The sequence below is a fragment of the Pongo abelii genome, chromosome 14 (assembly GCF_028885655.2).
Source record: "Pongo abelii isolate AG06213 chromosome 14, NHGRI_mPonAbe1-v2.0_pri, whole genome shotgun sequence".
Classification (NCBI taxonomy): Eukaryota; Metazoa; Chordata; class Mammalia; order Primates; family Hominidae; genus Pongo; species Pongo abelii.
The window spans coordinates 62,205,672-62,337,012 of NC_071999.2; the positions used below are offsets into that span (position 1 = coordinate 62,205,672).

The window sequence follows — 131,341 nt, forward strand, 5'->3', positions numbered from 1 at the left end:
TATACTGTTATTAACTCTAGTCACTATTATGTATAATAGATGTCTTATATATCTCTTAAAGATAATTTTAGTATGTTGTATTAGGACTCCTAAACCTGGTGATAAAGTCTTTAAAGTATTGCCATGTGATTATTTAAGGTTTTCATTTTAAAAATAAATAAAGATCTTGATATGTGTAATTAAGCTTTGCCTAAGTAAATTTATTCATATTACATCTCATTTTTATCAATGGAGTAGTATTATCTCAGGATCCAGGATTAAAGATCTTCTAGAAAATTTAGTGATATAATTTCTATGTTTGCATCTAAACTGAAATACTTTTAAAAGACTATATTCTCTTTGAAATTCCTGTTATTGCTTCAAATGAATGGTGACTGAGAATGTCTAAATACTTTTCTCAAATTATCTGTTTATCTCTGATATGATGCACTGTCGGTCAGATGAGAGGGCTATAAAACTTTAAAAATACTCAGGCAGCCTGTTCAATTTAAATGTGATGTTATTCTTTTAAAATTTAGCACAATCTTTTAGATGTGAGCAGTTGAAACCTTCCAGTATTATTCAACCCTATCTCTGCATTACTAATGTTAATATTTTGGCATTCTCTGTTACAAACAAAACTAATCTAATTTGGTCATTCACTATTGTTGGATTCTTTTGGCAGATATCAATAGTTTTAAAGAGTAAAAGGTAGGTGAGGGCATGGCTCCCTTTCCTCACAACTGAGATGGTGAATTAGCAAATCTACTATTAAAGTTTGTCACAAATAAAAGCAGGTATTGACAATTTTACACAGGAAAAATTATGTCACTTTTTCCTATAGCCTTGATAAAACTATGGATTTCTAAGAAATAATTTTCAGGGTTTACATTATTTGTAACAATATTATAGGTGGGTGTGAATACTATATTTTAGGACTCAGATAATCTTCTATTTAGGTGATGAAATAGAAATTCTTGTTCAAAGGAAAATATGGACTTGATCAGAGTTCTAGGCTTATGGCACAACTAAAAAGGATAAAAATAGTTCAGTGTTTATATTCTGACATTATCAATTTTTCAAATTTTACAGTTGTAGTTACATTTATCTGTCTCAGAGAGTAGAGAGGTTAATTAATAGCAACTGCTTTGTTAAGGGACTTCACATGGACATCAATAGTCAGTTTTTCTTTCTTTCTTTTTTTTTAATTTGGACAATGTCTCACACTGACTGTTACCCAGGCTGGAGTGCAGTGGTGTAAACATGGCTCACTGCAGTCTCTACCTCCTGGACTTAAGGTATCCCTGAACTTCAGCCTCTCGTGTAGCTGGGACCACAAGTATGTGTCACTGTGCCTTGCCAATTTTTTTTTTTTTTTTTTTTAGAGACAGGGTCTCACTTTGTTTCCCAGGCTGGTCTGGAACTCATGGACTCAGGCGATCTTCCTACCTGAGCCTCCCAAAGTGTTGGAATTACAGGCATGAGCCACCATGCCCAGCTCACTAGTCAGTTTCATAAACTTGCAGAGAAATGACTTTTGTCAAATAATTTTGACATTATTTTACAAAAATAATCAAAACAACATTTTGGAGGAATTTGGGGCATTATGAAAACATTGTTATATGATGCTTTCCTGCTCCTTAAATATAACCTTTAGGAAAAAGCAGGATAATTCATATGTACTTAGTAGTTGAACTAATAAGCAACGGGAGATGCATTTAGAAACCTTTTAGAAATGTTATAGGAAGATCTTACCTAATAAACAAATGAGTTACACAATTCAGCAAGTGATACACAAACTCACCATTGACTAGAAAATATTCTGAGCATTTTAGGCTAGTATTTACTTTGTTGAGTACTGAGTTCATAAATGATTTTAATAGTGTTTCCTGCATTTAAACATAAGCGGATTGAAGAAGTCTTGGAAATGGTAGTAGTAGCATGATTTGTGAATCTCCCTTCCTACCCACTAAAGAGAGAGAGAGAGAGAGAGAAAGTAGAGCAATTAGCCTATTAGACTCATTAACAAAGAAATGCATAATTTACACCACTTGTCAAATATGAGTAGATGAGATATGATGGCTACACCATTGATAACCATAAAAGGAGAAACCAAAAAGAAATATAATAGCTTCTTTCTAGTTTATCCTTTTATAGTTATCAATGGATCTGGGTTATAGTTAATGAAGTAGGAGAAGCCCTAAAAGAGCCTAAAAGTACTAACTAGAAATCATGCAAGTGAAGGTGAGAACAGCAAATGAAAGTGGAATGTGCTTGTGCATGTATGTAAGTGATTTCAAGAAAGATTGTGACACAAGGATGTGTTTTATAACTAGAGAATTCTAAGCCATACAATCTTTCTCTTTTAATACAAAACCTAGAAGTAAAGAGAAACTGCTAATAGTAAATTCCAATTGACCATGGCAAGGACATTAGAGAAAAATAACTAAGAGCTAAGAAAGAGTTCTAGAAGGTTGGGCAAGATAATGGCTTAGAAAATAGGAGGTCATTTATTTTATTACTCTTCAAAAACAACAAGAGATGACATTTGAAAACCATGAAGCTCTTTCCTTGACAATTCTGGATATTAGACCTTTGTCAGATGTATAAATTGCAAAAATGTTCTCCCAATGTATAGGTTGCCTGTTCACTGTGATGATAGTTTCTTTTGCTATTGAGAAGCTCTTTAGTTTAATTAGATCCTATTTGTCCATTTTTGCTTTTGCTGCAATTGCTTTTGGCAATTTCATCATGAAATCTTTGCCCATGCCTATGTCCTGGATAGTATTGCCTAGATTTTCTTCTACAGTTTTTATAGTTTTGGATTTTACATTTAAGTCTTTAACCCATCTTGAGTTAATTTTTGTATAAGGTGTGAGGAAGGGGTCCAGTTGCAATTTTCTGCATATGGCTAGCCAGTTCTCTTAGCCAGCACCATTTGTTAAATAGGGAATCATTTTCCCATTGCTTGCTTTTGTTGGGTTTGTTGAAGACTAGATGGTTGTAGTTGTGTGGTCTTATTTCTGAGTTCTCTATTTTGTTCTATTGGTCTATATGTCTGTTTTTGTACCAGTACCATGCTGTTTTGGTTATTGTAGCCTTGTAGTGTAGTTCGAAGTCTGGTAGTGTGATGCCTCCAGCTTTGTTCTTTAGGAACTCATTTACAAGGAACAAATTTACAAGAAAAAAATACTTCTTAAAAGAAGGCATTTGTGTGGTCAACAAACATATAAAAAAAAGCTCAACATCACTGAACATTAAAAAATGCAAATCAAAACCGCAATGAGATATGACCTCATGTCGGTCAGAATGGTGATTATTTAAAAAGTTAAGAAATAACAGATACTGGTGAGGCTATGGAGAAATAGTAACACTTTTACACTGTTAGTGGGAATGTAAATTCGTTCAATCATTGTGGAAGATAGTGTGGTGATTCCTTGAGATCTAGAACCAGAAACACCATTTGATCCAGGAATCTCATTACTGGGTAGATACCCAAAGAAATATAAATCATTATGTTACAAAGATACATGCACACATATGTTCATTGTAGCACTATTCACACTAGCAAAGACATGGAATGAATCCAAATGTCCATCAATGGTAGACCAGATAAAGAAAATGTGGTACATATACACCATGGAATACTATGGAGCCATTAAAAGGAACAAGATCATATCCTTTGCAGGTACATGGATGGAGCTGGAAGCCATTATCCTCGACAGCCTAACGCAGGAACAGAAAACCAAACATCACGTGTTCTCACTTAGAAGTGGGAACTGAACAATGAGAACATGTGGACACAGGGAGGGGAACAACATACCCTGGAGCCTGTCGAGCATTAGGAAAAATAGCTAATGCATGCTGGGCTTAAAATGTTGGTTGATAAGTGCAGCAAACCACCATGGCACATGTTTACCTATATAACATACCTGCACATTTGCACATGTACTCCAGAACTTAAAAGAAAAAGAAAAAGAAAAAAAAAAACCATGAAGCTAGAAAAGTAATATTGACTCACTTCTTTCTTTAAAATAACAAGAAAACTGTTTTCACACTAAAAGTAAGCAAAAGTATTTTGATATATTTGATATTCTGATGTAAATTTACCGAAGGAAAAATGAAATTAAGAGCGGAATAACGCCCCTACAATTCATGAAAGAATGCCAGAAAGACATTGATATACAACAGATTAAAAATAATTTAATATTTTATAATACAATAAAATAAAAGTTAAAAATATAAAACCAGTAAAAAACAAAAATAAATATCAGAAAAAATTATAAATCAATTGATAAGATTACAAAATTTTAAGATAGAAGTGTTAAAACTCAATAAAGTAAAATAATGTGTAAAAAAAATAATAAATATAAAGACAACTCCAGAACAACCTAGGAGTAAATAAATTTAATACATGACTCAAGAGAAACAAAACTGAAAAGTAGTACAATGTTAAACATTAAAAGAAGTGAAAAAAGAAATAAAAGTATTAAAAAGAAGTGAGAGTTTTGGTAGATAGGAAAAATGATACAACATACAAAAACATTTGAGAAAAAAACAGAAATGAATGAAATATAGCAAATATGAATAACAACATTACAAGAAAAGTTTACTAACAAAATAAAAATGAACTGTAAATACAAGGTCATGTCACTATATCCCTGGAAAAAAAGTCAACTGAGAATGGAAAACCCTGAGACAATTTATAGTAGAAAACTTAAGTTTTGAAAAAGTCTCTAAAGTATCCAGGTTAAAAAAAAATCAAGTCACTTTTCAGTGACAGTAAATTAAATCATAATCAGAGGTTTTGCTAGGAATTATTTATGCTTGAAGACAATGGAATATGCATAGTAGATACTCAAGAAAGGAAAATGTTTGTCATAGATTTTTTATAAGGACGAAATTATCTTAAAACATAACAAATGTACTTAAATATGAACACTGTCTCAGGATAGTGTTCTTATGGGTCCTTTCTGAGTAATTTGCTAAAGAAATTCAGGCAAGAAAAAGACTGGTAAGAATTCAACATAAGAAATAATGGGGCTTGGCACGGTGGCTCATGCCTGTATTCCCAGCACTTTGCAAATTGGGAGGCCGAGGTGGGTGGATCACTTGAGGTCAGGAGTTCAAGATCAGCCTTGCCAACATGGTGAAATCCCGTCACTATTAAAAAATACGAAAATTAGCCTTGCGTAGTGGCAGGCACCTATAATCCCAGCTACTCGGGAGGCTGAGGCACGAGAATCACTTGAACACAGGAGGCAGAGGTAGCAGTGAGTGGAGATCATGCCACTGCACTCCAGACTGGGGAACAGAGTGAGACTGAGTCAAAAGAGAGGAAGGAATGAAGGAAGGAAAGAAGAAAGGAAGGAAGGAAGGAAGGAACAGTATATGAAAATTTCCTTTTCTCCACAACCCTGCCAGCATATATTATTGACTGTCTTTTGGATATAAGCCATTTTAACTAGAGGGAGATGATGTCTCATTATAATTTTGATTTGCATTTCTCTGATGATTAATGATGTTTAGCACCTTTTCATATGCCTGTTTGCTGTTTGTTTGTCTTTTTTTGAGAAATGTCTATTCAAAACTTTAGCCCATTTTTGAGTCAGATTATTAGCTTTTATCCCCCCATATCGTTGTTCAGGCTCCTTATATATCCTGATTATTAATCCCTTTCAGATGGATAGTTTGATAATATTTTCTCCCATTCTGTGGGTAGTCTCTTCACTTTGTTAATTGTTTCCATTGTGTTATCATTGCTGTTGCTTTGGTTGCCTGCGCGTGTGGGGTATTGCTCAAGAATTTTTTGCCCAAAGTCCTAGAGAGTTTCCTGAATGTGTTCTTTTGGTAATTTCATAGTTTGAGGTCTTAGATTTAGGCTTTAATTCATTTTCACCTTATTTTTGCATACAGCGAGAGTTAGATGTCTAGTTTCAGTCTTCTGCATATAGATATCCAGTTTCCTAGTGTCATTTATTGAAGAGCTTGTCTTTTCCCCAGTGTATATTCTTGACACCTTTGTTGAAAATGAGTTCACTATATGTGTGTGGATTTGTTTCTGCATCCTCTATTCTCTTCTATTTGTCTATATGTCTATTTTTACGGCAGTACCATTCAGTTTTGGCTGCTCTCACTCTGTAGTATAATTTGAAGTCAGATAATGTAATTTCTCGAGCCTTTTTTTTTTTTTTTTTTTGCTTAAGATGGCTTTGGTTATTCTGAGTTTTTTGAGGTCCCATATAAATGTTAGGATTTCTTTTTCTATTTCTGTGAAAAATGTCATTGGTATTTTGATAGGAATTGCATTGAATCTGTAGATTGCTTTGAGTAGCATGGACATTTTAACAATATTGATTCTTTCAGTCTATGAAGGTAAAATATATTTCTATTTATTTTATGTCCTCTTCAATTTATTTCATTGGTGCTTTCATTCCTTCTTTCATTTATAGTTTTCATTATAGAGAACTCTACACTCTTTGGATAACTTAATTTCTATGTATTTAATTTTATGTGTGGCTACCATAAATGGGATTTCTTTTTTTTCAAGTTTTTCACTGTTTGTATTTAGAAATGCTACTTAATTGTGTATGTGAATTTTGCATCCTGCAAATTTACTGAATGTACTTATCAGTTCTAATAGTTTTTCGGTGGAGTCTTTAGGTTTTCCCAAATATGTGATCATATAATCTGCAAACAAGGATAATCTGACTTATTTGTTTCTAATTTGGGGGCCCTTTACTTATTCATGTTGTCCAGTTGCTCTTGCTTGCACTTCCAGGATATGTTGAAAAACAGTGATTAAAGTGGGCATCCTTGCTGTGTTTCAGATCTTAGAGAAAGGCTTTTCAGTTTCTCCCCATTCAGTATGATATGAGCTGTGGGCCTGTCATATATGACTTTTATATTGTTCAATCTGGGTTTTATTAGGAAGGAATATTGAATTTTATCAAATGATTTTTCAGCATCAATTGAAATAATCATATGGTGTTTTTCCTTCATTCTGTTGATATGGTGTATCATATTAATTGATTTGCATTTGTTGAACCATCCTTGCATCCCGGGGATAAATCTTACTTGATTATGATAAATGATATTTTTAAGATATTGGTTTTTTTAAATTTTATTAGAGTAGAATATCATTTTCTATCCCCTTATTTTCAGTCTATGTGTTTTTAAAGGTGAAGTGCATTTTTTGAAGGCAACAGATGTTTGGATATTGTTTTTGTCCTCCATTTAGCCACTGTATGTCTTTTAATTGGAGAGTTAAATCCAATATATTCAATATTATTATTGATGAGTAAAGACCAACTGCTGCCATTCTGTTACTTGTTTTTGATTGTTTTGTGGTCTTTTATTCTGTCTTTCTTTTTTTCCTGTCTTGCTTTTAGTGAAGATGTTTTTCTCTGGTGATATGATTTGGTTTCTTGATTTTTATTGTTTATGTACCTGTTGTATGTTTTTTGGTTTCAGGTTACCATGAGGCTTGTAAATACTATAACACATTATTTTAATCTGATAAAAACATAACATTGTTTCCATAAGCACACAATAATAAAAATTCTACACCTTAACTTCCTACCCCCACTTTTTAACTTTTTGTTGTTTTTATTTATGTTATTGTACTGTCCATGTCTCAGTAAGTTATTCTTGATTAGTTCTTTGCTCAATTTTTCCATTTAATATAAGGGTAGTTTACACACCATAGTTACAGTTTGACAATATTCTGTGTTTTTGTGTAATTACTATTACCAGTGGGTTTTAAACCTTCACATAACTCTTCTTGCACATTAATGACCTTTTCTTTCTTATTGAAGTAGACTCTTTAGCATTTCCTGTAGCCTAGAACTGGTGTTGATGAAATCCTTCAGCCTCCATTTGTCTGGGAAAGTCTTTATTTCTCCTTCATGTTTAAAGGATATTTTTACCAGATACTAGTCTAGGATATATTTTTTTTCCTCAGCATTGTAAATATGTCATGCCACTCTCTCCTTGACTGTAAGGTTTCCACTGAAAAGTCTGCCTCCAGATATGTTGGGGCTCCATTGCATGTTATTCATTTCTTTTCTCTTACTGCCTTCAGGATTGTTTGTTTATCCTTCAATTTTAGGAGTTTGATTATTAAATTCCTTGAGGTAGTCTTCTTTGGGTTAAATCTGCTTGGTGTTCTATAACCTTCTTTTACCTAGATATAGCTATCTTTCTATAGGTTTGGCAAGTTTTCTGTTGTTATCCCTTTGAATAAACTTTCTACCCTTATCTCTTTCTCTACCTCCTCTTTAAGACCAACAACTCTGGGATTTACTCTTTTCAGGTTATTTTTCTATATCCTGTAAGTGTGTTTCTTTCTTATTTCTTTTACTTTTGTCTCCTCTGACACTATTTTCAAATAGCCTGCCTTCAAGCTCATGATTTTTATTCCTGCCTCATAAATTCTGCTATTAAAAGATTCTGATGTATCCCTCATTATGCCCATTACATTTTCAAACACAGAATTTCTGTTTTATTCTTTTTGTAATAATTATTTCAATCTCTTTGTTAAATTTATCCAGTAGAGTTCTGAGTTCCTTCTCTCTGTTATCTTGAATTTCTTCGCATTTCCTCAAAACAGCTATTTTGACTTCTCTGTCTGAATGGTCACATATCTGTTTCTCTAGGATTGTTCCCTGGTGACGTATTTAGTTCAATCAGTGATGTCATGTTTTCTTTGATGGTCTTGATACTTGTAGATGTTCTTCTGTGTCCGGACATTGAAAAGTTAGGTATTTATTGTAGATTTTGCAGTCTGGGCTTGTTTGCACCTGTCCTTCAAGGAAGGCTTCCCAGATATTAAAAAGGACTTAAGAGCTGTAATCTAAGCTGTATCTGTTATATGGGGCAGCCTGAGCCCAGGGTAATGCTGTGGTTCCTGAAGACTCATATAAGTACCACCGTGATGGCCTTGGACAAGATCCAGAATTTCTATATTACCAGGCGGAGACTCTTGTTCTCTTCCCTTAATATCTCCCTCTTTAATGAAGTCTCTCTATTCTGAACCACCTGAGGCTGGGAGTAGCTTGACACAAGCACTCTTGTGGTCTCTTTCCTCTCCTCTCCTCAAGCAAAAGGAAGGGGTCTCCACTAGGACTGTGCTGGGTCAGACCTGAAACCAGTACAGCATTGAGTCTCATCCAAGGCCCCCTGTAGCTACTCTCCGGCTACTGCTCATGTTTGCTCAGGGCCCTGGGGCTCTGTTATCAGCAGTTAGAAAAGACAGCCAGGCACATGTATACATATGTAACAAATCTGCATGTTGTGCACATGTGCCCTAGAACTTAAAGTACAATAAAAAAAAAGAAAGAAAGAAAAGACAGCCAGGCCTGCTTCCTTCCTTTAGGGCAAGGAGTTCTACCACACCCCAGGCAGGTCCAGAGGTGCTGTCCAGAAGCCAGAGATGATTAGAGTCAAAAACCTTAGGCATCAGCTTGGTGTTTATTGTACTGCAGCTTATCTGGCACTCAAACTACAAAGCATATTTCTTCCCACTCTTCCCTTCTTTTTCCAAAGGCAGAGGAGTCTCAGGCTGTGAACACCAAGACAATGAGTTGTACTGCCAGACTACCAATAATGTTCCACTAAATTCCTGCAATCAAGGTCCCCAAGAGCTGACTTAGTGCTCTGCATCCCTGTGGCTGAGCTGGTACCAGAGGTCCAAAACAAAGTCCACTTTACTTGTCCCTCCTCTTTTCTTAAATGGAAGGAGTCTTGCCCCCTAGCAACCACAGATAATAATGTGCTGAGTCTCATCTGAAGCCAGCAAGTCTCAGGTCATGATACTACCTGGGTATCACTGCTGGCTATTCAGCGCCCAACACCTGTTCAGTTAGCAGGTGGTGAATCCGGCCAGGACTGGTTCCTTCCCTTCAAAGCAGTGGGCTTCCTTCTGGCCCATGGTATATCTAAAAATGTTGACCAGGAGATAAGGCCTAGAAAACGGGCTTCACAACTCTTACTGGAGCCCTGTCTGGCTGTGGTTGAGCTGGTATCCAAGTGCAAGACAAAGTCATCGCCACTCTTTCCTCTCCTCTCCTCAAGCAACAGGAAGGGGTCTCTTTTGAAGCCACTAGCTGGGCAGCCTGGGGTTAGGGGAGAGGTGATGCCAGAACTCTCTTAGCCACCTAGTCTGATGTCTCAGTAGGTTACATGCCCCCAGTCCAATGGCTCTGGGTCCAGTTCAGCACAAGACTCACCTAGGAGTTGCAATCCTTGTGGCCTAGACTGCAATTCAAGTTTATTTATGGCCCCAGAGCACTTTAGCCTCTGGTGGCGAGGCTTGCAGGAACTCACATTTCAGCCACTGGGATCAGCAATTCCCCTCTTGCTGAGGCTGGTTTAAATATTCCCTTCACATGTGGGCATCCCCTGAGTTTGGTCCAGGTTTGCTTTCTGCTATAACAGGGCAGCACTGAGTTCCAAGGCTCACAGTTGCTGCTCTCCCCGTCTCCCCAGCACACAGAATTGCTCTCTGCACCACTTCACCACTGCTGGGGCATGTGGGAGGGCTGGAATCAGTGATTCAAGGCTATTTTTGCACCTCTGCAGTGCCTCTTTCAGTAACATGAAGTAAAAACCAGGTAGTGTTAGTGGTCAACTGATTTTTGTTCTTATTTTTGTGTAGATTGTTAATTTAGTGCTCTTGTCAGAGGGATGATTGGTAGAGTCTTCTATTCTGCCATCTTGCTCTGCCCCTAAATTAGTTTTACTATACAACCTTGAGTTGAGTCGTTTATATTTGAAGAAATCTAAAATACACATACACACACACTTGCACACACACATGCATATATATACACCCACACTATAGTTATGTTTAGTTAAAATTAAAAGACTTGAGTCAGAGATATTTCAGCTATTATTATTTCTGACCATCAGTATAAGAGTTTCTTAATTTGCATAATGTATAATATATATTATACATTTTTACTCCATTGAAATGGTATTCAAGATGTGGTTTGAAGGGAAATATTGTTCAAGCACCCTCACTTTCCATCAGTAAAGTCTAAGATCCTGTACAAATCAGAAAGTGACCCTTCAGAATGATGCCCTGGACCTGTATGTACCCCCATCCTGTCCTGTGTTTTGCCAATAAGAATAGTCTCACATAGTCAAGTTAAAATATAAATTAAAATCGGCCTCTAGTATATTTTTACAATAATCTGAAATAAACCTTTCATTCAAGGTGATTTTCACAATAGTAAAATGACACAGCTGAGGCTTTTTCAAAATTATGGGCCATTTGAGTTTCACGCTTACTTGCTAATGTGTTTGTGTGTGTCAAATATCATTCTGGACTTGCTTCCTGTTAGTAGCAGGTTTGAGTAGAGGGGGAAATAGAAGACTTTTATCCTCACTTGATTATAATTATTAAATTTTATTTATATATGACAAAAGAAAGTGATAATAGATATTATTACAAAAATTGTTTTAGCTCAGTTTACAATATTTTTAAACTACAAATGTCATTTATTTCCTTTGTTATGTCTCCCTTCATCTTTAAATATCCTGCATTTGAAACAGTTTGTTCCAAGTAAACATCCTGCAGCATTACCTTAGTATTATAGCAACAGATTTTATTTTTAGTTAGAAAAAAATGTATTTAAATGATCCAGTGATGGCTTATGTTATTTGTCAAAACGAAGATTTATTTCCTTAATTGTTTCAGATATATATACCTGACATAAAATCTAGAAATAAATAGGCTAGTGAAAATGCTAATTCTATGAAATTAGAATCCATGAAATTTATTTCAATTTCTTATTTGAAAACCATCAGCACCTGAGAAAACCATGCAGCACAAAGTAGGACTATATTATATATTGTTAAATGTAATTAAAATATGTAAGGTAGACTTCTTCATTACCTGTGGCTATTGTAGTGAGTAAAGTATATTAAATGGAAATTAAATCTATAGATAAAAAAAAACACAGATATCTATGGGATATATATATCTAAAATATAGCCTATTAACCTTTATGGTAGAAAAAAATACTAAACCTTAAGCGAGATCCAATTATATATCACTATTCTGTTTTAGAAAAAGTTTATTCCATCTTTTAACTTAAATATGAAGGATGTGACTAAATCCGTTCCACAGTTCAAATTTTCTGCTTTAAATAAGCAAAGTACTTGTAAGTCAATGTCATGAGCACATTTGGAATGTCTTGCCAGTGTAGTGAAGTCAACTCAGTTTGTAGAAGTCTAATCCTGATAGTAATTTCATTATCCCCTGGAAAACGAATCATACTTCTGGGAATCGCATATCATTCTCAGCCAAAGTTGAGTGGCTAATAGGGTTGTGTATCATTTTTTCAGGCTGAATGAATTTTTTCTTCTTAATTAATCATCTTAATGAATGCCCAGGTCTCTTCACCTTCAGTTCTGAATATGAATCAATTTCAAACACAAGCTTAATGAGAAAAAAACCAAGTAAAATTTTGCCTTGGAAAAAAGTCACGTACAAAGGGTCAAAATACTCAATCAGCACTGTCCTCATTAGAATCATTTGAAAAAATGAAGACTAAATACTTTCTAGAGTAAAAGAAGTACATTATTTCATCCATATAGTCTGTTGTGCTTTGTGAATTCTAATTATTAACATTATTAATAGTTTGTTTATTCATATATAGAGAAAACTATTACTATTTCTCTTAGATTGCTTTCTGATGTGTGACAAAAGAACACTGATATTTGTGGTAAAATTTATGGCCATATTTCTATTTGTATTTCTTTGAAAATCCAAAAAATTAATTACTTTTGTGCCCAAATTAATCAAATTCATCAATCACATAATTTGACCAAGAGACATGCCTAGTCATCTTTCTTACTGCAATCCAAAAAGTTAGTTAGGAAAATAGCTATGGGAAATGATTAACAATTTAAATAATATTACCTAAATATTGGCTTTTAATTCACATTGTTGATGATGTAATATAATAATTTTCACTCTACTTGAAGGTAAACATGTAAGATTCCATTTGTCACTCTGAAAGATTTTGGTGATGAAGATAAGGCTTCAATTGATTACAGCTTTTACTAATGATTGTGTGATTCATTAATGACAATCTTAAGACATAACTCGCAATTGTTTGACTTTTCATAGATTTCATTATAAATCACAAATACTAGCTTAAACTTGATGTGTTTTTAGTTTGGCAATAAACTTAAAATAAGTATAAGTGAACCTATTAAACACTGTCACTATTGGGCACCTGCTGAGGCCAAACACTCTTCAAGGGTCATACTTCATCTAAACAACAAAAACAACAATTATTCAAATTGTTTTTATAATCACGTTTTACAATCACTGTATCTATTCATTGTTCTAAATATTTGACTCAAAAATTTTCACTTAAAGTTTACAGTGATATTATAATGAAAGTAAAAATATAGCCCCCAATTTGGAAATGAGAACACCAAAATCTAGAAAACTTATGATTTGTCCACATTTATATGACTAAGAAATTGTCAAGCTGCAACATTAACTGGGCTTTAGGTTCTATAATTTGAGTTTATAATGCTGCTGCTACTGATTGTGGTGTAATAATCAATTGGGTGAATGTATCAACCATGAGAAAATGATGTCAATGACATTAAAAATAATAACACAAGAAGAGAAAAACCAAACACTGCATGTTCTCACTCCTAAGTGGGAGCTGAACAATGAGAACACATGGACACAGGGAGGGGAATGTCATACACTGGGGCCTGTTGGAGTTGGGGCCTGGGGAAGGGATAGCATTACGGAGAAATACCTAATGTAAATGATGAGTTGATGGGTGCAGCACACCAACATGGCACATGTATACATATGTAACAAACCTGCACGTTAGGGAGGTTGTTAACAGGGTTTGCATAGGTTAATTCATGTAATCCCTACCACCTCCCATTGAGGCAATTTTTCAGATAAGTGGAAAACTAAATCTTGGGAAATTTAGTTAATAAATGTGCCCATGCTTTCATAGCAAGTATGTGAATAAATTTGAATTCCTATCCAGGTTTCTTTGATACAAAGTTCATGATCTTTCCACTATGCGATATAGTTTTCCTAACATCATTTTTAATAAAGCACAATATCTCTAATGATATATTTGTAGAATCTCTGAATGAAATTTGAATGCTGATCATTTTTAGCCAACTATAGAAATACAGAAATTACTCTGCCAGAAAACAACGTGTAACCAATTCAAGTGATACCAATGAGTTTTTAGAAATTATACACAAAAGCCTTTTCATAAAATGGTTGATTTTTCCCAATACACACATCTGGCTATCTCATAGCCTTTTTAAATAGAGAAATATAATTTTCAGAAATGTGGATTTACAAAGCACGGTGGTCATGAACTCTTCTCCATATTTCAAAACTGGGCAGCCAGACACAGAGTTCCTCTGGGCTGCTGGCCCAGTGAATCATGTCACAAATATAGTAATGGTTGAATACACTGAGTGCCAAACTAAACTCCTAATGTTCTATTTCAATCCAGCAGATTATACTGCGGCTGATTTTGGAAGAAGGGCAGGTTGGCTTACTGCCATATTTTTCACTCAACCCTGCACTGAAGGCAAGGAGCCAGAATTTGAGAGAAATCTGTGGAGATTTTAATTTTTTCTCCTATATAATTACATATTATATTAATTGAACTCCACTTCTAGTTGGAAAACTATTCAAAAAGGGATCCTGCTGCTTCTTATGTGCAGACAGGATGGAAACGATTTTACATTTGGAATAATTACTTTATGACCAGTTGAATTAATAGTCTGGGAAATATGAGTGAGGAGGCAATTGGTTCCCCAAATTTAAGTAGCAGAAAACAAGACTAAAGGCAACAACAGTCAATTCATCTCAAAATATTTTATAATAAGGCCAGAAATTCCAAATACTAATGGTAGTTAAAAGATTACCTACTTACAGTCTTCAGATCTAAATCTAAGGATAGCATCTAAGTTCAAATAGACTTATTGGTAGTCACTGGCATAATTAAATAGAAGAGAAATTTGATGACAAAATGCAAATACCTGCATTGCAAGCATGGGCATGATTGATTCCAAATCAGTATATAGAGCTGTCATTCTCATATACAAGATATATTTGGTCAACAGTCACGTCTCCCAGTATCTGGTTTACTATTGACTCCAATTTAGGTAATCACAGTGCATCAAAAATAATTGGAGCCACCACACAAGCAAAAGTTTAATTGTTATCATGTCTTTCAATCATTTTAATCTACCTCAATTTTTATCTCAAACAACGTAATAGAAAGTTTTTTTTAGCTTTTACAAATGTAGTGATGTCTTAAACAAAGTAGCCAATATTTTTCTAATAACCACAGCTCTATTTGCCTAATAAGAATTAGATTATTTCAGAAGTGATTTTAAAGATGATGAAAAATGATGGAAAGGAAAAATAAAATTTACTATCAGTTAGATGAGTCTAGCACTGAAGAAAATATTGCTAGGATTCGGCATCCTTAATATTTATATAGTTCACGAAGGTAATTGATGTCCTCGGACAATTCCAGAAATCCACTTGAATCTAGCTCTTAGTTCTTTTGATGGATTGAACAATTTAGAAAATAGAAGTAGAAAAAAATATAGTATCAAAGAAATTTGAATTTAGGGATGTAAATTATGTGAAGTAATGCATATGTTGGTTGGCTCAATTTGCATATGACACAATGTATACATGTTTCATGAAAAATGTACACTATAAATATATGGAATTTTTATCAATCAAAAGCATTACATATATATCTATATGTATAAAAACATACACACACACTATATGTATATACCTATATATGCACACACACACAGCTATATTTATACATAACTATATATGAGCATATATAAACTTACATGTATTAACCTAATACATAAGGTATATATAAAGGTATTATATAACAATATAATTATATATTATATAATTTATAATTATGTATTATTAATTAAGTAATATATAAGGTATATACATAGAAAGGTATTATATGCCTTATAAGGTATACCTTATAATACCTTTATACCTTCTATACCTTTATATAATAACTTTATATATGTCTTATATATACCTCATATGTACTCTCATATACTATAAATATATTACATAATATATACATACCTTATACATTATATGATTAATATAATATTAAGATTATAATATAATATTAATGTATAATTAGAATACTATAGCAATATGGTATTATATACTTAATATAAGGTATATATAAATGTATTACATAATAATAAATTAGTATAGGTATGTATAGGAAAAAAGCAATTGATATAAAAGGACTTATATAATAGTCTCTACGTATAGGGAAGACCCCTGTGTTGAATATATACAATATGTCAGTATAGGTATATACACTTATATATATATATGTGTGTGTGTGTGTGTGTGTATACATATATATACACCTCATATATAACTCATACATATATATATATATATATATACTTCTCATGTTTAATTAGGGTGATTTAATGTAAACTGAGTATTAGAATCTGACGTGCTTCTGTTACTGACTGCTATTTTATGTAATTTAGTTTATCTGCGTATCTACTTACTTGTTTATCATTTTTCTATTTGTTTGTATGATTAGTTTTCAAGCTTCAGGCAGATCAATAAAATTTAGGCAGTTTGTTATTATTTTTGTATGAAAAACTCTATTTTGAATTTGAAAGAAAATCGGGACTTAGCTATCCAATTAAACCTCATGTTTTACAAGGACTGCCTTTCAAACATATTTTATTATAATTTGATGTAGGGCTGATAAGTGACAGGAAGGAAAAAGAGATCAAAATGTTCCAAAATTCTAAGTATGTTCAGGACTGATTTGCAGCTAAAGTTGCAAAAGTGTATTTTTTTAATTAACACGAAGATATTACAATGCTGATTTTTTTAAGTTATAAAAACTACTAAAGTAGATGTATTTTAGCCCTTTTGGGTGAGTTTCTCTGAAAGGGAGTAAGACTATCCTATTTGAAATAATGATTTCTGAATATGGTGTCATCTGAGGAATGGTGACTTTTAATTAGCACATAGAAGGAAATTTACAGAGAAATTTTGAGTTGGCAAAAGTGTTTACTAAGAAGAGAGGGTTGTTTCCAAATGGTGCTTTAAAGAAGACTAAACAAGTATGTGAAACTACATATATTAGAAAAGCATCAAACTTAGCAACAGAGGTATCAAAATTCTTAAATGTCAACTCAGGGAGAAGTAGGCAAATATGCTACTTATGAACAAGAAGTTTTGAGGATTTGAGACTAGCATTTTATGCTGAAGAGAAATAATAGCAACAGATGATGAGAAATGATAAATCACTAGAGAAATTGTTCGTATTTAACATCCCAATTATGTAAGGCATGATTATGATGCTTCTCTCATATCAGGATATACCAGAAGAAGCATGACCAAAGAAATAGATCCTTTCTATTATGAATCTAGTATCAGTGTACTAAAATTTAAAAAATTATCATCTCTATCTTGAGATTAGTAGAAAAACTAGAATTGCAGGGTTTAAAGTTCTGGTTTTAAAATAAATAAAAATATTTTCCTACTAGCAAATAATATATTTTATAATAATTTCAAGAAATAACAATAATATTGGAATTTTCAAACTAACCACCAAATATGTCAATGGCCAGCACCGTGAACAAACCAGTGAAGATAAGGAAGAGATTATAACAATTAAATTTTATTGTTCATTTTACTTTGTCAATCCTTAGAATTTAATAACTACAATAATTAAATACTAACAGGAATGTTAGTATACAAATCTAATATTTTAGTATGTTCATTTAAAATAACGAATGCATGTTTAAATATAAATTGCTAAACATTATATAGAATTCTATATTGATTTAAAATTATATGCCTGATATCACATAATAGTGCATTGATTTTTAGCCATGTCATCACTCTTTTTCTCTTGGAGTCTTATATTTCCTGTATTTTGGTTCTGTTAATTGGCAGTTTACCAACTGCCTACATTGTATTCTTTCATGAGCTCTATAAACGTTTCTATTTGGAGATAGCATCATATGATGTTCACTTACAAATGTGATAAAATAAATGGCTACATTGTGCAATGCATCAAGCCTACATGGGGTTTAGTAGTTTTAAAGCCAAAGTTATTTGTGTTCCACATGCTGTGAAAAGGGATGTTTCAAAATCTGAGAAGAGAGCCTACTTTAAGAAAAAATAAAATTCTTAAACGATGGTGCTAGTTTTTATGGATCCTTGAAAGGAATAATATGACATGCCTGTAAATGTTACTGAGGCAAACATGAGGCAGTCTGTGCCTGAAGAATAAAATTGAGGCATATGTTCTTTCCATCCCATCAAACCCAAGTTTCTAAGGAATATATAAATCTTATGTGCAATGTATAACTGTTTTTCATCCAAGCAAAGCAAGTTCCTGATTCTGCCTAGTCTAGATGTGCTTTGTATCTATTTAATTTTTAGTTGGTTGGCAGGAGGGGTAGGGAAGAGGATTGTAAGGATCACCATATGAAAACTTTTGCCTCCTGCATGTTTATTTCTTTATACAACTGATAGTTTTTAATGGATGATTCTTGTATTTTAGCCATCCTATGTGATTATCAATTTCATATACGTTGTATTTGAATTTTATTAAAGTATCTGTAAGAAAAATGAAATAGCTCATGTTTTTCCATTCTAAGTATATTAATACATCTAGACAATCTATAATATTTGAAGTAACTTGGCTTATTATGCTACTATCACCTTTATAAATTTATAGCATCTCAATTTTGGCATAGTTCGAAGATCCTTTACATGCTTTCTTGGACTAATGGCTTTATATCCTATACTGAAAAAACAGCTAAGATACCACGTAGGTATACCTCTCTCCTTTCTAGCTTATAAATTTAACTACACCTACTGTTATCTCATCCACACCACAACCTCAAGACACATGGCAAAAACAGTGCAATAAACATTTTCATTTCTGTAACTGTATAAAAATAAATCTCTTTTATATGAAGAGTGGGAAACAATACAGTGATGTCAGTTAAGGAGGAAAATTTTGCCATTTTTTTTTTAACTCAGAGAATTTCTATTATTTGGGACAGGAATTCATGATGATCCAAAATATTTTGCTGTTCATTTTGTTATACATATGTGTTATTTAATATATGGCTATAACATGCATGTGTGTACATGATGTATAGATATGTACGTGTCTTCATTTCTTATTTGATTTATAGTATTGCCACCAAACAACAATTTAAAAAATACTGAAGCCTCTATACTGTCTGCTTCTGAACTACTATACACTGCTGTTAGCCACAAATTCTTAATAGGTTTCTTCATTATGCATAATGAAAAAACATTTATTTTTTTAAACAAAACTTTTCCTTGGTTATTTCCACACTTTGTTATTAATTTAATATTTTAATGACTTTTTATTATGAAAGGAGTCATCTCCATCTTTAAACTCTTCGAACAGCTGTTAATCTATTGCATTTGCTATTTGATATTTGCAGTATCTCAGTAGAAGTATCTTCCTTTCTGTGAGAACGGTCACTACAAAATTTCCTGCAAACTTCTTACAAAAGTAATTTTGAGAACAAACTGTTATCTTTTTGATTCGGGGGAAGAATTTTCATATCAATGAGAGCTACGGTTTGGATGTGGTATGTCCCTGCCAAAACTCAAGTAGAACTGTAATTGCCTATGCAGCAGTGCTGGGAGTTGGGGCCCAGGGCGAGGTGTTTCAGTCATGGGGCCAGATCCCTCATGAACAAATTAATGCCCTCTGGTGGAATTAAAAGTCTCACTTATTCAGGAGTGAGTTCTTGCTGGCTGAGGACTAGATTAGTTACAATGAGAGTGGGTTGTTATAAAAGCAAGCCAAGCTTCCTAGATTCATGCTTGTTTCCTCTCTCACCATGTGATCTCTGTGCACATGTCCTCTTGGTTTTCTGATTTTATAGACAAAATGGAGTATTATTTAGCCAAAAAAAACCCCAACAAATTTGGGCCGGGCGCGGTGGCTCACACCTGTAATCCCAGCACTTTGGGAGGCCGAGGCAGGCGGATCACGAGGTCAGGAAATCGAGACCATCCTGGCTAACACGGTGAAACCCCGTCTCTACTAAGAATACAAAAAATTAGCTGGGCCTCGTGGCGGGCGCCTGAAGTCTCAGCTACTCAGGAGGTGGAGGCAGGAGAATGGTGGGTGAACCCGGGAGGCGGAGCTTGCAGTGAGTGGAGATCGCACCACTGCACTCCAGCCTGGGCAAAAGAGCGAGACTCCGTCTCAAAAAAAAAAAAAAAAAAAAAAAGTGTTACCGTGTTTTCACCCAGCACTAGGTTCCACCAGCAGCTGGTCAGATCAAGTACTATGCTCTTGAACTTCCCCACCTGCAAGATTTCGAGCTAAAACAATTTCCTTTGTAAATTATATAGCCTCTGATCTTCTATTAGAGCAACGCAAAATGGGCTAAGACAATGAGAATCTATCTTTTTATTAAACAAAGAAAGAAAAAACAACTTGCTATTTAATGTATGACTTTAGCTAAAATTGTATAGAACACTTTGAAAATTGATATTATAACCTAAATAAAATAAAATTCAATAACAATTGTTGTGGCCTACCATATATAGATATGCTTCCTAATTTTAATAATATCAAGATGAAAATGAAATAAAGTGGTTTTGTTCATTAGTATACCCTGATTTAATAGGGTAAATACATGCAAACAAAAGTAATACAATATATGGTGAATGTAATACCAGTTCCAATTTTTCCTGGAGTAGTTAGGAAAGAAAAGTCGAGATAAAATGATCAATTGTTGAAAATCTAGAGAGTAGGCTGGGCGTGGTGGCTCACGCCTGTAATCCCAGCAGTTTGAGAGGCTGAGGCGGGCAGATCACTTGAGGTCAGGAGTTCAAAAACAGCCTGGCCAACATAGTGAAACCCTGTCTCTACTACAAATACAAAAAATTAGCTGGGTATGGTGGCAGACGCCTGTAATCCCAGCTACTCAGGAGGCTGAGGCAGAAGAATCACTTGAATCCAGGAGGTGGAGGTTGCAGTGAGCTGAGATCACATCACTGCACTCCAGCCTGGGCAACAAGAGTGAAACTCCATCTCAAAAAAAAAAAAAAAAAGAATAGAAAATCTAGAGAGTATTGCTCCTATGTAATGTCTGATTTCTATTATCTAGAATATTCACTAAAATATTATGGGGAAATGTGAACAATGCATTATCCATATAGTGTGATGAACTGGACCAGGTAAAGGTAATTAAAGTTTCTTTGAATTTTATAGTATATACATATATGGGTTAATAGAGCTCTGGATAAAAACATGAGGGCAGTAGTCTTTAATGTCTCTTTCTGATTAAAATTAAAACAAACTGATTCATCACATATGAGAGTCACATACCAAGTTACTGATCTATTGCTATTATTCTAATAAAGATGCCAGTAGTTACAATTGTGGCCTGTGATTCTGTGTAAGATCCAGCTGAAGTTTTGCAGGAACGAGACTGGATTAAATTGTGATTTTATAGGGACTAATGCCCTTGCATTCCATGAGTCTTTGAAAGTGGGACTAATTTTGCCATTTGAGCCAGGATTGATTGTGTTTTGGATTTACTTTCTTAGCTGTGCTGGGTGAGAGTTTTGGAGGTCTTCCCCCAGCCTTTTCTTTCATAACAGCTCTTACTAAACAATCAGGGATCAATGTAAGATTTATATATTACATATATATTCTAAGTATGTACTTAGGGAACCAAGCAAATGGTTTCGGGCAAGGGTGCTCCCCATCCATTGGACCCATTAGGAAAGGAACCTGGTTCCGGGCTCCATTTACCATTTTGTCTCCATGTGGTCCTACTATTAAGGTAGGTACATGATGTTATTTGTGGTTTCCTGCAATTAATGTCAGCCAAGAACAACATCCACCAAATATATTTGTCTGCCTTTTCCTCCTGTTTTCAGTGTATGGTAATCTGATAAATGACCAAATGCCCCTCTAGGGAAGGATTGCGTCAATGAATGCTATATGTAGACCTCCGGAGGTTACAACCTTCCATTCCGTGGTAAACTTCTGGATTTAAGAACTGGCTCAAGTTTGGATATTGCACAAGGAAATTTGAACTCTTTATTGAAGAATCTAATATTTGATCATGTCTTGAACTTTCTTGGCTATGTAAATAAAATAACTTTCTCATTGACCATTGATCTATGCCTTTTAGGAAAACCATGTTCAAGTAGCCATTGTTACAGATCCTTCTGCATCAATATTCCTATTAACCATTTATAGTTCGCAGATTAATAAGAGAATTACATCCAACAGGTTGACAACAGTTAAGTGCCATTGTTGCCACCTCTGTAATTCCATAATGCCATTATACCAATTTGCATTTAAGCCACCAAGTTCTAGTGGCACCTGTTGTCTACCACCTGGCCTGCTGAGCAGAGCCACCACTGAGTTTCTCAGAGATGTCATTGATCCCACCTCACTATTCTATTAGTTATCTATTTATGAAGGTAGCTTCCTTTGGATCCTTCTGAAAAATGTAGTTGGCTGAGTTGTCTTTCCCAAGGAAAAAAGACACTGTAGTATGTATTCACCAATGTTTAGTAATTATGGGTTGAAAGTGGCTTTTAGAAGTTTAACTCCCTCTCTCTTTGACTTTCCCTGAACATGAACTATGCACATTAATAAAACTACTAAAGTCCTTGAACAGAAATTCAGGTGTTTTCACTGAGAAGCAATTGCCTTGTACAGAAATATGAATGCTGACATAATATGGTTGAGACACCAGCAGAGATAGCTATAATCTTCCAGATATTTTACCAGTATTCTCCATTACATAGTTATCTATCGTGCTTGTATAATATGCTTTAAACATCTATCTGTATGCCATACGATGGTAATTTAATCACTTCTAAGTGATTCATAGTACTTCATAGCAAATACACATAACGTGTTATATATTGGTTTTTTATGCTAGACAACAAGATTCTTTCCATCTACCTGACAAAACAATAAATGATGAAAGACCATTGTAACTCAAGACCTATTGCACATTTGCATGAGTTTTCCTCAAAAAAAAATATATCCAAAAGTAGAATATTGGATAACAGGAAATTATTATCTGACTTCAATAATTCCTATCAGATTTTTCTTAAGAATGCTTGCATCGATTTTTACTTCCACAAGTAGTGCACAGTTACTCATATTTGCTATTATTGAATTTTGATTTTTTACAAATTTTGTGATATTTTACTGCTTTTAAATTTGCCCATATCTAATTGCCATGTGTATTTACCTTTAATTATTTGCATTAAAGTTTTAATTTGAGAAATTGCCATTCATATCCCTTGTATGTGTTCATTATTTTCCTGACATTTTTTGTTGCCTTGCAGTATTTCCTTGCATTTTCTATTTATTTCTTTTATATGTTGAAAATGCAAATAAAGCATTTTATTACACATTGCTTATAATGTCCAGAATATACTCCTAAATAACCTGCCATATAAAGAATAAGAAAATGTAACTAAATATGAAGAGAAAAAAAAGTCAACAGAAATTAAACCTTGATTTTATACAGAAAATGGGTTATCAGATAAATATTATAAAATGAATATTATTATAACTATGATCTGTGAAATTAAGATAAGCACATTTGGAATGAATAGCAAAAAGGTTTTCAACAAATAACATAAATTAAAAGTGCACCATATGGAAATTATCCAATGGCAAAGGAGACAATTTAAAATTAAAAAATAAACTAAATGGGCATAATAGTAGAATGGAAACCATAGAAGACAACTCAGTTAAATTAAAGACAAAACAATGGAAATTACCCAATCTGAAGAACAGAAAATATTTTAAAAGAAAAATAAGTTAGAACTCCAGGGACTTGAGTTTCTGATATCCAAGGGCATAACATATGTCACTGAAACATCAAATGGAGAGGAGAATAAAATTTGGACAGAGAGAAATACTTGAAGAAATAATTCCTACATTTGGCATAACTCATAAATTTAAAGATTTACAGAAAAAACTCATATAACCTCCAATAGGATAATCTAAAAGAAAATCGTGACGAGACAAATCATTATAAAATGGGTGAACACCAAAGATAAAGAAAATAATTTGAAAGCATATAGAGTAAAACATAGAGCAAAACATTGTCGAATTGTCGACAAGGGGAAAATGATTCAAATGACACTGAATTTTGCAATATAAATCACATAAGGCAAAGACATTTGGAAAATATACATAAAACTCTGAAAGAAAAGAACTGTCAAATCCAAGCTTAATATCTTTAAAGATATTGTTTAGGAATTAGTGTGAAAGAAAGAGATTCTCAAATGACAGAAAACAATTAGAAAATATTGTCAACAAAACTGGTCTCTAGGAAACACTACAGGCTGAAGGTAAATGATACTTGAGGGAAACGTGCATCTTCCAAAACACAGAAGAAGTAACAGAAATAGTGAATAGCTATGCAAATATAAAAGCCTGTTATTTTCCTCAAGTTTAAAAAAAATCTCCAGGATTGAACAATTTTATATATATATATGCACATAATATTTATATTTATGTGTATATAATATATATGTCCCCCAAAATATAGAATTGTCACGTATGTTAGAAAGTCTATTTATGTATGTAAAACCATGGACACTTTAGAATTTTATCTTACTTATAGAATTATACATTCTATTTATATAGTAAGCAAAATACATTTCATATTTATGTTGACATAATTAAACTTTCATTCCAGTGATCTGTCCAAATGGTGTAAAAAAAAATTGTTTTGAGGCTGGGTGCGGTGGCTCACGCCAGTAATCCCAGCACTCTAGGAGGCTGAGGCGGGCGGATCACGAGGTCAGGAAATCGAGACCATCCTGGTGAACACGGTGAAACCCTGTGTCTACTAAAAATACAAAAAAATTAGCCAGGCGTGGTGGCGGGCACCTGTAGTCCCACCTCCTCGGGAGGCTGAGGCAGGAGAATGGAATGAACCTGGGAGGTGGAGCTTGCAGTGAGCCGAGATCACCACTGCACTCCAGCCTGGGCGACACAGCGAGACTCTGTCTCAAAAAATAAAAAAGAAAAAAAAATTGTTTTGATTGGCAAACAAGTTTTTTTTAAGTTGCTTTATATATACACTTTATGGAGACAGTAAAATTTTATCAGTTTCTGGATATGAGATATAAATGAGCAATTTTAAATTGTGAGTCTGATTATAAATTGGGGAGATTTCATTGGCTTCTGTTTTAATGATATTAGTAAATAACAGGTCCACTTTTTTGTTTGCTTCTAAACCAATCTCTCTTTTACATGTACACAACAAGAAATAGAACGTTGCCTGCACATTTGTTGGAGGATATTCTTTTCACTCAATGATGGTTGAACTCTTCGTAAAAAGACTGAAATGTTTGGGAGCAAGAGAGACACAGACACACACACATACACACACACACACACACACACACACAGAGAGAGAGAGAGAGAGACAGACTTCAATCCTTTCCAGTTGAATCACTTTTACGTAATTAATTATTCCTTTTTTTGCTTTACATCTAGCTTTAAGCATAAACTTAGGATATTTACCTTTAAATGCCTACCTGTTTCAAGTTATTATCAGAACAGGGAGATCTTTGCTCAGGCAGATTGTTTTGCAGGACAAAAAAACTATAGCCCACTGGTGTGATTTGTTAGAAAATAATTTCATGATTTTAACAACACTAACAGAAAACAAAACATTAAAAACTCAATTGGCAGTTTGCAACATTTCACTTTTGGTAAACTTGGCAGCAGCTGTCTGTTCAGGATATCAAAGTAATGCCAGTCAAAAGGCAACTTATAAAGAGAAAAAACACAGCGACAAATGGTAATTGAAGTAAATAAAACAAGCAATAAGTAACTGAGGTATACTACGCTCAATTTCCTCTCATGCTTCCATTCCAGTTTTCAGTCCTCTGAAATCAGTCCATTTGAAAGTCATTCACTTTCAATAAATTCAGTTGGCCATGATATTTGTGAGAATAGTGAATATAGATCAAATATATTATACTGAATTTTCTCTACATGGAGTAAGGTGGCTTTTTCTTCTGCAATAAAGTTAACGTGCCCTCTGGTACCAAATGCACTTTTATATTCACTTTCGTAAATAACTTAAAGAACATTTGGATACTATACATATTTCTATAATGTCATAATAATTAGATTCAATGTGTTATCAGAGTGTCAATAGTTGAAGTTAATGGCATTTTAATGTTCTTTATATTCTCAGTGCGAGTCCCAATTATAGAAATTTTCCACCCTGGGACTACTAAGAACCCCCGATTTCATATTTGAATGTCCCTCTAGACTCTGTCAACAGGACGCAGAGCTTTTATAAATTGTGACCCTACAAATTTCATCCTTTCTGCTCACATGGCAAGAACATTATTGTGTCCATCAGTTATGAACATACAGGCTTATATTGTTTTAGAAAATGATCCTTTCCTAGAACATTAAGCTGGTTGTTTTTCTCTTCCTTTACTTTTTTGCTTTATGTTCAGTATCAAAGGGCAAGTGGAAAGAGTAATAGCAATAACCGAATTAGGCAGAGATAGACCCTATAGCTTATACATAATTACTTTCCCTTTTAATTCAACTTACAAGTGTTTCCCAAGCATATATATTTTAAAAGCACTATTAATGATAGTGGAGAAGGGAAGTTATTAGGATAATTAAAAGATCATAAATGTTTTCAAAAATATACTGGAATGGAAGCAGGAAATTAAAAATACTTCAATAATGGATTATATTATTTTTCTCAGCAACTAATTCATTCTCTTCCCTGTTAGAAGATCAAGCATCCCTTCCCAATGTCACACATAGGCAGAGCATCCTTCCTTACCTCATTTTCTGGCATTGTCATGTGGCTTTCTGGAACCAATGTGAGCAGAAGTGACAAGGTGCTAGTGCTAAGCTGAGACTTTTAAAGGAATCTCATGTTTTTGCCCCTTCTTGCCCTTTTCACGTGTCCTCAAGGGCAACAATTTCCAAATAAGGGCTCAAACTTCAACATCAATTTCAGAAAAAGAAGTGTGGAGCAAATTAAATAGCTGAACTTCAATTGCTCATGAGTAATATAATCTGAAAATAAATGTTTTGTTTAAATCATTGAGATTTGAGACTTCTTTGTTAATGAAACAAAACTGAGTAATACCGTAATATTACAATACAAGCACTGAATGTTCAGTTCTATTTAAAAGCTTGAACAACCTGAAATTATGCCTATACATTTTTGTTGTTGTTGTTGTTTTAGGCCAATATTTCAAAAGACCTTTAAGGGGTATTCATATATAGGTGGAGATAAAATAAAATAATCTTTTAGACAACAAAAGCCATTTGAAAAACTGAAATAATCAAAAAATTATATCTGGTAAATTTTTTAATGGTTTATACTTGATTATAATCTGGTCTTTACTGTAGAGAATAATAAAGAGTTTAACTTACATATTTGTTTTATCAACTTGAATATATTATTATTTATTTCACAACTGGATTATGTTACTTTGGAGAATTTGCATTTTTTGATATTGACTTTAGTTTTCCTCCAATTATTTATAAGATTAATTATCTTCATTATAAATTACATAATGAGCACATATAAACAACATTGATACAGTGCTTTTAATGAGATAGCAAACAAAATATCATCTGTCATGTTTCCTGAAAAAGAAGTCAATTTTAAAATTAGAATCTTTTAACTATAATTTAAGAAGAAATGCAATAAATCTCTTAACACATCAATTAAAGTTTACTCTTTTGTCATGGAGTTGAGAGTTTGTCTTCATTATGGAGTTTCTCCTATCCTTCAAAGTTGAGTCCTAGAAAAAAAAAAAAAAGTGTCTTAAGAAATACTTCCTTTTTTAAAAATTTGGCTTTTGCTTTCTGAATCACGGTATTGGCCAACTCAGCATTTTGATATTTAATGAAAGGCATTTATAAGGCAATTATTGCCTTTGGCTTGCCTTTCATATTTATTTTACTATAACTTTATGCTTCTCCAAGATCTTGTAATGTAAATCAGTGTAGTGAATATTGCTAGCATTAACATCAAACATATTTTTGTAGTATAACATTTTCACATTCTTATCAGAAACAATGCTAGTTAGTTGCATTTTAAAATCTTGTTAAACAGTTACAATCATTTAAATGCATTTACCTGAGTAAATATATCTAACAGCTAACGCCTATTCAAGCAAATATATCTCAATAAAAGTGTCTGTAATTCTATTTATTTGTTCATTTATTTTATCTCTTCTGTGTTTTTGTAACAAAGCCTGTATTCGTAAAAATCACAAGACTTTGTTTTACTTACTTTCTTTCTCTTCGTTCTTTTCTTTCTCCGTGCGTGCTTGCTTGCATGTAGTAGTTTCAGTAGGGAGTAGTCACTAGCAATTGATTAACTTCACATCCCAACCTCCAAGCACGGCCCACAGGATTAATAAACTTGTTTGTCTTTCAAAGAACAATGAACCTTAGACCATGCAGACCTCCTTGATGGCATCTAGAAGTCGAATCAGGCCAAGGGACGCAAACAGCTTTGATTATAAGGGCATCTCACCCCTCACATACCTACCTTACTCATAAAAGCCACCAAATATGTTCAAAGACAGGTAGAATTTGAGAGATTTCTCTCTCCTGCCCTCTTGTTTTGGCCAAATTGAATAAAACTCTCTCTGCTCCTAGGTGCTGAGGTGTCAGTTTTTGGTTTACTATGTATTAGGAACATTAACCTAAATTGGGGTATTCTACAACATTTTGAACCAAGTACATGTGTTTCCCAAAATTGTTTATTACTTCATAATTTTTCTATTCAGACAGTGATAATTGCGAAAAACTAAGGTGTCCCCAAGTGCAACATTGTTTCTAGATCACAAACACAATGTGAAGCAGCATAGTATCTGTTTTGCTCAATATTTTACCCCTAGTCCCTAGACACTGCTTAGCCTGTAGTCATTAAAGGGACATCAGTGGAAGGACAACAACAACAACAACAACAAAAAAAAAAAAAAAAAAAAAAAAAGAGAGAAAGAAGAAGGCGGAAAGAAGGAAAGCAGAAAGGTGAGGATGAGCCAGGTTAGATATTGGGTTGTCAGTCAATTAATACAATCATGTCTAATACTTCTAAAAACACAGAGATAAAATTTACAACTCTCAACATTAGGTACTATTGCTCATTTTCTCTTTGACCTGCATGAAATTAAGAACTTGTTAAAATGCTTGGGATCTTAATTCAGACACAAAATATATAGATTTATCAAGTATATATGAAATACCGTATAGTCTTCCATGCCATCTTCATTACCCCATCCACCTTATCCATCATGTCCTCCACCTCCCACCTCTGTATGTGCCTTTCCATCCCCTGCATTAAGAACTTACTATCTGTGGAGGGATATTCACAGGATAGAGGATTCCTTCGAAGCAGGAAACTGAATGTTGCATCAGGAACACTTCTCGCCAGTGATACAAAAGTTGGAAGCATTGTGGGATGGGTGGAGCAGGGGTGAGGGAATTTTTTTCTTTTCCCTTTTTTTTAAAATTATGCTTTAAGTTCTGGGATACATGTGCAGAACGTGCAGGTTTGTTACATTGGTATACACGTGCCATGATGTTTTGCTGCACCCATTAACCCATCATCTACATTAGGTGTTTTTCCTAATGCTCTCCCTCCCCTAGCCCCCCAGCCCCCCACAGGCCCCAGTGTGTGATATTCCCCTCCCTGTGTCCCTGTGTTCTCATTGTTTGACTCCCACTTATGAGTGAGAACATGTGGTGTTTGGTTTTCTGTTCCTGTGTTAGTTTGCTGAGAATGATGGTTTTCAGCTTCATCCATGTCCCTGCAAAAAACATGAACTCTTCCTTTTTTATGGTTGCTTAGTATCCCATGGTGTATATGGCCACATTTTCTTTTATAATTGAGTTGTTTAGAATTGCCAGAACATGATGATACCATCAACCATATGGGATTTCAGAATCTCTACTGCTCCCAATTCTATTTGCTACACATGCTGTTTATTATATTATGTAATAAATTTATATATTTTTATTTATTTAAAAGGAAAAATAAATAGCTTACATATGTTATTCTACTTTTTCATCATATCTCAGTTACCTGCTCATGACATCCCTCAATTGCTACTTCCCCAAGGAAGGTATTGAAGATCATCAGGTTTTATTTAGACACTCCTATTGCAATAAGCCCACCTAGTGTGTTTAGTAGGTCCAGTAGGGAGCCCATGATTTTTGTGCTAGTTATGGACTTGCTAAAATAACAGACATTTTGAGAAGTTTGGATCATAAATCTTCATCTTTTCCACTACTAATATGTTTATTTTCCTCAGATTTGCTCAAAATATACTTTTCTTAAATCCGTGTACCCACAATTGACCTCGATTTAAATAAGGTGATCATAAAAATTGTGAATTTAATTTATTAATATTGTAAATTTAATACATATTTAATATTATAAAAACATATACACATTTCCATATAAAATCATAGCTTAATATGCAAACTAATACTTCCCTGTTAGTAATTATACCCATGATTTCTTAGTATTCAAATCATAATAATAATTTCTCTAAGACATGGTACAAAAGAAAATGATTACACATACAAGGCAGATGAACATATGCTGAGATCATTACATTCTACCACAGAGCTATATTTTGTCATTTGCTTGAATTAAAAAGAAGATATGAGCTAGTTGTTTTATTTCACTTTCTAGTAAGCTTTTAGCATTTTCTACTTAATTCAGATGGAAAGGTCAAAAACGTTGCAGTTTAAAATATTTATTATCAAGGTGTTACGTAAATGACTGGGATATTTACAACTAAATAAGAATAGATATGCTTTTTTTCTGATTTTGATGATTCAAAATCAGGAAAAAATGCAAACCTCTGACATATTATGAGCTTTAGATTTAGAAACTCATTTGATCATATTTTTAAAATAAAAACAAAAACAAAAGAAGGACATACAAGCAACTGGAATCTACCAAAACCTTAAGAATATACCATTTTCTATTCTGGTAATTTAGCATCAACTAAAAAAGCAGTTGTGCTTATTTTATGATTGATCTAAATCTGGTAGGTCAGTTATTAAAAATATATATACAACATGCAGTAAAATCACCTATTGTTGAATGAATTTCAGGAAGAGAAAGAGGACCCTAAACAATCTTAAAGTCAGTAGAATCAGAAAATGATAGTGTACTAGGTTGAATAGTGTCCACTCAAGATTCACGCCAACCTCAAAATTACAATGTGATCTTATGTGTAAATGGGTCTTTACAAATATAATTGGTTAAGATGAGGTCACACTGGATAGGGTGGTCCCTATATCTAATGCTGGTGTCACCATTAGAAAGGCGGGCACGTACACACACTGGGAAGAAGACCAAGGGAGAGAGGAGGCAGAGATTCCAGTTATTCAGCTGCAAACCAAGGAACACAAAAGGTTGAAGCCTTCCTTCTATTGATTTTCATAGTCTGAGGACTTACATTTAAGTCTTTAACCTATCTTGAATTAGATTTTGTTTATGGTGATAGGCAGGTTTCCTTGTATATGGTGATAGGCAGTTTCATTCTTCTGCATATGGCTAGCCAGTTATCCCAGCACCATGTACTGAATAGGAATTTCTTTCCCTATTGACAGAATACATTTTCCTTGTTTTAAGACACCTCATTTGTGGTAATTTGTTATGGAATCCCTAAAAAGCCAACATAAATAGTCATAAGGACATCTCCTACTGGACCAAAATGAACTGACACTGAAGTGATACCTGAAAAGTGAAAGTTAAAAATAATGAATGAATTTACATTATTATTTTTTGGTGCTATAACAGTATTTTCTTTTTCAATCCTATTATTCTCTAGATAGAGGCAAGAAGATATAGATTTAGAGAACATCATATATTCTATATGGGTATATGAGATCTATATACACATATGTGATATACCTGTATATTTAGCTATATAAAAATGTAAGTATCAGAGTGTGTGTATGTTCAATTTCACCTAAAGTATGAAAAGGAATAGTTTGAGTCTTCTGATAAAAATGGCAAATTTATTGAGTGTATTTATTAATGTTTCTTTTCACAATCTTACTAATGTAGCATCAAGAATTTTTTAATGAGTTAAAATTTTCATCAGACAATAATAAATCTGAGAGCCCATTAGAAATTTAAATATGATTTCAGAAGACGGAAATCAATAACGTTTGGTAACTGACTCAAAAAAATAAAGAAATTTAAAACCGACTAGCCTATAAGGCCAAGATGAAGAGTCTTGAATATCATTCTCGGTAAGACTATTATTACTGTAGATATGTGCATAAAACCTTTGGATTTTTAGGTACTGTCTCCCCAAAAGTTTGAGGGTGAAGTGCAGCTGAAAAGAAGAGGGCTGGGTAGAAATCATTTAGAGACAATGATGGAATCCCAAATCCTACTTCTAGTTCAGATGGATGGGTAATTTAATTCCCCTGAAGCCTCCCCAAGGCAAAGAGTAAATGATTATCATTGAGATGGGGGTGGGCTATAAAAGGTTCAGACTAGAAATACCAGGAAGAGCTCAAGGAGGAGCGGATTGGAAGGATAAGATGTCAACAAAAACAAGGGATTAGTTGAAAGTTTCCATACTGAGTAGTTAGTAACACCAGCCCCTTCCCCTGCTAACATCTCAGAATTCTGATAATTATAAGCAAATTGGAGGCACTTTATCTGGATAAAATGATTAAAAGACCTGCTAAAAAGACCAATATGCACTGACCTCTGAGTCTCTTTAAAGCAAACAATTCAGTTCTTGGCTTTCTCCCTATCCTGAATTCTGAAAGAAGTCAAGCTCAGAACCACATTTAGAGTTTTTGAAGTATGAACAGGGGTACAAGAATCAGCAGGCCCTTGAGAACAAATTCGAATAAAAATCAGTGACATAATTAAAGAAACAGAAATGCAATTATACCAATCTAGCTGTTAACTACATTTAATAGTAATAACAATGAGAGCACTAAATAGTAATTCAAAAAAATGATACTCTTTTGAATGATGATAGAAGTGGAAATGTAGGTTGAAAACTAGTAAAAGAAATAATTTCTTATTTTCCATAGTTGGAACTCAATAAACAATGTCTAAATTGAAAACTCCAGGCATAAAAGTACAAACATTATTTGACAACATGCCACTAATTCTTGAATAAATAGATACAGGAATAAGAATAAAATATAGGCTTAGGGGCCATGTGGGAATGTTTGTTTTTTCAAATGTTGCAATATTATTTCAATAAGTGTACTCAAATTGCTTTCATAAATAAAACTGTATTTTGATAAGAACAGAGAATTGAAGTATAAAGGGGGAAAATAATGGATAAGAAATAAAACACATAAAATTGCTTTGCCTTTGAAACTAATAGTGGCATAAAGTTTAAAGATTTACTCCAAATCAGCAGAAATCTTCATAATTTAAAAGATTCCTGGCAATAGCTGTTGTTATATTTATACATATTTATATAATATTTAGTCACCTATTTCAGACTGCAAATTTTAGATAAAATGACCAAATACATCATATAATTAAAGCTAAAGTTGGTTTAAAGTGGTTTAGCTTCAGTAACTATAGTAATGTTCAAAAATAAAATTTATAAACAATTAAAAGCATTTTCATCTCTACACGCTTCACTTGCCTCAGAATTTCTGATGACTGAATTGAAGCTCAGAATATTAAACCCCAAATGAAATTGCTCGTGATTTTATTGCACACACTAACTAAACTCCTACCTGAAAATACTTTGTAAAGCATTTTTAGGCCAGGCACGGTGGCTCACTCCTGTGATCCCAGAGCTTCGGGAGGCCGAGGCGGGCAGAACGAAGTCAGGAGTTTGAGACCAGCCTGGCCAATATGGCAAAACCCTGTCTCTACTAAAAATACAAAAAATTAGCCTGACACGGTGGCAGGCACCTGTAATCTCAGCTACTAGAGAGGCTGAGGCAGGAGAATCGCTTGAACCCAGGAGGCAGAGGTTGTAGTGAGCTGAGGCCATGCCACTGTGCAACAGAGTGAGACTTTGTCTCAAAGAAAAAAAGAAAAGAAAAGCATTATTAATATTTGCAGCCTCTTGTGATAAAAGTGTTAAAGTTTAATATATTAGATAAATGTATGTATGTATATAATAAAAATTTAAATATTTTAGTAGAAACTACAGTCTTTATGTTACAAAAGAGAATACATGAACACGTTTTGAGAAGTTACTTGTATATCAGAATTGTTTGCTGACTGATTTCCTACTGAATTTTATTGCATAATTAAGTTTGCAATCCAACAAGAAAAAAAAAAAGCCTTTTCAAGCCTAGGATTAAATGAATAAAGAAAGGTGGGAGAATACAGAAGATGTAGAATGGAATAAAAGATCAGACATCACAAGTGTTTACTCAAAGAATTGAAGAAAAAGCCAAGGCTTTAGAAAGAAATCAAACAACCTAATAAGGTAGTTCATAAAGACAAATTTCCCAGTTTATAGCATTTGAAAAATTAGAAAAGTTGGAAGAAAAGAGAAATGGCAAAATAATATCATACATAAAAATATGTGGATAATACAACCAGTTGACAACTTTAAAATGAAGCTAAGAAATGAATGCCTTTGAGATTGAATTTTCATTAGAACATGAAGGGTAGTATTGTCCTCCTGGACAGCTGTGTAAGAAAGTTCTGTAGAAAGTCAAACGACAAAAAACAGAATAGAGATAAACTTTACAGTTCCAAGATGTAGATAATTTGATTTATGTCAGATTCTCATTATCTTCACATTACTCAGGGAGTGGGGATGGCAGGGAAATGCCCCTTCTAAACTTGAGAAATATTATTCTACAATTACTTTTGCTAATTCAAAAGGTGGCACTACTTTCTGATTTAATTAAGTAGGCATAAATTCACAAAATTACTGAATATGTTTAACATGTTCTGTGGCATGACCTGACCAAATTCCAAGTTCATTTAGAACTACATGTGTAGATTTTGTCTGTTGAAAATGTAGTAATATATACAAGGATTTAGAGCATATGTTTATAATATATTAGAGAATGAGAAAATACATCATAAAACACTGAAAAAGTCATTATAATACAATATCTTCTGTGAATATAGTTTATATAGATTACAATTTCCTGTTCATAAATATGACATATGAAAATAAATTACAAGTCACAAATATAACAAAATAAGCATAGCAAGAAAGGAAGCAAATATAAATGTTTGATTTGTGCATACCACAGATTTTACACAATTTCATTATCATATAAATAGCTCACATATATAATCTTCCATGCATTAATTCTGATAAACGCAACAGTAAAAATTAAGATTAATAGAGTTTTCTTTGAAAGGTTTGCTACAAGTTATATCTACAGCACTTTTCAGCATGGTTATGTTGTGCTCTGAGAAAGTTTGTATCTATTAGTGATTTATGATATCTGCTTACTGGTGTTTTTATAGACTTCTAAACAGTAAAATAGCTTTTTTATATTCTTAGCTTTTGATGCTTAGATTTTGGCAAGTTATGAATCTTTACAAACGTGCTGATCCAGAAGAATAAAAGTGTATTGAATGTTAAAAGATACTAGTTATAAACACTTAATTACTCATAAATACCACACTAAAGCCTATAGCTACCTGGTCATGCTTTCTTTGTTATCATTAATATCATTATTCATATTATTTTTATCTTACTAAATTAGTCATTTATTAAAATGTGCTGATCCAGAAGAATAAAAGTGTACTGAATGTTAAAAAATACTAGTTATAAACACTTAATTACTCATAAATACCACACTAAAGCCTATAGCTACCTGGTCATGCTTTCTTTGTTATCATTAATATCATTATTCATATTATTTTTATCTTACTAAATTAGTCATTTACTAATTAGGTGAACATTTACCAAACATCTTCCATGATCTGGCCATTGAGTTAGGACACAAATATATAAAAACGATAATGAATTTCCAAACTTAGAAGATTTACTACCTACTTGCAAAAACTCGTATAAGCAAACATTTGTAATAGATTATTATACATACTATAGTAAAAGTATGTTGGTAGTAGTATGGGAACATATTAGTAGAATGACTACTAATGTAGCCTGGAAACAGGGAAGACTCTAAGTCTCTTGATAGATGAGTTAAGGTCAAATTTACTTGGGTGTGGATGGGGATTTCAGAAAAGAGAAACTATATGCACAACTTCAGATGTTGCCAGAGAATATAGTGTGTTTCTGAAACTTGAAATAGCTGGGTGTAAAGTATTGAGTGCTGGGGTAAGTTTAACTGGAAATGTGTCTTGGAAGTCTCATGAAGATAAGATTATAAATATTTGTAAGTTTGGGCTATATATTAAATATTTAGGGCAAAAGATAGATATTGAGAAGTTTTAAACAGATAATAAAACTTTATTATATATGCAATTAGAAGATCAATTTGAGAAAATATATTTTGGAGTTACTAATACCAGAAATTATTACTAAAGATCAATTTTGGGAATCTATACAAGAAAACTGTTTTGGGAAAGAGAATGAGTAAATTCAATCAATAATTAAGTTCAACATTAAAAGCAAACCAATTGGATGTGAAGAAATTATATTAATTTCTTAACTGTATTAGATGATACTATTCTACCATAAATTTCTAACTAGATTTCCTTATAAATGGCTTCTAACAAAATGTTAACAATTGAACTCATTATCTTCCCAAATAAAAAAATTGCATTTTCACTTTCCCCCTTCTACCTGTCTTCATATTTTTCCATCCCATCACCTTAGTAGATTGCTTGAATTTATTTAAATTAAAACCTTAAAGAGTTTTTCTATATAAAGTGCAATTCAATTTTCACATTCAGGATGTTTAACACATTTCTTTACAAAATATTATTTTCCAGTATAGAATGCATATTCAAATTTATCAAGCCATCCTAATAATGACCAACCAGTTTAAAGCCATTTAGGTTGTGCCATTTTCCTCTAATTCATCTTTCCATATAATGCAGCCTCAGCCAAACTCCTTCTTCAAAAAGTTGTTGTCCCACCAGAACTTCTGTAGGATTGGAATTATTTCTTCAATGAATGTTTGGTAGAATTAACCAGTAAAGCCGTGCCTGAGGCAGCTTTCTCTTTTGGAAGTTTGCATAATATTACACTGCTTCATGTATAGTGTAAGGACTACAATGATATGCTTTCAGTTCCTCTCTCTTTGGGGCTTTGGTTGTTATGGATTTTATTTTTCATATGTTCTAAAACCCACCATATATTACTTACTATTTTTGTTTTAGACAATCAATTATCTTACACATTAATGTTGGGAGGATTGAATGCATGAATATGTGAAAAGTACTGGGAACAATGCATGGCACATGGCAATGTCCAGTAGATGTTAGCTATTGTTAGCTGTTAAATGTTTCTGATCTATTCTCATCAACTAATTCACCTATTCCTTTGACAATACCATACGATTTTGATGGCTGGGAAAGGCTCAACTCACAATTTTTCTTTTTTATGGCTTTTTTCCTCTAAAACTTAATTCTCCCCATAAAATTTAAAACATTTCCCCGCTTTCAAAAAAGAAAAAAAAAGCAGCATTCTTTTAACAAATGATGTTGGAACAAATTAGATACCCATAATTAAAAATATAAATCTCAAACTTTACTTCACAATCTACACAAAAATTAACAAAAATGGTTTGTTAACCTATAGGTAAAAGCAAAAACTGTAAAACTTCTGGAAGAAAATATCACAAAACTCTTCATGACTTTGGAGTAGGCAAAGATTCCTTAGATGGGACACAAAAAACATGAATTGTACAAGAAAGCATTGATGTATTTTATGCAATGGGCACTGTGATTTGCCACCAGACCCTTCTTCAGAAACAAAGGATTTGTGATCTCAGCTGTGAGGACTGCCACCACTAGACAGCCCTCAGCCCTTGCAGATGGAAGTTAAGGGACAGCCTTGGCTGAAGACACTCCCCCATCCTTACCCACAGGCACACCCATTCGCCAGGAAGCTGGTATCCAGTGACGTTCATTGGGGACATTAAAGCCTAGCCCTGTTGCCACAACTCAGAACAGCTCTAGTAGGTCACTTTACCATCAGAACATCCTATGGGGTCTGCTGAGGCACAGCATTGAGACTGTGCAGTCCTGTTTTTTCCCTCCAACATCCCTAAAAGGCACGCCTCATACACTTTCTGCACTCTAATTTCCATCTCAGTGTTGGTTTCCTGGGAATTCCAGCTTGAGACACTGGGCTTTATCAAAATTAAAATGTGTTCTTTGAAAGACACTGTTAAGAAAATGAAAAGGAAAGCCATAGACTGGGAAAATATATTCAAAATACATATATTAATCAAAGACCTGAATCTATAACACAAAAAGAACTCTTACAACTCAAGAGTAGATAGTCAACCCAATAAGGGCCAGGCGCAGTGGCTCACGTCTGTAATCTCAGCACTTTCGGAGGCCAAGGTGGGCAGATCACCTGAGGTCAGGAGTTCGAGACCAGCCTGGCCAACATGGCAAAATCCTGTCTCTATAAAAATACAAAAATTAGCCAGGCATGGTGGTGGGCCCCTGTAGTCCCAGCTACTCAGGAGACTGAGGCAGGAGAATCCTTTGAACCCAGGAGACGGAGGTTGCAGTAAGCCAAGATTGCACCATTGCAGTGACCTGAGATCATGCTATTGCACCCCAGCCTGGGTTACAAGAGCAAAACTTTGCCTCAAAAAGAAAAAAAAAGGTCAACCCAATAAAAAAGATAAAAGTTTTCAACAGAAACTTCACAAAAGAATCTATGGGTGTGGTCAGTGAGCACAGGAAACCCCAATAAGGATGAGAATATGCAAATAAGCATGGAGCCTCCTGTGGTGCCAGGGAGAAAGGAGCCGCCCAAAACCAAATGAAACCAAAAGCCACAGTGATGGGAGGTTGACAAAAGGACACAGAAGTCAACTAAAGGAGTTCCTGATGGTCAAAGCTGGAAACTTTGAGTAAAGTAATTAAATAATTAATAATTAAATATTTAAGCAAAATATTTAACAAAATGATTAGCTCAATTATTAAATATTTCATCCCCTGAACTATTGGATTATAAACCAAAGTATACAATAGATGTCCATAAGTCCATACTGATATAAATAAATGATTAAATAAATAAACACATGGGGAAGAATAGGCAAATCCTCCACACAGAAGAACACCAAATAATTTAGGTAGCTATTCCCCTGCAAAGAGGTAAAGTATAACTTCCCTTTTTTAAAGTATAGGCTATAGGTAGTGACTCCCAAGAAGTACAGTAGAGAAAGAGGTGGGAAAATCACTTGATGGTGGAGAAACCTAATCAACACTGCCCCAGCCAGGTGACCAGGACTAATACCAGCAGTGATAAGCCATGCTGATGGTGTGTACTCTAGACAGGATGGGATGGGAATGGAACTTTCCCTCTGCAATCTTCCCTACAAAAGCATATAATTCCAGTCAGATCATAAGGAATACATCAGACGAATTTCAGGAGAGGACATCCTACAATATATCTGACCAGTATTCAAAGCGTCAAGGTCATCAAAAACCAGGCAAGTGTGAGAAACTGTCACAGCCAAGAGAAGCCATGACTAATAGTAATGTGGTAGCCTGGATAGGGTCTTGGGACAGAAAAGGTATGTTAAGTCAAAACCAAGGAAATCAGGACCAAACATAGACTTTAGTTAATAATGATGTATTACATTGATTAATGTATCAACAGTTATTATTGCCATAATAATTAGGACAAATGTACCACAGTGTAAGATTCTAGGAACAGGGTAAATTTAGGGCAGATGAGAACTTTGTGTTTTCTCCAACTTTTCTGTGAGTCTGAAACTATTCTAAAATGAAAATACTTATTTTAAAAAAACTATTAAGCACATCATTAGTCATCAAGGAAAGGCAAGTTAGAACCTCAATGAGACACCAATCCACAGACACTAGAGTGGCTTAGAGAAAAAGAATCAACAACACCAAGAGTTGGCAGGGAATGTGGAGCACCTAAAACCCTCATACACTTCAGGAAGGAATGTAAAATCCCTTTCCAAAATCAATTTGGAAAGCAACTAGATAATGTTTAAAAAATCTAAAAATAACTCTTGATATTTGACCCAGAAATTTCATTTGTAGATGTTTACCCAAGTAAAATGAAAGCATATGTGTACCCAAAGTCTTGTGCATGAGTGTTCTTAGCTGTTTGATTCATAATAGCCCCAAACTGAAAACAACCCAATCAACGTGTCTGTCAGCTGGTAGTGACTGGATAAACAAACCGTGGTTCATTTGCAGAATGGGACACCACTCATCAATGAAAATGAATGAATGACTCATGCATTCTGCAACATAGACGGACCTCAACAACATTATATCAATCAAAAGAGAACAGGCAGAAAAGAGGGGATACTGTATGCTTCCATTTATGTGAAATTCTGGAACAGGAAAAATAATCTGTAGAGATAAAAAGCAGATCAGTGGTTGCCTTGGGAAGAGGATGGGGGAAGGGGGCTTATGGCAAAGGGACACAAGGGAAGTGTCCCAGTGATGAAATTATTCTTATTTTAATTGTGGAGGTGGTTACCTATGTCTACTTGTTTATCAAAACTCACCAAATTGTGTGCTTCAAGTGGATGCATTTTACAATGTATAAATTGTACGTTAATAAAGTTGACTTTTTTAAAAAACAAGAGAAACAACAAAAACACAAAATACTGAGAATCTAACTGGAATTGTATTATTTGTACACTTTTTTTTTTTTTTTTTTTTTTTTGCGACAAGGTTTCACTGTGAGTCCCAGTCTGGAATACAGCCGTGCGATCTCGGTTCACTGCAGTCTTGATCTCCCAGAATCGAGCAAGCCTCCCACCTCAGCTTTCCTAGTGACTGGGACCAAAGGCAGGCACCACAAATCACGGGTAATTTTTTTGGGGGGTGGGAGGGGGAGAGATGGGGTTTTGCTATGTAGCACGGGCTGGTCTCAAACTCCTGTGCTGAAGTGATCCTCTCACTTCCATCTCCGAAAGTTCTGGGATTGCAGGCATGAGCCACAATGCATGGCCAGAAGTTTTTAAACACCACTATGGGAGCAGGGTGTGATGGCTTATGCCTGTAATCCCAGTGATTTAGGAGGCCAAGGTGGGAGGACTGCTTGAGACCAGGAGTTTGAGATTAGCCAGAGCAACATAGCAAAATCTAAACAAGACAAAAAATAAGAGCAACAACAACAATAATTAGCCAGGCATGGTGGCTTGCCACTGGCAGTCCCAGCTACTTGGGAGGTGGAGCAGGAAGGATCCCTTGAGCTCAGGAGATCCAAACAAGCCTGGGCACGTAGCCAAAACTCATCTCTACAAAAGACAAAAAAATTATCCCGATATGGTGGCGCGCACCTCTAGTACAGCTACTCCGGAGGCTGAGACAGGAGAATCACTTGAACTCATTCACTTATCTCAGTTTCCCAAGTAGCCGCAGTGAACCGAGAACGCGCCACTGCACTCCAGCCTGGGCTACAGAACGAGAACCCGTCTCTCTAAAAAACAAGAACGCAAACCAACCAACTAACCCACTGTGGATTCCCCTCCAGTGTCCTGGTGTCTTTCCTGCTGTCTTCCTCCGCCCGTGTGTGCACCCACAGCAATAAAAGCCGGTGGTGTGTGTCTCACACGCATCTCCAGCCCCATCGCCGTCTCTCTCTGAGCTCGACTCGTTTTACAAAAGGCCGTTTGACAACCTCACCGGGCAACTCAAAAGCTCCTTCAACCCGATGTGCGCAAGCCAAGCTCCGCGTCTTCCCATTCAGAGCAGGTTCTTGGTCCACCTCTGTCTGAATGAACGGGCGGGCTACCAAGGCCACAGTCTCTTCTCCAAGGGCTGTCCACACTGCGTCTCGCTTTCTCTTGTAAATTTCTCTCCCACCAGGGAACTTTCTCCTCCTCTACCTCCCTCAGTCTCAGTCTAATAGGACCCTGCGCCCAACCCTGAGGGCTGCAATAGCCTTCTTCCCTCCCCTGACTTATTCTGTGAACCCTGGGATGGCTCTCCTTCACAGCCAGGCTGGTCGTTTTTGAAATGTGAACCCACTGCAGGACACCGTTCCATGGTTTTCCGCTGCCTTGGAACAAGACCAGCTCCTGCGCAGCCCCTGCCTCCACCTCGCACCACCTCTGGGCTTGGCCCTGGCCTCCCGTCCGTTCCCAGAACGTGCCGGACTCCCTTCCAGTCCGGGCCTCGGCACACTTTCTTCACTCCCCTGCCTCTCCCAACCCGGTTCAGGTCGACTCATTTCAAATTTTATGTATTCCACTTTTCAGCCCAAACATCCCGCCTTTGCATGCTTTCCTTGACCTCGCTCAGATGTAATCTAATCAAATCTTCCCATTAGCCACTTTCAGGGCCACACCTCCCTTTTGCGGGCACTTAAAGGTCGTTCTGCATTTTTTCCCTCAATGATTAGATTAATCAATCAACCACTGACTTCTAGAAATGGTGGCATCTCAGCAGCTACCCATTTGACTGGCAGGGGACTGGCCCAATGCACCTCGCAAACCCGGCCAGGCCCGCCCCAGCCGTCCCCCTTCTGACGAGGCCCGTCCCTTACGTGACTGCCTTGCTGCCATATAAGAGGGACCGCGCTCGGCCTCCAAGCAGTCGGCTCTCTGCTGGGCTTGGAGCCATAACCAGCTGTGCGCTCCTGCCTGCCTGCCTGCCTGCCTGCCTGCCTGCCTGCCTGCCTGCCTGCCTGTCTGAATGCCTGGCTGCCGGAGGACGACCTCACAGCTACAGCAGTGAACCTGTGGACACCTCCAGTTTCTCAGGCCTCTCTTCGTCGAAGAGTCTCCTAATTTTCTGATCTCCGGAGCCAGCTGTAGGAAGATCAGGTGTGTGTCTTGGTGTCCCTGAGGGGTGGATAGAGCTTGGATGGGTGCAGGTGGGGACAGAATCCTAATTTCCCTAGAAAGGCCATGTCCATCCCCCTGCCTTGTCACCCCCGTCTTCCTAAATCCGTTCTCTCTCGTTTTTCTCCCCAGCCCCTCCGGCAGATTGCTCATGGAGGAACCAAGGCCTTCCAAGCGGCTTCGCACCATGGCCCCTAATCAAGGTACATCAAACGCCCGACACTCTCTTTTGAATCTCGTTTGTTCCCCAATTCTTCCCCAATTGTTTAAATTCAAACTCAATCAAACACTCTCTGTTTCACCTTCTCATGGCCTGCCTCAACCTGGGCCGGTTGTTATAAGTCAGCTCCCAGCTTCCACGTCGTCTGGGAAATTCCTTTCCCTCTTTTCAATTGTATCCCATTTCCCAAATCTGAGATTTCTTGTTGTTGTTGTTGTTCTTGTTCTTGTTTTGTTTTGTGTAGTTTTGTTTTACTGTTTCTCTGTAGTGGAGCAAGTCTTCACGCTACATCTTGACCTGTAATAAACCAGTACTTCCACCTTGCTCTTTTCTGGAGGAATTGGAATTTTATGGCTATTGCCACATTGTTCTCCAAACCATTTCCCTTCCTACACTGAGTGTCCTAAATCTTTTAATCTTGTCTGGCTTCATAGATGCAAAAAAATAGAGCATCCATTGAAAGGAAATCATTTAAGATCTTGCTTATCTGAAACATCTTCATTCTACCCTCCCAGATTCTTCAGTGAAACTTTGGTTGGCTATGAAATTTTAGGTGGGAAATTCATTTCCCTTGAAATTTTGAAGTCACTTTCTGTTATGTTCTAGATTTGACTGCCGCTTTTGAGATGTCTGATTTTTGGGACGTGGAATCCTGGCCCTTTCCATGTCACCATTCCTTTCTCTTTCTCCCTCTCTCTAGAATCTTTTGGAATCTTCTGTCATCAGCACTCTGAAATTTTATGGTGATCTGTCTCAGTGACAATATACCTCTAATTTTCTTATACTTTATCCTTCTTTCCATCATTTTAGATTTTTGCTTTCTTCTCTGGGAGATCTTCTCCACTTCATTCTCAAATTTCCGTGGAGAGTTTTCTTTCTTCTCTCATAATTTTAGCATCAATGATCCCTATTTCCTCTGAGTATTTATTCCTAAAAGTATCCTATAACTGATTGATGGGTAAAATTCCTTCTATCTCTCTCTGCTCACACTCTGCTTCTCTTTTAGCCTCCGGTGGGCCTCCTAGAGAGCCAGGCTGCTCTGTTGTGGACCCTGAAGACTCCGTGGAAGCAGATGAGCCCGCACACCCAGCCCAACCCGCAAAACCCATTGCTTACGTGACACCCTTCAGATGGCAGCCCCCAGCTCCCACAGAGTCAGCTCGTCCGGCAGAGAGAGGCCGGCGCCGGGGAGGAAGCCGGCCGGCAGGGCGAGGCCGTGGCAGAGGCGGTGGGCCCCGCAGGGACGCTGGCCCGAGACGGGGGGCACAACGCTTGATGGGATCGGACGTGCACGTCCAACTGGACCACCATGGAGAGCCAGGCCACCAGGGGGAACCGGAAATCAGGGAGACCGCAGCCTTCTCTCTTTCTGAAACAGGTCATCTGCCTGGAACTGCGCAGGAAGGCCCTGGCCCCGACGTGGCGCCACCTGAGCTGGGGCTTCAGGAGCCGCCCCCCGCTTCTGAGCCTCAGGCTGTCGCCGGGCAGCCCACGTTGACCCTCTATCACTGCGTCGGGTTTAGGGCTCTGGGCGACCCAGCTGTTTTACAAGTCATTGAAACCCCCCACGGCACCTATGTGCAGGGGGTCCCAGTGTTCTTCACCGACATTGCATGCTGACCTCTATTTGCCACCCACGTTGTTCCCAGCCCCCCTTTCTCCCACCTGGACTTTCCCCCCAGCCCCAGTTCTGCTCCACTCCTCCCCTCCAAACCCAACCGGAGCCCTCACCTTGTGTAGTCAGAATGGAGTATCCACACCCTCCTCCCAGGATCCTGACAGTAGTCCGTCTGCTTCCAATGCCCCTCTTGTCTCTGCTTTGCACCTTCTGTCAAAGTTACACATGCACGGAGTCCCTCAATGCTTGTTCAAATAAGCCAGCGGCCCCCCTAATCTTCTTGTGCTCATAGTAAAAGCCAATTAGAGATGCTTGGAATGAAAAACAAAGTTGTTGGAATCCAAAGTTATGTTGATGGTTTGCATCACAGAATAGACAGGACTGAGGAACGAATCAGCAAAAACTAGGTGCTTAGGCAAGAGAGAGACGGACAGTGTGAAAGAACAGTCATCGTGAGGACCGGAGGTCATCTAACATGGAGCTCTCCCGAGAGAGCCAGAACATGTGTATGACAGCAAAATACAAAGAAATCATGGCCAATGGTTTCTCCCAATGGAAGAAATCTATGAATCCTGAGCAGGATACAAGAATAACACCCGTTGAGAGTGTGAAGTATGGTGAAGAGAACATCCCAAAAGCTGCCTGAGAGCTGAGACCTACAAGGAAAGCAGAAGTAGGGTGACCTTAGACTTTGCCTGCCAGCATGGATGACTATGGAAAGCAATGGTGCAATATCCTCAGAGATTCCAGAGGGAAATCACTCTGAATCTAGTGTTCTATGAGCAATCAAAGAAATTGTTGGGGAGAGAAGGAGGCAGGCAGTTTCCGCTCAAGGTCACGGCCACATGAAGGGAGGAATGGCAGCCAGAAAAGGGAGGAAAAGGCAGAATCCTACTCAGACTGGACCCGAAGCCTGAGCTTCCCCTGAACTTAGACTACACAACTTATAACCTGCAAGCGGCTAAACCCCCTTTCTGTACAAGGCGATTGGAATGGAACTGTTATGCACAGTGAAAGTACAAGTCATGTTTTTCAGCCAGGAAAAAGCCAAACCAGACAACTTGGGAGAAGTGGGATGCAGCCACAGTCAGTAATCAGGGAAATTAGGAAACTGTATTATTAAGTCTAGATAAGTATGATTCTGGAAAAAGGATTGATGACCTAGAATTAAAATTCCAGAAGACATTGATATAGGCATGTGGGGCATGGGAAAATTCACAAGGAGCTAGAAGTTGCTAAAGTTCTTCTCTCATGCCTGGAGACGATATAGTGGCTGAATAGAAGAGCAATGAAACTCTAGACTCTGACACATTTTTAAGTCTCAATGTAGGTACCCGTTGGGAACCACTAAGAGAATTGGAATCAAAGAGATTGAGGAAAAAGGGGATCAAAGAAAATTTGATGAATCAAACAAAAGGTGTTAGGGGGGTTAACAGAAACAAGGAGAGTGCATGACTCACTGAAACCGCTGAATAAGGAATCGGCAATTCCACGGCAGCATCCTTGGCTTCCTCCTGACTTTAAGGGGAATATTTTAAATGTTTCACCATTAACCAAGATGTTTGCTGCAAGTTTCTCATAGATGTTTAAGTTGAGGTAGTTCCCATCTTTTCAGAGTGACAAAAGGTGTATTACGAATTTTTGTATTTTGTGTTCTATTCAGTAGGCTTTTATTAGCTGATTTTCACTCGTTTGTAAATGTCCAAATAAAATAAAGATAACTTTTTACATCAAAGATTGTTTTCTTGTGCATTCAATCCTTTTAAATAAACCTTTCTCTTAAGACTTGCTTTATACTACAGTTCTTTTACTAAAATTTCACCAATCACAAATATAAAATGTGTTTACTAAAAGCAGAAAAAAAGGTAGAAAAATAGTGTCTACGGTCTCTGTTCTCCATTCATATTGCATCTCTCCCCATAATCACATAAGTTTACACCAACAAACACATACAAGAAGAGCATCGTTTGTGGCTCGAGTTTAAAAACACCTGGCATGCCATGTGCCAGGGGTCATGCTGAAGTGACTATAGGGTCCAGGCGGGTAACGCGGGTGTGGTCAGGACCAGCGCCTCTGTGGAGCACGTGCGTCTCCAAAGTAGGAACAGGTGACTTTGTGTTGAAGCGTGGCATGGATCACAATGAGCACTGTGCAGCGGGAGCTGCTTCTTGGCTTGCCTTTGGGGTCTGTCATCCTTAAGCCAGAAAGCACCCTCACAGTCATCCTACACACATGTGCCACTATCTTCTTGCTGTATATCTGTCTGAAAGATGCACAGGTTTTACACTATGCAGGTGACGGTCCGCTGATACGCCGCTTCCAGGATATTTCTACCACCGAAGTGCTTCATTAAACATCTGTACGTGGAGTAAGACAGGGTCTCATTCAGTCACCCAGGCTGGAGTGCAGTGGTGCAATCACAGCTGAGTGCAGCCTGAACCTCCTCAGCTCAGGTGATCCTCCCACATCAGCTTGCTAAGTAGCTCAGACTCCAGGCAGGCTCCAAGATCCCTTGGTAATTTCTCTTGCTTTATTTATTCATTCATTTCTTGATTGATTTTCAAACAGAGTCTCACTCTTTCACCCAGGCTGGAGTGCAGTGAGTGGCTTCAGCTCACCGAGACCTCCATTCCCGGGGTTGAAGCGATCCTCATGCCTCAGCCTAATAAAAATAGAAAAATTAGCCAGGCATGGTGGTGGGCCACTATAGTCCCAGCTACTCAGGAGGCTGAGGCAGGAGAATCCTTTGAAGCCAGGAGGCGGAGGTTGCAGGAAGCCAAGATTGCCCCATTGCAGTGATCCGAGGTCATGCTATGGCACTGCAGCCTGAGTGACAAGAGGAAAAGTTTGTCTCAAATTGGAAAAAAAAAAAAAAGAAAAGAAAAAAAGAAAAAAAAAAGTTACCCAATAAGAAAGATAAAAGGGTTGAATGGAACCTTCATAAAAGAATCTATGGGTGTGGTCAGTGAGCACAGGAAACCCCAATAAGGATGAGAATAGGCAAATAAGCGTGGAGCATCCTGTGGTGCCAGGGAGAAAGGAGCAGCCCAAAACCAAACAAAACCAAAAGCTGCAGTGATGGGAGGTTGACAAAAGGACACAGAAGCCAACTAAAGGAGCTCCCGGTGGCCAAAGGTGGAAACTTTGAGTGACAAAGTAACTCACTAAATAATAAGTAATTGAATATTTAAGTTAAATATTTAACAAAATAATTAGTTCAATTATTAAATCATTCATCCCCTGAAGTATGGGATTATAAACCAAAGTATACAATAGACGTCCATAAGTCCATACTGATATAAATGAATGATTAAATAAATAAACACATGGGGAAGAATAGGCAAATCCTCCACCCAGGAGAACTCCAGATAATTTAGGTAGCTATTCCCCTGCAAGGAGATAAAGTATAACTTCCCTTTTTTAAAGTATAGGCTACAGGTAGTGACTTCCAAACAATACAGTAGAGAAAGAGTTGGGAAAATCACTTGATGGTGGAGAAACCTAATCAACACTGCCCCAGCCAGGTGACCAGGACTAATAGCAGCAGTGACAAGCCCTGCTGATGGTGCCTAGTCTAGACAGGATGGGATGGGAACGGCACTTTCCCTCTGCAATCTTCCTTACAAAAACATATAATTCCAGTCAGATCAGACGAACTTCAGGAGAGGACATCCTAAAATACATCTGACCAGTATTCAAAGTGTCAAGGTCAACAAAAACAAGGCCAGTGTGAGAAACTGTGGCAGCCAAGGGGAACCATGACTCATTGTAATGTGGTACCCTGGATGGGGTCTTGGGACAGAAAAGGTAAGTTACGACAACACATAGCAAAACCTAAACTCAACGAAAAACACAAACCAGAAGAATAATTAGCCGGGCATGGTGGCTTGCCCCTGTGGTCCCAGCTACTCGGGAGGTTGAGCGGGCAGGATCTCTTGAGCTCGGGAGTTCCAAACAAGCCTGGGCACACAGCGAAACCTCATCTCTCCAAAAAATACAGAAATTTTCCCGATGTGGTGGCGCGCACCTGTAGTCCAGCTACTGCGGAGGCTGAGACAGGAGAATCACTTGAACTCATTCTCCTGTCTCAGCCTCCCAAGTAGCCGCAGTGAGCCGAGAACGCGCCACTGCACTCCAGCCTGGGCTACAGAGCGAGGACCCGTCTCTCTAATAAACAAGAAGGCAAACCAACCAACTAACCCACTGTGGGTTCCCCTCCAGTGTCCTGGTGTCTTTCCTGCTGTCTTCCTCCGCCCGTGTGTGCACCCACAGCAATAAAAGACGGTGGTGTGTGCCTCACACGCATCTCCAGCCCCATCGCCGTCTCTCTCTGAGCTCGACTCGTTTTACAAAAGGCCGTTTGACAACCTCACCGGGCAACTCAAAAGCTCCTTCAACCCGATGTGCGCAAGCCAAGCTCCGCGTCTTCCCATTCAGAGCAGGTTCTTGGTCCACCTCCGTCTGAATGAACGGGCGGGCTACCAAGGCCGCAGTCTCTTCTCCAAGGGCTGTCCACACTGCGTCTCGCTTTCTCTTGTAAATTTCTCTCCCACCAGGGAACTTTCTCCTCCTCTACCTCCCTCAGTCTCAGTCTAATAGGACCCTGCGCCCAACCCCGAGGGCTGCAATAGCCTTCTTGCCTCTCCTGACTTATTCTGTGGACCCTGGGTTGGCTCTCCTTCACAGCCAGGCTGGTCGTTTTTGAAATGTGAACCCACTGCAGGACACCGTTCCATGGGTTTCCGCTGCCTTGGAACAAGACCAGCTCCTGCGCGGCCCCTGCCTCCACCTCGCACCACCTCTGGGCTTGGCCCTGGCCTCCCGTCCGTTCCCAGAACGTGCCGGACTCCCTTCCAGTCCGGGCCTCGGCACACTTTCTTCACTCCCCTGCCTCTCCCAACCCGGTTCAGGTCGACTCATTTCAAATTTTATGTATTCCACTTTTCAGCCCAAATATCCCGCCTTTGGATGCTTTCCTTGACCTCGCTCAGATGTAATCTAATCAAATCTTCCCATTAGCCACTTTCAGGGCACCACACCTCCCTTTTGCTGGCACTTAAAGGTCGCTCTGCAGTTTTTTCCTCAATGATTAGATTAATCAATCAACCACTGACTTCTAGAAATGGCGGCATCTCAGCAGGGCCCCATTTGACTGGCAGGGGACTGGCCCAATGCACCTCGCAAGCCCAGCCAGGCCCGCCCCAGCGGGCCCCCCTCTGACGACGCCCTTCCCTTACGTGATTGCCTTGCTGCCATATAAGAGGGACCGCGCTCGGCCTCCAGCAGTCGGCTCTCTGCTGGGCTCGCAGCCAGAACCAGCTGCGCGCTCCTGCCTGCCTGCCTGCCTCCCTGCCTGCCTCCCTGCCTGCCTGCCTGCCTGCCTGCCTGCCTGCCTGCCTGCCTGCCGGAGGACGACCTCAGAGCTACAGCGGTGAACCTGTGGACACCTCCAGCTCCTCAGGCCTCTCTTCGTCGAAGAGTCTCCTAATTTTCAGATCTCCGGAGCCAGCTGTAGGAAGATCAGGTGTGTGTCTTGGTGTCCCTGAGGGGTGGATAGAGCTTGGATGGGTGCAGGTGGGGACAGAATCCTAATTTCCCTAGAAAGGCCATGTCCACCCCCCTGCCTTGTCACCCCCGTCTTCCTAAATCCGTTCTCTCTCGTTTTTCTCCCCAGCCCCTCCGGCAGATTGCTCATGGAGGAACCAAGGCCTTCCAAGCGGCTTCGCACCATGGCCCCTAATCAAGGTACATCAAACGCCCGACACTCTCTTTTGAATCTCGTTTGTTCCCCAATTCTTCCCCAATTGTTTAAATTCAAACTCAAACAAGCACTCTCTGTTTCACCTTCTCATGGCCTGCCTCAACCTGGGCCGGTTGTTATAAGTCAGCTCCCAGCTTCCACGTCGTCTGGGAAATTCCCTTCCCTCTTTTCAATTGTATCCCATTTCCCAAATCTGAGATTTCTTGTTGTTGTTCTTGTTCTTGTTTTGTTTTGTGTAGTTTTGTTTTACTGTTTCTCTGTAGTGGAGCAAGTCCTCACGCTACATCTTGACCTGTAATAAACCAGTACTTCCACCTTGTTCTTTTCTGGAGGAATTGGAATTTTATGGCTATTGCCACATTGTTCTCCAAACCATTTCCCTTCCTACACTGAGTGTCCTAAATCTTTTAATCTTATCTAGCTTCATAGATGCAAAAAAATAGAGCATCCATTGAAAGGAAATCATTTAAGATCTTGCTTATCTGAAACATCTTCATTCTACCCTCCCAGATTCTTCAGTGAAACTTTGGTTGGCTATGAAATTTTAGGTGGGAAATTCATTTCCCTTGAAATTTTGAAGTCACTTTCTGTTATGTTCTAGATTTGACTGCCGCTTTTGAGATGTCTGATTTTTGGGACGTGGAATCCTGGCCCTTTCCATGTCACCATTCCTTTCTCTTTCTCCCTCTCTCTAGAATCTTTTGGAATCTTCTGTCATCAGCACTCTGAAATTTTATGGTGATCTGTCTCAGTGACAATATACCTCTAATTTTCTTATACTTTATCCTTCTTTCCATCATTTTAGATTTTTGCTTTCTTCTCTGGGAGATCTTCTCCACTTCATTCTCAAATTTCCGTGGAGAGTTTTGTTTCTTCTCTCATAATTTTAGCATCAATGATCCCTATTTCCTCTGAGTATTTATTCCTAAAAGTATCCTATAACTGATTGATGGGTAAAATTCCTTCTATCTCTCTCTGCTCACACTCTGCTTCTCTTTTAGCCTCCGGTGGGCCTCCTAGAGAGCCAGGCTGCTCTGTTGTGGACCCTGAAGACTCCGTGGAAGCAGATGAGCCCGCACACCCAGCCCAACCCGCAAAACCCATTGCTTACGTGACACCCTTCAGATGGCAGCCCCCAGCTCCCACAGAGTCAGCTCGTCCGGCAGAGAGAGGCCGGCGCCGGGGAGGAAGCCGGCCTGCAGGGCGAGGCCGTGGCAGAGGCGGTGGGCCCCGCAGGGACGCTGGCCCGCGACGGGGGGCACAACGCTTGATGGGATCGGACGTGCACATCCAACTGGACCACCATGGAGAGCCAGGCCACCAGGGGGAACCGGAAGTCAGGGAGACCGCAGCCTTCTCTCTTTCTGAAACAGGTCATCTGCCTGGAACTGTGCAGGAAGGCCCTGGCCCCGACGTGGCGCCACCTGAGCTGGGGCTTCAGGAGCCGCCCCCCGCTTCTGAGGCTCAGGCTGTCGCCGGGCAGCCCACGTTGACCCTCTATCACTGCGTCGGGTTTAGGGCTCTGGGCGACCCAGCTGTTTTACAAGTCATTGAAACCCCCCACGGCACCTATGTGCAGGGGGTCCCAGTGTTCTTCACCGACATTGCATGCTGACCTCTATTTGCCACCCACGTTGTTCCCAGCCCCCCTTTCTCCCACCTGGACTTTCCCCCCAGCCCCAGTTCTGCTCCACTCCTCCCCTCCAAACCCAACCGGAGCCCTCACCTTGTGTAGTCAGAATGGAGTATCCACACCCTCCTCCCAGGATCCTGACAGTAGTCCGTCTGCTTCCAATGCCCCTCTTGTCTCTGCTTTGCACCTTCTGTCAAAGTTACACATGCACGGAGTCCCTCAATGCTTGTTCAAATAAGCCAGCGGCCCCCCTAATCTTCTTGTGCTCATAGTAAAAGCCAATTAGAGATACTTGGAATGAAAAACAACGTTGTTGGAATCCAAAGTTATGTTGATGGTTTGCATCACAGAATAGACAGGACTGAGGAACGAATCAGCAAAAACTAGGTGCTTAGGCAAGAGAGAGACGGACAGTGTGAAAGAACAGTCATCCTGAGGACCGGAGGTCATCTAACATGGAGCTCTCCCGAGAGAGCCAGAACATGTGTATGACAGCAAAATACAAAGAAATCATGGCCAATGGTTTCTCCCAATGGAAGAAATCTATGAATCCTGAGCAGGATATAAGAATAACACCCGTTGAGAGTGTGAAGTATGGTGAAGAGAACATCCCAAAAGCTGCCTGAGAGCTGAGACCTACAAGGAAAGCAGAAGTAGGGTGACCTTAGACTTTGCCTGCCAGCATGGATGACTATGGAAAGCAATGGTGCAATATCCTCCGAGCTTCCAGAGGGAAATCACTCTGAATCTAGTGTTCTATGAGCAATCAAAAAATTGTTGGGGAGAGAAGGAGGCAGGCAGTTTCCGCTCAAGGTCACGGCCACATGAAGGGAGGAATGGCAGCCAGAAAAGGGAGGAAAAGGCAGAATCCTACTCAGACTGGACCCGAAGCCTGAGCTTCCCCTGAACTTAGACTACACAACTTATAACCTGCAAGCGGCTAAACCCCCTTTCTGTACAAGGCGATTGGAATGGAACTGTTATGCACAGTGAAAGTACAAGTCATGTTTTTCAGCCAGGAAAAAGCCAAACCAGACAACTTGGGAGAAGTGGGTTGCAGCCACAGTCAGTAACCAGGGAAATTAGGAAACTGTATTATTAAGTCTAGATAAGTATGATTCTGGAAAAAAGATTGATGACCTAGAATTAAAATTCCAGAAGACATTGATATAGGCATGTGGGGCATGGGAAAATTCACAAGGAGCTAGAAGTTGCTAAAGTTCTTCTCTCATGCCTGGAGACGATATAGTGGCTGAGTAGAAGAGCAATGAAACTCTAGACTCTGACACATTTTTAAGTCTCAATGTAGGTACCCGTTGGGAACCACTAAGAGAATTGGAATCAAAGAGATTGAGGAAAAAGGGGATCAAAGAAAATTTGATGAATCAAACAAAAGGTGTTAGGGGGGTTAACAGAAACAAGGAGAGTGCATGACTCACTGAAACCGCTGAATAAGGAATCGGCAATTCCACGGCAGCATCCTTGGCTTGCTCCTGACTTTAAGGGGAATATTTTAAATGTTTCACCATTAACCAAGATGTTTGCTGCAAGTTTCTCATAGATGTTTAAGTTGAGGTAGTTCCCATCTTTTCAGAGTGACAAAAGGTGTATTACGAATTTTTGTATTTTGTGTTCTATTCAGTAGGCTTTTATTAGCTGATTTTCACTCGTTTGTAAATGTCCAAATAAAATAAAGATAACTTTTTACATCAAAGATTGTTTTCTTGTGCATTCAATCCTTTTAAATAAACCTTTCTCTTAAGACTTGCTTTATACTACAGTTCTTTTACTAAAATTTCACCAATCACAAATATAAAATGTGTTTACTAAAAGCAGAAAAAAAGGTAGAAAAATAGTGTCTACGGTCTCTGTTCTCCATTCATATTGCATCTCTCCCCATAATCACATAAGTTTACACCAACAAACACATACAAGAAGAGCATCGTTTGTGGCTCGAGTTTAAAAACACCTGGCATGCCATGTGCCAGGGGTCATGCTGAAGTGACTATAGGGTCCAGGCGGGTAACGCGGGTGTGGTCAGGACCAGCGCCTCTGTGGAGCACGTGCGTCTCCAAAGTAGGAACAGGTGACTTTGTGTTGAAGCGTGGCATGGATCACAATGAGCACTGTGCAGCGGGAGCTGCTTCTTGGCTTGCCTTTGGGGTCTGTCATCCTTAAGCCAGAAAGCACCCTCACAGTCATCCTACACACATGTGCCACTATCTTCTTGCTGTATATCTGTCTGAAAGATGCACAGGTTTTACACCATGCAGGTGACGGTCCGCTGATACGCCGCTTCCAGGATATTTCTACCACCGAAGTGCTTCATTAAACATCTGTACGTGGAGTAAGACAGGGTCTCATTCAGTCACCCAGGCTGGAGTGCAGTGGTGCAATCACAGCTGAGTGCAGCCTGAACCTCCTCAGCTCAGGTGATCCTCCCACATCAGCTTGCTAAGTAGCTCAGACTCCAGGCAGGCTCCAAGATCCCTTGGTAATTTCTCTTGCTTTATTTATTCATTCATTTCTTGATTGATTTTCAAACAGAGTCTCACTCTTTCACCCAGGCTGGAGTGCAGTGAGTGGCTTCAGCTCACCGAGACCTCCATTCCCGGGGTTGAAGCGATCCTCATGCCTCAGCCTAATAAAAATAGAAAAATTAGCCAGGCATGGTGGTGGGCCACTATAGTCCCAGCTACTCAGGAGGCTGAGGCAGGAGAATCCTTTGAAGCCAGGAGGCGGAGGTTGCAGGAAGCCAAGATTGCCCCATTGCAGTGATCCGAGGTCATGCTATGGCACTGCAGCCTGAGTGACAAGAGGAAAAGTTTGTCTCAAATTGGAAAAAAAAAAAAAAGAAAAGAAAAAAAGAAAAAAAAAAGTTACCCAATAAGAAAGATAAAAGGGTTGAATGGAACCTTCATAAAAGAATCTATGGGTGTGGTCAGTGAGCACAGGAAACCCCAATAAGGATGAGAATAGGCAAGTAAGCGTGGAGCATCCTGTGGTGCCAGGGAGAAAGGAGCAGCCCAAAACCAAACAAAACCAAAAGCTGCAGTGATGGGAGGTTGACAAAAGGACACAGAAGCCAACTAAAGGAGCTCCCGGTGGCCAAAGGTGGAAACTTTGAGTGACAAAGTAACTCACTAAATAATAAGTAATTGAATATTTAAGTTAAATATTTAACAAAATAATTAGTTCAATTATTAAATCATTCATCCCCTGAAGTATGGGATTATAAACCAAAGTATACAATAGACGTCCACGAGTCCATGCTGATATAAATTAATGATTAAATAAATAAACACATGGGGAAGAATAGGCAAATCCTCCACCCAGGAGAACTCCAGATAATTTAGGTAGCTATTCCCCTGCAAGGAGATAAAGTATAACTTCCCTTTTTTAAAGTATAGGCTACAGGTAGTGACTTCCAAACAATACAGTAGAGAAAGAGTTGGGAAAATCACTTGATGGTGGAGAAACCTAATCAACACTGCCCCAGCCAGGTGACCAGGACTAATAGCAGCAGTGACAAGCCCTGCTGATGGTGCCTAGTCTAGACAGGATGGGATGGGAACGGCACTTTCCCTCTGCAATCTTCCTTACAAAAACATATAATTCCAGTCAGATCAGACGAACTTCAGGAGAGGACATCCTAAAATACATCTGACCAGTATTCAAAGTGTCAAGGTCAACAAAAACAAGGCCAGTGTGAGAAACTGTGGCAGCCAAGGGGAACCATGACTCATTGTAATGTGGTACCCTGGATGGGGTCTTGGGACAGAAAAGGTAAGTTACGACAACACATAGCAAAACCTAAACTCAACGAAAAACACAAACCAGAAGAATAATTAGCCGGGCATGGTGGCTTGCCCCTGTGGTCCCAGCTACTCGGGAGGTTGAGCGGGCAGGATCTCTTGAGCTCGGGAGTTCCAAACAAGCCTGGGCACACAGCGAAACCTCATCTCTCCAAAAAATACAGAAATTTTCCCGATGTGGTGGCGCGCACCTGTAGTCCAGCTACTGCGGAGGCTGAGACAGGAGAATCACTTGAACTCATTCTCCTGTCTCAGCCTCCCAAGTAGCCGCAGTGAGCCGAGAACGCGCCACTGCACTCCAGCCTGGGCTACAGAGCGAGGACCCGTCTCTCTAATAAACAAGAAGGCAAACCAACCAACTAACCCACTGTGGGTTCCCCTCCAGTGTCCTGGTGTCTTTCCTGCTGTCTTCCTCCGCCCGTGTGTGCACCCACAGCAATAAAAGACGGTGGTGTGTGCCTCACACGCATCTCCAGCCCCATCGCCGTCTCTCTCTGAGCTCGACTCGTTTTACAAAAGGCCGTTTGACAACCTCACCGGGCAACTCAAAAGCTCCTTCAACCCGATGTGCGCAAGCCAAGCTCCGCGTCTTCCCATTCAGAGCAGGTTCTTGGTCCACCTCCGTCTGAATGAACGGGCGGGCTACCAAGGCCGCAGTCTCTTCTCCAAGGGCTGTCCACACTGCGTCTCGCTTTCTCTTGTAAATTTCTCTCCCACCAGGGAACTTTCTCCTCCTCTACCTCCCTCAGTCTCAGTCTAATAGGACCCTGCGCCCAACCCCGAGGGCTGCAATAGCCTTCTTGCCTCTCCTGACTTATTCTGTGGACCCTGGGTTGGCTCTCCTTCACAGCCAGGCTGGTCGTTTTTGAAATGTGAACCCACTGCAGGACACCGTTCCATGGGTTTCCGCTGCCTTGGAACAAGACCAGCTCCTGCGCGGCCCCTGCCTCCACCTCGCACCACCTCTGGGCTTGGCCCTGGCCTCCCGTCCGTTCCCAGAACGTGCCGGACTCCCTTCCAGTCCGGGCCTCGGCACACTTTCTTCACTCCCCTGCCTCTCCCAACCCGGTTCAGGTCGACTCATTTCAAATTTTATGTATTCCACTTTTCAGCCCAAATATCCCGCCTTTGGATGCTTTCCTTGACCTCGCTCAGATGTAATCTAATCAAAATCTTCCCATTAGCCACTTTCAGGGCACCACACCTCCCTTTTCCTGGCACTTAAAGGTCGCTCTGCATTTTTTTCCTCAATGATTAGATTAATCAATCAACCACTGACTTCTAGAAATGGCGGCATCTCAGCAGGGCCCCATTTGACTGGCAGGGGACTGGCCCAATGCACCTCGCAAGCCCAGCCAGGCCCGCCCCAGCGGGCCCCCCTCTGACGACGCCCTTCCCTTACGTGATTGCCTTGCTGCCATATAAGAGGGACCGCGCTCGGCCTCCAGCAGTCGGTTCTCTGCTGGGCTCGGAGCCAGAACCAGCTGCGCGCTCCTGCCTGCCTGCCTGCCTGCCTGCCTGCCTGCCTGCCTGCCTGGCTGCGGGAGGACGACCTCAGAGCTACAGCGGTGAACCTGTGGACACCTCCAGCTCCTCAGGCCTCTCTTCGTCGAAGAGTCTCCTAATTTTCAGATCTCCGGAGCCAGCTGTATAGGAAGATCAGGTGTGTGTCTTGGTGTCCCTGAGGGGTGGATAGAGCTTGGATGGGTGCAGGTGGGGACAGAATCCTAATTCCCCTAGAAAGGCCATGTCCATCCTCCTGCCTTGTCACCCCCGTCTTCCTAAATCCGTTCTCTCTCGTTTTTCTCCCCAGCCCCTCCGGCAGATTGCTCATGGAGGAACCAAGGCGTTCCAAGCGGCTTCGTACCATGGCCCCTAATCAAGGTACATCAAACGCCTGACACTCTCTTTTGAACCTCGTTTGTTCCCCAATTCTTCCCCAATTGTTTAAATTCGAACTCAGTCAAGCACTCTCTGTTTCACCTTCTCATGGCCTGCCTCAACCTGGGCCGGTTGTTATAAGTCAGCTCCCAGCTTCCACGTCGTCTGGGAAATTCCTTTCCCTCTTTTGACTTGTATCCCATTTCCCAAATCTGAGATTTCTTGTTGTTGTTCTTGTTCTTGTTTTGTTTTGTGTAGTTTTGTTTTACTCTTTCTCTGTAGTGGAGCAAGTCCTCACGCTACATCTTGACCTGTAATAAACCAGTACTTCCACCTTGTTCTTTTCTGGAGGAATTGGAATTTTATGGCTATTGCCACATTGTTCTCCAAACCATTTCCCTTCCTACACTGAGTGTCCTAAATCTTTTAATCTTGTCTAGCTTCATAGATGCAAAAAAATAGAGCATCCATTGAAAGGAAATCATTTAAGATCTTGCTTTTCTGAAACATCTTCATTCTACCCTCCCAGATTCTTCAGTGAAACTTTTTTTGGCTATGAAATTTTAGGTGGGAAATTCATTTCCCTTGAAATTTTGAAGTCACTTTCTGTTATGTTCTAGATTTGACTGCCGCTTTTGAGATGTCTGATTTTTGGGACGTGGAATCCTGGCCCTTTCCATGTCACCTTTCCTTTCTCTTTCTCCCTCTCTCTAGAATCTTTTGGAATCTTCTGTCATCAGCACTCTGAAATTTTATGGTGATCTGTCTCAGTGACAATATACCTCTAATTTTCTTGTACTTTCTCCTTCTTTCCATCATTTTAGATTTTTGCTTTCTTCTCTGGGAGATCTTCTCCACTTCATTCTCAAATTTCCGTGGAGAGTTTTCTTTCTTCTCTCATAATTTTAGCATCCATGATCCCTATTTCCTCTGAGTATTTATTCTTAAAAGTATCCTATAACTGATTGATGGGTAAAATTCCTTCTATCTCTCTCTGCTCACACTCTGCTTCTCTTTTAGCCTCCGGTGGGCCTCCTAGAGAGCCAGGCTGCTCTGCTGTGGACCCTGAAGACTCCGTGGAAGCAGATGGGCCCGCACAGCCAGCCCAACCCGCAAAACCCATTGCTTACGTGACACCCTTCAGATGGCAGCCCCCAGCTCCCACAGAGTCAGCTCGTCGGGCAGAGAGAGGCCGGCGCCGGGGAGGAAGCCGGCCGGCAGGGCGAGGCCGTGGCAGAGGCGGTGGGCCCCGCAGGGACGCTGGCCCGAGACGGGGGGCACAACGCTTGATGGGATCGGACGTGCACATCCAACTGGACCACCATGGAGAGCCAGGCCACCAGGGGGAACCGGAAATCAGGGAGACCGCAGCCTTCTCTCTTTCTGAAACAGGTCATCTGCCTGGAACTGCGCAGGAAGGCCCTGGCCCCGACGTGGCGCCACCTGAGCTGGGGCTTCAGGAGCCGCCCCCCGCTTCTGGGCCTCAGGCTGTCGCCGGGCAGCCCACGTTGACCCTCTATCCCTGCGTCGGATTTAGGGCTCTGGGTGACCCAGCTGTTTTACAAGTCATTCAAACCCCCCACGGCACCTATGTGAAGGGGGTCCCAGTGTTCTTCGCCGACATTGCATGCTGACCTCTATTTGCCACCCACGTTGTTCCCAGCCCCCCTTTCTTCCACCTGGACTTTCCCCCCAGCCCCAGTTCTGCTCCACTCCTCCCGTCCAAACCCAACCGGAGCCCTCACCTTGTGTAGTCAGAATGGAGTAACCACACCCTCCTCTCAGGATCCTGGCAGTAGTCCGTCTGCTTCCAATGCCCCTCTTGTCTCTGCTTTGCACCTTCTGTCAAAGTTACACATGCACGGAGTTCCTCAATGCTTGTTCAAATAAGCCAGCGGCCCCCCTAATCTTCTTGTGCTCATAGTAAAAGCCAATTAGAGATACTTGGAATGAAAAACAACGTTGTTGGAATCCAAAGTTATGTTGATGGTTTGCATCACAGAATAGACAGGACTGAGGAACGAATCAGTAAAAACTAGGTGCTTAGGCAAGAGAGAGACGGACAGTGTGAAAGAACAGTCATCCTGAGGACCGGAGGTCATCTAACATGGAGCTCTCCCGAGAGAGCCAGAACATGTGTATGACAGCAATATACAAAGAAATCATGGCCAATGATTTCTCCCAATGGAAGAAGTCTGTGAGTCCTGAGCAGGATACAAGAATAACACCCGTTGAGAGTATGAAGTATGGTGAAGAGAACATCCCAAAAGCTGCCTGAGAGCTGAGACTTACAAGGAAAGCAGAAGTAGGGTGACCTTAGACTTTGCCTGCCAGCATGGATGACTATGGAAAGCAATGGTGCAATATCCTCAGAGCTTCCAGAGGGAAATCACTCTGAATCTAGTGTTCTATGCGCAATCAAAGAAATTGTTGGGGAGAGAAGGAGGCAGGCAGTTTCCGCTCAAGGGCACGGCCACATGAAGGGAGGAATGGCATCCAGAAAAGGGAGGAAAAGGCAGAATCCTACTCAGACTGGACCTGAAGCCTGAGCTTCCCCTGAACTTAGACTACACAACTTATGACGTGCAAGCGGCTAAACCCCCTTTCTGTACAAGGCGACTGGAATGGAACTGTTATGCACAGTGAAAGTACAAGTCATGTTTTACAGCCAGGAAAAAGCCAAACCAGACCACTTGGGAGAAGCGGGATGCAGCCACAGTCAGTAACCAGGGAAATTAGGAAACTGTATTATTAAGTCTAGATAAGTATGATTCTGGAAAAAGGATTGATGACCTAGAATTAAAATTCCAGAAGACATTGATATAGGCATGTGGGGCATGGGAAAATTCACAAGGAGCTAGAAGTTGCTAAAGTTCTTCTCTCATGCCTGGAGACGATATAGTGGCTGAATAGAAGAGCAATGAAACTCTAGACTCTGACACATTTTTAAGTCTCAATGCAGGTACCCGTTGGGAACCACTAAGAGAATTGGAATCAAAGAGATTGAGGAAAAAGGGGATCAAAGAAAATTTGATGAATCAAACAAAAGTTGTTAGGGGGGTTAACGGAAACAAGGAGAGTGCATGACTCACTGAAACCGCTGAATAAGGAATTGGCAATTCCACGGCAGCATCCTTGGCTTCCTCCTGACTTTAAGGGGAATATTTTAAATGTTTCACCATTAACCAAGATGTTTGCTGCAAGTTTCTCATAGATGTTTAAGTTGAGGTAGTTCCCATCTTTTCAGAGTTTGACAAAAGGTGTATTACGAATTTTTGTATTTTGTGTTCTATTCAGTAGGCTTTTATTAGCTGATTTTCACTCGTTTGTAAATGTCCAAATAAAATAAAGATAACTTTTTACATCAAAGATTGTTTTCTTGTGCATTCAATCCTTTTAAATAAACCTTTCTCTTAAGACTTGCTTTATACTACAGTTCTTTTACTAAAATTTCACCAATCACAAATATAAAATGTGTTTACTAAAAGCAGAAAAAAAGGTAGAAAAATAGTGTCTACGGTCTCTGTTCTCCATTCATATTGCATCTCTCCCCATAATCACATAAGTTTACACCAACAAACACATACAAGAAGAGCATCGTTTGTGGCTCGAGTTTAAAAACACCTGGCATGCCATGTGCCAGGGGTCATGCTGAAGTGACTATAGGGTCCAGGCGGGTAACGCGGGTGTGGTCAGGACCAGCGCCTCTGTGGAGCACGTGCGTCTCCAAAGTAGGAACAGGTGACTTTGTGTTGAAGCGTGGCATGGATCACAATGAGCACTGTGCAGCGGGAGCTGCTTCTTGGCTTGCCTTTGGGGTCTGTCATCCTTAAGCCAGAAAGCACCCTCACAGTCATCCTACACACATGTGCCACTATCTTCTTGCTGTATATCTGTCTGAAAGATGCACAGGTTTTACACCATGCAGGTGACGGTCCGCTGATACGCCGCTTCCAGGATATTTCTACCACCGAAGTGCTTCATTAAACATCTGTACGTGGAGTAAGACAGGGTCTCATTCAGTCACCCAGGCTGGAGTGCAGTGGTGCAATCACAGCTGAGTGCAGCCTGAACCTCCTCAGCTCAGGTGATCCTCCCACATCAGCTTGCTAAGTAGCTCAGACTCCAGGCAGGCTCCAAGATCCCTTGGTAATTTCTCTTGCTTTATTTATTCATTCATTTCTTGATTGATTTTCAAACAGAGTCTCACTCTTTCACCCAGGCTGGAGTGCAGTGAGTGGCTTCAGCTCACCGAGACCTCCATTCCCGGGGTTGAAGCGATCCTCATGCCTCAGCCTAATAAAAATAGAAAAATTAGCCAGGCATGGTGGTGGGCCACTATAGTCCCAGCTACTCAGGAGGCTGAGGCAGGAGAATCCTTTGAAGCCAGGAGGCGGAGGTTGCAGGAAGCCAAGATTGCCCCATTGCAGTGATCCGAGGTCATGCTATGGCACTGCAGCCTGAGTGACAAGAGGAAAAGTTTGTCTCAAATTGGAAAAAAAAAAAAAGAAAAGAAAAAAAGAAAAAAAAAAGTTACCCAATAAGAAAGATAAAAGGGTTGAATGGAACCTTCATAAAAGAATCTATGGGTGTGGTCAGTGAGCACAGGAAACCCCAATAAGGATGAGAATAGGCAAGTAAGCGTGGAGCATCCTGTGGTGCCAGGGAGAAAGGAGCAGCCCAAAACCAAACAAAACCAAAAGCTGCAGTGATGGGAGGTTGACAAAAGGACACAGAAGCCAACTAAAGGAGCTCCCGGTGGCCAAAGGTGGAAACTTTGAGTGACAAAGTAACTCACTAAATAATAAGTAATTGAATATTTAAGTTAAATATTTAACAAAATAATTAGTTCAATTATTAAATCATTCATCCCCTGAAGTATGGGATTATAAACCAAAGTATACAATAGACGTCCACGAGTCCATGCTGATATAAATGAATGATTAAATAAATAAACACATGGGGAAGAATAGGCAAATCCTCCACCCAGGAGAACTCCAGATAATTTAGGTAGCTATTCCCCTGCAAGGAGATAAAGTATAACTTCCCTTTTTTAAAGTATAGGCTACAGGTAGTGACTTCCAAACAATACAGTAGAGAAAGAGTTGGGAAAATCACTTGATGGTGGAGAAACCTAATCAACACTGCCCCAGCCAGGTGACCAGGACTAATAGCAGCAGTGACAAGCCCTGCTGATGGTGCCTAGTCTAGACAGGATGGGATGGGAACGGCACTTTCCCTCTGCAATCTTCCTTACAAAAACATATAATTCCAGTCAGATCAGACGAACTTCAGGAGAGGACATCCTAAAATACATCTGACCAGTATTCAAAGTGTCAAGGTCAACAAAAACAAGGCCAGTGTGAGAAACTGTGGCAGCCAAGGGGAACCATGACTCATTGTAATGTGGTACCCTGGATGGGGTCTTGGGACAGAAAAGGTAAGTTACGACAACACATAGCAAAACCTGAACTCAACGAAAAACACAAACCAGAAGAATAATTAGCCGGGCATGGTGGCTTGCCCCTGTGGTCCCAGCTACTCGGGAGGTTGAGCGGGCAGGATCTCTTGAGCTCGGGAGTTCCAAACAAGCCTGGGCACACAGCGAAACCTCATCTCTCCAAAAAATACAGAAATTTTCCCGATGTGGTGGCGCGCACCTGTAGTCCAGCTACTGCGGAGGCTGAGACAGGAGAATCACTTGAACTCATTCTCCTGTCTCAGCCTCCCAAGTAGCCGCAGTGAGCCGAGAACGCGCCACTGCACTCCAGCCTGGGCTACAGAGCGAGGACCCGTCTCTCTAATAAACAAGAAGGCAAACCAACCAACTAACCCACTGTGGGTTCCCCTCCAGTGTCCTGGTGTCTTTCCTGCTGTCTTCCTCCGCCCGTGTGTGCACCCACAGCAATAAAAGACGGTGGTGTGTGCCTCACACGCATCTCCAGCCCCATCGCCGTCTCTCTCTGAGCTCGACTCGTTTTACAAAAGGCCGTTTGACAACCTCACCGGGCAACTCAAAAGCTCCTTCAACCCGATGTGCGCAAGCCAAGCTCCGCGTCTTCCCATTCAGAGCAGGTTCTTGGTCCACCTCCGTCTGAATGAACGGGCGGGCTACCAAGGCCGCAGTCTCTTCTCCAAGGGCTGTCCACACTGCGTCTCGCTTTCTCTTGTAAATTTCTCTCCCACCAGGGAACTTTCTCCTCCTCTACCTCCCTCAGTCTCAGTCTAATAGGACCCTGCGCCCAACCCCGAGGGCTGCAATAGCCTTCTTGCCTCTCCTGACTTATTCTGTGGACCCTGGGTTGGCTCTCCTTCACAGCCAGGCTGGTCGTTTTTGAAATGTGAACCCACTGCAGGACACCGTTCCATGGGTTTCCGCTGCCTTGGAACAAGACCAGCTCCTGCGCGGCCCCTGCCTCCACCTCGCACCACCTCTGGGCTTGGCCCTGGCCTCCCGTCCGTTCCCAGAACGTGCCGGACTCCCTTCCAGTCCGGGCCTCGGCACACTTTCTTCACTCCCCTGCCTCTCCCAACCCGGTTCAGGTCGACTCATTTCAAATTTTATGTATTCCACTTTTCAGCCCAAATGTCCCGCCTTTGGATGCTTTCCTTGACCTCGCTCAGATGTAATCTAATCAAATCTTCCCATTAGCCACTTTCAGGGCACCACACCTCCCTTTTGCTGGCACTTAAAGGTCGCTCTGCAGTTTTTTCCTCAATGATTAGATTAATCAATCAACCACTGACTTCTAGAAATGGCGGCATCTCAGCAGGGCCCCATTTGACTGGCAGGGGACTGGCCCAATGCACCTCGCAAGCCCAGCCAGGCCCGCCCCAGCAGGCCCCCCTCTGACGACGCCCTTCCCTTACATGATTGCCTTGCTGCCATATAAGAGGGACCGCGCTCGGCCTCCAGCAGTCGGCTCTCTGCTGGGCTCGCAGCCAGAACCAGCTGCGCGCTCCTGCCTGCCTGCCTGCCTCCCTGCCTGCCTCCCTGCCTGCCTGCCTGCCTGCCTGCCTGCCTGCCTGCCTGCCGGAGGACGACCTCAGAGCTACAGCGGTGAACCTGTGGACACCTCCAGCTCCTCAGGCCTCTCTTCGTCGAAGAGTCTCCTAATTTTCAGATCTCCGGAGCCAGCTGTAGGAAGATCAGGTGTGTGTCTTGGTGTCCCTGAGGGGTGGATAGAGCTTGGATGGGTGCAGGTGGGGACAGAATCCTAATTTCCCTAGAAAGGCCATGTCCACCCCCCTGCCTTGTCACCCCCGTCTTCCTAAATCCGTTCTCTCTCGTTTTTCTCCCCAGCCCCTCCGGCAGATTGCTCATGGAGGAACCAAGGCCTTCCAAGCGGCTTCGCACCATGGCCCCTAATCAAGGTACATCAAACGCCCGACACTCTCTTTTGAATCTCGTTTGTTCCCCAATTCTTCCCCAATTGTTTAAATTCAAACTCAAACAAGCACTCTCTGTTTCACCTTCTCATGGCCTGCCTCAACCTGGGCCGGTTGTTATAAGTCAGCTCCCAGCTTCCACGTCGTCTGGGAAATTCCCTTCCCTCTTTTCAATTGTATCCCATTTCCCAAATCTGAGATTTCTTGTTGTTGTTCTTGTTCTTGTTTTGTTTTGTGTAGTTTTGTTTTACTGTTTCTCTGTAGTGGAGCAAGTCCTCACGCTACATCTTGACCTGTAATAAACCAGTACTTCCACCTTGTTCTTTTCTGGAGGAATTGGAATTTTATGGCTATTGCCACATTGTTCTCCAAACCATTTCCCTTCCTACACTGAGTGTCCTAAATCTTTTAATCTTATCTAGCTTCATAGATGCAAAAAAATAGAGCATCCATTGAAAGGAAATCATTTAAGATCTTGCTTATCTGAAACATCTTCATTCTACCCTCCCAGATTCTTCAGTGAAACTTTGGTTGGCTATGAAATTTTAGGTGGGAAATTCATTTCCCTTGAAATTTTGAAGTCACTTTCTGTTATGTTCTAGATTTGACTGCCGCTTTTGAGATGTCTGATTTTTGGGACGTGGAATCCTGGCCCTTTCCATGTCACCATTCCTTTCTCTTTCTCCCTCTCTCTAGAATCTTTTGGAATCTTCTGTCATCAGCACTCTGAAATTTTATGGTGATCTGTCTCAGTGACAATATACCTCTAATTTTCTTATACTTTATCCTTCTTTCCATCATTTTAGATTTTTGCTTTCTTCTCTGGGAGATCTTCTCCACTTCATTCTCAAATTTCCGTGGAGAGTTTTGTTTCTTCTCTCATAATTTTAGCATCAATGATCCCTATTTCCTCTGAGTATTTATTCCTAAAAGTATCCTATAACTGATTGATGGGTAAAATTCCTTCTATCTCTCTCTGCTCACACTCTGCTTCTCTTTTAGCCTCCGGTGGGCCTCCTAGAGAGCCAGGCTGCTCTGCTGTGGACCCTGAAGACTCCGTGGAAGCAGATGAGCCCGCACACCCAGCCCAACCCGCAAAACCCATTGCTTACGTGACACCCTTCAGATGGCAGCCCCCAGCTCCCACAGAGTCAGCTCGTCCGGCAGAGAGAGGCCGGCGCCGGGGAGGAAGCCGGCCTGCAGGGCGAGGCCGTGGCAGAGGCGGTGGGCCCCGCAGGGACGCTGGCCCGCGACAGGGGGCACAACGCTTGATGGGATCGGACGTGCACATCCAACTGGACCACCATGGAGAGCCAGGCCACCAGGGGGAACCGGAAATCAGGGAGACCGCAGCCTTCTCTCTTTCTGAAACAGGTCATCTGCCTGGAACTGTGCAGGAAGGCCCTGGCCCCGACGTGGCGCCACCTGAGCTGGGGCTTCAGGAGCCGCCCCCCGCTTCTGAGCCTCAGGCTGTCGCCGGGCAGCCCACGTTGACCCTCTATCACTGCGTCGGGTTTAGGGCTCTGGGCGACCCAGCTGTTTTACAAGTCATTGAAACCCCCCACGGCACCTATGTGCAGGGGGTCCCAGTGTTCTTCACCGACATTGCATGCTGACCTCTATTTGCCACCCACGTTGTTCCCAGCCCCCCTTTCTCCCACCTGGACTTTCCCCCCAGCCCCAGTTCTGCTCCACTCCTCCCCTCCAAACCCAACCGGAGCCCTCACCTTGTGTAGTCAGAATGGAGTATCCACACCCTCCTCCCAGGATCCTGACAGTAGTCCGTCTGCTTCCAATGCCCCTCTTGTCTCTGCTTTGCACCTTCTGTCAAAGTTACACATGCACGGAGTCCCTCAATGCTTGTTCAAATAAGCCAGCGGCCCCCCTAATCTTCTTGTGCTCATAGTAAAAGCCAATTAGAGATGCTTGGAATGAAAAACAAAGTTGTTGGAATCCAAAGTTATGTTGATGGTTTGCATCACAGAATAGACAGGACTGAGGAACGAATCAGCAAAAACTAGGTGCTTAGGCAAGAGAGAGACGGACAGTGTGAAAGAACAGTCATCGTGAGGACCGGAGGTCATCTAACATGGAGCTCTCCCGAGAGAGCCAGAACATGTGTATGACAGCAAAATACAAAGAAATCATGGCCAATGGTTTCTCCCAATGGAAGAAATCTATGAATCCTGAGCAGGATACAAGAATAACACCCGTTGAGAGTGTGAAGTATGGTGAAGAGAACATCCCAAAAGCTGCCTGAGAGCTGAGACCTACAAGGAAAGCAGAAGTAGGGTGACCTTAGACTTTGCCTGCCAGCATGGATGACTATGGAAAGCAATGGTGCAATATCCTCAGAGATTCCAGAGGGAAATCACTCTGAATCTAGTGTTCTATGAGCAATCAAAGAAATTGTTGGGGAGAGAAGGAGGCAGGCAGTTTCCGCTCAAGGTCACGGCCACATGAAGGGAGGAATGGCAGCCAGAAAAGGGAGGAAAAGGCAGAATCCTACTCAGACTGGACCCGAAGCCTGAGCTTCCCCTGAACTTAGACTACACAACTTATAACCTGCAAGCGGCTAAACCCCCTTTCTGTACAAGGCGATTGGAATGGAACTGTTATGCACAGTGAAAGTACAAGTCATGTTTTTCAGCCAGGAAAAAGCCAAACCAGACAACTTGGGAGAAGTGGGATGCAGCCACAGTCAGTAACCAGGGAAATTAGGAAACTGTATTATTAAGTCTAGATAAGTATGATTCTGGAAAAAAGATTGATGACCTAGAATTAAAATTCCAGAAGACATTGATATAGGCATGTGGGGCATGGGAAAATTCACAAGGAGCTAGAAGTTGCTAAAGTTCTTCTCTCATGCCTGGAGACGATGTAGTGGCTGAATAGAAGAGCAATGAAACTCTAGACTCTGACACATTTTTAAGTCTCAATGTAGGTACCCGTTGGGAACCACTAAGAGAATTGGAATCAAAGAGATTGAGGAAAAAGGGGATCAAAGAAAATTTGATGAATCAAACAAAAGGTGTTAGGGGGGTTAACAGAAACAAGGAGAGTGCATGACTCACTGAAACCGCTGAATAAGGAATCGGCAATTCCACGGCAGCATCCTTGGCTTCCTCCTGACTTTAAGGGGAATATTTTAAATGTTTCACCATTAACCAAGATGTTTGCTGCAAGTTTCTCATAGATGTTTAAGTTGAGGTAGTTCCCATCTTTTCAGAGTGACAAAAGGTGTATTACGAATTTTTGTATTTTGTGTTCTATTCAGTAGGCTTTTATTAGCTGATTTTCACTCGTTTGTAAATGTCCAAATAAAATAAAAATAACTTTTTACATCAAAGATTGTTTTCTTGTGCATTCAATCCTTTTAAATAAACCTTTCTCTTAAGACTTGCTTTATACTACAGTTCTTTTACTAAAATTTCACCAATCACAAATATAAAATGTGTTTACTAAAAGCAGAAAAAAAGGTAGAAAGATAGTGTCTACGGTCTCTGTTCTCCATTCATATTGCATCTCTCCCCATAATCACATAAGTTTACACCAACAAACACATACAAGAAGAGCATCGTTTGTGGCTCGAGTTTAAAAACACCTGGCATGCCATGTGCCAGGGGTCATGCTGAAGTGACTATAGGGTCCAGGCGGGTAACGCGGGTGTGGTCAGGACCAGCGCCTCTGTGGAGCACGTGCGTCTCCAAAGTAGGAACAGGTGACTTTGTGTTGAAGCGTGGCATGGATCACAATGAGCACTGTGCAGCGGGAGCTGCTTCTTGGCTTGCCTTTGGGGTCTGTCATCCTTAAGCCAGAAAGCACCCTCACAGTCATCCTACACACATGTGCCACTATCTTCTTGCTGTATATCTGTCTGAAAGATGCACAGGTTTTACACTATGCAGGTGACGGTCCGCTGATACGCCGCTTCCAGGATATTTCTACCACCGAAGTGCTTCATTAAACATCTGTACGTGGAGTAAGACAGGGTCTCATTCAGTCACCCAGGCTGGAGTGCAGTGGTGCAATCACAGCTGAGTGCAGCCTGAACCTCCTCAGCTCAGGTGATCCTCCCACATCAGCTTGCTAAGTAGCTCAGACTCCAGGCAGGCTCCAAGATCCCTTGGTAATTTCTCTTGCTTTATTTATTCATTCATTTCTTGATTGATTTTCAAACAGAGTCTCACTCTTTCACCCAGGCTGGAGTGCAGTGAGTGGCTTCAGCTCACCGAGACCTCCATTCCCGGGGTTGAAGCGCGATCCTCATGCCTCAGCCTAATAAAAATAGAAAAATTAGCCAGGCATGGTGGTGGGCCACTATAGTCCCAGCTACTCAGGAGGCTGAGGCAGGAGAATCCTTTGAAGCCAGGAGGCGGAGGTTGCAGGAAGCCAAGATTGCCCCATTGCAGTGATCCGAGGTCATGCTACGGCACTGCAGCCTGAGTGACAAGAGGAAAAGTTTGTCTCAAATTGGAGAAAAAAAAAAGAAAAGAAAAAAAGAAAAAAAAAAGTTACCCAATAAGAAAGATAAAAGGGTTGAATGGAACCTTCATAAAAGAATCTATGGGTGTGGTCAGTGAGCACAGGAAACCCCAATAAGGATGAGAATAGGCAAATAAGCGTGGAGCATCCTGTGGTGCCAGGGAGAAAGGAGCAGCCCAAAACCAAACAAAACCAAAAGCTGCAGTGATGGGAGGTTGACAAAAGGACACAGAAGCCAACTAAAGGAGCTCCCGGTGGCCAAAGGTGGAAACTTTGAGTGACAAAGTAACTCACTAAATAATAAGTAATTGAATATTTAAGTTAAATATTTAACAAAATAATTAGTTCAATTATTAAATCATTCATCCCCTGAAGTATGGGATTATAAACCAAAGTATACAATAGACGTCCATAAGTCCATACTGATATAAATGAATGATTAAATAAATAAACACATGGGGAAGAATAGGCAAATCCTCCACCCAGGAGAACTCCAGATAATTTAGGTAGCTATTCCCCTGCAAGGAGATAAAGTATAACTTCCCTTTTTTAAAGTATAGGCTACAGGTAGTGACTTCCAAACAATACAGTAGAGAAAGAGTTGGGAAAATCACTTGATGGTGGAGAAACCTAATCAACACTGCCCCAGCCAGGTGACCAGGACTAATAGCAGCAGTGACAAGCCCTGCTGATGGTGCCTAGTCTAGACAGGATGGGATGGGAACGGCACTTTCCCTCTGCAATCTTCCTTACAAAAACATATAATTCCAGTCAGATCAGACGAACTTCAGGAGAGGACATCCTAAAATACATCTGACCAGTATTCAAAGTGTCAAGGTCAACAAAAACAAGGCCAGTGTGAGAAACTGTGGCAGCCAAGGGGAACCATGACTCATTGTAATGTGGTACCCTGGATGGGGTCTTGGGACAGAAAAGGTAAGTTACGACAACACATAGCAAAACCTAAACTCAACGAAAAACACAAACCAGAAGAATAATTAGCCGGGCATGGTGGCTTGCCCCTGTGGTCCCAGCTACTCGGGAGGTTGAGCGGGCAGGATCTCTTGAGCTCGGGAGTTCCAAACAAGCCTGGGCACACAGCGAAACCTCATCTCTCCAAAAAATACAGAAATTTTCCCGATGTGGTGGCGCGCACCTGTAGTCCAGCTACTGCGGAGGCTGAGACAGGAGAATCACTTGAACTCATTCTCCTGTCTCAGCCTCCCAAGTAGCCGCAGTGAGCCGAGAACGCGCCACTGCACTCCAGCCTGGGCTACAGAGCGAGGACCCGTCTCTCTAATAAACAAGAAGGCAAACCAACCAACTAACCCACTGTGGGTTCCCCTCCAGTGTCCTGGTGTCTTTCCTGCTGTCTTCCTCCGCCCGTGTGTGCACCCACAGCAATAAAAGACGGTGGTGTGTGCCTCACACGCATCTCCAGCCCCATCGCCGTCTCTCTCTGAGCTCGACTCGTTTTACAAAAGGCCGTTTGACAACCTCACCGGGCAACTCAAAAGCTCCTTCAACCCGATGTGCGCAAGCCAAGCTCCGCGTCTTCCCATTCAGAGCAGGTTCTTGGTCCACCTCCGTCTGAATGAACGGGCGGGCTACCAAGGCCGCAGTCTCTTCTCCAAGGGCTGTCCACACTGCGTCTCGCTTTCTCTTGTAAATTTCTCTCCCACCAGGGAACTTTCTCCTCCTCTACCTCCCTCAGTCTCAGTCTAATAGGACCCTGCGCCCAACCCCGAGGGCTGCAATAGCCTTCTTGCCTCTCCTGACTTATTCTGTGGACCCTGGGTTGGCTCTCCTTCACAGCCAGGCTGGTCGTTTTTGAAATGTGAACCCACTGCAGGACACCGTTCCATGGGTTTCCGCTGCCTTGGAACAAGACCAGCTCCTGCGCGGCCCCTGCCTCCACCTCGCACCACCTCTGGGCTTGGCCCTGGCCTCCCGTCCGTTCCCAGAACGTGCCGGACTCCCTTCCAGTCCGGGCCTCGGCACACTTTCTTCACTCCCCTGCCTCTCCCAACCCGGTTCAGGTCGACTCATTTCAAATTTTATGTATTCCACTTTTCAGCCCAAATATCCCGCCTTTGGATGCTTTCCTTGACCTCGCTCAGATGTAATCTAATCAAATCTTCCCATTAGCCACTTTCAGGGCACCACACCTCCCTTTTGCTGGCACTTAAAGGTCGCTCTGCAGTTTTTTCCTCAATGATTAGATTAATCAATCAACCACTGACTTCTAGAAATGGCGGCATCTCAGCAGGGCCCCATTTGACTGGCAGGGGACTGGCCCAATGCACCTCGCAAGCCCAGCCAGGCCCGCCCCAGCGGGCCCCCCTCTGACGACGCCCTTCCCTTACATGATTGCCTTGCTGCCATATAAGAGGGACCGCGCTCGGCCTCCAGCAGTCGGCTCTCTGCTGGGCTCGCAGCCAGAACCAGCTGCGCGCTCCTGCCTGCCTGCCTGCCTCCCTGCCTGCCTCCCTGCCTGCCTCCCTGCCTGCCTGCCTGCCTGCCTGCCTGCCTGCCTGCCTGCCGGAGGACGACCTCAGAGCTACAGCGGTGAACCTGTGGACACCTCCAGCTCCTCAGGCCTCTCTTCGTCGAAGAGTCTCCTAATTTTCAGATCTCCGGAGCCAGCTGTAGGAAGATCAGGTGTGTGTCTTGGTGTCCCTGAGGGGTGGATAGAGCTTGGATGGGTGCAGGTGGGGACAGAATCCTAATTTCCCTAGAAAGGCCATGTCCACCCCCCTGCCTTGTCACCCCCGTCTTCCTAAATCCGTTCTCTCTCGTTTTTCTCCCCAGCCCCTCCGGCAGATTGCTCATGGAGGAACCAAGGCCTTCCAAGCGGCTTCGCACCATGGCCCCTAATCAAGGTACATCAAACGCCCGACACTCTCTTTTGAATCTCGTTTGTTCCCCAATTCTTCCCCAATTGTTTAAATTCAAACTCAAACAAGCACTCTCTGTTTCACCTTCTCATGGCCTGCCTCAACCTGGGCCGGTTGTTATAAGTCAGCTCCCAGCTTCCACGTCGTCTGGGAAATTCCCTTCCCTCTTTTCAATTGTATCCCATTTCCCAAATCTGAGATTTCTTGTTGTTGTTCTTGTTCTTGTTTTGTTTTGTGTAGTTTTGTTTTACTGTTTCTCTGTAGTGGAGCAAGTCCTCACGCTACATCTTGACCTGTAATAAACCAGTACTTCCACCTTGTTCTTTTCTGGAGGAATTGGAATTTTATGGCTATTGCCACATTGTTCTCCAAACCATTTCCCTTCCTACACTGAGTGTCCTAAATCTTTTAATCTTATCTAGCTTCATAGATGCAAAAAAATAGAGCATCCATTGAAAGGAAATCATTTAAGATCTTGCTTATCTGAAACATCTTCATTCTACCCTCCCAGATTCTTCAGTGAAACTTTGGTTGGCTATGAAATTTTAGGTGGGAAATTCATTTCCCTTGAAATTTTGAAGTCACTTTCTGTTATGTTCTAGATTTGACTGCCGCTTTTGAGATGTCTGATTTTTGGGACGTGGAATCCTGGCCCTTTCCATGTCACCATTCCTTTCTCTTTCTCCCTCTCTCTAGAATCTTTTGGAATCTTCTGTCATCAGCACTCTGAAATTTTATGGTGATCTGTCTCAGTGACAATATACCTCTAATTTTCTTATACTTTATCCTTCTTTCCATCATTTTAGATTTTTGCTTTCTTCTCTGGGAGATCTTCTCCACTTCATTCTCAAATTTCCGTGGAGAGTTTTGTTTCTTCTCTCATAATTTTAGCATCAATGATCCCTATTTCCTCTGAGTATTTATTCCTAAAAGTATCCTATAACTGATTGATGGGTAAAATTCCTTCTATCTCTCTCTGCTCACACTCTGCTTCTCTTTTAGCCTCCGGTGGGCCTCCTAGAGAGCCAGGCTGCTCTGCTGTGGACCCTGAAGACTCCGTGGAAGCAGATGAGCCCGCACACCCAGCCCAACCCGCAAAACCCATTGCTTACGTGACACCCTTCAGATGGCAGCCCCCAGCTCCCACAGAGTCAGCTCGTCCGGCAGAGAGAGGCCGGCGCCGGGGAGGAAGCCGGCCTGCAGGGCGAGGCCGTGGCAGAGGCGGTGGGCCCCGCAGGGACGCTGGCCCGCGACAGGGGGCACAACGCTTGATGGGATCGGACGTGCACATCCAACTGGACCACCATGGAGAGCCAGGCCACCAGGGGGAACCGGAAATCAGGGAGACCGCAGCCTTCTCTCTTTCTGAAACAGGTCATCTGCCTGGAACTGTGCAGGAAGGCCCTGGCCCCGACGTGGCGCCACCTGAGCTGGGGCTTCAGGAGCCGCCCCCCGCTTCTGAGCCTCAGGCTGTCGCCGGGCAGCCCACGTTGACCCTCTATCACTGCGTCGGGTTTAGGGCTCTGGGCGACCCAGCTGTTTTACAAGTCATTGAAACCCCCCACGGCACCTATGTGCAGGGGGTCCCAGTGTTCTTCACCGACATTGCATGCTGACCTCTATTTGCCACCCACGTTGTTCCCAGCCCCCCTTTCTCCCACCTGGACTTTCCCCCCAGCCCCAGTTCTGCTCCACTCCTCCCCTCCAAACCCAACCGGAGCCCTCACCTTGTGTAGTCAGAATGGAGTATCCACACCCTCCTCCCAGGATCCTGACAGTAGTCCGTCTGCTTCCAATGCCCCTCTTGTCTCTGCTTTGCACCTTCTGTCAAAGTTACACATGCACGGAGTCCCTCAATGCTTGTTCAAATAAGCCAGCGGCCCCCCTAATCTTCTTGTGCTCATAGTAAAAGCCAATTAGAGATGCTTGGAATGAAAAACAAAGTTGTTGGAATCCAAAGTTATGTTGATGGTTTGCATCACAGAATAGACAGGACTGAGGAACGAATCAGCAAAAACTAGGTGCTTAGGCAAGAGAGAGACGGACAGTGTGAAAGAACAGTCATCGTGAGGACCGGAGGTCATCTAACATGGAGCTCTCCCGAGAGAGCCAGAACATGTGTATGACAGCAAAATACAAAGAAATCATGGCCAATGGTTTCTCCCAATGGAAGAAATCTATGAATCCTGAGCAGGATACAAGAATAACACCCGTTGAGAGTGTGAAGTATGGTGAAGAGAACATCCCAAAAGCTGCCTGAGAGCTGAGACCTACAAGGAAAGCAGAAGTAGGGTGACCTTAGACTTTGCCTGCCAGCATGGATGACTATGGAAAGCAATGGTGCAATATCCTCAGAGATTCCAGAGGGAAATCACTCTGAATCTAGTGTTCTATGAGCAATCAAAGAAATTGTTGGGGAGAGAAGGAGGCAGGCAGTTTCCGCTCAAGGTCACGGCCACATGAAGGGAGGAATGGCAGCCAGAAAAGGGAGGAAAAGGCAGAATCCTACTCAGACTGGACCCGAAGCCTGAGCTTCCCCTGAACTTAGACTACACAACTTATAACCTGCAAGCGGCTAAACCCCCTTTCTGTACAAGGCGATTGGAATGGAACTGTTATGCACAGTGAAAGTACAAGTCATGTTTTTCAGCCAGGAAAAAGCCAAACCAGACAACTTGGGAGAAGTGGGATGCAGCCACAGTCAGTAACCAGGGAAATTAGGAAACTGTATTATTAAGTCTAGATAAGTATGATTCTGGAAAAAAGATTGATGACCTAGAATTAAAATTCCAGAAGACATTGATATAGGCATGTGGGGCATGGGAAAATTCACAAGGAGCTAGAAGTTGCTAAAGTTCTTCTCTCATGCCTGGAGACGATGTAGTGGCTGAATAGAAGAGCAATGAAACTCTAGACTCTGACACATTTTTAAGTCTCAATGTAGGTACCCGTTGGGAACCACTAAGAGAATTGGAATCAAAGAGATTGAGGAAAAAGGGGATCAAAGAAAATTTGATGAATCAAACAAAAGGTGTTAGGGGGGTTAACAGAAACAAGGAGAGTGCATGACTCACTGAAACCGCTGAATAAGGAATCGGCAATTCCACGGCAGCATCCTTGGCTTCCTCCTGACTTTAAGGGGAATATTTTAAATGTTTCACCATTAACCAAGATGTTTGCTGCAAGTTTCTCATAGATGTTTAAGTTGAGGTAGTTCCCATCTTTTCAGAGTGACAAAAGGTGTATTACGAATTTTTGTATTTTGTGTTCTATTCAGTAGGCTTTTATTAGCTGATTTTCACTCGTTTGTAAATGTCCAAATAAAATAAAAATAACTTTTTACATCAAAGATTGTTTTCTTGTGCATTCAATCCTTTTAAATAAACCTTTCTCTTAAGACTTGCTTTATACTACAGTTCTTTTACTAAAATTTCACCAATCACAAATATAAAATGTGTTTACTAAAAGCAGAAAAAAAGGTAGAAAGATAGTGTCTACGGTCTCTGTTCTCCATTCATATTGCATCTCTCCCCATAATCACATAAGTTTACACCAACAAACACATACAAGAAGAGCATCGTTTGTGGCTCGAGTTTAAAAACACCTGGCATGCCATGTGCCAGGGGTCATGCTGAAGTGACTATAGGGTCCAGGCGGGTAACGCGGGTGTGGTCAGGACCAGCGCCTCTGTGGAGCACGTGCGTCTCCAAAGTAGGAACAGGTGACTTTGTGTTGAAGCGTGGCATGGATCACAATGAGCACTGTGCAGCGGGAGCTGCTTCTTGGCTTGCCTTTGGGGTCTGTCATCCTTAAGCCAGAAAGCACCCTCACAGTCATCCTACACACATGTGCCACTATCTTCTTGCTGTATATCTGTCTGAAAGATGCACAGGTTTTACACTATGCAGGTGACGGTCCGCTGATACGCCGCTTCCAGGATATTTCTACCACCGAAGTGCTTCATTAAACATCTGTACGTGGAGTAAGACAGGGTCTCATTCAGTCACCCAGGCTGGAGTGCAGTGGTGCAATCACAGCTGAGTGCAGCCTGAACCTCCTCAGCTCAGGTGATCCTCCCACATCAGCTTGCTAAGTAGCTCAGACTCCAGGCAGGCTCCAAGATCCCTTGGTAATTTCTCTTGCTTTATTTATTCATTCATTTCTTGATTGATTTTCAAACAGAGTCTCACTCTTTCACCCAGGCTGGAGTGCAGTGAGTGGCTTCAGCTCACCGAGACCTCCATTCCCGGGGTTGAAGCGATCCTCATGCCTCAGCCTAATAAAAATAGAAAAATTAGCCAGGCATGGTGGTGGGCCACTATAGTCCCAGCTACTCAGGAGGCTGAGGCAGGAGAATCCTTTGAAGCCAGGAGGCGGAGGTTGCAGGAAGCCAAGATTGCCCCATTGCAGTGATCCGAGGTCATGCTACGGCACTGCAGCCTGAGTGACAAGAGGAAAAGTTTGTCTCAAATTGGAGAAAAAAAAAAGAAAAGAAAAAAAGAAAAAAAAAAGTTACCCAATAAGAAAGATAAAAGGGTTGAATGGAACCTTCATAAAAGAATCTATGGGTGTGGTCAGTGAGCACAGGAAACCCCAATAAGGATGAGAATAGGCAAATAAGCGTGGAGCATCCTGTGGTGCCAGGGAGAAAGGAGCAGCCCAAAACCAAACAAAACCAAAAGCTGCAGTGATGGGAGGTTGACAAAAGGACACAGAAGCCAACTAAAGGAGCTCCCGGTGGCCAAAGGTGGAAACTTTGAGTGACAAAGTAACTCACTAAATAATAAGTAATTGAATATTTAAGTTAAATATTTAACAAAATAATTAGTTCAATTATTAAATCATTCATCCCCTGAAGTATGGGATTATAAACCAAAGTATACAATAGACGTCCATAAGTCCATACTGATATAAATGAATGATTAAATAAATAAACACATGGGGAAGAATAGGCAAATCCTCCACCCAGGAGAACTCCAGATAATTTAGGTAGCTATTCCCCTGCAAGGAGATAAAGTATAACTTCCCTTTTTTAAAGTATAGGCTACAGGTAGTGACTTCCAAACAATACAGTAGAGAAAGAGTTGGGAAAATCACTTGATGGTGGAGAAACCTAATCAACACTGCCCCAGCCAGGTGACCAGGACTAATAGCAGCAGTGACAAGCCCTGCTGATGGTGCCTAGTCTAGACAGGATGGGATGGGAACGGCACTTTCCCTCTGCAATCTTCCTTACAAAAACATATAATTCCAGTCAGATCAGACGAACTTCAGGAGAGGACATCCTAAAATACATCTGACCAGTATTCAAAGCGTCAAGGTCAACAAAAACAAGGCCAGTGTGAGAAACTGTGGCAGCCAAGGGGAACCATGACTCATTGTAACGTGGTACCCTGGATGGGGTCTTGGGACAGAAAAGGTAAGTTACGACAACACATAGCAAAACCTAAACTCAACGAAAAACACAAACCAGAAGAATAATTAGCCGGGCATGGTGGCTTGCCCCTGTGGTCCCAGCTACTCGGGAGGTTGAGCGGGCAGGATCTCTTGAGCTCGGGAGTTCCAAACAAGCCTGGGCACACAGCGAAACCTCATCTCTCCAAAAAATACAGAAATTTTCCCGATGTGGTGGCGCGCACCTGTAGTCCAGCTACTGCGGAGGCTGAGACAGGAGAATCACTTGAACTCATTCTCCTGTCTCAGCCTCCCAAGTAGCCGCAGTGAGCCGAGAACGCGCCACTGCACTCCAGCCTGGGCTACAGAGCGAGGACCCGTCTCTCTAATAAACAAGAAGGCAAACCAACCAACTAACCCACTGTGGGTTCCCCTCCAGTGTCCTGGTGTCTTTCCTGCTGTCTTCCTCCGCCCGTGTGTGCACCCACAGCAATAAAAGACGGTGGTGTGTGCCTCACACGCATCTCCAGCCCCATCGCCGTCTCTCTCTGAGCTCGACTCGTTTTACAAAAGGCCGTTTGACAACCTCACCGGGCAACTCAAAAGCTCCTTCAACCCGATGTGCGCAAGCCAAGCTCCGCGTCTTCCCATTCAGAGCAGGTTCTTGGTCCACCTCCGTCTGAATGAACGGGCGGGCTACCAAGGCCGCAGTCTCTTCTCCAAGGGCTGTCCACACTGCGTCTCGCTTTCTCTTGTAAATTTCTCTCCCACCAGGGAACTTTCTCCTCCTCTACCTCCCTCAGTCTCAGTCTAATAGGACCCTGCGCCCAACCCCGAGGGCTGCAATAGCCTTCTTGCCTCTCCTGACTTATTCTGTGGACCCTGGGCTGGCTCTCCTTCACAGCCAGGCTGGTCGTTTTTGAAATGTGAACCCACTGCAGGACACCGTTCCATGGGTTTCCGCTGCCTTGGAACAAGACCAGCTCCTGCGCGGCCCCTGCCTCCACCTCGCACCACCTCTGGGCTTGGCCCTGGCCTCCCGTCCGTTCCCAGAACGTGCCGGACTCCCTTCCAGTCCGGGCCTCGGCACACTTTCTTCACTCCCCTGCCTCTCCCAACCCGGTTCAGGTCGACTCATTTCAAATTTTATGTATTCCACTTTTCAGCCCAAATATCCCGCCTTTGGATGCTTTCCTTGACCTCGCTCAGATGTAATCTAATCAAATCTTCCCATTAGCCACTTTCAGGGCACCACACCTCCCTTTTGCTGGCACTTAAAGGTCGCTCTGCAGTTTTTTCCTCAATGATTAGATTAATCAATCAACCACTGACTTCTAGAAATGGCGGCATCTCAGCAGGGCCCCATTTGACTGGCAGGGGACTGGCCCAATGCACCTCGCAAGCCCAGCCAGGCCCGCCCCAGCGGGCCCCCCTCTGACGACGCCCTTCCCTTACATGATTGCCTTGCTGCCATATAAGAGGGACCGCGCTCGGCCTCCAGCAGTCGGCTCTCTGCTGGGCTCGCAGCCAGAACCAGCTGCGCGCTCCTGCCTGCCTGCCTGCCTCCCTGCCTGCCTCCCTGCCTGCCTCCCTGCCTGCCTGCCTGCCTGCCTGCCTGCCTGCCTGCCTGCCAGAGGACGACCTCAGAGCTACAGCGGTGAACCTGTGGACACCTCCAGCTCCTCAGGCCTCTCTTCGTCGAAGAGTCTCCTAATTTTCAGATCTCCGGAGCCAGCTGTAGGAAGATCAGGTGTGTGTCTTGGTGTCCCTGAGGGGTGGATAGAGCTTGGATGGGTGCAGGTGGGGACAGAATCCTAATTTCCCTAGAAAGGCCATGTCCACCCCCCTGCCTTGTCACCCCCGTCTTCCTAAATCCGTTCTCTCTCGTTTTTCTCCCCAGCCCCTCCGGCAGATTGCTCATGGAGGAACCAAGGCCTTCCAAGCGGCTTCGCACCATGGCCCCTAATCAAGGTACATCAAACGCCCGACACTCTCTTTTGAATCTCGTTTGTTCCCCAATTCTTCCCCAATTGTTTAAATTCAAACTCAAACAAGCACTCTCTGTTTCACCTTCTCATGGCCTGCCTCAACCTGGGCCGGTTGTTATAAGTCAGCTCCCAGCTTCCACGTCGTCTGGGAAATTCCCTTCCCTCTTTTCAATTGTATCCCATTTCCCAAATCTGAGATTTCTTGTTGTTGTTCTTGTTCTTGTTTTGTTTTGTGTAGTTTTGTTTTACTGTTTCTCTGTAGTGGAGCAAGTCCTCACGCTACATCTTGACCTGTAATAAACCAGTACTTCCACCTTGTTCTTTTCTGGAGGAATTGGAATTTTATGGCTATTGCCACATTGTTCTCCAAACCATTTCCCTTCCTACACTGAGTGTCCTAAATCTTTTAATCTTATCTAGCTTCATAGATGCAAAAAAATAGAGCATCCATTGAAAGGAAATCATTTAAGATCTTGCTTATCTGAAACATCTTCATTCTACCCTCCCAGATTCTTCAGTGAAACTTTGGTTGGCTATGAAATTTTAGGTGGGAAATTCATTTCCCTTGAAATTTTGAAGTCACTTTCTGTTATGTTCTAGATTTGACTGCCGCTTTTGAGATGTCTGATTTTTGGGACGTGGAATCCTGGCCCTTTCCATGTCACCATTCCTTTCTCTTTCTCCCTCTCTCTAGAATCTTTTGGAATCTTCTGTCATCAGCACTCTGAAATTTTATGGTGATCTGTCTCAGTGACAATATACCTCTAATTTTCTTATACTTTATCCTTCTTTCCATCATTTTAGATTTTTGCTTTCTTCTCTGGGAGATCTTCTCCACTTCATTCTCAAATTTCCGTGGAGAGTTTTGTTTCTTCTCTCATAATTTTAGCATCAATGATCCCTATTTCCTCTGAGTATTTATTCCTAAAAGTATCCTATAACTGATTGATGGGTAAAATTCCTTCTATCTCTCTCTGCTCACACTCTGCTTCTCTTTTAGCCTCCGGTGGGCCTCCTAGAGAGCCAGGCTGCTCTGTTGTGGACCCTGAAGACTCCGTGGAAGCAGATGAGCCCGCACACCCAGCCCAACCCGCAAAACCCATTGCTTACGTGACACCCTTCAGATGGCAGCCCCCAGCTCCCACAGAGTCAGCTCGTCCGGCAGAGAGAGGCCGGCGCCGGGGAGGAAGCCGGCCTGCAGGGCGAGGCCGTGGCAGAGGCGGTGGGCCCCGCAGGGACGCTGGCCCGCGACGGGGGGCACAACGCTTGATGGGATCGGACGTGCACATCCAACTGGACCACCATGGAGAGCCAGGCCACCAGGGGGAACCGGAAATCAGGGAGACCGCAGCCTTCTCTCTTTCTGAAACAGGTCATCTGCCTGGAACTGTGCAGGAAGGCCCTGGCCCCGACGTGGCGCCACCTGAGCTGGGGCTTCAGGAGCCGCCCCCCGCTTCTGAGCCTCAGGCTGTCGCCGGGCAGCCCACGTTGACCCTCTATCACTGCGTCGGGTTTAGGGCTCTGGGCGACCCAGCTGTTTTACAAGTCATTGAAACCCCCCACGGCACCTATGTGCAGGGGGTCCCAGTGTTCTTCACCGACATTGCATGCTGACCTCTATTTGCCACCCACGTTGTTCCCAGCCCCCCTTTCTCCCACCTGGACTTTCCCCCCAGCCCCAGTTCTGCTCCACTCCTCCCCTCCAAACCCAACCGGAGCCCTCACCTTGTGTAGTCAGAATGGAGTATCCACACCCTCCTCCCAGGATCCTGACAGTAGTCCGTCTGCTTCCAATGCCCCTCTTGTCTCTGCTTTGCACCTTCTGTCAAAGTTACACATGCACGGAGTCCCTCAATGCTTGTTCAAATAAGCCAGCGGCCCCCCTAATCTTCTTGTGCTCATAGTAAAAGCCAATTAGAGATACTTGGAATGAAAAACAACGTTGTTGGAATCCAAAGTTATGTTGATGGTTTGCATCACAGAATAGACAGGACTGAGGAACGAATCAGCAAAAACTAGGTGCTTAGGCAAGAGAGAGACGGACAGTGTGAAAGAACAGTCATCCTGAGGACCAGAGGTCATCTAACATGGAGCTCTCCCGAGAGAGCCAGAACATGTGTATGACAGCAAAATACAAAGAAATCATGGCCAATGGTTTCTCCCAATGGAAGAAATCTATGAATCCTGAGCAGGATATAAGAATAACACCCGTTGAGAGTGTGAAGTATGGTGAAGAGAACATCCCAAAAGCTGCCTGAGAGCTGAGACCTACAAGGAAAGCAGAAGTAGGGTGACCTTAGACTTTGCCTGCCAGCATGGATGACTATGGAAAGCAATGGTGCAATATCCTCCGAGCTTCCAGAGGGAAATCACTCTGAATCTAGTGTTCTATGAGCAATCAAAAAATTGTTGGGGAGAGAAGGAGGCAGGCAGTTTCCGCTCAAGGTCACGGCCACATGAAGGGAGGAATGGCAGCCAGAAAAGGGAGGAAAAGGCAGAATCCTACTCAGACTGGACCCGAAGCCTGAGCTTCCCCTGAACTTAGACTACACAACTTATAACCTGCAAGCGGCTAAACCCCCTTTCTGTACAAGGCGATTGGAATGGAACTGTTATGCACAGTGAAAGTACAAGTCATGTTTTTCAGCCAGGAAAAAGCCAAACCAGACAACTTGGGAGAAGTGGGTTGCAGCCACAGTCAGTAACCAGGGAAATTAGGAAACTGTATTATTAAGTCTAGATAAGTATGATTCTGGAAAAAAGATTGATGACCTAGAATTAAAATTCCAGAAGACATTGATATAGGCATGTGGGGCATGGGAAAATTCACAAGGAGCTAGAAGTTGCTAAAGTTCTTCTCTCATGCCTGGAGACGATATAGTGGCTGAGTAGAAGAGCAATGAAACTCTAGACTCTGACACATTTTTAAGTCTCAATGTAGGTACCCGTTGGGAACCACTAAGAGAATTGGAATCAAAGAGATTGAGGAAAAAGGGGATCAAAGAAAATTTGATGAATCAAACAAAAGGTGTTAGGGGGGTTAACAGAAACAAGGAGAGTGCATGACTCACTGAAACCGCTGAATAAGGAATCGGCAATTCCACGGCAGCATCCTTGGCTTCCTCCTGACTTTAAGGGGAATATTTTAAATGTTTCACCATTAACCAAGATGTTTGCTGCAAGTTTCTCATAGATGTTTAAGTTGAGGTAGTTCCCATCTTTTCAGAGTGACAAAAGGTGTATTACGAATTTTTGTATTTTGTGTTCTATTCAGTAGGCTTTTATTAGCTGATTTTCACTCGTTTGTAAATGTCCAAATAAAATAAAGATAACTTTTTACATCAAAGATTGTTTTCTTGTGCATTCAATCCTTTTAAATAAACCTTTCTCTTAAGACTTGCTTTATACTACAGTTCTTTTACTAAAATTTCACCAATCACAAATATAAAATGTGTTTACTAAAAGCAGAAAAAAAGGTAGAAAAATAGTGTCTACGGTCTCTGTTCTCCATTCATATTGCATCTCTCCCCATAATCACATAAGTTTACACCAACAAACACATACAAGAAGAGCATCGTTTGTGGCTCGAGTTTAAAAACACCTGGCATGCCATGTGCCAGGGGTCATGCTGAAGTGACTATAGGGTCCAGGCGGGTAACGCGGGTGTGGTCAGGACCAGCGCCTCTGTGGAGCACGTGCGTCTCCAAAGTAGGAACAGGTGACTTTGTGTTGAAGCGTGGCATGGATCACAATGAGCACTGTGCAGCGGGAGCTGCTTCTTGGCTTGCCTTTGGGGTCTGTCATCCTTAAGCCAGAAAGCACCCTCACAGTCATCCTACACACATGTGCCACTATCTTCTTGCTGTATATCTGTCTGAAAGATGCACAGGTTTTACACTATGCAGGTGACGGTCCGCTGATACGCCGCTTCCAGGATATTTCTACCACCGAAGTGCTTCATTAAACATCTGTACGTGGAGTAAGACAGGGTCTCATTCAGTCACCCAGGCTGGAGTGCAGTGGTGCAATCACAGCTGAGTGCAGCCTGAACCTCCTCAGCTCAGGTGATCCTCCCACATCAGCTTGCTAAGTAGCTCAGACTCCAGGCAGGCTCCAAGATCCCTTGGTAATTTCTCTTGCTTTATTTATTCATTCATTTCTTGATTGATTTTCAAACAGAGTCTCACTCTTTCACCCAGGCTGGAGTGCAGTGAGTGGCTTCAGCTCACCGAGACCTCCATTCCCGGGGTTGAAGCGATCCTCATGCCTCAGCCTAATAAAAATAGAAAAATTAGCCAGGCATGGTGGTGGGCCACTATAGTCCCAGCTACTCAGGAGGCTGAGGCAGGAGAATCCTTTGAAGCCAGGAGGCGGAGGTTGCAGGAAGCCAAGATTGCCCCATTGCAGTGATCCGAGGTCATGCTATGGCACTGCAGCCTGAGTGACAAGAGGAAAAGTTTGTCTCAAATTGGAAAAAAAAAAAAGAAAAGAAAAAAAGAAAAAAAAAAGTTACCCAATAAGAAAGATAAAAGGGTTGAATGGAACCTTCATAAAAGAATCTATGGGTGTGGTCAGTGAGCACAGGAAACCCCAATAAGGATGAGAATAGGCAAATAAGCGTGGAGCATCCTGTGGTGCCAGGGAGAAAGGAGCAGCCCAAAACCAAACAAAACCAAAAGCTGCAGTGATGGGAGGTTGACAAAAGGACACAGAAGCCAACTAAAGGAGCTCCCGGTGGCCAAAGGTGGAAACTTTGAGTGACAAAGTAACTCACTAAATAATAAGTAATTGAATATTTAAGTTAAATATTTAACAAAATAATTAGTTCAATTATTAAATCATTCATCCCCTGAAGTATGGGATTATAAACCAAAGTATACAATAGACGTCCATAAGTCCATACTGATATAAATGAATGATTAAATAAATAAACACATGGGGAAGAATAGGCAAATCCTCCACCCAGGAGAACTCCAGATAATTTAGGTAGCTATTCCCCTGCAAGGAGATAAAGTATAACTTCCCTTTTTTAAAGTATAGGCTACAGGTAGTGACTTCCAAACAATACAGTAGAGAAAGAGTTGGGAAAATCACTTGATGGTGGAGAAACCTAATCAACACTGCCCCAGCCAGGTGACCAGGACTAATAGCAGCAGTGACAAGCCCTGCTGATGGTGCCTAGTCTAGACAGGATGGGATGGGAACGGCACTTTCCCTCTGCAATCTTCCTTACAAAAACATATAATTCCAGTCAGATCAGACGAACTTCAGGAGAGGACATCCTAAAATACATCTGACCAGTATTCAAAGTGTCAAGGTCAACAAAAACAAGGCCAGTGTGAGAAACTGTGGCAGCCAAGGGGAACCATGACTCATTGTAATGTGGTACCCTGGATGGGGTCTTGGGACAGAAAAGGTAAGTTACGACAACACATAGCAAAACCTGAACTCAACGAAAAACACAAACCAGAAGAATAATTAGCCGGGCATGGTGGCTTGCCCCTGTGGTCCCAGCTACTCGGGAGGTTGAGCGGGCAGGATCTCTTCAGCTCGGGAGTTCCAAACAAGCCTGGGCACACAGCGAAACCTCATCTCTCCAAAAAATACAGAAATTTTCCCGATGTGGTGGCGCGCACCTGTAGTCCAGCTACTGCGGAGGCTGAGACAGGAGAATCACTTGAACTCATTCTCCTGTCTCAGCCTCCCAAGTAGCCGCAGTGAGCCGAGAACGCGCCACTGCACTCCAGCCTGGGCTACAGAGCGAGGACCCGTCTCTCTAATAAACAAGAAGGCAAACCAACCAACTAACCCACTGTGGGTTCCCCTCCAGTGTCCTGGTGTCTTTCCTGCTGTCTTCCTCCGCCCGTGTGTGCACCCACAGCAATAAAAGACGGTGGTGTGTGCCTCACACGCATCTCCAGCCCCATCGCCGTCTCTCTCTGAGCTCGACTCGTTTTACAAAAGGCCGTTTGACAACCTCACCGGGCAACTCAAAAGCTCCTTCAACCCGATGTGCGCAAGCCAAGCTCCGCGTCTTCCCATTCAGAGCAGGTTCTTGGTCCACCTCCGTCTGAATGAACGGGCGGGCTACCAAGGCCGCAGTCTCTTCTCCAAGGGCTGTCCACACTGCGTCTCGCTTTCTCTTGTAAATTTCTCTCCCACCAGGGAACTTTCTCCTCCTCTACCTCCCTCAGTCTCAGTCTAATAGGACCCTGCGCCCAACCCCGAGGGCTGCAATAGCCTTCTTGCCTCTCCTGACTTATTCTGTGGACCCTGGGTTGGCTCTCCTTCACAGCCAGGCTGGTCGTTTTTGAAATGTGAACCCACTGCAGGACACCGTTCCATGGGTTTCCGCTGCCTTGGAACAAGACCAGCTCCTGCGCGGCCCCTGCCTCCACCTCGCACCACCTCTGGGCTTGGCCCTGGCCTCCCGTCCGTTCCCAGAACGTGCCGGACTCCCTTCCAGTCCGGGCCTCGGCACACTTTCTTCACTCCCCTGCCTCTCCCAACCCGGTTCAGGTCGACTCATTTCAAATTTTATGTATTCCACTTTTCAGCCCAAATATCCCGCCTTTGGATGCTTTCCTTGACCTCGCTCAGATGTAATCTAATCAAATCTTCCCATTAGCCACTTTCAGGGCACCACACCTCCCTTTTGCTGGCACTTAAAGGTCGCTCTGCAGTTTTTTCCTCAATGATTAGATTAATCAATCAACCACTGACTTCTAGAAATGGCGGCATCTCAGCAGGGCCCTATTTGACTGGCAGGGGACTGGCCCAATGCACCTCGCAAGCCCAGCCAGGCCCGCCCCAGCGGGCCCCCCTCTGACGACGCCCTTCCCTTACATGATTGCCTTGCTGCCATATAAGAGGGACCGCGCTCGGCCTCCAGCAGTCGGCTCTCTGCTGGGCTCGCAGCCAGAACCAGCTGCGCGCTCCTGCCTGCCTGCCTGCCTCCCTGCCTGCCTCCCTGCCTGCCTGCCTGCCTGCCTGCCTGCCTGCCTGCCGGAGGACGACCTCAGAGCTACAGCGGTGAACCTGTGGACACCTCCAGCTCCTCAGGCCTCTCTTCGTCGAAGAGTCTCCTAATTTTCAGATCTCCGGAGCCAGCTGTAGGAAGATCAGGTGTGTGTCTTGGTGTCCCTGAGGGGTGGATAGAGCTTGGATGGGTGCAGGTGGGGACAGAATCCTAATTTCCCTAGAAAGGCCATGTCCACCCCCCTGCCTTGTCACCCCCGTCTTCCTAAATCCGTTCTCTCTCGTTTTTCTCCCCAGCCCCTCCGGCAGATTGCTCATGGAGGAACCAAGGCCTTCCAAGCGGCTTCGCACCATGGCCCCTAATCAAGGTACATCAAACGCCCGACACTCTCTTTTGAATCTCGTTTGTTCCCCAATTCTTCCCCAATTGTTTAAATTCAAACTCAAACAAGCACTCTCTGTTTCACCTTCTCATGGCCTGCCTCAACCTGGGCCGGTTGTTATAAGTCAGCTCCCAGCTTCCACGTCGTCTGGGAAATTCCCTTCCCTCTTTTCAATTGTATCCCATTTCCCAAATCTGAGATTTCTTGTTGTTGTTCTTGTTCTTGTTTTGTTTTGTGTAGTTTTGTTTTACTGTTTCTCTGTAGTGGAGCAAGTCCTCACGCTACATCTTGACCTGTAATAAACCAGTACTTCCACCTTGTTCTTTTCTGGAGGAATTGGAATTTTATGGCTATTGCCACATTGTTCTCCAAACCATTTCCCTTCCTACACTGAGTGTCCTAAATCTTTTAATCTTATCTAGCTTCATAGATGCAAAAAAATAGAGCATCCATTGAAAGGAAATCATTTAAGATCTTGCTTATCTGAAACATCTTCATTCTACCCTCCCAGATTCTTCAGTGAAACTTTGGTTGGCTATGAAATTTTAGGTGGGAAATTCATTTCCCTTGAAATTTTGAAGTCACTTTCTGTTATGTTCTAGATTTGACTGCCGCTTTTGAGATGTCTGATTTTTGGGACGTGGAATCCTGGCCCTTTCCATGTCACCATTCCTTTCTCTTTCTCCCTCTCTCTAGAATCTTTTGGAATCTTCTGTCATCAGCACTCTGAAATTTTATGGTGATCTGTCTCAGTGACAATATACCTCTAATTTTCTTATACTTTATCCTTCTTTCCATCATTTTAGATTTTTGCTTTCTTCTCTGGGAGATCTTCTCCACTTCATTCTCAAATTTCCGTGGAGAGTTTTGTTTCTTCTCTCATAATTTTAGCATCAATGATCCCTATTTCCTCTGAGTATTTATTCCTAAAAGTATCCTATAACTGATTGATGGGTAAAATTCCTTCTATCTCTCTCTGCTCACACTCTGCTTCTCTTTTAGCCTCCGGTGGGCCTCCTAGAGAGCCAGGCTGCTCTGTTGTGGACCCTGAAGACTCCGTGGAAGCAGATGAGCCCGCACACCCAGCCCAACCCGCAAAACCCATTGCTTACGTGACACCCTTCAGATGGCAGCCCCCAGCTCCCACAGAGTCAGCTCGTCCGGCAGAGAGAGGCCGGCGCCGGGGAGGAAGCCGGCCTGCAGGGCGAGGCCGTGGCAGAGGCGGTGGGCCCCGCAGGGACGCTGGCCCGCGACAGGGGGCACAACGCTTGATGGGATCGGACGTGCACATCCAACTGGACCACCATGGAGAGCCAGGCCACCAGGGGGAACCGGAAATCAGGGAGACCGCAGCCTTCTCTCTTTCTGAAACAGGTCATCTGCCTGGAACTGTGCAGGAAGGCCCTGGCCCCGACGTGGCGCCACCTGAGCTGGGGCTTCAGGAGCCGCCCCCCGCTTCTGAGCCTCAGGCTGTCGCCGGGCAGCCCACGTTGACCCTCTATCACTGCGTCGGGTTTAGGGCTCTGGGCGACCCAGCTGTTTTACAAGTCATTGAAACCCCCCACGGCACCTATGTGCAGGGGGTCCCAGTGTTCTTCACCGACATTGCATGCTGACCTCTATTTGCCACCCACGTTGTTCCCAGCCCCCCTTTCTCCCACCTGGACTTTCCCCCCAGCCCCAGTTCTGCTCCACTCCTCCCCTCCAAACCCAACCGGAGCCCTCACCTTGTGTAGTCAGAATGGAGTATCCACACCCTCCTCCCAGGATCCTGACAGTAGTCCGTCTGCTTCCAATGCCCCTCTTGTCTCTGCTTTGCACCTTCTGTCAAAGTTACACATGCACGGAGTCCCTCAATGCTTGTTCAAATAAGCCAGCGGCCCCCCTAATCTTCTTGTGCTCATAGTAAAAGCCAATTAGAGATACTTGGAATGAAAAACAACGTTGTTGGAATCCAAAGTTATGTTGATGGTTTGCATCACAGAATAGACAGGACTGAGGAACGAATCAGCAAAAACTAGGTGCTTAGGCAAGAGAGAGACGGACAGTGTGAAAGAACAGTCATCCTGAGGACCGGAGGTCATCTAACATGGAGCTCTCCCGAGAGAGCCAGAACATGTGTATGACAGCAAAATACAAAGAAATCATGGCCAATGGTTTCTCCCAATGGAAGAAATCTATGAATCCTGAGCAGGATATAAGAATAACACCCGTTGAGAGTGTGAAGTATGGTGAAGAGAACATCCCAAAAGCTGCCTGAGAGCTGAGACCTACAAGGAAAGCAGAAGTAGGGTGACCTTAGACTTTGCCTGCCAGCATGGATGACTATGGAAAGCAATGGTGCAATATCCTCCGAGCTTCCAGAGGGAAATCACTCTGAATCTAGTGTTCTATGAGCAATCAAAAAATTGTTGGGGAGAGAAGGAGGCAGGCAGTTTCCGCTCAAGGTCACGGCCACATGAAGGGAGGAATGGCAGCCAGAAAAGGGAGGAAAAGGCAGAATCCTACTCAGACTGGACCCGAAGCCTGAGCTTCCCCTGAACTTAGACTACACAACTTATAACCTGCAAGCGGCTAAACCCCCTTTCTGTACAAGGCGATTGGAATGGAACTGTTATGCACAGTGAAAGTACAAGTCATGTTTTTCAGCCAGGAAAAAGCCAAACCAGACAACTTGGGAGAAGTGGGTTGCAGCCACAGTCAGTAACCAGGGAAATTAGGAAACTGTATTATTAAGTCTAGATAAGTATGATTCTGGAAAAAAGATTGATGACCTAGAATTAAAATTCCAGAAGACATTGATATAGGCATGTGGGGCATGGGAAAATTCACAAGGAGCTAGAAGTTGCTAAAGTTCTTCTCTCATGCCTGGAGACGATATAGTGGCTGAGTAGAAGAGCAATGAAACTCTAGACTCTGACACATTTTTAAGTCTCAATGTAGGTACCCGTTGGGAACCACTAAGAGAATTGGAATCAAAGAGATTGAGGAAAAAGGGGATCAAAGAAAATTTGATGAATCAAACAAAAGGTGTTAGGGGGGTTAACAGAAACAAGGAGAGTGCATGACTCACTGAAACCGCTGAATAAGGAATCGGCAATTCCACGGCAGCATCCTTGGCTTCCTCCTGACTTTAAGGGGAATATTTTAAATGTTTCACCATTAACCAAGATGTTTGCTGCAAGTTTCTCATAGATGTTTAAGTTGAGGTAGTTCCCATCTTTTCAGAGTGACAAAAGGTGTATTACGAATTTTTGTATTTTGTGTTCTATTCAGTAGGCTTTTATTAGCTGATTTTCACTCGTTTGTAAATGTCCAAATAAAATAAAGATAACTTTTTACATCAAAGATTGTTTTCTTGTGCATTCAATCCTTTTAAATAAACCTTTCTCTTAAGACTTGCTTTATACTACAGTTCTTTTACTAAAATTTCACCAATCACAAATATAAAATGTGTTTACTAAAAGCAGAAAAAAAGGTAGAAAAATAGTGTCTACGGTCTCTGTTCTCCATTCATATTGCATCTCTCCCCATAATCACATAAGTTTACACCAACAAACACATACAAGAAGAGCATCGTTTGTGGCTCGCGTTTAAAAACACCTGGCATGCCATGTGCCAGGGGTCATGCTGAAGTGACTATAGGGTCCAGGCGGGTAACGCGGGTGTGGTCAGGACCAGCGCCTCTGTGGAGCACGTGCGTCTCCAAAGTAGGAACAGGTGACTTTGTGTTGAAGCGTGGCATGGATCACAATGAGCACTGTGCAGCGGGAGCTGCTTCTTGGCTTGCCTTTGGGGTCTGTCATCCTTAAGCCAGAAAGCACCCTCACAGTCATCCTACACACATGTGCCACTATCTTCTTGCTGTATATCTGTCTGAAAGATGCACAGGTTTTACACTATGCAGGTGACGGTCCGCTGATACGCCGCTTCCAGGATATTTCTACCACCGAAGTGCTTCATTAAACATCTGTACGTGGAGTAAGACAGGGTCTCATTCAGTCACCCAGGCTGGAGTGCAGTGGTGCAATCACAGCTGAGTGCAGCCTGAACCTCCTCAGCTCAGGTGATCCTCCCACATCAGCTTGCTAAGTAGCTCAGACTCCAGGCAGGCTCCAAGATCCCTTGGTAATTTCTCTTGCTTTATTTATTCATTCATTTCTTGATTGATTTTCAAACAGAGTCTCACTCTTTCACCCAGGCTGGAGTGCAGTGAGTGGCTTCAGCTCACCGAGACCTCCATTCCCGGGGTTGAAGCGATCCTCATGCCTCAGCCTAATAAAAATAGAAAAATTAGCCAGGCATGGTGGTGGGCCACTATAGTCCCAGCTACTCAGGAGGCTGAGGCAGGAGAATCCTTTGAAGCCAGGAGGCGGAGGTTGCAGGAAGCCAAGATTGCCCCATTGCAGTGATCCGAGGTCATGCTATGGCACTGCAGCCTGAGTGACAAGAGGAAAAGTTTGTCTCAAATTGGAAAAAAAAAAAAGAAAAGAAAAAAAGAAAAAAAAAAGTTACCCAATAAGAAAGATAAAAGGGTTGAATGGAACCTTCATAAAAGAATCTATGGGTGTGGTCAGTGAGCACAGGAAACCCCAATAAGGATGAGAATAGGCAAATAAGCGTGGAGCATCCTGTGGTGCCAGGGAGAAAGGAGCAGCCCAAAACCAAACAAAACCAAAAGCTGCAGTGATGGGAGGTTGACAAAAGGACACAGAAGCCAACTAAAGGAGCTCCCGGTGGCCAAAGGTGGAAACTTTGAGTGACAAAGTAACTCACTAAATAATAAGTAATTGAATATTTAAGTTAAATATTTAACAAAATAATTAGTTCAATTATTAAATCATTCATCCCCTGAAGTATGGGATTATAAACCAAAGTATACAATAGACGTCCATAAGTCCATACTGATATAAATGAATGATTAAATAAATAAACACATGGGGAAGAATAGGCAAATCCTCCACCCAGGAGAACTCCAGATAATTTAGGTAGCTATTCCCCTGCAAGGAGATAAAGTATAACTTCCCTTTTTTAAAGTATAGGCTACAGGTAGTGACTTCCAAACAATACAGTAGAGAAAGAGTTGGGAAAATCACTTGATGGTGGAGAAACCTAATCAACACTGCCCCAGCCAGGTGACCAGGACTAATAGCAGCAGTGACAAGCCCTGCTGATGGTGCCTAGTCTAGACAGGATGGGATGGGAACGGCACTTTCCCTCTGCAATCTTCCTTACAAAAACATATAATTCCAGTCAGATCAGACGAACTTCAGGAGAGGACATCCTAAAATACATCTGACCAGTATTCAAAGTGTCAAGGTCAACAAAAACAAGGCCAGTGTGAGAAACTGTGGCAGCCAAGGGGAACCATGACTCATTGTAATGTGGTACCCTGGATGGGGTCTTGGGACAGAAAAGGTAAGTTACGACAACACATAGCAAAACCTAAACTCAACGAAAAACACAAACCAGAAGAATAATTAGCCGGGCATGGTGGCTTGCCCCTGTGGTCCCAGCTACTCGGGAGGTTGAGCGGGCAGGATCTCTTGAGCTCGGGAGTTCCAAACAAGCCTGGGCACACAGCGAAACCTCATCTCTCCAAAAAATACAGAAATTTTCCCGATGTGGTGGCGCGCACCTGTAGTCCAGCTACTGCGGAGGCTGAGACAGGAGAATCACTTGAACTCATTCTCCTGTCTCAGCCTCCCAAGTAGCCGCAGTGAGCCGAGAACGCGCCACTGCACTCCAGCCTGGGCTACAGAGCGAGGACCCGTCTCTCTAATAAACAAGAAGGCAAACCAACCAACTAACCCACTGTGGGTTCCCCTCCAGTGTCCTGGTGTCTTTCCTGCTGTCTTCCTCCGCCCGTGTGTGCACCCACAGCAATAAAAGACGGTGGTGTGTGCCTCACACGCATCTCCAGCCCCATCGCCGTCTCTCTCTGAGCTCGACTCGTTTTACAAAAGGCCGTTTGACAACCTCACCGGGCAACTCAAAAGCTCCTTCAACCCGATGTGCGCAAGCCAAGCTCCGCGTCTTCCCATTCAGAGCAGGTTCTTGGTCCACCTCCGTCTGAATGAACGGGCGGGCTACCAAGGCCTCAGTCTCTTCTCCAAGGGCTGTCCACACTGCGTCTCGCTTTCTCTTGTAAATTTCTCTCCCACCAGGGAACTTTCTCCTCCTCTACCTCCCTCAGTCTCAGTCTAATAGGACCCTGCGCCCAACCCCGAGGGCTGCAATAGCCTTCTTGCCTCTCCTGACTTATTCTGTGGACCCTGGGTTGGCTCTCCTTCACAGCCAGGCTGGTCGTTTTTGAAATGTGAACCCACTGCAGGACACCGTTCCATGGGTTTCCGCTGCCTTGGAACAAGACCAGCTCCTGCGCGGCCCCTGCCTCCACCTCGCACCACCTCTGGGCTTGGCCCTGGCCTCCCGTCCGTTCCCAGAACGTGCCGGACTCCCTTCCAGTCCGGGCCTCGGCACACTTTCTTCACTCCCCTGCCTCTCCCAACCCGGTTCAGGTCGACTCATTTCAAATTTTATGTATTCCACTTTTCAGCCCAAATGTCCCGCCTTTGGATGCTTTCCTTGACCTCGCTCAGATGTAATCTAATCAAATCTTCCCATTAGCCACTTTCAGGGCACCACACCTCCCTTTTGCTGGCACTTAAAGGTCGCTCTGCAGTTTTTTCCTCAATGATTAGATTAATCAATCAACCACTGACTTCTAGAAATGGCGGCATCTCAGCAGGGCCCTATTTGACTGGCAGGGGACTGGCCCAATGCACCTCGCAAGCCCAGCCAGGCCCGCCCCAGCGGGCCCCCCTCTGACGACGCCCTTCCCTTACATGATTGCCTTGCTGCCATATAAGAGGGACCGCGCTCGGCCTCCAGCAGTCGGCTCTCTGCTGGGCTCGCAGCCAGAACCAGCTGCGCGCTCCTGCCTGCCTGCCTGCCTCCCTGCCTGCCTCCCTGCCTGCCTGCCTGCCTGCCTGCCTGCCTGCCTGCCTGCCTGCCGGAGGACGACCTCAGAGCTACAGCGGTGAACCTGTGGACACCTCCAGCTCCTCAGGCCTCTCTTCGTCGAAGAGTCTCCTAATTTTCAGATCTCCGGAGCCAGCTGTAGGAAGATCAGGTGTGTGTCTTGGTGTCCCTGAGGGGTGGATAGAGCTTGGATGGGTGCAGGTGGGGACAGAATCCTAATTTCCCTAGAAAGGCCATGTCCACCCCCCTGCCTTGTCACCCCCGTCTTCCTAAATCCGTTCTCTCTCGTTTTTCTCCCCAGCCCCTCCGGCAGATTGCTCATGGAGGAACCAAGGCGTTCCAAGCGGCTTCGCACCATGGCCCCTAATCAAGGTACATCAAACGCCTGACACTCTCTTTTGAATCTCGTTTGTTCCCCAATTCTTCCCCAATTGTTTAAATTCAAACTCAAACAAGCACTCTCTGTTTCACCTTCTCATGGCCTGCCTCAACCTGGGCCGGTTGTTATAAGTCAGCTCCCAGCTTCCACGTCGTCTGGGAAATTCCTTTCCCTCTTTTCAATTGTATCCCATTTCCCAAATCTGAGATTTCTTGTTGTTGTTCTTGTTCTTGTTTTGTTTTGTGTAGTTTTGTTTTACTGTTTCTCTGTAGTGGAGCAAGTCCTCACGCTACATCTTGACCTGTAATAAACCAGTACTTCCACCTTGTTCTTTTCTGGAGGAATTGGAATTTTATGGCTATTGCCACATTGTTCTCCAAACCATTTCCCTTCCTACACTGAGTGTCCTAAATCTTTTAATCTTGTCTAGCTTCATAGATGCAAAAAAATAGAGCATCCATTGAAAGGAAATCATTTAAGATCTTGCTTATCTGAAACATCTTCATTCTACCCTCCCAGATTCTTCAGTGAAACTTTGGTTGGCTATGAAATTTTAGGTGGGAAATTCATTTCCCTTGAAATTTTGAAGTCACTTTCTGTTATGTTCTAGATTTGACTGCCGCTTTTGAGATGTCTGATTTTTGGGACGTGGAATCCTGGCCCTTTCCATGTCACCTTTCCTTTCTCTTTCTCCCTCTCTCTAGAATCTTTTGGAATCTTCTGTCATCAGCACTCTGAAATTTTATGGTGATCTGTCTCAGTGACAATATACCTCTAATTTTCTTGTACTTTATCCTTCTTTCCATCATTTTAGATTTTTGCTTTCTTCTCTGGGAGATCTTCTCCACTTCATTCTCAAACTTCCGTGGAGAGTTTTCTTTCTTCTCTCATAATTTTAGCATCCATGATCCCTATTTCCTCTGAGTATTTATTCTTAAAAGTATCCTATAACTGATTGATGGGTAAAATTCCTTCTATCTCTCTCTGCTCACACTCTGCTTCTCTTTTAGCCTCCGGTGGGCCTCCTAGAGAGCCAGGCTGCTCTGCTGTGGACCCTGAAGACTCCGTGGAAGCAGATGAGCCCGCACACCCAGCCCAACCCGCAAAACCCATTGCTTACGTGACACCCTTCAGATGGCAGCCCCCAGCTCCCACAGAGTCAGCTCGTCCGGCAGAGAGAGGCCGGCGCCGGGGAGGAAGCCGGCCTGCAGGGCGAGGCCGTGGCAGAGGCGGTGGGCCCCGCAGGGACGCTGGCCCGAGACGGGGGGCACAACGCTTGATGGGATCGGACGTGCACAACCAACTGGACCACCATGGAGAGCCAGGCCACCAGGGGGAACCGGAAATCAGGGAGACCGCAGCCTTCTCTCTTTCTGAAACAGGTCATCTGCCTGGAACTGCGCAGGAAGGCCCTGGCCCCGACGTGGCGCCACCTGAGCTGGGGCTTCAGGAGCCGCCCCCCGCTTCTGGGCCTCAGGCTGTCGCCGGGCAGCCCACGTTGACCCTCTATCCCTGCGTCGGATTTAGGGCTCTGGGTGACCCAGCTGTTTTACAAGTCATTCAAACCCCCCACGGCACCTATGTGAAGGGGGTCCCAGTGTTCTTCGCCGACATTGCATGCTGACCTCTATTTGCCATCCACGTTGTTCCCAGCCCCCCTTTCTTCCACCTGGACTTTCCCCCCAGCCCCAGTTCTGCTCCACTCCTCCCGTCCAAACCCAACCGGAGCCCTCACCTTGTGTAGTCAGAATGGAGTAACCACACCCTCCTCCCAGGATCCTGGCAGTAGACCGTCTGCTTCCAATGCCCCTCTTGTCTCTGCTTTGCACCTTCTGTCAAAGTTACACATGCACGGAGTTCCTCAATGCTTGTTCAAATAAGCCAGCGGCCCCCCTAATTTTCTTGTGCTCATAGTAAAAGCCAATTAGAGATACTTGGAATGAAAAACAACGTTGTTGGAATCCAAAGTTATGTTGATGGTTTGCATCACAGAATAGACAGGACTGAGGAACGAATCAGTAAAAACTAGGTGCTTAGGCAAGAGAGAGACGGACAGTGTGAAAGAACAGTCATCCTGAGGACCGGAGGTCATCTAACATGGAGCTCTCCCGAGAGAGCCAGAACATGTGTATGACAGCAATATACAAAGAAATCATGGCCAATGATTTCTCCCAATGGAAGAAGTCTGTGAGTCCTGAGCAGGATACAAGAATAACACCCGTTGAGAGTATGAAGTATGGTGAAGAGAACATCCCAAAAGCTGCCTGAGAGCTGAGACTTACAAGGAAAGCAGAAGTAGGGTGACCTTAGACTTTGCCTGCCAGCATGGATGACTATGGAAAGCAATGGTGCAATATCCTCAGAGCTTCCAGAGGGAACTCACTCTGAATCTAGTGTTCTATGCGCAATCAAAGAAATTGTTGGGGAGAGAAGGAGGCAGGCAGTTTCCGCTCAAGGGCACGGCCACATGAAGGGAGGAATGGCATCCAGAAAAGGGAGGAAAAGGCAGAATCCTACTCAGACTGGACCTGAAGCCTGAGCTTCCCCTGAACTTAGACTACACAACTTATGACGTGCAAGCGGCTAAACCCCCTTTCTGTACAAGGCGACTGGAATGGAACTGTTATGCACAGTGAAAGTACAAGTCATGTTTTTCAGCCAGGAAAAAGCCAAACCAGACCACTTGGGAGAAGCGGGATGCAGCCACAGTCAGTAACCAGGGAAATTAGGAAACTGTATTATTAAGTCTAGATAAGTATGATTCTGGAAAAAGGATTGATGACCTAGAATTAAAATTCCAGAAGACATTGATATAGGCATGTGGGGCATGGGAAAATTCACAAGGAGCTAGAAGTTGCTAAAGTTCTTCTCTCATGCCTGGAGACGATATAGTGGCTGAATAGAAGAGCAATGAAACTCTAGACTCTGACACATTTTTAAGTCTCAATGCAGGTACCCGTTGGGAACCACTAAGAGAATTGGAATCAAAGAGATTGAGGAAAAAGGGGATCAAAGAAAATTTGATGAATCAAACAAAAGTTGTTAGGGGGGTTAACAGAAACAAGGAGAGTGCATGACTCACTGAAACCGCTGAATAAGGAATCGGCAATTCCATGGCAGCATCCTTGGCTTCCTCCTGACTTTAAGGGGAATATTTTAAATGTTTCACCATTAACCAAGATGTTTGCTGCAAGTTTCTCATAGATGTTTAAGTTGAGGTAGTTCCCATCTTTTCAGAGTTTGACAAAAGGTGTATTACGAATTTTTGTATTTTGTGTTCTATTCAGTAGGCTTTTATTAGCTGATTTTCACTCGTTTGTAAATGTCCAAATAAAATAAAGATAACTTTTTACATCAAAGATTGTTTTCTTGTGCATTCAATCCTTTTAAATAAACCTTTCTCTTACGACTTGCTTTATACTACAGTTCTTTTACTAAAATTTCACCAATCACAAATATAAAATGTGTTTACTAAAAGCAGAAAAAAAGGTAGAAAAATAGTGTCTACGGTCTCTGTTCTCCATTCATATTGCATCTCTCCCCATAATCACATAAGTTTACACCAACAAACACATACAAGAAGAGCATCGTTTGTGGCTCGCGTTTAAAAACACCTGGCATGCCATGTGCCAGGGGTCATGCTGAAGTGACTATAGGGTCCAGGCGGGTAACGCGGGTGTGGTCAGGACCAGCGCCTCTGTGGAGCACGTGCGTCTCCAAAGTAGGAACAGGTGACTTTGTGTTGAAGCGTGGCGTGGATCACAATGAGCACTGTGCAGTGGGAGCTGCTTCTTGGCTTGCCTTTGGGGTCTGTCCTCCTTAAGCCAGAAAGCACCCTCACAGTCATCCTACACACATGTGCCACTATCTTCTTGCTGTATATCTGTCTGAAAGATGCACAGGTTTTACACTATGCAGGTGACGGTCCGCTGATACGCCGCTTCCAGGATATTTCTACCACCGAAGTGCTTCATTAAACATCTGTACGTGGAGTAAGACAGGGTCTCATTCAGTCACCCAGGCTGGAGTGCAGTGGTGCAATCACAGCTGAGTGCAGCCTGAACCTCCTCAGCTCAGGTGATCCTCCCACATCAGCTTGCTAAGTAGCTCAGACTCCAGGCAGGCTCCAAGATCTCTTGGTAATTTCTCTTGCTTTATTTATTCATTCATTTCTTGATTGATTTTCAAACAGAGTCTCACTCTTTCACCCAGGCTGGAGTGCAGTGAGTGGCTTCAGCTCACCGAGACCTCCATTCCCGGGGTTGAAGCGATCCTCATGCCTCAGCCTAATAAAAATAGAAAAATTAGCCAGGCATGGTGGTGGGCCACTATAGTCCCAGCTACTCAGGAGGCTGAGGCAGGAGAATCCTTTGAAGCCAGGAGGCGGAGGTTGCAGGAAGCCAAGATTGCCCCATTGCAGTGATCCGAGGTCATGCTATGGCACTGCAGCCTGAGTGACAAGAGGAAAAGTTTGTCTCAAATTGGAAAAAAAAAAAAAAGAAAAGAAAAAAAGAAAAAAAAAAGTTACCCAATAAGAAAGATAAAAGTGTTGAATGGAACCTTCATAAAAGAATCTATGGGTGTGGTCAGTGAGCACAGGAAACCCCAATAAGGATGAGAATAGGCAAATAAGCGTGGAGCATCCTGTGGTGCCAGGGAGAAAGGAGCAGCCCAAAACCAAACAAAACCAAAAGCTGCAGTGATGGGAGGTTGACAAAAGGACACAGAAGCCAACTAAAGGAGCTCCCGGTGGCCAAAGGTGGAAACTTTGAGTGACAAAGTAACTCACTAAATAATAAGTAATTGAATATTTAAGTTAAATATTTAACAAAATAATTAGTTCAATTATTAAATCATTCATCCCCTGAAGTATGGGATTATAAACCAAAGTATACAATAGACGTCCATAAGTCCATACTGATATAAATGAATGATTAAATAAATAAACACATGGGGAAGAATAGGCAAATCCTCCACCCAGGAGAACTCCAGATAATTTAGGTAGCTATTCCCCTGCAAGGAGATAAAGTATAACTTCCCTTTTTTAAAGTATAGGCTACAGGTAGTGACTTCCAAACAATACAGTAGAGAAAGAGTTGGGAAAATCACTTGATGGTGGAGAAACCTAATCAACACTGCCCCAGCCAGGTGACCAGGACTAATAGCAGCAGTGACAAGCCCTGCTGATGGTGCCTAGTCTAGACAGGATGGGATGGGAACGGCACTTTCCCTCTGCAATCTTCCTTACAAAAACATATAATTCCAGTCAGATCAGACGAACTTCAGGAGAGGACATCCTAAAATACATCTGACCAGTATTCAAAGTGTCAAGGTCAACAAAAACAAGGCCAGTGTGAGAAACTGTGACAGCCAAGGGGAACCATGACTCATTGTAATGTGGTACCCTGGATGGGGTCTTGGGACAGAAAAGGTAAGTTACGACAAAACATAGCAAAACCTAAACTCAGCGAAAAACACAAACCAGAAAAATAATTAGCCGGGCATGGTGGCTTGCCCCTGTGGTCCCAGCTACTCGGGAGGTTGAGCGGGCAGGATCTCTTGAGCTCGGGAGTTCCAAACAAGCCTGGGCACATAGCGAAACCTCATCTCTCCAAAAAATACAAAAATTTTCCCGATGTGGTGGCGCGCACCTGTAGTCCAGCTACTGCGGAGGCTGAGACAGGAGAATCACTTGAACTCATTCTCCTGTCTCAGCCTCCCAAGTAGCCGCAGTGAGCCGAGAACGCGCCACTGCACTCCAGCCTGGGCTACAGAGCGAGAACCCGTCTCTCTAAAAAACAAGAAGGCAAACCAACCAACTAACCCACTGTGGGTTCCCCTCCAGTGTCCTGGTGTCTTTCCTGCTGTCTTCCTCCGCCCGTGTGTGCACCCACAGCAATAAAAGACGGTGGTGTGTGTCTCACAACGCATCTCCAGCCCCATCGCCGTCTCTCTCTGAGCTCGACTCGTTTTACGAAAGGCCGTTTGACAACCTCACCGGGCAACTCAAAAGCTCCTTCAACCCGATGTGCGCAAGCCAAGCTCCGCGTCTTCCCATTCAGAGCAGGTTCTTGGTCCACCTGTGTCTGAATGAACGGGCGGGCTACCAAGGCCGCAGTCTCTTCTCCAAGGACTGTCCACACTGCGTCTCGCTTTCTCTTGTAAATTTCTCTCCCACCAGGGAACTTTCTCCTCCTCTACCTCCCTCAGTCTCAGTCTAATAGGACCCTGCGCCCAACCCCGAGGGCTGCAATAGCCTTCTTGCCTCTCCTGACTTATTCTGTGGACCCTGGGTTGGCTCTCCTTCACAGCCAGGCTGGTCGTTTTTGAAATGTGAACCCACTGCAGGACACCGTTCCATGGGTTTCCGCTGCCTTGGAACAAGACCAGCTCCTGCGCGGCCCCTGCCTACACCACGCACCACCTCTGGGCTTGGCCCTGGCCTCCCGTCCGTTCCCAGAACGTGCCGGACTCCCTTCCAGTCCGGGCCTCGGCACACTTTCTTCACTCCCCTGCCTCTCCCAACCCGGTTCAGGTCGACTCATTTCAAATTTTATGTATTCCACTTTTCAGCCCAAATATCCCGCCTTTGGATGCTTTCCTTGACCTCGCTCAGATGTAATCTAATCAAAATCTTCCCATTAGCCACTTTCAGGGCACCACACCTCCCTTTTCCTGGCACTTAAAGGTCGCTCTGCATTTTTTTCCTCAATGATTAGATTAATCAATCAACCACTGACTTCTAGAAATGGCGGCATCTCAGCAGGGCCCCATTTGACTGGCAGGGGACTGACCCAATGCACCTCGCAAGCCCGGCCAGGCCCGCCCCAGCGGGCCCCCCTCTGACGACGCCCTTCCCTTACGTGATTGCCTTGCTGCCATATAAGAGGGACCGCGCTCGGCCTCCAGCAGTCGGCTCTCTGCTGGGCTCGGAGCCAGAACCAGCTGCGCGCTCCTGCCTGCCTGCCTGCCTGCCTGCCTGCCTGCCTGCCTGGCTGCGGGAGGACGACCTCAGAGCTACAGCGGTGAACCTGTGGACACCTCCAGCTCCTCAGGCCTCTCTTCGTCGAAGAGTCTCCTAATTTTCAGATCTCCGGAGCCAGCTGTATAGGAAGATCAGGTGTGTGTCTTGGTGTCCCTGAGGGGTGGATAGAGCTTGGATGGGTGCAGGTGGGGACAGAATCCTAATTCCCCTAGAAAGGCCATGTCCATCCCCCTGCCTTGTCACCCCCGTCTTCCTAAATCCGTTCTCTCTCGTTTTTCTCCCCAGCCCCTCCGGCAGATTGCTCATGGAGGAACCAAGGCCTTCCAAGCGGCTTCGCACCATGGCCCCTAATCAAGGTACATCAAACGCCTGACACTCTCTTTTGAACCTCGTTTGTTCCCCAATTCTTCCCCAATTGTTTAAATTCGAACTCAATCAAGCACTCTCTGTTTCACCTTCTCATGGCCTGCCTCGACCTGGGCCGGTTGTTATAAGTCAGCTCCCAGCTTCCACGTCGTCTGGGAAATTCCTTTCCCTCTTTTGACTTGTATCCCATTTCCCAAATCTGAGATTTCTTGTTGTTCTTGTTCTTGTTTTGTTTTGTGTAGTTTTGTTTTACTGTTTCTCTGTAGTGGAGCAAGTCCTCACGCTACATCTTGACCTGTAATAAACCAGTACTTCCACCTTGTTCTTTTCTGGAGGAATTGGAATTTTATGGCTATTGCCGCATTGTTCTCCAAACCATTTCCCTTCCTACACTGAGTGTCCTAAATCTTTTAATCTTGTCTAGCTTCATAGATGCAAAAAAATAGAGCATCCATTGAAAGGAAATCATTTAAGATCTTGCTTATCTGAAACATCTTCATTCTACCCTCCCAGATTCTTCAGTGAAACTTTTTTTGGCTATGAAATTTTAGGTGGGAAATTCATTTCCCTTGAAATTTTGAAGTCACTTTCTGTTATGTTCTAGATTTGACTGCCGCTTTTGAGATGTCTGATTTTTGGGACGTGGAATCCTGGCCCTTTCCATGTCACCTTTCCTTTCTCTTTCTCCCTCTCTCTAGAATCTTTTGGAATCTTCTGTCATCAGCACTCTGAAATTTTATGGTGATCTGTCTCAGTGACAATATACCTCTAATTTTCTTATACTTTATCCTTCTTTCCATCATTTTAGATTTTTGCTTTCTTCTCTGGGAGATCTTCTCCACTTCATTCTCAAATTTCCGTGGAGAGTTTTGTTTCTTCTCTCATAATTTTAGCATCAATGATCCCTATTTCCTCTGAGTATTTATTCCTAAAAGTATCCTATAACTGATTGATGGGTAAAATTCCTTCTATCTCTCTCTGCTCACACTCTGCTTCTCTTTTAGCCTCCGGTGGGCCTCCTAGAGAGCCAGGCTGCTCTGTTGTGGACCCTGAAGACTCCGTGGAAGCAGATGAGCCCGCACACCCAGCCCAACCCGCAAAACCCATTGCTTACGTGACACCCTTCAGATGGCAGCCCCCAGCTCCCACAGAGTCAGCTCGTCCGGCAGAGAGAGGCCGGCGCCGGGGAGGAAGCCGGCCTGCAGGGCGAGGCCGTGGCAGAGGCGGTGGGCCCCGCAGGGACGCTGGCCCGCGACGGGGGGAACAACGCTTGATGGGATCGGACGTGCACATCCAACTGGACCACCATGGAGAGCCAGGCCACCAGGGGGAACCGGAAATCAGGGAGACCGCAGCCTTCTCTCTTTCTGAAACAGGTCATCTGCCTGGAACTGTGCAGGAAGGCCCTGGCCCCGACGTGGCGCCACCTGAGCTGGGGCTTCAGGAGCCGCCCCCCGCTTCTGAGCCTCAGGCTGTCGCCGGGCAGCCCACGTTGACCCTCTATCACTGCGTCGGGTTTAGGGCTCTGGGCGACCCAGCTGTTTTACAAGTCATTGAAACCCCCCACGGCACCTATGTGCAGGGGGTCCCAGTGTTCTTCACCGACATTGCATGCTGACCTCTATTTGCCACCCACGTTGTTCCCAGCCCCCCTTTCTCCCACCTGGACTTTCCCCCCAGCCCCAGTTCTGCTCCACTCCTCCCCTCCAAACCCAACCGGAGCCCTCACCTTGTGTAGTCAGAATGGAGTATCCACACCCTCCTCCCAGGATCCTGACAGTAGTCCGTCTGCTTCCAATGCCCCTCTTGTCTCTGCTTTGCACCTTCTGTCAAAGTTACACATGCACGGAGTCCCTCAATGCTTGTTCAAATAAGCCAGCGGCCCCCCTAATCTTCTTGTGCTCATAGTAAAAGCCAATTAGAGATACTTGGAATGAAAAACAACGTTGTTGGAATCCAAAGTTATGTTGATGGTTTGCATCACAGAATAGACAGGACTGAGGAACGAATCAGCAAAAACTAGGTGCTTAGGCAAGAGAGAGACGGACAGTGTGAAAGAACAGTCATCCTGAGGACCGGAGGTCATCTAACATGGAGCTCTCCCGAGAGAGCCAGAACATGTGTATGACAGCAAAATACAAAGAAATCATGGCCAATGGTTTCTCCCAATGGAAGAAATCTATGAATCCTGAGCAGGATATAAGAATAACACCCGTTGAGAGTGTGAAGTATGGTGAAGAGAACATCCCAAAAGCTGCCTGAGAGCTGAGACCTACAAGGAAAGCAGAAGTAGGGTGACCTTAGACTTTGCCTGCCAGCATGGATGACTATGGAAAGCAATGGTGCAATATCCTCCGAGCTTCCAGAGGGAAATCACTCTGAATCTAGTGTTCTATGAGCAATCAAAAAATTGTTGGGGAGAGAAGGAGGCAGGCAGTTTCCGCTCAAGGTCACGGCCACATGAAGGGAGGAATGGCAGCCAGAAAAGGGAGGAAAAGGCAGAATCCTACTCAGACTGGACCCGAAGCCTGAGCTTCCCCTGAACTTAGACTACACAACTTATAACCTGCAAGCGGCTAAACCCCCTTTCTGTACAAGGCGATTGGAATGGAACTGTTATGCACAGTGAAAGTACAAGTCATGTTTTTCAGCCAGGAAAAAGCCAAACCAGACAACTTGGGAGAAGTGGGTTGCAGCCACAGTCAGTAACCAGGGAAATTAGGAAACTGTATTATTAAGTCTAGATAAGTATGATTCTGGAAAAAAGATTGATGACCTAGAATTAAAATTCCAGAAGACATTGATATAGGCATGTGGGGCATGGGAAAATTCACAAGGAGCTAGAAGTTGCTAAAGTTCTTCTCTCATGCCTGGAGACGATATAGTGGCTGAGTAGAAGAGCAATGAAACTCTAGACTCTGACACATTTTTAAGTCTCAATGTAGGTACCCGTTGGGAACCACTAAGAGAATTGGAATCAAAGAGATTGAGGAAAAAGGGGATCAAAGAAAATTTGATGAATCAAACAAAAGTTGTTAGGGGGGTTAACAGAAACAAGGAGAGTGCATGACTCACTGAAACCGCTGAATAAGGAATCGGCAATTCCATGGCAGCATCCTTGGCTTCCTCCTGACTTTAAGGGGAATATTTTAAATGTTTCACCATTAACCAAGATGTTTGCTGCAAGTTTCTCATAGATGTTTAAGTTGAGGTAGTTCCCATCTTTTCAGAGTGACAAAGGGTGTATTACGAATTTTTGTATTTTGTGTTCTATTCAGTAGGCTTTTATTAGCTGATTTTCACTCGTTTGTAAATGTCCAAATAAAATAAAGATAACTTTTTACATCAAAGATTGTTTTCTTGTGCATTCAATCCTTTTAAATAAACCTTTCTCTTAAGACTTGCTTTATACTACAGTTCTTTTACTAAAATTTCACCAATCACAAATATAAAATGTGTTTACTAAAAGCAGAAAAAAAGGTAGAAAGATAGTGTCTACGGTCTCTGTTCTCCATTCATATTGCATCTCTCCCCATAATCACATAAGTTTACACCAACAAACACATACAAGAAGAGCATCGTTTGTGGCTCGAGTTTAAAAACACCTGGCATGCCATGTGCCAGGGGTCATGCTGAAGTGACTATAGGGTCCAGGCGGGTAACGCGGGTGTGGTCAGGACCAGCGCCTCTGTGGAGCACGTGCGTCTCCAAAGTAGGAACAGGTGACTTTGTGTTGAAGCGTGGCGTGGATCACAATGAGCACTGTGCAGTGGGAGCTGCTTCTTGGCTTGCCTTTGGGGTCTGTCCTCCTTAAGCCAGAAAGCACCCTCACAGTCATCCTACACACATGTGCCACTATCTTCTTGCTGTATATCTGTCTGAAAGATGCACAGGTTTTACACTATGCAGGTGACGGTCCGCTGATACGCCGCTTCCAGGATATTTCTACCACCGAAGTGCTTCATTAAACATCTGTACGTGGAGTAAGACAGGGTCTCATTCAGTCACCCAGGCTGGAGTGCAGTGGTGCAATCACAGCTGAGTGCAGCCTGAACCTCCTCAGCTCAGGTGATCCTCCCACATCAGCTTGCTAAGTAGCTCAGACTCCAGGCAGGCTCCAAGATCCCTTGGTAATTTCTCTTGCTTTATTTATTCATTCATTTCTTGATTGATTTTCAAACAGAGTCTCACTCTTTCACCCAGGCTGGAGTGCAGTGAGTGGCTTCAGCTCACCGAGACCTCCATTCCCGGGGTTGAAGCGATCCTCATGCCTCAGCCTAATAAAAATAGAAAAATTAGCCAGGCATGGTGGTGGGCCACTATAGTCCCAGCTACTCAGGAGGCTGAGGCAGGAGAATCTTTTGAAGCCAGGAGGCGGAGGTTGCAGGAAGCCAAGATTGCCCCATTGCAGTGATCCGAGGTCATGCTATGGCACTGCAGCCTGAGTGACAAGAGGAAAAGTTTGTCTCAAATTGGAGAAAAAAAAAAGAAAAGAAAAAAAGAAAAAAAAAAGTTACCCAATAAGAAAGATAAAAGGGTTGAATGGAACCTTCATAAAAGAATCTATGGGTGTGGTCAGTGAGCACAGGAAACCCCAATAAGGATGAGAATAGGCAAATAAGCGTGGAGCATCCTGTGGTGCCAGGGAGAAAGGAGCAGCCCAAAACCAAACAAAACCAAAAGCTGCAGTGATGGGAGGTTGACAAAAGGACACAGAAGCCAACTAAAGGAGCTCCCGGTGGCCAAAGGTGGAAACTTTGAGTGACAAAGTAACTCACTAAATAATAAGTAATTGAATATTTAAGTTAAATATTTAACAAAATAATTAGTTCAATTATTAAATCATTCATCCCCTGAAGTATGGGATTATAAACCAAAGTATACAATAGACGTCCATAAGTCCATACTGATATAAATGAATGATTAAATAAATAAACACATGGGGAAGAATAGGCAAATCCTCCACCCAGGAGAACTCCAGATAATTTAGGTAGCTATTCCCCTGCAAGGAGATAAAGTATAACTTCCCTTTTTTAAAGTATAGGCTACAGGTAGTGACTTCCAAACAATACAGTAGAGAAAGAGTTGGGAAAATCACTTGATGGTGGAGAAACCTAATCAACACTGCCCCAGCCAGGTGACCAGGACTAATAGCAGCAGTGACAAGCCCTGCTGATGGTGCCTAGTCTAGACAGGATGGGATGGGAACGGCACTTTCCCTCTGCAATCTTCCTTACAAAAACATATAATTCCAGTCAGATCAGACGAACTTCAGGAGAGGACATCCTAAAATACATCTGACCAGTATTCAAAGCGTCAAGGTCAACAAAAACAAGGCCAGTGTGAGAAACTGTGGCAGCCAAGGGGAACCATGACTCATTGTAATGTGGTACCCTGGATGGGGTCTTGGGACAGAAAAGGTAAGTTACGACAACACATAGCAAAACCTAAACTCAGCGAAAAACACAAACCAGAAGAATAATTAGCCGGGCATGGTGGCTTGCCCCTGTGGTCCCAGCTACTCGGGAGGTTGAGCGGGCAGGATCTCTTGAGCTCGGGAGTTCCAAACAAGCCTGGGCACACAGCGAAACCTCATCTCTCCAAAAAATACAGAAATTTTCCCGATGTGGTGGCGCGCACCTGTAGTCCAGCTACTGCGGAGGCTGAGACAGGAGAATCACTTGAACTCATTCTCCTGTCTCAGCCTCCCAAGTAGCCGCAGTGAGCCGAGAACGCGCCACTGCACTCCAGCCTGGGCTACAGAGCGAGGACCCGTCTCTCTAATAAACAAGAAGGCAAACCAACCAACTAACCCACTGTGGGTTCCCCTCCAGTGTCCTGGTGTCTTTCCTGCTGTCTTCCTCCGCCCGTGTGTGCACCCACAGCAATAAAAGACGGTGGTGTGTGCCTCACACGCATCTCCAGCCCCATCGCCGTCTCTCTCTGAGCTCGACTCGTTTTACAAAAGGCCGTTTGACAACCTCACCGGGCAACTCAAAAGCTCCTTCAACCCGATGTGCGCAAGCCAAGCTCCGCGTCTTCCCATTCAGAGCAGGTTCTTGGTCCACCTCCGTCTGAATGAACGGGCGGGCTACCAAGGCCGCAGTCTCTTCTCCAAGGGCTGTCCACACTGCGTCTCGCTTTCTCTTGTAAATTTCTCTCCCACCAGGGAACTTTCTCCTCCTCTACCTCCCTCAGTCTCAGTCTAATAGGACCCTGCGCCCAACCCCGAGGGCTGCAATAGCCTTCTTGCCTCTCCTGACTTATTCTGTGGACCCTGGGTTGGCTCTCCTTCACAGCCAGGCTGGTCGTTTTTGAAATGTGAACCCACTGCAGGACACCGTTCCATGGGTTTCCGCTGCCTTGGAACAAGACCAGCTCCTGCGCGGCCCCTGCCTCCACCTCGCACCACCTCTGGGCTTGGCCCTGGCCTCCCGTCCGTTCCCAGAACGTGCCGGACTCCCTTCCAGTCCGGGCCTCGGCACACTTTCTTCACTCCCCTGCCTCTCCCAACCCGGTTCAGGTCGACTCATTTCAAATTTTATGTATTCCACTTTTCAGCCCAAATATCCCGCCTTTGGATGCTTTCCTTGACCTCGCTCAGATGTAATCTAATCAAATCTTCCCATTAGCCACTTTCAGGGCACCACACCTCCCTTTTGCTGGCACTTAAAGGTCGCTCTGCAGTTTTTTCCTCAATGATTAGATTAATCAATCAACCACTGACTTCTAGAAATGGCGGCATCTCAGCAGGGCCCCATTTGACTGGCAGGGGACTGGCCCAATGCACCTCGCAAGCCCAGCCAGGCCCGCCCCAGCGGGCCCCCCTCTGACGACGCCCTTCCCTTACGTGATTGCCTTGCTGCCATATAAGAGGGACCGCGCTCGGCCTCCAGCAGTCGGCTCTCTGCTGGGCTCGGAGCCAGAACCAGCTGCGCGCTCCTGCCTGCCTGCCTGCCTCCCTGCCTGCCTCCCTGCCTGCCTGCCTGCCTGCCTGCCTGCCTGCCTGCCTGCCGGAGGACGACCTCAGAGCTACAGCGGTGAACCTGTGGACACCTCCAGCTCCTCAGGCCTCTCTTCGTCGAAGAGTCTCCTAATTTTCAGATCTCCGGAGCCAGCTGTAGGAAGATCAGGTGTGTGTCTTGGTGTCCCTGAGGGGTGGATAGAGCTTGGATGGGTGCAGGTGGGGACAGAATCCTAATTTCCCTAGAAAGGCCATGTCCACCCCCCTGCCTTGTCACCCCCGTCTTCCTAAATCCGTTCTCTCTCGTTTTTCTCCCCAGCCCCTCCGGCAGATTGCTCATGGAGGAACCAAGGCGTTCCAAGCGGCTTCGCACCATGGCCCCTAATCAAGGTACATCAAACGCCCGACACTCTCTTTTGAATCTCGTTTGTTCCCCAATTCTTCCCCAATTGTTTAAATTCAAACTCAAACAAGCACTCTCTGTTTCACCTTCTCATGGCCTGCCTCAACCTGGGCCGGTTGTTATAAGTCAGCTCCCAGCTTCCACGTCGTCTGGGAAATTCCTTTCCCTCTTTTCAATTGTATCCCATTTCCCAAATCTGAGATTTCTTGTTGTTGTTCTTGTTCTTGTTTTGTTTTGTGTAGTTTTGTTTTACTGTTTCTCTGTAGTGGAGCAAGTCCTCACGCTACATCTTGACCTGTAATAAACCAGTACTTCCACCTTGTTCTTTTCTGGAGGAATTGGAATTTTATGGCTATTGCCACATTGTTCTCCAAACCATTTCCCTTCCTACACTGAGTGTCCTAAATCTTTTAATCTTGTCTAGCTTCATAGATGCAAAAAAATAGAGCATCCATTGAAAGGAAATCATTTAAGATCTTGCTTATCTGAAACATCTTCATTCTACCCTCCCAGATTCTTCAGTGAAACTTTGGTTGGCTATGAAATTTTAGGTGGGAAATTCATTTCCCTTGAAATTTTGAAGTCACTTTCTGTTATGTTCTAGATTTGACTGCCGCTTTTGAGATGTCTGATTTTTGGGACGTGGAATCCTGGCCCTTTCCATGTCACCATTCCTTTCTCTTTCTCCCTCTCTCTAGAATCTTTTGGAATCTTCTGTCATCAGCACTCTGAAATTTTATGGTGATCTGTCTCAGTGACAATATACCTCTAATTTTCTTGTACTTTATCCTTCTTTCCATCATTTTAGATTTTTGCTTTCTTCTCTGGGAGATCTTCTCCACTTCATTCTCAAATTTCCGTGGAGAGTTTTCTTTCTTCTCTCATAATTTTAGCATCCATGATCCCTATTTCCTCTGAGTATTTATTCTTAAAAGTATCCTATAACTGATTGATGGGTAAAATTCCTTCTATCTCTCTCTGCTCACACTCTGCTTCTCTTTTAGCCTCCGGTGGGCCTCCTAGAGAGCCAGGCTGCTCTGCTGTGGACCCTGAAGACTCCGTGGAAGCAGATGAGCCCGCACACCCAGCCCAACCCGCAAAACCCATTGCTTACGTGACACCCTTCAGATGGCAGCCCCCAGCTCCCACAGAGTCAGCTCGTCCGGCAGAGAGAGGCCGGCGCCGGGGAGGAAGCCGGCCTGCAGGGCGAGGCCGTGGCAGAGGCGGTGGGCCCCGCAGGGACGCTGGCCCGAGACGGGGGGCACAACGCTTGATGGGATCGGACGTGCACATCCAACTGGACCACCATGGAGAGCCAGGCCACCAGGGGGAACCGGAAATCAGGGAGACCGCAGCCTTCTCTCTTTCTGAAACAGGTCATCTGCCTGGAACTGCGCAGGAAGGCCCTGGCCCCGACGTGGCGCCACCTGAGCTGGGGCTTCAGGAGCCGCCCCCCGCTTCTGGGCCTCAGGCTGTCGCCGGGCAGCCCACGTTGACCCTCTATCCCTGCGTCGGATTTAGGGCTCTGGGTGACCCAGCTGTTTTACAAGTCATTCAAACCCCCCACGGCACCTATGTGAAGGGGGTCCCAGTGTTCTTCGCCGACATTGCATGCTGACCTCTATTTGCCACCCACGTTGTTCCCAGCCCCCCTTTCTTCCACCTGGACTTTCCCCCCAGCCCCAGTTCTGCTCCACTCCTCCCGTCCAAACCCAACCGGAGCCCTCACCTTGTGTAGTCAGAATGGAGTAACCACACCCTCCTCCCAGGATCCTGGCAGTAGTCCGTCTGCTTCCAATGCCCCTCTTGTCTCTGCTTTGCACCTTCTGTCAAAGTTACACATGCACGGAGTTCCTCAATGCTTGTTCAAATAAGCCAGCGGCCCCCCTAATCTTCTTGTGCTCATAGTAAAAGCCAATTAGAGATACTTGGAATGAAAAACAACGTTGTTGGAATCCAAAGTTATGTTGATGGTTTGCATCACAGAATAGACAGGACTGAGGAACGAATCAGTAAAAACTAGGTGCTTAGGCAAGAGAGAGACGGACAGTGTGAAAGAACAGTCATCCTGAGGACCGGAGGTCATCTAACATGGAGCTCTCCCGAGAGAGCCAGAACATGTGTATGACAGCAATATACAAAGAAATCATGGCCAATGATTTCTCCCAATGGAAGAAGTCTGTGAGTCCTGAGCAGGATACAAGAATAACACCCGTTGAGAGTATGAAGTATGGTGAAGAGAACATCCCAAAAGCTGCCTGAGAGCTGAGACTTACAAGGAAAGCAGAAGTAGGGTGACCTTAGACTTTGCCTGCCAGCATGGATGACTATGGAAAGCAATGGTGCAATATCCTCAGAGCTTCCAGAGGGAACTCACTCTGAATCTAGTGTTCTATGCGCAATCAAAGAAATTGTTGGGGAGAGAAGGAGGCAGGCAGTTTCCGCTCAAGGGCACGGCCACATGAAGGGAGGAATGGCATCCAGAAAAGGGAGGAAAAGGCAGAATCCTACTCAGACTGGACCTGAAGCCTGAGCTTCCCCTGAACTTAGACTACACAACTTATGACGTGCAAGCGGCTAAACCCCCTTTCTGTACAAGGCGACTGGAATGGAACTGTTATGCACAGTGAAAGTACAAGTCATGTTTTTCAGCCAGGAAAAAGCCAAACCAGACCACTTGGGAGAAGCGGGATGCAGCCACAGTCAGTAACCAGGGAAATTAGGAAACTGTATTATTAAGTCTAGATAAGTATGATTCTGGAAAAAGGATTGATGACCTAGAATTAAAATTCCAGAAGACATTGATATAGGCATGTGGGGCATGGGAAAATTCACAAGGAGCTAGAAGTTGCTAAAGTTCTTCTCTCATGCCTGGAGACGATATAGTGGCTGAATAGAAGAGCAATGAAACTCTAGACTCTGACACATTTTTAAGTCTCAATGCAGGTACCCGTTGGGAACCACTAAGAGAATTGGAATCAAAGAGATTGAGGAAAAAGGGGATCAAAGAAAATTTGATGAATCAAACAAAAGTTGTTAGGGGGGTTAACAGAAACAAGGAGAGTGCATGACTCACTGAAACCGCTGAATAAGGAATCGGCAATTCCATGGCAGCATCCTTGGCTTCCTCCTGACTTTAAGGGGAATATTTTAAATGTTTCACCATTAACCAAGATGTTTGCTGCAAGTTTTTCATAGATGTTTAAGTTGAGGTAGTTCCCATCTTTTCAGAGTTTGACAAAAGGTGTATTACGAATTTTTGTATTTTGTGTTCTATTCAGTAGGCTTTTATTAGCTGATTTTCACTCGTTTGTAAATGTCCAAATAAAATAAAGATAACTTTTTACATCAAAGATTGTTTTCTTGTGCATTCAATCCTTTTAAATAAACCTTTCTCTTAAGACTTGCTTTATACTACAGTTCTTTTACTAAAATTTCACCAATCACAAATATAAAATGTGTTTACTAAAAGCAGAAAAAAAGGTAGAAAAATAGTGTCTACGGTCTCTGTTCTCCATTCATATTGCATCTCTCCCCATAATCACATAAGTTTACACCAACAAACACATACAAGAAGAGCATCGTTTGTGGCTCGCGTTTAAAAACACCTGGCATGCCATGTGCCAGGGGTCATGCTGAAGTGACTATAGGGTCCAGGCGGGTAACGCGGGTGTGGTCAGGACCAGCGCCTCTGTGGAGCACGTGCGTCTCCAAAGTAGGAACAGGTGACTTTGTGTTGAAGCGTGGCGTGGATCACAATGAGCACTGTGCAGTGGGAGCTGCTTCTTGGCTTGCCTTTGGGGTCTGTCCTCCTTAAGCCAGAAAGCACCCTCACAGTCATCCTACACACATGTGCCACTATCTTCTTGCTGTATATCTGTCTGAAAGATGCACAGGTTTTACACTATGCAGGTGACGGTCCGCTGATACGCCGCTTCCAGGATATTTCTACCACCGAAGTGCTTCATTAAACATCTGTACGTGGAGTGAGACAGGGTCTCATTCAGTCACCCAGGCTGGAGTGCAGTGGTGCAATCACAGCTGAGTGCAGCCTGAACCTCCTCAGCTCAGGTGATCCTCCCACATCAGCTTGCTAAGTAGCTCAGACTCCAGGCAGGCTCCAAGATCTCTTGGTAATTTCTCTTGCTTTATTTATTCATTCATTTCTTGATTGATTTTCAAACAGAGTCTCACTCTTTCACCCAGGCTGGAGTGCAGTGAGTGGCTTCAGCTCACCGAGACCTCCATTCCCGGGGTTGAAGCGATCCTCATGCCTCAGCCTAATAAAAATAGAAAAATTAGCCAGGCATGGTGGTGGGCCACTATAGTCCCAGCTACTCAGGAGGCTGAGGCAGGAGAATCCTTTGAAGCCAGGAGGCGGAGGTTGCAGGAAGCCAAGATTGCCCCATTGCAGTGATCCGAGGTCATGCTATGGCACTGCAGCCTGAGTGACAAGAGGAAAAGTTTGTCTCAAATTGGAAAAAAAAAAAAAAAGAAAAGAAAAAAAGAAAAAAAAAAGTTACCCAATAAGAAAGATAAAAGTGTTGAATGGAACCTTCATAAAAGAATCTATGGGTGTGGTCAGTGAGCACAGGAAACCCCAATAAGGATGAGAATAGGCAAATAAGCGTGGAGCATCCTGTGGTGCCAGGGAGAAAGGAGCAGCCCAAAACCAAACAAAACCAAAAGCTGCAGTGATGGGAGGTTGACAAAAGGACACAGAAGCCAACTAAAGGAGCTCCCGGTGGCCAAAGGTGGAAACTTTGAGTGACAAAGTAACTCACTAAATAATAAGTAATTGAATATTTAAGTTAAATATTTAACAAAATAATTAGTTCAATTATTAAATCATTCATCCCCTGAAGTATGGGATTATAAACCAAAGTATACAATAGACGTCCATAAGTCCATACTGATATAAATGAATGATTAAATAAATAAACACATGGGGAAGAATAGGCAAATCCTCCACCCAGGAGAACTCCAGATAATTTAGGTAGCTATTCCCCTGCAAGGAGATAAAGTATAACTTCCCTTTTTTAAAGTATAGGCTACAGGTAGTGACTTCCAAACAATACAGTAGAGAAAGAGTTGGGAAAATCACTTGATGGTGGAGAAACCTAATCAACACTGCCCCAGCCAGGTGACCAGGACTAATAGCAGCAGTGACAAGCCCTGCTGATGGTGCCTAGTCTAGACAGGATGGGATGGGAACGGCACTTTCCCTCTGCAATCTTCCTTACAAAAACATATAATTCCAGTCAGATCAGACGAACTTCAGGAGAGGACATCCTAAAATACATCTGACCAGTATTCAAAGTGTCAAGGTCAACAAAAACAAGGCCAGTGTGAGAAACTGTGACAGCCAAGGGGAACCATGACTCATTGTAATGTGGTACCCTGGATGGGGTCTTGGGACAGAAAAGGTAAGTTACGACAAAACATAGCAAAACCTAAACTCAGCGAAAAACACAAACCAGAAAAATAATTAGCCGGGCATGGTGGCTTGCCCCTGTGGTCCCAGCTACTCGGGAGGTTGAGCGGGCAGGATCTCTTGAGCTCGGGAGTTCCAAACAAGCCTGGGCACATAGCGAAACCTCATCTCTCCAAAAAATACAAAAATTTTCCCGATGTGGTGGCGCGCACCTGTAGTCCAGCTACTGCGGAGGCTGAGACAGGAGAATCACTTGAACTCATTCTCCTGTCTCAGCCTCCCAAGTAGCCGCAGTGAGCCGAGAACGCGCCACTGCACTCCAGCCTGGGCTACAGAGCGAGAACCCGTCTCTCTAAAAAACAAGAAGGCAAACCAACCAACTAACCCACTGTGGGTTCCCCTCCAGTGTCCTGGTGTCTTTCCTGCTGTCTTCCTCCGCCCGTGTGTGCACCCACAGCAATAAAAGACGGTGGTGTGTGTCTCACAACGCATCTCCAGCCCCATCGCCGTCTCTCTCTGAGCTCGACTCGTTTTACGAAAGGCCGTTTGACAACCTCACCGGGCAACTCAAAAGCTCCTTCAACCCGATGTGCGCAAGCCAAGCTCCGCGTCTTCCCATTCAGAGCAGGTTCTTGGTCCACCTGTGTCTGAATGAACGGGCGGGCTACCAAGGCCGCAGTCTCTTCTCCAAGGACTGTCCACACTGCGTCTCGCTTTCTCTTGTAAATTTCTCTCCCACCAGGGAACTTTCTCCTCCTCTACCTCCCTCAGTCTCAGTCTAATAGGACCCTGCGCCCAACCCCGAGGGCTGCAATAGCCTTCTTGCCTCTCCTGACTTATTCTGTGGACCCTGGGTTGGCTCTCCTTCACAGCCAGGCTGGTCGTTTTTGAAATGTGAACCCACTGCAGGACACCGTTCCATGGGTTTCCGCTGCCTTGGAACAAGACCAGCTCCTGCGCGGCCCCTGCCTACACCACGCACCACCTCTGGGCTTGGCCCTGGCCTCCCGTCCGTTCCCAGAACGTGCCGGACTCCCTTCCAGTCCGGGCCTCGGCACACTTTCTTCACTCCCCTGCCTCTCCCAACCCGGTTCAGGTCGACTCATTTCAAATTTTATGTATTCCACTTTTCAGCCCAAATATCCCGCCTTTGGATGCTTTCCTTGACCTCGCTCAGATGTAATCTAATCAAAATCTTCCCATTAGCCACTTTCAGGGCACCACACCTCCCTTTTCCTGGCACTTAAAGGTCGCTCTGCATTTTTTTCCTCAATGATTAGATTAATCAATCAACCACTGACTTCTAGAAATGGCGGCATCTCAGCAGGGCCCCATTTGACTGGCAGGGGACTGACCCAATGCACCTCGCAAGCCCGGCCAGGCCCGCCCCAGCGGGCCCCCCTCTGACGACGCCCTTCCCTTACGTGATTGCCTTGCTGCCATATAAGAGGGACCGCGCTCGGCCTCCAGCAGTCGGCTCTCTGCTGGGCTCGGAGCCAGAACCAGCTGCGCGCTCCTGCCTGCCTGCCTGCCTGCCTGCCTGCCTGCCTGCCTGCCTGGCTGCGGGAGGACGACCTCAGAGCTACAGCGGTGAACCTGTGGACACCTCCAGCTCCTCAGGCCTCTCTTCGTCGAAGAGTCTCCTAATTTTCAGATCTCCGGAGCCAGCTGTATAGGAAGATCAGGTGTGTGTCTTGGTGTCCCTGAGGGGTGGATAGAGCTTGGATGGGTGCAGGTGGGGACAGAATCCTAATTCCCCTAGAAAGGCCATGTCCATCCCCCTGCCTTGTCACCCCCGTCTTCCTAAATCCGTTCTCTCTCGTTTTTCTCCCCAGCCCCTCCGGCAGATTGCTCATGGAGGAACCAAGGCCTTCCAAGCGGCTTCGCACCATGGCCCCTAATCAAGGTACATCAAACGCCTGACACTCTCTTTTGAACCTCGTTTGTTCCCCAATTCTTCCCCAATTGTTTAAATTCGAACTCAATCAAGCACTCTCTGTTTCACCTTCTCATGGCCTGCCTCGACCTGGGCCGGTTGTTATAAGTCAGCTCCCAGCTTCCACGTCGTCTGGGAAATTCCTTTCCCTCTTTTGACTTGTATCCCATTTCCCAAATCTGAGATTTCTTGTTGTTCTTGTTCTTGTTTTGTTTTGTGTAGTTTTGTTTTACTGTTTCTCTGTAGTGGAGCAAGTCCTCACGCTACATCTTGACCTGTAATAAACCAGTACTTCCACCTTGTTCTTTTCTGGAGGAATTGGAATTTTATGGCTATTGCCGCATTGTTCTCCAAACCATTTCCCTTCCTACACTGAGTGTCCTAAATCTTTTAATCTTGTCTAGCTTCATAGATGCAAAAAAATAGAGCATCCATTGAAAGGAAATCATTTAAGATCTTGCTTATCTGAAACATCTTCATTCTACCCTCCCAGATTCTTCAGTGAAACTTTTTTTGGCTATGAAATTTTAGGTGGGAAATTCATTTCCCTTGAAATTTTGAAGTCACTTTCTGTTATGTTCTAGATTTGACTGCCGCTTTTGAGATGTCTGATTTTTGGGACGTGGAATCCTGGCCCTTTCCATGTCACCTTTCCTTTCTCTTTCTCCCTCTCTCTAGAATCTTTTGGAATCTTCTGTCATCAGCACTCTGAAATTTTATGGTGATCTGTCTCAGTGACAATATACCTCTAATTTTCTTATACTTTATCCTTCTTTCCATCATTTTAGATTTTTGCTTTCTTCTCTGGGAGATCTTCTCCACTTCATTCTCAAATTTCCGTGGAGAGTTTTGTTTCTTCTCTCATAATTTTAGCATCAATGATCCCTATTTCCTCTGAGTATTTATTCCTAAAAGTATCCTATAACTGATTGATGGGTAAAATTCCTTCTATCTCTCTCTGCTCACACTCTGCTTCTCTTTTAGCCTCCGGTGGGCCTCCTAGAGAGCCAGGCTGCTCTGTTGTGGACCCTGAAGACTCCGTGGAAGCAGATGAGCCCGCACACCCAGCCCAACCCGCAAAACCCATTGCTTACGTGACACCCTTCAGATGGCAGCCCCCAGCTCCCACAGAGTCAGCTCGTCCGGCAGAGAGAGGCCGGCGCCGGGGAGGAAGCCGGCCTGCAGGGCGAGGCCGTGGCAGAGGCGGTGGGCCCCGCAGGGACGCTGGCCCGCGACGGGGGGAACAACGCTTGATGGGATCGGACGTGCACATCCAACTGGACCACCATGGAGAGCCAGGCCACCAGGGGGAACCGGAAATCAGGGAGACCGCAGCCTTCTCTCTTTCTGAAACAGGTCATCTGCCTGGAACTGTGCAGGAAGGCCCTGGCCCCGACGTGGCGCCACCTGAGCTGGGGCTTCAGGAGCCGCCCCCCGCTTCTGAGCCTCAGGCTGTCGCCGGGCAGCCCACGTTGACCCTCTATCACTGCGTCGGGTTTAGGGCTCTGGGCGACCCAGCTGTTTTACAAGTCATTGAAACCCCCCACGGCACCTATGTGCAGGGGGTCCCAGTGTTCTTCACCGACATTGCATGCTGACCTCTATTTGCCACCCACGTTGTTCCCAGCCCCCCTTTCTCCCACCTGGACTTTCCCCCCAGCCCCAGTTCTGCTCCACTCCTCCCCTCCAAACCCAACCGGAGCCCTCACCTTGTGTAGTCAGAATGGAGTATCCACACCCTCCTCCCAGGATCCTGACAGTAGTCCGTCTGCTTCCAATGCCCCTCTTGTCTCTGCTTTGCACCTTCTGTCAAAGTTACACATGCACGGAGTCCCTCAATGCTTGTTCAAATAAGCCAGCGGCCCCCCTAATCTTCTTGTGCTCATAGTAAAAGCCAATTAGAGATACTTGGAATGAAAAACAACGTTGTTGGAATCCAAAGTTATGTTGATGGTTTGCATCACAGAATAGACAGGACTGAGGAACGAATCAGCAAAAACTAGGTGCTTAGGCAAGAGAGAGACGGACAGTGTGAAAGAACAGTCATCCTGAGGACCGGAGGTCATCTAACATGGAGCTCTCCCGAGAGAGCCAGAACATGTGTATGACAGCAAAATACAAAGAAATCATGGCCAATGGTTTCTCCCAATGGAAGAAATCTATGAATCCTGAGCAGGATATAAGAATAACACCCGTTGAGAGTGTGAAGTATGGTGAAGAGAACATCCCAAAAGCTGCCTGAGAGCTGAGACCTACAAGGAAAGCAGAAGTAGGGTGACCTTAGACTTTGCCTGCCAGCATGGATGACTATGGAAAGCAATGGTGCAATATCCTCCGAGCTTCCAGAGGGAAATCACTCTGAATCTAGTGTTCTATGAGCAATCAAAAAATTGTTGGGGAGAGAAGGAGGCAGGCAGTTTCCGCTCAAGGTCACGGCCACATGAAGGGAGGAATGGCAGCCAGAAAAGGGAGGAAAAGGCAGAATCCTACTCAGACTGGACCCGAAGCCTGAGCTTCCCCTGAACTTAGACTACACAACTTATAACCTGCAAGCGGCTAAACCCCCTTTCTGTACAAGGCGATTGGAATGGAACTGTTATGCACAGTGAAAGTACAAGTCATGTTTTTCAGCCAGGAAAAAGCCAAACCAGACAACTTGGGAGAAGTGGGTTGCAGCCACAGTCAGTAACCAGGGAAATTAGGAAACTGTATTATTAAGTCTAGATAAGTATGATTCTGGAAAAAAGATTGATGACCTAGAATTAAAATTCCAGAAGACATTGATATAGGCATGTGGGGCATGGGAAAATTCACAAGGAGCTAGAAGTTGCTAAAGTTCTTCTCTCATGCCTGGAGACGATATAGTGGCTGAGTAGAAGAGCAATGAAACTCTAGACTCTGACACATTTTTAAGTCTCAATGTAGGTACCCGTTGGGAACCACTAAGAGAATTGGAATCAAAGAGATTGAGGAAAAAGGGGATCAAAGAAAATTTGATGAATCAAACAAAAGTTGTTAGGGGGGTTAACAGAAACAAGGAGAGTGCATGACTCACTGAAACCGCTGAATAAGGAATCGGCAATTCCATGGCAGCATCCTTGGCTTCCTCCTGACTTTAAGGGGAATATTTTAAATGTTTCACCATTAACCAAGATGTTTGCTGCAAGTTTCTCATAGATGTTTAAGTTGAGGTAGTTCCCATCTTTTCAGAGTGACAAAGGGTGTATTACGAATTTTTGTATTTTGTGTTCTATTCAGTAGGCTTTTATTAGCTGATTTTCACTCGTTTGTAAATGTCCAAATAAAATAAAGATAACTTTTTACATCAAAGATTGTTTTCTTGTGCATTCAATCCTTTTAAATAAACCTTTCTCTTAAGACTTGCTTTATACTACAGTTCTTTTACTAAAATTTCACCAATCACAAATATAAAATGTGTTTACTAAAAGCAGAAAAAAAGGTAGAAAGATAGTGTCTACGGTCTCTGTTCTCCATTCATATTGCATCTCTCCCCATAATCACATAAGTTTACACCAACAAACACATACAAGAAGAGCATCGTTTGTGGCTCGAGTTTAAAAACACCTGGCATGCCATGTGCCAGGGGTCATGCTGAAGTGACTATAGGGTCCAGGCGGGTAACGCGGGTGTGGTCAGGACCAGCGCCTCTGTGGAGCACGTGCGTCTCCAAAGTAGGAACAGGTGACTTTGTGTTGAAGCGTGGCGTGGATCACAATGAGCACTGTGCAGTGGGAGCTGCTTCTTGGCTTGCCTTTGGGGTCTGTCCTCCTTAAGCCAGAAAGCACCCTCACAGTCATCCTACACACATGTGCCACTATCTTCTTGCTGTATATCTGTCTGAAAGATGCACAGGTTTTACACTATGCAGGTGACGGTCCGCTGATACGCCGCTTCCAGGATATTTCTACCACCGAAGTGCTTCATTAAACATCTGTACGTGGAGTAAGACAGGGTCTCATTCAGTCACCCAGGCTGGAGTGCAGTGGTGCAATCACAGCTGAGTGCAGCCTGAACCTCCTCAGCTCAGGTGATCCTCCCACATCAGCTTGCTAAGTAGCTCAGACTCCAGGCAGGCTCCAAGATCCCTTGGTAATTTCTCTTGCTTTATTTATTCATTCATTTCTTGATTGATTTTCAAACAGAGTCTCACTCTTTCACCCAGGCTGGAGTGCAGTGAGTGGCTTCAGCTCACCGAGACCTCCATTCCCGGGGTTGAAGCGATCCTCATGCCTCAGCCTAATAAAAATAGAAAAATTAGCCAGGCATGGTGGTGGGCCACTATAGTCCCAGCTACTCAGGAGGCTGAGGCAGGAGAATCCTTTGAAGCCAGGAGGCGGAGGTTGCAGGAAGCCAAGATTGCCCCATTGCAGTGATCCGAGGTCATGCTATGGCACTGCAGCCTGAGTGACAAGAGGAAAAGTTTGTCTCAAATTGGAGAAAAAAAAAAGAAAAGAAAAAAAGAAAAAAAAAAGTTACCCAATAAGAAAGATAAAAGGGTTGAATGGAACCTTCATAAAAGAATCTATGGGTGTGGTCAGTGAGCACAGGAAACCCCAATAAGGATGAGAATAGGCAAATAAGCGTGGAGCATCCTGTGGTGCCAGGGAGAAAGGAGCAGCCCAAAACCAAACAAAACCAAAAGCTGCAGTGATGGGAGGTTGACAAAAGGACACAGAAGCCAACTAAAGGAGCTCCCGGTGGCCAAAGGTGGAAACTTTGAGTGACAAAGTAACTCACTAAATAATAAGTAATTGAATATTTAAGTTAAATATTTAACAAAATAATTAGTTCAATTATTAAATCATTCATCCCCTGAAGTATGGGATTATAAACCAAAGTATACAATAGACGTCCATAAGTCCATACTGATATAAATGAATGATTAAATAAATAAACACATGGGGAAGAATAGGCAAATCCTCCACCCAGGAGAACTCCAGATAATTTAGGTAGCTATTCCCCTGCAAGGAGATAAAGTATAACTTCCCTTTTTTAAAGTATAGGCTACAGGTAGTGACTTCCAAACAATACAGTAGAGAAAGAGTTGGGAAAATCACTTGATGGTGGAGAAACCTAATCAACACTGCCCCAGCCAGGTGACCAGGACTAATAGCAGCAGTGACAAGCCCTGCTGATGGTGCCTAGTCTAGACAGGATGGGATGGGAACGGCACTTTCCCTCTGCAATCTTCCTTACAAAAACATATAATTCCAGTCAGATCAGACGAACTTCAGGAGAGGACATCCTAAAATACATCTGACCAGTATTCAAAGCGTCAAGGTCAACAAAAACAAGGCCAGTGTGAGAAACTGTGGCAGCCAAGGGGAACCATGACTCATTGTAATGTGGTACCCTGGATGGGGTCTTGGGACAGAAAAGGTAAGTTACGACAACACATAGCAAAACCTAAACTCAACGAAAAACACAAACCAGAAGAATAATTAGCCGGGCATGGTGGCTTGCCCCTGTGGTCCCAGCTACTCGGGAGGTTGAGCGGGCAGGATCTCTTGAGCTCGGGAGTTCCAAACAAGCCTGGGCACACAGCGAAACCTCATCTCTCCAAAAAATACAGAAATTTTCCCGATGTGGTGGCGCGCACCTGTAGTCCAGCTACTGCGGAGGCTGAGACAGGAGAATCACTTGAACTCATTCTCCTGTCTCAGCCTCCCAAGTAGCCGCAGTGAGCCGAGAACGCGCCACTGCACTCCAGCCTGGGCTACAGAGCGAGGACCCGTCTCTCTAATAAACAAGAAGGCAAACCAACCAACTAACCCACTGTGGGTTCCCCTCCAGTGTCCTGGTGTCTTTCCTGCTGTCTTCCTCCGCCCGTGTGTGCACCCACAGCAATAAAAGACGGTGGTGTGTGCCTCACACGCATCTCCAGCCCCATCGCCGTCTCTCTCTGAGCTCGACTCGTTTTACAAAAGGCCGTTTGACAACCTCACCGGGCAACTCAAAAGCTCCTTCAACCCGATGTGCGCAAGCCAAGCTCCGCGTCTTCCCATTCAGAGCAGGTTCTTGGTCCACCTCCGTCTGAATGAACGGGCGGGCTACCAAGGCCGCAGTCTCTTCTCCAAGGGCTGTCCACACTGCGTCTCGCTTTCTCTTGTAAATTTCTCTCCCACCAGGGAACTTTCTCCTCCTCTACCTCCCTCAGTCTCAGTCTAATAGGACCCTGCGCCCAACCCCGAGGGCTGCAATAGCCTTCTTGCCTCTCCTGACTTATTCTGTGGACCCTGGGTTGGCTCTCCTTCACAGCCAGGCTGGTCGTTTTTGAAATGTGAACCCACTGCAGGACACCGTTCCATGGGTTTCCGCTGCCTTGGAACAAGACCAGCTCCTGCGCGGCCCCTGCCTCCACCTCGCACCACCTCTGGGCTTGGCCCTGGCCTCCCGTCCGTTCCCAGAACGTGCCGGACTCCCTTCCAGTCCGGGCCTCGGCACACTTTCTTCACTCCCCTGCCTCTCCCAACCCGGTTCAGGTCGACTCATTTCAAATTTTATGTATTCCACTTTTCAGCCCAAATATCCCGCCTTTGGATGCTTTCCTTGACCTCGCTCAGATGTAATCTAATCAAATCTTCCCATTAGCCACTTTCAGGGCACCACACCTCCCTTTTGCTGGCACTTAAAGGTCGCTCTGCAGTTTTTTCCTCAATGATTAGATTAATCAATCAACCACTGACTTCTAGAAATGGCGGCATCTCAGCAGGGCCCCATTTGACTGGCAGGGGACTGGCCCAATGCACCTCGCAAGCCCAGCCAGGCCCGCCCCAGCGGGCCCCCCTCTGACGACGCCCTTCCCTTACGTGATTGCCTTGCTGCCATATAAGAGGGACCGCGCTCGGCCTCCAGCAGTCGGCTCTCTGCTGGGCTCGGAGCCAGAACCAGCTGCGCGCTCCTGCCTGCCTGCCTGCCTCCCTGCCTGCCTCCCTGCCTGCCTGCCTGCCTGCCTGCCTGCCTGCCTGCCTGCCTGCCGGAGGACGACCTCAGAGCTACAGCGGTGAACCTGTGGACACCTCCAGCTCCTCAGGCCTCTCTTCGTCGAAGAGTCTCCTAATTTTCAGATCTCCGGAGCCAGCTGTAGGAAGATCAGGTGTGTGTCTTGGTGTCCCTGAGGGGTGGATAGAGCTTGGATGGGTGCAGGTGGGGACAGAATCCTAATTTCCCTAGAAAGGCCATGTCCACCCCCCTGCCTTGTCACCCCCGTCTTCCTAAATCCGTTCTCTCTCGTTTTTCTCCCCAGCCCCTCCGGCAGATTGCTCATGGAGGAACCAAGGCGTTCCAAGCGGCTTCGCACCATGGCCCCTAATCAAGGTACATCAAACGCCCGACACTCTCTTTTGAATCTCGTTTGTTCCCCAATTCTTCCCCAATTGTTTAAATTCAAACTCAAACAAGCACTCTCTGTTTCACCTTCTCATGGCCTGCCTCAACCTGGGCCGGTTGTTATAAGTCAGCTCCCAGCTTCCACGTCGTCTGGGAAATTCCTTTCCCTCTTTTCAATTGTATCCCATTTCCCAAATCTGAGATTTCTTGTTGTTGTTCTTGTTCTTGTTTTGTTTTGTGTAGTTTTGTTTTACTGTTTCTCTGTAGTGGAGCAAGTCCTCACGCTACATCTTGACCTGTAATAAACCAGTACTTCCACCTTGTTCTTTTCTGGAGGAATTGGAATTTTATGGCTATTGCCACATTGTTCTCCAAACCATTTCCCTTCCTACACTGAGTGTCCTAAATCTTTTAATCTTGTCTAGCTTCATAGATGCAAAAAAATAGAGCATCCATTGAAAGGAAATCATTTAAGATCTTGCTTATCTGAAACATCTTCATTCTACCCTCCCAGATTCTTCAGTGAAACTTTGGTTGGCTATGAAATTTTAGGTGGGAAATTCATTTCCCTTGAAATTTTGAAGTCACTTTCTGTTATGTTCTAGATTTGACTGCCGCTTTTGAGATGTCTGATTTTTGGGACGTGGAATCCTGGCCCTTTCCATGTCACCATTCCTTTCTCTTTCTCCCTCTCTCTAGAATCTTTTGGAATCTTCTGTCATCAGCACTCTGAAATTTTATGGTGATCTGTCTCAGTGACAATATACCTCTAATTTTCTTGTACTTTATCCTTCTTTCCATCATTTTAGATTTTTGCTTTCTTCTCTGGGAGATCTTCTCCACTTCATTCTCAAATTTCCGTGGAGAGTTTTCTTTCTTCTCTCATAATTTTAGCATCCATGATCCCTATTTCCTCTGAGTATTTATTCTTAAAAGTATCCTATAACTGATTGATGGGTAAAATTCCTTCTATCTCTCTCTGCTCACACTCTGCTTCTCTTTTAGCCTCCGGTGGGCCTCCTAGAGAGCCAGGCTGCTCTGCTGTGGACCCTGAAGACTCCGTGGAAGCAGATGAGCCCGCACACCCAGCCCAACCCGCAAAACCCATTGCTTACGTGACACCCTTCAGATGGCAGCCCCCAGCTCCCACAGAGTCAGCTCGTCCGGCAGAGAGAGGCCGGCGCCGGGGAGGAAGCCGGCCTGCAGGGCGAGGCCGTGGCAGAGGCGGTGGGCCCCGCAGGGACGCTGGCCCGAGACGGGGGGCACAACGCTTGATGGGATCGGACGTGCACATCCAACTGGACCACCATGGAGAGCCAGGCCACCAGGGGGAACCGGAAATCAGGGAGACCGCAGCCTTCTCTCTTTCTGAAACAGGTCATCTGCCTGGAACTGCGCAGGAAGGCCCTGGCCCCGACGTGGCGCCACCTGAGCTGGGGCTTCAGGAGCCGCCCCCCGCTTCTGGGCCTCAGGCTGTCGCCGGGCAGCCCACGTTGACCCTCTATCCCTGCGTCGGATTTAGGGCTCTGGGTGACCCAGCTGTTTTACAAGTCATTCAAACCCCCCACGGCACCTATGTGAAGGGGGTCCCAGTGTTCTTCGCCGACATTGCATGCTGACCTCTATTTGCCACCCACGTTGTTCCCAGCCCCCCTTTCTTCCACCTGGACTTTCCCCCCAGCCCCAGTTCTGCTCCACTCCTCCCGTCCAAACCCAACCGGAGCCCTCACCTTGTGTAGTCAGAATGGAGTAACCACACCCTCCTCCCAGGATCCTGGCAGTAGTCCGTCTGCTTCCAATGCCCCTCTTGTCTCTGCTTTGCACCTTCTGTCAAAGTTACACATGCACGGAGTTCCTCAATGCTTGTTCAAATAAGCCAGCGGCCCCCCTAATCTTCTTGTGCTCATAGTAAAAGCCAATTAGAGATACTTGGAATGAAAAACAACGTTGTTGGAATCCAAAGTTATGTTGATGGTTTGCATCACAGAATAGACAGGACTGAGGAACGAATCAGTAAAAACTAGGTGCTTAGGCAAGAGAGAGACGGACAGTGTGAAAGAACAGTCATCCTGAGGACCGGAGGTCATCTAACATGGAGCTCTCCCGAGAGAGCCAGAACATGTGTATGACAGCAATATACAAAGAAATCATGGCCAATGATTTCTCCCAATGGAAGAAGTCTGTGAGTCCTGAGCAGGATACAAGAATAACACCCGTTGAGAGTATGAAGTATGGTGAAGAGAACATCCCAAAAGCTGCCTGAGAGCTGAGACTTACAAGGAAAGCAGAAGTAGGGTGACCTTAGACTTTGCCTGCCAGCATGGATGACTATGGAAAGCAATGGTGCAATATCCTCAGAGCTTCCAGAGGGAACTCACTCTGAATCTAGTGTTCTATGCGCAATCAAAGAAATTGTTGGGGAGAGAAGGAGGCAGGCAGTTTCCGCTCAAGGGCACGGCCACATGAAGGGAGGAATGGCATCCAGAAAAGGGAGGAAAAGGCAGAATCCTACTCAGACTGGACCTGAAGCCTGAGCTTCCCCTGAACTTAGACTACACAACTTATGACGTGCAAGCGGCTAAACCCCCTTTCTGTACAAGGCGACTGGAATGGAACTGTTATGCACAGTGAAAGTACAAGTCATGTTTTTCAGCCAGGAAAAAGCCAAACCAGACCACTTGGGAGAAGCGGGATGCAGCCACAGTCAGTAACCAGGGAAATTAGGAAACTGTATTATTAAGTCTAGATAAGTATGATTCTGGAAAAAGGATTGATGACCTAGAATTAAAATTCCAGAAGACATTGATATAGGCATGTGGGGCATGGGAAAATTCACAAGGAGCTAGAAGTTGCTAAAGTTCTTCTCTCATGCCTGGAGACGATATAGTGGCTGAATAGAAGAGCAATGAAACTCTAGACTCTGACACATTTTTAAGTCTCAATGCAGGTACCCGTTGGGAACCACTAAGAGAATTGGAATCAAAGAGATTGAGGAAAAAGGGGATCAAAGAAAATTTGATGAATCAAACAAAAGTTGTTAGGGGGGTTAACAGAAACAAGGAGAGTGCATGACTCACTGAAACCGCTGAATAAGGAATCGGCAATTCCATGGCAGCATCCTTGGCTTCCTCCTGACTTTAAGGGGAATATTTTAAATGTTTCACCATTAACCAAGATGTTTGCTGCAAGTTTTTCATAGATGTTTAAGTTGAGGTAGTTCCCATCTTTTCAGAGTTTGACAAAAGGTGTATTACGAATTTTTGTATTTTGTGTTCTATTCAGTAGGCTTTTATTAGCTGATTTTCACTCGTTTGTAAATGTCCAAATAAAATAAAGATAACTTTTTACATCAAAGATTGTTTTCTTGTGCATTCAATCCTTTTAAATAAACCTTTCTCTTAAGACTTGCTTTATACTACAGTTCTTTTACTAAAATTTCACCAATCACAAATATAAAATGTGTTTACTAAAAGCAGAAAAAAAGGTAGAAAAATAGTGTCTACGGTCTCTGTTCTCCATTCATATTGCATCTCTCCCCATAATCACATAAGTTTACACCAACAAACACATACAAGAAGAGCATCGTTTGTGGCTCGCGTTTAAAAACACCTGGCATGCCATGTGCCAGGGGTCATGCTGAAGTGACTATAGGGTCCAGGCGGGTAACGCGGGTGTGGTCAGGACCAGCGCCTCTGTGGAGCACGTGCGTCTCCAAAGTAGGAACAGGTGACTTTGTGTTGAAGCGTGGCGTGGATCACAATGAGCACTGTGCAGTGGGAGCTGCTTCTTGGCTTGCCTTTGGGGTCTGTCCTCCTTAAGCCAGAAAGCACCCTCACAGTCATCCTACACACATGTGCCACTATCTTCTTGCTGTATATCTGTCTGAAAGATGCACAGGTTTTACACTATGCAGGTGACGGTCCGCTGATACGCCGCTTCCAGGATATTTCTACCACCGAAGTGCTTCATTAAACATCTGTACGTGGAGTGAGACAGGGTCTCATTCAGTCACCCAGGCTGGAGTGCAGTGGTGCAATCACAGCTGAGTGCAGCCTGAACCTCCTCAGCTCAGGTGATCCTCCCACATCAGCTTGCTAAGTAGCTCAGACTCCAGGCAGGCTCCAAGATCTCTTGGTAATTTCTCTTGCTTTATTTATTCATTCATTTCTTGATTGATTTTCAAACAGAGTCTCACTCTTTCACCCAGGCTGGAGTGCAGTGAGTGGCTTCAGCTCACCGAGACCTCCATTCCCGGGGTTGAAGCGATCCTCATGCCTCAGCCTAATAAAAATAGAAAAATTAGCCAGGCATGGTGGTGGGCCACTATAGTCCCAGCTACTCAGGAGGCTGAGGCAGGAGAATCCTTTGAAGCCAGGAGGCGGAGGTTGCAGGAAGCCAAGATTGCCCCATTGCAGTGATCCGAGGTCATGCTATGGCACTGCAGCCTGAGTGACAAGAGGAAAAGTTTGTCTCAAATTGGAAAAAAAAAAAAAAAGAAAAGAAAAAAAGAAAAAAAAAAGTTACCCAATAAGAAAGATAAAAGTGTTGAATGGAACCTTCATAAAAGAATCTATGGGTGTGGTCAGTGAGCACAGGAAACCCCAATAAGGATGAGAATAGGCAAATAAGCGTGGAGCATCCTGTGGTGCCAGGGAGAAAGGAGCAGCCCAAAACCAAACAAAACCAAAAGCTGCAGTGATGGGAGGTTGACAAAAGGACACAGAAGCCAACTAAAGGAGCTCCCGGTGGCCAAAGGTGGAAACTTTGAGTGACAAAGTAACTCACTAAATAATAAGTAATTGAATATTTAAGTTAAATATTTAACAAAATAATTAGTTCAATTATTAAATCATTCATCCCCTGAAGTATGGGATTATAAACCAAAGTATACAATAGACGTCCATAAGTCCATACTGATATAAATGAATGATTAAATAAATAAACACATGGGGAAGAATAGGCAAATCCTCCACCCAGGAGAACTCCAGATAATTTAGGTAGCTATTCCCCTGCAAGGAGATAAAGTATAACTTCCCTTTTTTAAAGTATAGGCTACAGGTAGTGACTTCCAAACAATACAGTAGAGAAAGAGTTGGGAAAATCACTTGATGGTGGAGAAACCTAATCAACACTGCCCCAGCCAGGTGACCAGGACTAATAGCAGCAGTGACAAGCCCTGCTGATGGTGCCTAGTCTAGACAGGATGGGATGGGAACGGCACTTTCCCTCTGCAATCTTCCTTACAAAAACATATAATTCCAGTCAGATCAGACGAACTTCAGGAGAGGACATCCTAAAATACATCTGACCAGTATTCAAAGTGTCAAGGTCAACAAAAACAAGGCCAGTGTGAGAAACTGTGACAGCCAAGGGGAACCATGACTCATTGTAATGTGGTACCCTGGATGGGGTCTTGGGACAGAAAAGGTAAGTTACGACAAAACATAGCAAAACCTAAACTCAGCGAAAAACACAAACCAGAAAAATAATTAGCCGGGCATGGTGGCTTGCCCCTGTGGTCCCAGCTACTCGGGAGGTTGAGCGGGCAGGATCTCTTGAGCTCGGGAGTTCCAAACAAGCCTGGGCACATAGCGAAACCTCATCTCTCCAAAAAATACAAAAATTTTCCCGATGTGGTGGCGCGCACCTGTAGTCCAGCTACTGCGGAGGCTGAGACAGGAGAATCACTTGAACTCATTCTCCTGTCTCAGCCTCCCAAGTAGCCGCAGTGAGCCGAGAACGCGCCACTGCACTCCAGCCTGGGCTACAGAGCGAGAACCCGTCTCTCTAAAAAACAAGAAGGCAAACCAACCAACTAACCCACTGTGGGTTCCCCTCCAGTGTCCTGGTGTCTTTCCTGCTGTCTTCCTCCGCCCGTGTGTGCACCCACAGCAATAAAAGACGGTGGTGTGTGTCTCACAACGCATCTCCAGCCCCATCGCCGTCTCTCTCTGAGCTCGACTCGTTTTACGAAAGGCCGTTTGACAACCTCACCGGGCAACTCAAAAGCTCCTTCAACCCGATGTGCGCAAGCCAAGCTCCGCGTCTTCCCATTCAGAGCAGGTTCTTGGTCCACCTCTGTCTGAATGAACGGGCGGGCTACCAAGGCCGCAGTCTCTTCTCCAAGGACTGTCCACACTGCGTCTCGCTTTCTCTTGTAAATTTCTCTCCCACCAGGGAACTTTCTCCTCCTCTACCTCCCTCAGTCTCAGTCTAATAGGACCCTGCGCCCAACCCCGAGGGCTGCAATAGCCTTCTTGCCTCTCCTGACTTATTCTGTGGACCCTGGGTTGGCTCTCCTTCACAGCCAGGCTGGTCGTTTTTGAAATGTGAACCCACTGCAGGACACCGTTCCATGGGTTTCCGCTGCCTTGGAACAAGACCAGCTCCTGCGCGGCCCCTGCCTCCACCTCGCACCACCTCTGGGCTTGGCCCTGGCCTCCCGTCCGTTCCCAGAACGTGCCGGACTCCCTTCCAGTCCGGGCCTCGGCACACTTTCTTCACTCCCCTGCCTCTCCCAACCCGGTTCAGGTCGACTCATTTCAAATTTTATGTATTCCACTTTTCAGCCCAAATATCCCGCCTTTGGATGCTTTCCTTGACCTCGCTCAGATGTAATCTAATCAAAATCTTCCCATTAGCCACTTTCAGGGCACCACACCTCCCTTTTCCTGGCACTTAAAGGTCGCTCTGCATTTTTTTCCTCAATGATTAGATTAATCAATCAACCACTGACTTCTAGAAATGGCGGCATCTCAGCAGGGCCCCATTTGACTGGCAGGGGACTGACCCAATGCACCTCGCAAGCCCGGCCAGGCCCGCCCCAGCGGGCCCCCCTCTGACGACGCCCTTCCCTTACGTGATTGCCTTGCTGCCATATAAGAGGGACCGCGCTCGGCCTCCAGCAGTCGGCTCTCTGCTGGGCTCGGAGCCAGAACCAGCTGCGCGCTCCTGCCTGCCTGCCTGCCTGCCTGCCTGCCTGCCTGCCTGCCTGCCTGGCTGCGGGAGGACGACCTCAGAGCTACAGCGGTGAACCTGTGGACACCTCCAGCTCCTCAGGCCTCTCTTCGTCGAAGAGT

The 131,341-nt window shown here is 43.9% G+C and overlaps 12 protein-coding genes across 12 annotated transcripts; all 12 read left to right on the forward strand.

Annotated features, from left to right (window-relative positions):
* Window positions 1–43,170: 43,170 nt before the first annotated feature.
* LOC134759854 (proline-rich protein 20E-like) lies at window positions 43,171–45,039 on the forward strand. Its single transcript, XM_063714818.1, has 2 exons — window positions 43,171–43,222; window positions 44,246–45,039. Exons 1-2 carry the CDS (start codon window positions 43,171–43,173, stop codon window positions 44,857–44,859), a joined length of 666 nt encoding a protein of 221 aa, XP_063570888.1. The 3' UTR covers window positions 44,860–45,039.
* A 5,511-nt stretch (window positions 45,040–50,550) lies between these two features.
* On the forward strand, window positions 50,551–52,413 carry LOC134759855 (proline-rich protein 20E-like). The gene is made up of 2 exons (XM_063714819.1): window positions 50,551–50,602; window positions 51,620–52,413. Exons 1-2 carry the CDS (start codon window positions 50,551–50,553, stop codon window positions 52,231–52,233), a joined length of 666 nt encoding a protein of 221 aa, XP_063570889.1. The 3' UTR covers window positions 52,234–52,413.
* Window positions 52,414–57,898: 5,485 nt separating this feature from the next.
* LOC129054529 (proline-rich protein 20E-like) lies at window positions 57,899–59,581 on the forward strand. The gene is made up of 2 exons (XM_054546125.1): window positions 57,899–57,950; window positions 58,968–59,581. Exons 1-2 carry the CDS (start codon window positions 57,899–57,901, stop codon window positions 59,579–59,581), a joined length of 666 nt encoding a protein of 221 aa, XP_054402100.1.
* Window positions 59,582–65,269: 5,688 nt separating this feature from the next.
* On the forward strand, window positions 65,270–67,051 carry LOC129054528 (proline-rich protein 20E-like). Its single transcript, XM_054546124.2, has 2 exons — window positions 65,270–65,321; window positions 66,339–67,051. The coding sequence occupies exons 1-2, from the start codon at window positions 65,270–65,272 to the stop codon at window positions 66,950–66,952; spliced, it is 666 nt and encodes a 221-aa protein (XP_054402099.1). The 3' UTR covers window positions 66,953–67,051.
* A 5,600-nt stretch (window positions 67,052–72,651) lies between these two features.
* Window positions 72,652–74,433, forward strand: LOC129054527 (proline-rich protein 20E-like). The gene is made up of 2 exons (XM_054546123.2): window positions 72,652–72,703; window positions 73,721–74,433. The coding sequence occupies exons 1-2, from the start codon at window positions 72,652–72,654 to the stop codon at window positions 74,332–74,334; spliced, it is 666 nt and encodes a 221-aa protein (XP_054402098.1). The 3' UTR covers window positions 74,335–74,433.
* Window positions 74,434–80,031: 5,598 nt separating this feature from the next.
* On the forward strand, window positions 80,032–81,894 carry LOC134759856 (proline-rich protein 20E-like). Its single transcript, XM_063714820.1, has 2 exons — window positions 80,032–80,083; window positions 81,101–81,894. Exons 1-2 carry the CDS (start codon window positions 80,032–80,034, stop codon window positions 81,712–81,714), a joined length of 666 nt encoding a protein of 221 aa, XP_063570890.1. The 3' UTR covers window positions 81,715–81,894.
* A 5,500-nt stretch (window positions 81,895–87,394) lies between these two features.
* Window positions 87,395–89,257, forward strand: LOC129054526 (proline-rich protein 20E-like). The gene is made up of 2 exons (XM_054546122.2): window positions 87,395–87,446; window positions 88,464–89,257. The coding sequence occupies exons 1-2, from the start codon at window positions 87,395–87,397 to the stop codon at window positions 89,075–89,077; spliced, it is 666 nt and encodes a 221-aa protein (XP_054402097.1). The 3' UTR covers window positions 89,078–89,257.
* Window positions 89,258–94,765: 5,508 nt separating this feature from the next.
* LOC134759868 (proline-rich protein 20E-like) lies at window positions 94,766–96,448 on the forward strand. Its single transcript, XM_063714830.1, has 2 exons — window positions 94,766–94,817; window positions 95,835–96,448. The coding sequence occupies exons 1-2, from the start codon at window positions 94,766–94,768 to the stop codon at window positions 96,446–96,448; spliced, it is 666 nt and encodes a 221-aa protein (XP_063570900.1).
* A 5,665-nt stretch (window positions 96,449–102,113) lies between these two features.
* Window positions 102,114–103,892, forward strand: LOC134759857 (proline-rich protein 20E-like). Its single transcript, XM_063714821.1, has 2 exons — window positions 102,114–102,165; window positions 103,180–103,892. Exons 1-2 carry the CDS (start codon window positions 102,114–102,116, stop codon window positions 103,791–103,793), a joined length of 666 nt encoding a protein of 221 aa, XP_063570891.1. The 3' UTR covers window positions 103,794–103,892.
* A 5,585-nt stretch (window positions 103,893–109,477) lies between these two features.
* LOC129054525 (proline-rich protein 20E-like) lies at window positions 109,478–111,160 on the forward strand. The gene is made up of 2 exons (XM_054546121.1): window positions 109,478–109,529; window positions 110,547–111,160. Exons 1-2 carry the CDS (start codon window positions 109,478–109,480, stop codon window positions 111,158–111,160), a joined length of 666 nt encoding a protein of 221 aa, XP_054402096.1.
* A 5,670-nt stretch (window positions 111,161–116,830) lies between these two features.
* On the forward strand, window positions 116,831–118,609 carry LOC134759858 (proline-rich protein 20E-like). The gene is made up of 2 exons (XM_063714822.1): window positions 116,831–116,882; window positions 117,897–118,609. The coding sequence occupies exons 1-2, from the start codon at window positions 116,831–116,833 to the stop codon at window positions 118,508–118,510; spliced, it is 666 nt and encodes a 221-aa protein (XP_063570892.1). The 3' UTR covers window positions 118,511–118,609.
* A 5,589-nt stretch (window positions 118,610–124,198) lies between these two features.
* LOC129054524 (proline-rich protein 20E-like) lies at window positions 124,199–127,607 on the forward strand. The gene is made up of 2 exons (XM_054546120.2): window positions 124,199–124,250; window positions 125,268–127,607. Exons 1-2 carry the CDS (start codon window positions 124,199–124,201, stop codon window positions 125,879–125,881), a joined length of 666 nt encoding a protein of 221 aa, XP_054402095.1. The 3' UTR covers window positions 125,882–127,607.
* The last annotated feature ends 3,734 nt before the right edge of the window (window positions 127,608–131,341 follow it).

What these genes read in the sequence shown, in the direction of transcription:
- LOC129054525 (XM_054546121.1), top strand. Translation starts at nt 109,478, where the DNA reads ATGGAGGAACCAAGGCGTTCCAAGCGGCTTCGCACCATGGCCCCTAAT. An exon ending in CACCATGGCCCCTAATCAAG is followed by an intron (nt 109,530 to 110,546) that starts GTACATCAAACG and finishes CTTCTCTTTTAG; the next exon opens with CCTCCGGTGGGCCTCCTAGA.
- LOC134759854 (XM_063714818.1), top strand. Translation starts at nt 43,171, where the DNA reads ATGGAGGAACCAAGGCCTTCCAAGCGGCTTCGCACCATGGCCCCTAAT. An exon ending in CACCATGGCCCCTAATCAAG is followed by an intron (nt 43,223 to 44,245) that starts GTACATCAAACG and finishes CTTCTCTTTTAG; the next exon opens with CCTCCGGTGGGCCTCCTAGA.
- LOC134759857 (XM_063714821.1), top strand. Translation starts at nt 102,114, where the DNA reads ATGGAGGAACCAAGGCCTTCCAAGCGGCTTCGCACCATGGCCCCTAAT. An exon ending in CACCATGGCCCCTAATCAAG is followed by an intron (nt 102,166 to 103,179) that starts GTACATCAAACG and finishes CTTCTCTTTTAG; the next exon opens with CCTCCGGTGGGCCTCCTAGA.
- LOC129054529 (XM_054546125.1), top strand. Translation starts at nt 57,899, where the DNA reads ATGGAGGAACCAAGGCGTTCCAAGCGGCTTCGTACCATGGCCCCTAAT. An exon ending in TACCATGGCCCCTAATCAAG is followed by an intron (nt 57,951 to 58,967) that starts GTACATCAAACG and finishes CTTCTCTTTTAG; the next exon opens with CCTCCGGTGGGCCTCCTAGA.
- LOC129054527 (XM_054546123.2), top strand. Translation starts at nt 72,652, where the DNA reads ATGGAGGAACCAAGGCCTTCCAAGCGGCTTCGCACCATGGCCCCTAAT. An exon ending in CACCATGGCCCCTAATCAAG is followed by an intron (nt 72,704 to 73,720) that starts GTACATCAAACG and finishes CTTCTCTTTTAG; the next exon opens with CCTCCGGTGGGCCTCCTAGA.
- LOC134759858 (XM_063714822.1), top strand. Translation starts at nt 116,831, where the DNA reads ATGGAGGAACCAAGGCCTTCCAAGCGGCTTCGCACCATGGCCCCTAAT. An exon ending in CACCATGGCCCCTAATCAAG is followed by an intron (nt 116,883 to 117,896) that starts GTACATCAAACG and finishes CTTCTCTTTTAG; the next exon opens with CCTCCGGTGGGCCTCCTAGA.
- LOC134759856 (XM_063714820.1), top strand. Translation starts at nt 80,032, where the DNA reads ATGGAGGAACCAAGGCCTTCCAAGCGGCTTCGCACCATGGCCCCTAAT. An exon ending in CACCATGGCCCCTAATCAAG is followed by an intron (nt 80,084 to 81,100) that starts GTACATCAAACG and finishes CTTCTCTTTTAG; the next exon opens with CCTCCGGTGGGCCTCCTAGA.
- LOC129054528 (XM_054546124.2), top strand. Translation starts at nt 65,270, where the DNA reads ATGGAGGAACCAAGGCCTTCCAAGCGGCTTCGCACCATGGCCCCTAAT. An exon ending in CACCATGGCCCCTAATCAAG is followed by an intron (nt 65,322 to 66,338) that starts GTACATCAAACG and finishes CTTCTCTTTTAG; the next exon opens with CCTCCGGTGGGCCTCCTAGA.
- LOC129054524 (XM_054546120.2), top strand. Translation starts at nt 124,199, where the DNA reads ATGGAGGAACCAAGGCGTTCCAAGCGGCTTCGCACCATGGCCCCTAAT. An exon ending in CACCATGGCCCCTAATCAAG is followed by an intron (nt 124,251 to 125,267) that starts GTACATCAAACG and finishes CTTCTCTTTTAG; the next exon opens with CCTCCGGTGGGCCTCCTAGA.
- LOC134759855 (XM_063714819.1), top strand. Translation starts at nt 50,551, where the DNA reads ATGGAGGAACCAAGGCCTTCCAAGCGGCTTCGCACCATGGCCCCTAAT. An exon ending in CACCATGGCCCCTAATCAAG is followed by an intron (nt 50,603 to 51,619) that starts GTACATCAAACG and finishes CTTCTCTTTTAG; the next exon opens with CCTCCGGTGGGCCTCCTAGA.
- LOC129054526 (XM_054546122.2), top strand. Translation starts at nt 87,395, where the DNA reads ATGGAGGAACCAAGGCCTTCCAAGCGGCTTCGCACCATGGCCCCTAAT. An exon ending in CACCATGGCCCCTAATCAAG is followed by an intron (nt 87,447 to 88,463) that starts GTACATCAAACG and finishes CTTCTCTTTTAG; the next exon opens with CCTCCGGTGGGCCTCCTAGA.
- LOC134759868 (XM_063714830.1), top strand. Translation starts at nt 94,766, where the DNA reads ATGGAGGAACCAAGGCGTTCCAAGCGGCTTCGCACCATGGCCCCTAAT. An exon ending in CACCATGGCCCCTAATCAAG is followed by an intron (nt 94,818 to 95,834) that starts GTACATCAAACG and finishes CTTCTCTTTTAG; the next exon opens with CCTCCGGTGGGCCTCCTAGA.